The sequence below is a fragment of the Odocoileus virginianus genome, chromosome 5 (assembly GCF_023699985.2).
Source record: "Odocoileus virginianus isolate 20LAN1187 ecotype Illinois chromosome 5, Ovbor_1.2, whole genome shotgun sequence".
Taxonomy (NCBI): Eukaryota; Metazoa; Chordata; class Mammalia; order Artiodactyla; family Cervidae; genus Odocoileus; species Odocoileus virginianus.
In genome coordinates this window covers 90,702,524-90,824,176 of record NC_069678.1, presented here as the reverse complement: position 1 = coordinate 90,824,176, position 121,653 = coordinate 90,702,524, and the positions used below count along the sequence as shown (strand labels likewise).

General features: G+C 40.4%; 4 protein-coding genes, 1 long non-coding RNA gene and 2 pseudogenes across 12 annotated transcripts in view; 2 read left to right on the top strand and 5 right to left on the bottom strand.

Annotated features, from left to right (window-relative positions):
* Nucleotides 1–26,720: 26,720 nt before the first annotated feature.
* Nucleotides 26,721–31,508, bottom strand: LOC139035094 (platelet-activating factor receptor-like). Its single transcript, XM_070467195.1, has 2 exons — nt 28,281–31,508; nt 26,721–27,744 (listed from the first exon to the last, which is right to left on the bottom strand). Exon 2 carries the CDS (start codon nt 27,729–27,731, stop codon nt 26,721–26,723), a length of 1,011 nt encoding a protein of 336 aa, XP_070323296.1. The 5' UTR covers nt 27,732–27,744; nt 28,281–31,508.
* A 254-nt stretch (nt 31,509–31,762) lies between these two features.
* TMEM35B (transmembrane protein 35B) lies at nt 31,763–35,029 on the bottom strand. The gene is made up of 3 exons (XM_020908643.2): nt 34,895–35,029; nt 33,274–33,454; nt 31,763–32,333 (listed from the first exon to the last, which is right to left on the bottom strand). Exons 1-3 carry the CDS (start codon nt 35,000–35,002, stop codon nt 32,236–32,238), a joined length of 387 nt encoding a protein of 128 aa, XP_020764302.1. The 5' UTR covers nt 35,003–35,029; the 3' UTR covers nt 31,763–32,235.
* A 1,461-nt stretch (nt 35,030–36,490) lies between these two features.
* Nucleotides 36,491–81,624, bottom strand: ZMYM6 (zinc finger MYM-type containing 6). Of its 8 annotated transcripts, none has more exons than XM_020908637.2 (16): nt 81,450–81,624; nt 80,170–80,336; nt 70,132–70,231; nt 69,083–69,332; nt 65,260–65,434; nt 64,970–65,161; nt 59,959–60,109; nt 59,220–59,335; nt 58,108–58,380; nt 57,793–57,943; nt 57,034–57,206; nt 55,448–55,598; nt 52,636–52,770; nt 52,154–52,197; nt 40,368–40,512; nt 36,491–38,449 (listed from the first exon to the last, which is right to left on the bottom strand). In XM_020908637.2, the coding sequence occupies exons 2-16, from the start codon at nt 80,260–80,262 to the stop codon at nt 36,618–36,620; spliced, it is 3,981 nt and encodes a 1,326-aa protein (XP_020764296.2). In that variant the 5' UTR covers nt 80,263–80,336; nt 81,450–81,624; the 3' UTR covers nt 36,491–36,617. The 8 variants fall into 8 exon arrangements, with proteins under 8 accessions (XP_020764296.2, XP_070324519.1, XP_020764292.2 ...); XM_070468418.1 differs by lacking the exon at nt 81,450–81,624 and adding an exon at nt 80,743–81,370; XM_020908633.2 differs by lacking the exon at nt 81,450–81,624 and adding an exon at nt 80,910–81,370.
* On the bottom strand, nt 70,241–79,418 carry LOC139035286 (ribonuclease P protein subunit p20-like; annotated as a pseudogene).
* On the top strand, nt 81,557–83,584 carry LOC139035287 (uncharacterized). The gene is made up of 2 exons (XR_011487958.1): nt 81,557–81,785; nt 82,477–83,584. It is a non-coding gene; the product is annotated as an uncharacterized lncRNA (long non-coding RNA).
* Nucleotides 83,585–104,976: 21,392 nt separating this feature from the next.
* On the bottom strand, nt 104,977–105,054 carry LOC139035398 (small nucleolar RNA U3; annotated as a pseudogene).
* A 16,102-nt stretch (nt 105,055–121,156) lies between these two features.
* Nucleotides 121,157–121,653, top strand: part of LOC110125641 (uncharacterized protein C11orf98-like) — a 781-nt gene continuing 284 nt past the window's right edge. The window contains exons 1-2 of the mRNA XM_070468420.1: nt 121,157–121,202; nt 121,353–121,653. The exon at nt 121,353–121,653 is cut by the window's right edge and continues 284 nt beyond it. Coding sequence (XP_070324521.1) covers nt 121,164–121,202; nt 121,353–121,634 — 321 coding nt within the window. The 5' untranslated portion in view covers nt 121,157–121,163 and the 3' untranslated portion in view covers nt 121,635–121,653. The remainder of the gene's footprint in view (nt 121,203–121,352) is intronic.

Genomic DNA, 121,653 nt, shown 5'->3' with positions numbered 1-121,653 from the left:
TTAAACTTAAAAGCTTTTGCACAGCAAAGGAAACTATAATCAAGGTGAAAAGACAACCCTCAGAATGAGAAAAAATAATAGCAAATGAAACAACTGACTAAGGATTAATTCCCCAAAATATACAAGCAGCTCATACAACTCAATGCCAGAAAAAACAAACAACCCAAATAAAAAGTGGGGAAAAGACCTAAACAGACATTTCTCCAAGGAAGACATACAGATGGCTAAATAACACATGAAAAGATGCTCAACATCGCTCACTATTACAGAAATACAAATCAAAACTACAATGAGATATCATCTCACACTGATCAGAATGGTCATCATCAAAAAGTCTACAAACAATAAATGCTGGAAAGGGTGTGGAGAAAGGGGAACACTCTTGCACTGTTGGTGAGAATGTAAACTGATACAGCCACTATGGAAGATGGTATGGAGATTCCTTTAAAAACTAGGAATAATGGAGAAGGAAATGGCAACCCACTCCAGTATCCTTGCCTGGAAAATCCCATGGATGGAGGAGTCTAGTGGGCTACAGTCCATGGGGTCGTAAGGAACCAGACACAACTGAGTATCTGAGCATGTTAGGTGAGGACCCCTAAACTTCCCTGTCTCATTACTGGGTGGGTGTTAGCCTGTTTCTGCATGTTCCAGCATGGACCTGGCACAAGAAAGAATGCTTCAGACTGAGAGTGCCCATCTGCTCTCCTGCAGGTGTGTGGGAGCCTGGGGCTTCTTGGTGGGGAAGTGATGCTCTTGGTTATGGGAGTTGGACTCCTTTGGTGCTGCCTTGAGCCAAGGATGGTTAGGGAGGGGAAGTGCAGCAACAAATTAAGGGTGCAATGGCTGGCTAACAGCTTTCTTATAGATCAGTAATCAATTAGAATTAAAAACCAAGAAACAAAAAGAAGAAAAAATAATAATAACATTAAAAACCCAGTACCATTTACATTAGCACCAAGAAAGAAGAAGAAAGGAAACAAAATATTTAGGTATAAATTTAACAAAATATGTACAAGATCTCTGTGAGGGAAAACTACAAAGCTCTAGGTCTATATGTAAAATGGAACATTATTTAGCCTTTTAAAAAAATTCTGAAATGTGCTACCACATAAGTGAATCTTGAAGACACTAAGCTGTGTGAAATAATCCAGGGGCAAAGGACAAATTCTGCAGGATTCCATGTGTATGAGATACCAAGAATAGTCAGATTCACAGAGACAGAAGGTAGAATGGTTATTGCCAAGGATGGGGAAGGAGGGAATGAGAAGTTATTATCTAATGCGTTGCAAGTTTCAGTTTGAGAAGGTGAAATTCTGGACATGAATGGTGGTGATGGTACAACAACATGAATGTCTGTAATGCTACTGAACTGTATATTTTAAAACATTAAATTTCATCTTATGTATATTTTCTCACAATAAAAAAAAAAGAAACAAACAAACAAAAAAACTAGGAATAAAACCACCATATGACCCAGAAATCCCACTCTTAGGTATATGCCCTGAGGAAACCAAAATTGAAAAAGACACATGTATCCCATTATTCATTGCAGCACTATTTACAATAGCTAGAATATGGAAGCAACCTAGATGTCCATTAACAGATGAATGGATAAAGAAGTTGTGGTACATATACACAATAGAATATTACTCAGCCATAAAAAGGAACACATTTGAGTCAGTTCTGATGAGGTGGATGAACCTAGAACCTATTATACAGAGTGAAGTGAATCAGAAAAACAAAGATAAATATCGTATTCTAACACATATATACAGAATCTGGAAGAATGGTACTGAAGAATTTATTTACAAGGCCGCAATGGAGAAACAGGCATAGAGAATAGACTTACGGACATGGGGAGAGGGGAGGAGAGGGTGAGATGTATGGAAAGAGTAACATGGAAACTTACATTACCATGTGTAAAATAGATAGCCAACAGTAATTTGCTATGTGACTCAAACAGGGGCTCTGTATCAACCTAGAGGGGTGAGATGGGGTGGGAGATGGGAGGGAGGCTCAAAACAGAGCAAATAGATGTATATCTATGGCTGATTCATGTTGAGGTTTGACAGAAAGCAACAAAATTCTGTAAACCAATTATCCTTCAATTGAAAAAAAGAGAGAGAGAGAGAAAAAAAATAAAAAACCAAAACACCCCAGACCTTTTGAAAGCAAGCAAAAAGTGGGAGCTTTAGGCCATGGCTAGCCAAGCCAGAAACCTGCTTACTGAGGATCCAGCCATTTGCGGCAGCTCTCCTCCACACTGGCACTGGCAACTCGTCCATTACTATGTGTCATTGTTAATGGAATCGAAATGCTGCTGCTTTGGCTTGATCTTTGAGGTCAAAGTTATCTCTTGTGAAATGGAGAGATTGCTTTTGCATGTTATGCTCAGTTGGAGAGATCCTGCAGTGAAACTGCTTGAGCTGTTGGTTATGTCATTCTTCTCCTCACTGCCATGGATATTCAGGCAGGAACTCTATAACCTCAGGCCCTGATGATTCTATGAGAGTCACACTCCTGCTGAAACTCCATTCCTATCGATGTTATTACCGCCACCAGCTCTAGGAACCAATGAAGCAGGAACTCAGCCATGCTACATGCTGGTAGAGCTGGAATTCAGCTGTAGCCCAAAGGCCATGAAACTTGGACCCTCTATGGTACTCAAGGCCAAAAAATCCACGTCTTCACTCCTTGAAAGTCAAAAAGAAAACTCTCTTAATGAATTATCAGTGGAAGAGAGGAGGGGAGCTATAACAAGGTTGACTGAGCCCCACATTGTTACAGAGATCAATGATTTGATTCTTCTAATTTAATCTATTCCCATGTCTCCCAGGAGGCACACCCACCACCAAAGTGGTGAGACTAGAATTACCTCCAGTATCAGCCACTGTCTTGTACCTAGAACCAGCACTCTTCATTACTTAGGATCTACTGCTGTACTCAGCTCCTTTTTCTGTGCTTCAGGAGCTCTCCCTCTGTAGCTTCTGGTCTCCTTCCTATCACTAGACTTCTGTTTGGGTCGTGGTTACATATATACATAAAGAGTTCATGACTTATTTTCAGGGGTTCATCAAGACCTTGTGTAAATCAGTAGATGCCAATGGATACAAAGGGAAGAGGATTAGTTTCAGAAACACCTGAGCCCTAGTTTGTGGATTTTCAACCCGGATGCATGAGTCCTGACTATCCCACATCTCCACCTCCTGTCTGTCTTGCAGCAGTTCCTTTTTTATGTCTTTAGTCGTGGGACTTTTTTCTGCTAATCATTACATCATTCTCATAGATAGTTGTTCTGTAAGGAGTTTGGTGTGTCTGTGGGAGGAGGTGAGTTCAGGATCTTCCTATTCTACCATCTTGACCACTTCCCTCTAAGAATTTTCTGATTTTCCTTGTGATTTCTTCTTTGATATTTGTTGTTTAAAAAGAGAATTGTTTAATCTCCACAGCATTGTGAATTTTCCAGTTTTATTTTTGTTACTGATCTCTAACCTCATCTGCTGTGACAGAGAGATACTTTTTTGATATTTTTAAAAATCTGTTGAAATTTGGGATTTCCTTGGCAGTCCAATGGGAATGGGACCTTCCAGAGCAGGGAGTGTGGGTTCAATCCCTGCTAGGGGAGCTAGGATCCCACATGCCCCGTGGCCAAAAAACTAAAACGTAATATTGTAATAAATTCAATAAACACTTGAAAAATGGTCTACATCAAAAAAAATATTTAAAATAAAATCTACTGAAGCTTAATTTGTGGCCTAACATACAGTCTATCCTGAAAAATGGCCAATGAGTACTTGAGAAGAGTATGTATGCTACTGTTGTTGATAGAGCGTGTTCTGTACCTGTCTATTAGATTATTTTGGTTTATTGTGGTGTTTAAGTCTTCTGTTTCTTTACTTCTATCTAGTTGCTCCATTCACTGCTGAGAGTGGAGTATTGAAGTCTTCAGCTATTACTGCGGAATTATCTATTCCTCCCTTCAATTCTTTCAGCTTCATCTTCATATATTTTGATGGTAATTTGGTAGCAAAATTTATAATGGTTCTATCATCTTGCTGTACTAAACCATTTATTAATATATAATGTCCTTTTTTAATCTCTTGTAAAATTTTTATTGAAAGTCTATTTTGTCTGATATTAGTACAGCCATTCCTGTGCTCATTTGGTTACTAATGCATGAGATATCTTTCAACCTGTTTGTATCTTTGGATGTCAAGTGAATCTCTCATAGACAGCATATAGTTGCATCATATATTTCATCCGTTCTACTAAACTCCATCTTTTGACTGGAGAGGTTACTCTGTTTATATTTAATTACTGCAGCTTACTTCCATCATTGTGCTATTTGTTTTCCATATGCCTTCTAGCTTTTTTTGTCCCTCATTTACTGCATTACTGTCTTCTTTTGTGTTTAGTTGAATTTTTTTTAGTGAAACATTTAGATTTGTTTTTTATTTCCTTTTATGTATATTCTAGAGCTATTTTCTTTGTGGTTTCCATGGGAATTACATTTAACATCCTAAAATTATAACACTATAATTTGTATTTACATCAGCTTAACTCCAATAACATACAAAATTTTGCTTCTTTACAGCACTGTTCAAACCTCTTTCAGCTGTTGATGTCAGAAAATTATATCTTTATACAATGCATGCTTAAAAACATAAACTAATAGTTCTTTTAAATATTAGTATTCTAAATAATGTAGAAAAGAAGATTTGGAGTAACAAACCAAAGTTACAGTAATACCAGCTTTTGCACTCATAACTTTTTAAAAATGTGTTAGTCTCTTAAATTATTGAGAAAGCAAACAAAATAAAGTTATAAGTGATTGTTACAATAATACTTGCTCTTATAATTGACCATTTATTTACCTTTACTGACCTCTTTATTTCTCCATACAGTCTCAAGTTACTATCTAGTATCCTATTGTTTCACTTTGCAGGATGCCCTTGAGCAGATTATAGTGTAACAAACTCCTTCAGTTCTTGTTTTTCTGAAAGTCTTATTTTAATTTATTCCTCACTTTTGAAGGACAGTTTTGTCAATATAGGATTCTTTGTTGATGGGTTTTTTCCTTTTAGCACTTTAAATTTATTTGCCCCTCTCTTCTGGTGTCCAAAGTTTTTTGATAAGAAAGTTGCTGATCATCTTATTGATGATCCCTTAGATGTGATAAGCCAGTTATCTCTTGCTGATTTCAGGACTCTCTATCTCTCTGTCTTTGTCTTTTGAAAGTTTGATTATAGTGTCTCTCAGCATGAGTCTTTTTTGAGTTCATCTGCTATGGTGATTGTTGAGTTTCTTAGATCTTTATATTCATGTCTTTCATCACATCTGAGAATATTTTTTCAAATATTCTCTCTGCTTCTTTGGCTCTGTCCATTTTTTCTAGGACTCCTGTGATGCATATGTTGATTCACGTGATGGTGCCCCACAAGTCCCTTAGACTCTGTTCACTTTTCTACAATATTTTCTTTTTCAGTTTGTCAGCCTTCAAGTTCACTGATATTTTCTTCTGCCAGCTCATATTTGCCTTTGATTTCTTCTAGTGAATTTTTCATTTTGGTTCTTGTACTTTGCATCTCCAGAATTTTTTTTTGTTTGCTTGTTTTAGATTTTCTGTTTAAGGATATTTCCATTTTGTTTACACTGCTTTCTTGATTTTCTCCACACTTTCTTTTTTTTTTTTTTTTTTTTGCTTCAATTTTTTATTAAAATTTTTTAACACAGAGAAGTTTACAGAATGACCAATGAACATACTATATCTTCCACAAAGATTCAACAACAGCTGACTAATTTTTTACATATTTATTTAAAAATATGCTACAAACATCATGACTCTTCAAATTTGAAAACTTTGGCATGCATCTCCTAAGAAGGATACTGTCCTTCATACGTCAACATCATCATAAACATCATACCTCTAGGAAAATTAAATATACTACATCACCTAATACCCATTCTATCCTCGTATTTCCCCATGTCCTCCTAAATGTCTTACAGTTGTTTTGATTTTCTGAATCAGACGCCAAATAAGAATCACACTTTGCATTTGGTTATATCTCAAGTTTCTTAATCTAGACGATTCCACTCCTTGTTTTATTATATTGGTTTCTTGAAAAGTCCAGACAAGCTATCTTGTACAATAACTCAAACTCTAGACTTGTCTAATTCTTCACTATGTAATTCAGTTTGTTCCTCTATTCCTTGTATTTCTTATAAACAGGAAGATAAGTCTAGATAAGAGATTTAATTAGAGTTCCTTTTTTTTTTTTTGGCAAGAATACATCACAGGATGATCATGTGTACTTTATATTGCATCTCATCAACAGTCACATGTCAGCTTGTTCCACTGGTAGAGAAACTCAGTTTAATAGCCAGATTTCTCCATTATAAAGGAATATCTTTCCTCTGTCATTCTCCACACTTTCTTTTTGTTCTTTGAGCATCTTTTAGGCAGGTGTTTTAAGATCTTTGTCTAATATATTTTCCATGAGATCTTTTTCAGGAATAATTTCTATTGGTTTATTTTTATTCCTTTGAATGGGCTACAATTTCCTGTTTCTTTGTGATATTTTGTTGAGCATTGTACATTTTAATCAGTTTTTTAAATTTTAGTCATCCAAATCAGATGAGTATGTGGTGGTATCCCATTGTAGTTTTAACTTGCATTTATCTAAAATATGATAATGTTGAACAATTTTACAAATGCTTACTAGACATTTGGATATCCTCTTTTGTAAACAACTCATTAATACTTTTACTTTTTTAAGACTTCAGTTGTATTTTTTTAAATATTACTGATGGAAGAGTTTCTGATATATTCCTGTTATGAATGATTTTTCTAAATATATGCTGCAAACATTCTCTACAAGTTTCTGATTTGCCTTTATAATCCCTAATTCTGTCATTTTGTTGAAGAAAAATTTGTAATTTGAACAAAATCAAGATTACCAATATTCCTTTTATAGTTCATTTTTAACTACAGGCCTTAAATTAAGTCCTGTTTAAGAAATCTTTGCCAACCTGAAGGTAATGAAGATATCCCCTCTGATTTCTTTTAGAAGCTTTACCATTTTGTCTTCACACACAGGTCTATGCTTCATCTCCAATTAATTTTTAGGTACAGCATGAGGTGGGGATCAAGGTTATTTTTTTTATATAGTTAATTCAAAAGACCCACTTTCACATTCACTGATTCACAGTAGCATTTTAGTTAAAAATCAGAGGACTATATAAGTGTGGATCTATTTCTTCTCTTCTACTCTGCTCCACTGAGCTAATTATCAGTTTTGGTACCAATAACACGGTATCTCAAAGCAATGTCCACCTTGACATCAGCTTCTGGCAGTGGTGGAATAGCAGGCCTCATGATTATTCTTCCACCAAAAAGAAGTAGAAAGCATGGCAAAGTATATGAAACAGCTCTTTCATACACTGGACACATAGTGCAGAACTGTGAACCTGAGAGAAGGAAAACAAGCATAGTGAGCCCTATGAATTCCCCAGAAATCTGCTTGGAGATATATTCTGGACCATGGTACAGAGTAGATGATCTGATCTTAAGCAGAATACAGAAGTCTTACTTAATTGGGTATAGAAACTGGGATTCATGGAGCCTGACTTAGCTTCAACACACAGGCAAAGTTATAAATAAAAGGAATCCTGAAGAAAAAGAGCTCTAGAAATCTGGTTAAAGGTCCCCTTGGGTTTATCCTAACCTCCAAACCATACACAAAAAGGGGAATACCACAGGGCAAAGAACATGTAAGTAATTATAAAATTAAAAGTTATCAGAGCTCACACAAGTTTTGGAGACATCCAAACTCTGAACAGTCAGAGTGGAGAGTCCCCATTTAACAACTGTGGCATTCACTAAAGCTCTCAGGTGGATCATGTATTTGTAGTAAGGCTAAATTTTGCCTACAGTAAAAGCTACTCCAAACTAGCCCTGATAAAACTTTAAAACCGTGCTCAAGAAGATCAACACGATTTGAAATAATTCAGTTGCCTCATAGTGCAAAGTACAAAGCTCTTTAAAAGAAGACATTGAAACTTGATAACATAACGTCCACACACATACACAAAACATAACTTTCACAATGCCCAGCATCTAACCCAAAAATAATATACATGCTAGGAAAATGTGACCCATAATGAAAAGAAAAAAATAGTAGATACAAATATCAGAAATCAGAAGAAAAATGGAATTATCAAACAAGGACATTAAATAGCCATCATATATGTGTTCAACATAATCAAGAATGTGAAGGAAAACTGAACATAATAATAAGAGAAATAGAAGGCTTGAAGATAACTCAGTGGAATTTCCAGACATAAAAAATACAATGTGAAAAAGCCACCGGATGGGGCTAATAACAAATCAGACAATGGAGAAAAAAAGATCAGTGAAGTTGACAACACACAATAAAACTCCAAAATGAGGACAGAGAGAGGGGATAAAAAGACTAGGAAAAATGAACAGACTGAGTGGAACAATTTCAAGTGGGTAGAAAGAACCCCACCAAGCTGTGGGGGTGATGTTGCCACCCCAGTGGGTCTGAATGGCAACACATCTAACCAAAGAGGAATTTTCTACAGCCTTAAAATCTTGTGGCACTTGCCTTGCTAGAATTTTCACTTTTTGGAACCCATTGCCCCTTCCTTGTTTCCTATTTCTCCCTTTTGGAATGGTAACATCTCTCCTATGCCTATTCAACCTTGTGTTTTGGAAACACATAACTCATTTGGTTTCACAGGTTCATAGCTGGAGAGTGATTTTGTCTCAGAATGCATTATACCTTGAGTATCACTCGTGTATGATTTAGATGAGACTACTTTATAGAATTGATGCTAAAATGAGTTAAAGTAAAAGTGAAAGTGAAGTCATTCGGTCGTGTCCAGCTGTTTGCAATCCCATGAACTGCAGCCTACCAGGTTCCTCTGTCCATGGGATTCTCCAGGCAAGAGTACTGGGGTAGGTTGCCATTTCCTTCTCCAGGGGATCTTCCCAACCCAGGGAGCGAACCCAGGTCTCCCCTCTTGCAGGCAGGCTCTTTACCCTCTGAGCCGCCAGGGAAGCAAAAATGAGTTAAGACCGTTGCAGATGTTGAGCTGGACTGAATATATTTGGTTTATGAGAAGGTCATGAATTTGGCCGGGGCTTAGGCAGGAGGGATGAGATACAAAGTTCTTGAATGCTTGTGTCCCCCCAAAATTCATATGTCAAAATCCTGACCCCTCCTCAATGTGATGGTTATTATAAAGTGGAGCATTTTGATGTAACTAGGTCATGGGAGCAGAGCCTTCATGAATAAAATTAGATAATCATCATACACAAAACTCTTTCAGAAAACAGGTGAGAAAACGTCCCAGCTTGTTTATAAGATCAGCATTATTGCAATATAAAGGCCAAAGATATTTCAAAAACATAAAACTACTAATCAATACCTCTCATAAACAAAGGGACAAAAAACCCTGGGCAAAATATTAGCAAGCTGAATAAAACATTATGTTAAAAAATGTCTTGATATCTGAAAGTGTAAGTCCTCCAAAGTCCTTCTGTTAAGATTGCCTTGGCTATTCTAAGCCATCAATATTTCTATATAAATTTCAGAATCAGCTGTCAACTTCCATAAACACAATCATGCTTAGACTGTCACTGAGACTGAATTGAATCTCTAGATTAATTTGAGCAGCACTGACAACTTAATAACATTGAAACTTCCTATCTATGAATGTGGTATGTCCCTTAATTTACTTGGTTTACTTCCCCGGTGGCTCAGACAGTAAAGCATCTGCCTACAATGTGGGAGACCCAGGTTCAATCCCCAGGCCGGGAAGGTCTCCTGGAGAAGGAAATGGCAACCCACTCCAGTATTCTTGCCTGGAAAATCCCATGGACGGAGAAGCCTAGTAGGCTCCAGTCCACGGGGTCTCAGAGTCAGACACAACTGAACGACTTCACTTCCACTTCCCTAAGACTATTTTAAGATATTTCAGTCTAGAAAGTATTGCACATCTTTCACTGAATTTATTAATAGTATCTGTGTGTGTGCATACATGCACACTGGTAAATGATATTATTTTGTTTTCTAATTGCTCGCTGCTGTTATACAGATATACCATTATTTTTGCATGCTGATCTTGTACCCAATAACCTTGGTTGTTGTTCATTGTTCAGTCGCTAAGCCATGTCCAACCCTTCTAGACTCCATGGACTGACAGGCTTCCTTGTCCTTCACTATCTCCCGGAGTTTGCTCACATGCATGTCCATCAAGTTGGTGATGCCATCCAACCACCTCATCCTCTATCGCCACCTTCTCTTCCTGCCTTCAATCTTTCACAGCATCAGGGTCTTTTCCAAGGAGTCAGCTCTTCACATCAGGTGGCCAAAGTATTGGAGTTTCAGCTTCAGCATCAGTCCTCCTTTCAGTGAATATTCAAGACTGATTTCCTTTAGGGTTGACTTGTTGGATCTCCTTGCTATCCAAGGGACTCTCAAGAGTCTTCTCCACACCACAGTTCAAAGGCATCAATTCTCCAGCACTTAGCCCTCTTTATGGTCCAACTCTCACATCCATATATGACTACTGGAAAAACCATAGCTTTGACTATATCTTTGTCGGCAAAATGATATCTGCTTTTTAATATGCTGTCTAGGTTTGTCATAGCTTTTCTTCCAAGGAGCAAGCGTCTTAATTTCATGGCTGCAGTCACCATCTGCAGTGATTTAGGAGCCTCCCCCAAATTAAACCTGTCACTGCTTCCACTTTTTCCCATCTATTTGCCATGAACTGATGGACCAGATGCTATGATATTAGTTTTTTGAATGTTGAGTTTCAGGTCAGCTTTTTCACTCTCCTCTTTCATCCTCATCAAGAGGCTCTTAGTTAGTCTTCACTTTCTGCTATTAGAATAGTATCATCTGCATATCTGAGGTTGTTGATATTTCTCCCAGCAAGAAAATTCACTTTTTAATTCTAATATTTTGTCAGTTTAGATTTATACACAATCATCTACAAATATTAAAAGCTTTACTTCTCCCTTCCCAATCATTTTAACACATTTCTTTTTCCTTATTTCCTCTTTTTACTCACTAGAATCTCCAATAAAATGTTGAACGACATGGTGATAGCTGACATCCTTATCTATTTCTGACCTCAGGAATAAAGGGTTCAAAATTTCGTAGTGAAGAATAAGATTAGGTTTAGAGCTTTTGGGAAGTAGCTCTTATCAGAATAAGGAATTCTTTCATTCCTCATTTTCTGAGACTTCTTATCATAAATGGGTATTGAGTTTTATTAAATGTTTTTTCTGTATCTATGAAGTTTTTATTTATTCTAATATGGTAAATTACATCTATTGCTCTTTAAGGTTGAATCACATCTTGCATTGTTAGAATAAACTCTCCTCACTTATTTTCCTTTTTGTATATCATAAAAATAAGTTTGTCAGAATCTTGCTTGTGATTTTTCCATCTCTATTCATGAAGGATATTGGTCTGTAACTTCCCTTTCTTATAATGCCTTTATCAAATATCATTGCTATGGTGTTCCCACAAAACTGAGAAGCTTTTGCTCTTTTTTCTGTTCACTGGAAGAGTTTTGGGCTAATGGTATTAGTTCTTCCTTAAATTCTGAAGGTATTCACTAGTCATCTGGGCTTGGAACCTTCTTTGTGGGAAGGCTATACTTATGGATTCATATTATTTACTATATATAGAGAGAAGTTCTAATTTTTCATTTTTTCTAGTGCAGAATTATGTCTTTCAGAGGATTTGCTCATTTCAGGTTTATTATTTTTTAAATATTTCCTACAATTACTTCCCTAGTGCTATTTATATTGATAATTTGGCTTTCCAATCTTATTTTTATATCAGTTTTTCAGGTTATTTACCAGTTTTATCAATCCTTTCAAAGAACCAACTTTTGGCTTTGTTGACTTTATCTTTTGAATGTCTACTTTGTTTTTCATTGATTTCTATTCCTTATTCTTTTCCTCCCTTTTTGTGGTTTATTGGGATGGAGACTTAAATCGTTGGTTTTAAATCTTTGCTCTTTTCTAATATATTTATTTAAAGCTGTAATTTCCTTTCTAAGCATTGCTTTAGCTGACTCTCACAAGTATAACAAAATATTTGGAGCTCAATGATAATGAAAATGCAATATCATTCAACTCAGATATTTTACGATTTACCTTGTGATTTCTTCTTTGAATCATGGGTTATTTAAGAGTGAACTGTGGGAATTCCCTGGTGGTCCAGTGGTTAGGACCCCATGCTTTCACTCCTGAGGTCCTTGGTTGGAGAACTAAGATCCCACTAGTCTTAGTGAATTGCTTAAAATACAAATATTTGAAGGGTTTTTCTGATTGCCAATATAATTTCACTGTGGTCAGAGAATGAGGTCAGGGCAACTTTTGAAAGTTGCTGAAAACTGTTTCCTGCTATATCATGTTGCACCTAAAAACCATATTATTGAGAATTGTGTCTTATTTTCTTGGGCTCCAAAACCACTGCAGATGGTGACTGCAGTCATGAAATTAAAAGATGCTTGCTCCTTGGGAAAAAAGCTATGACAAATCTAGACAGCATATTAAAAAGCAGAGACATTACTTTGCCAACAAAGGTCCATCTAGTCAAGGCTATGGTTTTTCCAGTAGTCATGTATGGATGTGAAAGTTGGACTATAAAGAAAGCTGAGCGCCGAAGAATTGATGCTTTTGAACTGTGGTGTGGGAGGAGACTCTTGAGAGTCCCTTGGACTGCAAGGAGATCTAACCAGTCCATCCTAAAGGAGATCAGTCTGAATATTCACTGAAAGGAGGACTGATGCTGAAGCTGAAACTCCAATACTTTGGCCACCTGATGCAAAATGCTGACTGATTTGAAAAGACCCTGATGCTGGGAAAGATTGAAGGCAAAAGCAGAGGGTGGCAGAGGATGAGATGGTTAGATAGTATCCCCAACTCAATGTACATGAACTTGAACAAACTCTGGGAGATAGTGGAGGACAGGAAAGCCTGGAGTGCTGCAGCCCATGGGGGTCAAAAGGAGTGAGACACAACTGAGCAAATGAACTGATTGTGTCTTATAATGTCAATTGGGTGCAGTTGATTAACTGTGTCATTTAAACATTTTATATTCTTACTGAATTTTTGTCTATGTATTGTATCAGTTTTTGAGAGAAAAATGCTATATCTCCAGTCTAATTGTAGATATGTCTATCCCCCATTTTAGTCCCATCAGTTCTTCCTTTGAATATTTCCTTTTACATAGTTTAAAGATGTATTATTAGATCATATAAATTTAGATTTGCTATGTATGTGTTTCAGATGGACTCTGTTATCATTGGGTTGTTGTTGTGCTGTGCTGGCCACACAGTTGTGTTCAGTTCTTTGTGACCTCATGGATTGTAGCCAGGCTCCTCTGTCCATGGAACTCTCCAAGCAAGAATACTGGAGTGGATTGCCATGCCCTTTCCCAGGGGATCTTCCTGACCCAGGGATTGAACCTGGGTCTCCCACATTGCAGACCGATTCTTTACCATCTGATTCACCAGGGAAACCCCTTAATACTCTTGACTTTTAATACTCTCTATTAATACTTCTTGACTCGAAGTCTACATTAATATTAATATAGCTGCACCAGGATTCTTTTAATCAATATTCATTTATCTTTTCCATATTTTCACCTTCACCTTGTCTGCATCCTTTTATATAAAGTGTATCTCATAAAAAGCAAATTGTTGGGTTTTGTTTCTTATCTGATCAGACTGATGTTGACTGTTAATTTGATCATTTAGTCATTTACATTTAATGTAATTATTGATGTAGTTTGGCTTAACTCTAGTATCTTGCTGTTAGTTTCTCTCTCAGTCCCATTATTTCTTTATTCTTTTATGTTACTTAATTGCCTTTTTAAAATTAATTGGTGTTTCTTATTTTTAATTTTTCACTTCTATCACCTTCTATTGCTATATATTCTTCTTTAATTCTTTCGGTGTTTACCCTAGAGATTGCAATATGCATTCTTGACTTATGACAGTCTATCCTACATTAGTTTTTCTTATATTGTAGGTATACTAGTGATGCCTTCCTCAGTTTTTGTTTGTCTTTATTTCACCTTTTTTTGGCTGCACTGGGTCTTCATTGCTGCAGGTGGACTTTCTCGAGTTGTAGCGAGTGGAGGCTACTGTTCATTACGGTGCACAGGCTTCTCATTGTGGTGACTTCTCTAGTAGCAGAGCACAGGCTTTAGGCACGTGGCCTTCAGTAGTTGCAACACACAGGCTTACTTGCTCCTTGACATGTGGGATCTTCCTGGACCAGGGATCAAACTCGTGTCCCCTGCATTGGCAGGGGGATTCTTAACCACTGGACCACCAGGGAAGTCCCAAGTTCATCTTTATTTTTTAATGATTTTTTTCTAGGTTGTCAGTTTTTTTCTCAGCACTTTGAAGATATCATTCCTTTGTCTTCTACCTCTCACATTTTCTTTGGAAAAATACATGTTAAGCTTATTATTGCTCCTTTGAGCGTAATGAGTCTTCTGTATGATTTTAAGATTTTCTACTTTCTGGACTTAAGCTCTTTGACCAAAATATGTCTGTGAGGTTTTTGTTTGGTTGTTTGTTTTTACTTATCCTACTTGGAATTTACTGAAGTTCTTGAAACTGTGAGTCAAAGTATGTCATCAATTTTGAAAACTTCTTAGATCTATTTTCTTCAGATATGCCCCTCTACCCCTATCCACTTTCTCCTCTCCTCGGGCTCTCCATTACAAGCATATTGGAGTTTTGATTGATCTCATCTTTTATGCTCTGTTCTTACATTTTTTTTCTTATTTATTCTCTTTGTACTTCTATTTGAATATTTTCTATTGGCTTTTCTTGAATTTTGCTAATTTTATAATCTATGTCCAATCTGCTGTTAAGTCCCTCCAATGAGGTCTTGATTTCAGGTCCTAGAATGTTTATTTGATTCCTTTTCTTTTTAAAGTAACATCATAGTTTTTTAAAGTAAAGAAATTCAGATTAGTTTTCATTTTTCTTGGCAAATAGTGATGACTGAGGGGTTTAGACAAAGATGGGCTATATTCTCAACTTGGAAGTCCCAGCTATGACCAGTCATTGCCAATCACAGTCCTCATCAGCAGATAGTGCCAGAAGGGACTCTCCCTTCTAACAACATTCTCTGTCCCATTTGCAATGAAAATCTGTGAACACTTCTTTTAACAGAGGATATAAGCTACTACCCCTGTTTGTTTAACCCTGTCCCATTTCTTAATAACAGCAGCCTTTTCAGAATGATCACTCACCTGAGTCAGCCAGAGGAACCTGTTTTTTTCGGTACATCCCCTTGTTTTAGTTAAAATTCATAATGCACAAGATCAGTTATAACACAAAATTTCAAACCTCTCCACTTCTGACATTGTGCTAACAATAAGTTTCTTCTTTTTGTTACATTCCAGCTTCTCTGTTTCATGTTGAAAAATAGATGGCTATAATTCATTTTTACATATCCAAATTTCCTATTCAATATTCAGCTTCAGTGTCTGTCCTGAGTGTGATCAGTGTTTAGATGCTACATTTTATATTCCATTATATTACACTTGGGCTTCCTTGGTGGCTCAGCTGGTAAAGAATTCGCCTACATTGTGGGAGACCTGGGTTCAATCCCTGGATTGGGAAGATCCCCTGGAGAAGGGAATGGCTACCCACTCCAGTATTCTGGCCTGGAGAATTCCATGGACTGTATAGTCCATGGGGTCCCAAAGAGTCAGACACCACTGAGTGACTTTCACTTTCATATTACACTTAATTCTTACAGCACTATAGAGGCAAATCTACTCAAAGAAGTCCAAATTAAAAACAAAATTTTCAAACTGAGCATTTAATCTTCAACTACTAGTTCATCACAATTGCAAGAAATAGCACCACCATCTCGAAGAAGGCGATGTCAACCCACCCCAGTACTCTTGTCTGGAAACTCCCATGGACGGAGGAGCCTGGTAGGCTGCAGTCCATGGGGTCGTGAAGAGTTGGACACGACTGAGAGACTTCACTTTCACTTTCACTTTCATGCATTGGAGACGGAAATGGCAACCCACTCCAGTGTTCTTGTCTAGAGAATCCCAGGGACGGAGGAGCCTGCTGGGCTGCCGTCTACGGGGTCGCACAGAGTCGGACACGACTGAAGTGACTCAGCAGCAGCAGCACCTCCACCACCACCACCATCTATTGACACCTTTCCGTATCCAAGTATTTTAAAATTTTTTATTTGCTCATTTATTTGGCTGCCTGAGGTCTTAGTTGTGTCATGTAGGATCTTTTATTGCAGCACACAGAATCCCCAGAACACAGGCGTAGCTGTTCTCTAGCATGTTAGAGCTTACTTTCCCAATTAGGGATCAGATACTTGTCCCCTGCCTTGCAAAGCAGATTTTTAACCACTGCACTACCAGGAAAGTCCAATATCCAAGTATTAGAAGAGACACCTTATGGGTGCTATCTCATCCTTTACATCTGAGTAAAACTGATCATGTGAAGGGGCAGTACTTTGCCAAGGTCCTGTATTTGGAACATGGTAAAGGTGGGATTTTCTCGTAGGTCTCTCTAACTCCAGATCCCATGCCTTTCCCCCTCTGTATCCCATGCTTCTGTCGTGCCTTAATTTCCAAGAGAAATTTAACAATCCAAGCAAAATAATTTGAACTTATTGGAATGTTTGATTTTGCATTTTCTTCAAAATCATAGTAATATATCATTTTTTTCCCCAGTTGACACTTTTACAAAGACAGTTTGTTTATATGGCTTATGCCTTCCCTATGAAACCTGCTTTCAGTTTTTAATTTTCAACCCCAGCTCTGATTACCTCTGATGCTCCAAGACAGAAGCCTTGATGGGCTACAACTAAGGTTATTTGACTCCTCATCGTTTTGAGTACCAATAAATTATTTGATGACAGACTTTTCCTATGTTGTTTCCATCAGTGTTGAAATGCTAATGATTCTTTCTTCCCAAAAAATTATGATGGTAAAAATTTACCATGTAACACTAATTATTCATGTTTATTGATAGATTTGCTTCTAGCAAGAGATTAATTAATTTGTTTTACTTTTATATATAGGTTTTTGACTGGGAGAAATTAGATATGTGAATTCTGCTTGTTAACTGTTATTCTGTTAATAAAACAATCCCAAGTGTTGCCAATATTACCTGCTCTCTATTGTTCTCAAATCAATCATTGGATTCCTTTTTGAGAATTTTAATTCTCCACTGAAAATGTCTATTTTTAATACACTTTTAATGTATATTTTTAATACATGTCCTTATTTTCCTCTATTTTCTTTAATCATTTTAACTAATTTTAAATATTTAAAGTCTTTGTCTTATACCCCAACATTTAGGTCATTTATGGGTCCATTTCTATTTTCTGTTTATTCTCTTGATTATCAGTTTCATTTTCCTACCTCTCTGCATGCCTAGTGACTTTATTGTGTGCCAGACATTGTAATAGACATGCAGAAGCTCTGTATGATATCTCCCATCATAGAAAATTCCATCTCTTAGGCAGACAGGATAAAGGACTGGTCACCTAAATCCAGTCAGAAATTAACTAAGACAGGACTGGGTGACCGTTTTAGTATGATTCAGTCCACCTATGATTCATTTCTGCTTTCAGGCTGGTGTTTCCCTGGATTTTGACCAAGAGTCCAGAGGTTCTCTGTCTCCTCAACCTTGAAAGACCTCTTGGAGATTCAGCTCTGCCCTTTAAAGATTCTGCACCCAGCCCTTTAGCGTCTTTTCCTACTTCCTATTTACCCCTACATCTTCGAAGTCTGGAAACTTTCTTGAGAGGAATATCAGCAATGTTTTTGCATCAGGCCTCATTCTTCTAATTGGACTTTGTGTCCCAAGCATCTCAAGATTATGAGAGATTTCGCTTGGGCTTTTGGAAGCCCTCATCCTAGCTTCCCAGCCTTTCATACTCAAACTCTGAACTCAGAAAATGTCCTATAATTATAACTAGCATGTTTTAGAGATCCAAACTTTTCACAACAGCCTCACTTAACTGCCGAAAAAAGAATTGTGGTTCCTTTTTCTACCAGCAGAAGCTCTCTGCATGAGTCAAGCTCAATTCATGCATAGAATGAGCAAATGTCCAGGGAAGAAAACATCCAGTGACTATCAATTCAACTTAAAAGGAATACTTGCTATCTGAATTCCCGTTCTCCTGGTCATTGTTTCTCCCACAGCTCTTCAGTATCCTTAACATATGATTTTTGTAATTTATTTAGCTTTTTCTAGTTATTACAAACAGAGTGGAATATTAGGGTGTCATATCCTATGCAAATCAGAATCCAAGAACACAAGTTTGATTTGAATTAAGAGCGAAAAAAAAAAAAACAGCTTTCAATTTACAATGCTGACTTAAAAGATTGTCAGAGATAAATCTATGGTCATGATGCTGATGTGATTATTGAAGAAAGGTATACAAGGCAAAAATTGGGCCAAAAATCCAGAAATATTCTTTGGGCATGTATTGTACATTGTTTGAATTTACTAAAAGACATAGTTTCAAATTTTCACACTGTTCATGGGATTCTCAAGGCAAGAATACTGAAGTGGTTTGCCATTTCCTTCTCTAGTGGACCATGTTTTGTGGGTCATGGCATCCAGTCCCATTGCCTCATGGCAAATAGATGGGGAAACAAAGGAAACAGTGTCGGACTTTATTTTGGGGGGCTCCAAAATCACTGCAGATGGTGGCTGCAGCCATGAAATTAAAAGACGCTTGCTCCTTGGAAGAAAAGCTATGACAAATTTAGACAGCATATTATAAAGCAGAGACATTACTCTGCCGACAAATGTCTGTATAGTCAAAGCTACAGTTTTTTCAGTAGCCATGTATGGATGTGAGAGTTGGATCATACAGAGAGCTGAGCGTTGGAGAATTTATGCTTTTGAACTGTGGTGCTGGATAAGACTCTTAAGGGTCCCTTGGAGAGCAAGGATATCAACCAACCAGCCAATTCCAAAGGAAATCAGTCCTGAATATTCATTGGAAGGACTGATATTGAAGCTCCAATGCTTTGGCCACCTGATGCAAAGAACTGACTCCCTGGAAAAGACCCTGATGCTGGGAAAGATTGAGGGCAGGAGGAGAAGGGGTTGACAGAGGATGAGATGGTTGGATGGCATTACCGACTTGATGGACATGAGTTTGAGCAAGCTCTGGGAGTTGGTGACAGACAGGGAAGCCTGGCATGCTGCAGTCCATGGGGTCGCAAAGAGTCGGACACAACTGAATGACTGAACTCAACTGAACTGATAGTTTCAAATTGTTCTGATGGCAGTGACATTTTTTTGGAGTAATTCAAAGATTAGACAGTATTTTCTAGAAACTCCCAAAGATGGACTATATTGAAATACAGCAAATATAACCTCAGTGTCACTTTCAGACACATGGTAGAAATCTCAACTAAATGCCATTAAATTAATTATATTTAATTTATTTAAGATATATACCAGAAAAATTAAATGAAACAACTAAAATTCTTCAATAAAGAACAAACCATACTCATTGATGGAAAAATATATTAATTTTAAATAGGTATTACCAGGTTACATGATTTGTACTATTGCTTGGTAATTAAAAATGTTAGTAAAAGTTTATAGAAACAGCTGACTAGTTCAGTTTTAAAACTAAAAAATATTTCTATCAGTTTAGTTCAGTTGAGTCGCTCAGTCGTGTCTGACTCTTTGTGACCCCATGGACTACAGCACGCCAGGCCTCCCTATCCATCACCAACTCCCAGAGTTGACCCAAATTCATGTCCATTGAGTCAGTGATGCCATCCAACCATCTCGTCGTCTGTTGTCCCCTTCTCCTCCTGCCTTCAATCTTTCCCAGCAACAGGGTCTTTTCAAAATAGACAGTTCTTCACATCAGGTGGCCAAAGTATTGGAGTTTCAGCTTCAACATCAGTCCTTCCAATGAATATTCAGGACTGATTTCCTTTAGGATGGACTGGTTAGATCTCCTTGCAGTCCAAGGGACTCTCAAGAGTCTTCTCCAGCACCACAGCACAAAAGCATCAAATCTTCATCGCTCAGCTTTCTTTATAGTCCAACTCTCACATCCATACATGACCACTGGAAAAACCATAGCCTTGACTAGATGGACCTTTGTTGGCAAAGTAATGTCTTTGCTTTTTAATATGCTGTCTAGGTTGGTCATAACTTTCCTTCCAAGGAGTCAGTGTCTTTTAATTTCATGGCTGTAGTCACCATCTGCAGTGATTTTGGAGCCCCCCAAAATTAAGTCTCTCACTGTTTCCCCATCTATTTGCCATGAAGTGATGGGACCAGATGCCAAGATTTTAGTTTTCTGAATGTTGAGTTTTAAGCCAACTTTTTTACTTTCCTCTTTCATCAAGAGGCTCTTTAGTTCTTCTTCACTTTCTGCCATAAGGGTGGTATCATCTGCATATCTGAGGTTATTGATATTTCTCCCAGCAATCTTGATTCCACTTGTGCTTCCTCCAGCCCAGCATTTCTCAAGATGTACTCTGCACATAAGTTAAATAAGCAGGGTGACAATATACAGCCTTGATGTACTCCTTTTCCTATTTGGAACCAGTCTGTTGTTCCATGTCCAATTCTAACTGTTGCTTCCTAACCTGCATACAGATTTCTCAAGAGGCAGGTCATGTGGTTTGGTATTCCCATCTCTTGAAGAATTCTCCAGTTTATTGTGATCCACACAGTCAAAGGCTTTGGCATAGTCAATAAAGCAGAAATAGATGTTTTTCTGAGACTCTCTTGCTTTTTTGATGATCCAACGGATGTTGGCAATTTGATCTCTGGTTCCTCTGCCTTTTCTAAAACCAACTTGAATATCTGGAAGTTCACGGTTCACATATTGTTGAAGCCTGGCTTGGAGAATATTGAGCATTACTTTACTAATGTATGAGATGAGTGCAATTGTCTGGTAGTTTGATCATTCTTTGGCATTGCCTTTCTTTAGGATTGGAATAAAAAGTGACCTTTTCTAGTCCTGTGGCCACTGGAGTTTTCCAAATTTGCTGACATTTTGAGTGAAGCACTTTCACAGCATCATCTTTTAGGATTTGAAGTAGCCCAACTGGAATTTCACCACCTCCACTAGCTTTGTTCCTAGTGATGCTTCCTAAGGCCCAGTTGACTTCACATTCCAGTATTTCTGGGTCTAGGTGAGTGGTCACACCATCGTGACTATCTGGGTCATGAAGATCTTTTTTGCATAGTTCTTCTGTGTATTCTTGCCACCTCTTCTTAATATCTTCTGCTTCTGTTAGGTCCATACCATTTCTATCCTTTATTGAGCCCATCTCTGCTGTATGAAATGTTCCCTGGTATCTCTAATTTTCTTGAAGAGATCTCTAGTCTTTCTCATTCTGTTGTTTTCCTCTATTTCTTTGCATTGATCACTGAAGAAGGCTTTCTTATCTCTCCTTGCTATTCTTTGGAACTCTGCATTCAAATGGGCATGTCTTTCCTTTTTTCCTTTGCTTTTCACTTCTCCCCTTTCACAGCTATTTGTACAGCCTCCTCATACAGTCATTTCACTTTTTTGCAAAAATGTATTCTATTTCTATACATATCAGGAAATGGTTTTCTGAAATTAAAAAACATGGCATGTGAAATATACAACCAAAATGAGATCTCACTAATATGAGGCAGTTAGAACAATGAAAGGAAAATATTTGTCTGACAATGTATAAGATTCACAGACCAATAATCTCAAAACAAATTTCTATAGAGACTACTTTGTGGCCACTGTAGATTGAGTTATAACCTTGATTGAAGAGAGAGTTGAAGAAATTTATCAACAAGGTGTTCTTTTCTGTTATTTTAAAATTAAATTAAATTATTGAAATTACTAAAAAACACTCAAGAATTTCTGTGTGAGAATACAAATGGCTTGAAGAAATGGTAAAAATAAAAAATTATAAATTATATTAAACTCATATGATGAAATTAAAGTAACATATTTCCTGTAATAATAATTTATTAAATACCACCCAAATATAATATTTAAGCATAATGTGTTGAATTAAATTCAAACATCTTTGATCATTTGCTGACTTTCAGTCTTGAAAACCAGTTTTAAACATATTTTTCTAGTCTGTCATTATAAAGGTATGTTTGTCAAGATAGATGGATGGAACACATTTTATTTAACAATGTGTTTGCTTAATTAATTTGCTTAATTTTGACGTAGCAGTAATGGAATCCACCAGCAATGCAGGAGACACAGGAGACACGTGTTCAATCCCAGTGTCAGGAAGATCTCCTGGAAGAGGAAATGGCAACCCTCTCCAGTATCGTTGCCCAGAAAATCCCATGGACAGAGGAGCCTGGTGGGCTACAGTCTGGAGTCACAGAGAGTCAGACATGAATGAGCACACACACTTCCATTGCTTGCTTAATTTATAACTTGTAAATATTTAGACATATAATATGTGGGCCTCCATCTATACTTTTGCCCAGGATCCCACAAAGGCTAGGGACCAGCCTGAGCCCAGCAGCCCAACCAGTACATTTCAGAACTAGACTGGTGCTCACTAAGAATTAGAGGCAAGGAAGTATGCTTTAATGATCGCAGTAGGGGACTTCCCTGGTGGTCCAGTGGTTAAAGAATCCACCTGCAAATGCAGGGGATATGGGATCCATCCTGGGTCCAGGAAGATTCCACATGCCGCAGGGCAGCTAAGCCCATGCATAACAAATCCCGAAGCCTGCACACCCTAGGGCCTGCAAGCCGTAACTACTGAGCTCCTGTGCCAACAACTACTCAAGCCCATGAATGCCCTAGAGCAGGTGCTCCGCAACAAGAGAAGCCCCCGCAAGGAGAAGCCCGTGCACCACAACTAGAAAAGAGCCCCTACTCACCGCAACTAGAGAAAGCCTGCACACAGCAACCAGGGCAGCCAAAAAAATATTTTAATGCTAAAAAAAAAAAAATGATAGCATTAGGGCCAGGTGGTGGACATGTGCCACAGCAGTGGCAGAACAGTCCTGGGAGAGTCCTAGAATGACTGTTCTAGGAAGAAGGTCCCAGTCCCTGAAGCTGGGATGTAGTCCATGGAGCTGATTTCAGGGCCAGTGAAGGACAGCTGCAGCCACAGGGGCACCTAGGGGACCCAAGGGGAAATGCTATACTCCCGCTAAGTCTAGAAGAAAGGGAAATAGATGTCAAGGCAAGGAATCAGCTGCAGAGAGCAGGCCTGGGGCCAGGGCCTGAAGACGAGAGAGAAACCAGCTGAAGTCTGACAGGCTTCCCTACAGAGGTGGAGGAGCAGGTGGGGCCTGGTCTCCAGGGGAGGACTCACGAGGAGCAAGCAGGCCCACAGAGGATGCAGGGCTCACTGAGGGACTCTACGCAGGTGTTTGCAGAGCCCAAGGGGTTGGATCCAGAGACCTGGATAGTAACTGAACTGAGAGAAAGAGCAGGGGTCAGTAGAGAAGGGAAGCTTTCTTCTTTCCGAGTCAGGAGCAGCTTCTCTGCACCACATGTGCACCCCACAGCCACCCAGTGTGGCCTGGGTGGGTTGGGGTGAGAGTTGGGCATTTCTGGCTCCATTAGAGGGAAAGGGGCCTAGGGCATACTGAAAACGTGCCCTAGACACCACCAGCTTCTGGAAACAGTTGGCCAATGAGTTTTTCCTGGATCCTAGAGAAAGCGAGTGTCCAGCATCTAATCAAGGACCAACCTGGGGTCCTTCTTTTTCATCCTGGATTGAGAGTGGGTTTTAGGTCAAATTCTTGAAGGCTGAGAATAAATAGGGCAACCAAGAATCCAAAAGGACTGACAGTGCAAAGCAGTCTAGTCTCTCTCATCCCTCAGGTTCTTTGTCTCTGGGTTATCTCCCCAGGTTCCCACTCCTCTGAGTCAGCAGGGAGAGGATTCCCACACACAGTAACTCCAGACAGATGCCTTCTTTCCACTGTGCCTGACCTCCCAGAGGCAATCAACTCTCAAGTTCTTTTTCCCCAGGTCAGACAAAGAAGACTAAGTTAGACATCTCCCAAAGGAAACTACTTCACTAAGGGAAGAGTCACATCAAAAGCAAGATAGTACAAGACCACAGGGATGGATGATGCCACAGGGAATCATTTTTTATTTGGACAAAATAAAACTCAGCCTCAGGAGATTCAGCTGGCTCTAGTGTGGACATAGGATCATTTCTCAGACTCAGCTTTGCACAGTCCCTGGGGCTGAGCAATTCATTCCACCAGAGCAAGTGAATTCATGATGTGGGCTCAAGCTGTTTCTGCTGGCCTTGGCTTGAGATGATGGTCAGTGTCGCATGGAATGAGCCAACATAACTCGCAGGGAAGGAGAGATGACAATTACTGCAGACCTACCAATGGGTATTTGGGCTCTTGCTTAATTCCTCCAGTGAGAAAGACAGGGTAGAGTTTGGCTAGTTCGAGGTCTCAGGTGATACCCTTTCTCTTCCTACTCCTGCCCCAGACAGGTTTCGAATAAATATGGAGGAGTCTGAGAAGCCTCCTAGGGAAAAAAAAAACCAAATTAACCATGCTCACAGTTGAAATACAGACAGAAGTCCAGAGAGGCAAGTGAAAATATCCATTTCTAGTGAGGGTGTGGTAAAACAGGGAATGTTACAAGCTGTTGATTGGTATGTAATTGGTACTCCATTTTTGGAGGCAATTTGGTGATGTGATTAAACAATTTAAGTGCGCATACATACTCCTTGACACAGCAATTTCATTGCCAGGGATTTATTCTATAGATTTACAAGTATGCAAAGATTTGTGGACAGAGATACTCATTGCATCATTATTTATCACAGTAAAACAGTAGAAACAAATGCCCATTAACAGGGGGACCAATTGAGTAAAATAATTACTTTGAATTTATTTAAAAAATTAGGTTGATCTATATGTGCTGATATTAAAAGATGTACAAGATGTATTAAATGAGGAAAGCATAGAAAAGCCTGGTAATACTATCCCATTTCTGGATTTTTTGGAGGCAATTGACTATACATATATTTGTACTGAAATAGAAAACCTCTGGAAAGATATACACTACAAGAAACTGTGAACAGTGGTTACCACTGGGGGACCTTTATTTTCTATTTTGCATTTTTCTGTACTACTTTGAATTTATTTTTATGAATGTGTATTACTTTTAAAATGCAAAAGAAAACATTTAAATAAGGAATAAAGGGCCAATGAAAGGTAATTTATCAAAAATAAAAGAAGAAATTTCTCAAATTTACTATTAGAAGGCAAATTCAGTAATAGGACCTGAAGTCAGTAAGACACGGTGGCTGATTGGTGAACTCATCCTGACCCAGCTGACTTGGCAACGTGAATATGCTGCCCTCATTAAACTAAACTCTTTGAGACCCAAGCAGTCTGGTATGGAGCCCCCAATAACATGGTTGAAGAGAGGGAGAGGTTCCCTTTCCCACTTGAAGCCAACTGCTAAGTCATCAAGGCACAAGGAAAAAGAACCAGAGGCCAGAACCATTGGCAGGGATTTGCAGCCAGTGACAGAGTCTCTGTTCAGCTGAAGCTGAAGGCAGCAAGTCTGGCCGATCCCTCTCCCAGGTAACAGCAGGATGGATCTCCAGCTTGGTTATCACCAAATCTTGGCCCTGGAGTCTTGGCACAGTTGCAGATGGCCGAGTTGCAGATAACCAGCAACAGCAGAAGGAAGCAATCATCAGTACTCAGTCAGGAACGCATCTGGGTAATACAAGCTTAAGAGAATCCCAGAAACACTTGAAGAAAATCTGAGACTGGAGTGTCTGAATGAGTCCTTGGGCATTTTAAGCTAATGATATTCACGTTTCATGCATTCATCTGACATACTGAAGTGTTACTACGTGCAAAGAACAGTAGCAAGCAGTAAATAAGGCAAACATGGAATTCATTAAATTGAATTGGATAAAAATAAAACGGTCACTATTCAACCTTTCTGGGTCTATAAAAATGGCACTTTCTTATGGATCAACATAAACACATTCTGAAAAGAGAGAAAGAACTACAAGGAGAAAAATTAAGGGAAAAAAAAAGGAAAAAACTTCCCAGTTAATTGCTTGATTGCAATTATGGAAAGACCTATAAGGGAGCAATCATATCTAATCCAGTCTAGGGTATTGTGTATGTGGTGCTGATCAAGAAAGCTTCCACCTTTGAGGAAGTGAGAATGAAAAGGAATTCGCTTAGTGAAGGAGACCGAGGGACATCATTCCTGGGAGTCAGTTCCAAAGGCCTCGAAGGGCAGGAAACTGGTCTGTTCCAGGGACTGATAACGTGACTCAACCCAAGGAGACGGGCAGACTTGGTAGAGGAGAAGAGGGAATATGTGGATGAGAGGATGCTGAGAGTGATGAGGGAGCCAGTCAGGCCTTGGAGGACCTTTTAAGGGCTTTGGGGTTTATCCCAAGAGATTTGAAAAGCAATGGCATACTATGCGTATCCAAACACTGGTAAAGTCTACGGAACTTTCGGGTTACAAAAAACGTTTTTTCCCCTTTTGGCAGAGCCTGGAGGTGTACAGTCATAGGCAGTTAGTATGCGGCTGTGTCAGGATTGGAATCCACGTCCTTGCAAAGAATTTCCACCACCCAGGACTCGGCTGGGAGAGTGGCAGGCGTGAAGCAGGCAACCGGCCAGGAACCCTTCTAGGAGGAGGCCAAGGAGGCCGAGTGCGCCCCAGGTGCCCCCACCCCCAGACGGCAGCTCAGCGCCCAGCAGTCCTGGCGGAAGCGGCGCACCGAGAAGCAGTAGATGAGCGGGTCCAGGCAGCTGTTGAGACTCAGCAACGCCAGGCTGAGGGTGTGCAGGACGTCGAGCGTGGAGGTGGCCCGGCACCCGCTGCCTTCGCGGCTCGCGGCGACCTCCTGCCCCGTTACCCAGGGCGCCAGCAGCAGATGGTAGGGCGCCAGGCAGAGGGCGAAGACCAGCAGGAGCCCCAGCACCATGGTCCTGGCCGCGCGCCGGTGCGGACCGGCTGGGGCTGGGCCCGGGCCCGGGCCCGAGGGCGAGGCGAGCGCCCGCGCCAGGCTCACGTAGGCCGCGAGCACCAGCAGGAAGGCGGCGGTGAAGAAGGCCACAGTGGCGTAGGCCAGGCCGGCGCGCGCCCAGCCGCGCTCCAGGCAGCGAGAGGCGCCGCCCGGCCCGGGGCGCAGCGCGTGCGGGGCGGCCAGCGAGGGTGCGGCGCAGGCCAGGCCTGCCAGCCAGGCGGCGGCGCACGCGGCGCGGGCGGGGCCGCGGCGGCGCAGGGCCGGGCGGGCGGCCGCCTTGGGCCCGGGCCGGTGCACGGAGCCGCAGCGGCACACGCTGATGAGCGCCGCGAAGGCCACGGCCGCGTAGGTGGACACATAGTAGGCGGCCCCAGCCGCGCGGCAGGCGGCCTCCGGGAACGGCCAGTGGGCCGGGCCCAGGTAGTAGGTGAGCCACAGCGGCAGCGTGAGCGTGAAGAGCACGTCGGCCAGGGCCAGGTTGAGCAGGTAGAGACGCAGGGCCTGACCCAGGCGCCTGCCGCTGCGGACGAACACTGCCAGGGCCGCCACGTTGGCCGGAAGCCCCAGGCCCAGCGCCAAGGCATAGGCCGCGGGCACCACAATGAAGCGAGCAGGGTCGTCCCAGGGGCTGCAGCCGCCAACACCCAGGTCCCCCACGCTCCTGTTCATCTCGGACCTTGGACTAGCAAGAGGAAGAGGGGTCACTGTAGAAGCCAGCCGCACAAGAAGCCCTCCGTCCCGACTTTCCTCGCCAGACCCCAGTCCTCCTTCCACAGTCCGGGGTGGGAGGATTCTAGAAGCCGGGAAGCCGCGGTGAGGGGCTGAGGAATTAGCTCCCGCAGGAGGTGGAGTAGAGGGGACTCCAGAGTTAGTAGAATGAGCTTGGTGAAAGATGTGGGAAATGAGGACGGGTCAGGAATCCCAGATAGCTTGGAAATTTTCCACCTTGGTGACTGGGAAGGTGAAGTGCCTGCCCCCTTATAGGTGGAGTAGGGTTCCACTTTGTGGGGCACAGGCATGTGCATTAAGCCTCAGCAAGGCTGAGCCAACAGGAAGTCACAGAGAAACCAGGGTGGAATACAGACTCCTTCCCCGAAAAAACCCAAGCCTTCAGCTCCGGTGTCACCCAGGTCAGGAGGGGAGAGGCATGGATGGAGTTGCGGCCATAGGATGCAATGACCCAGGAGACAGACCCATGCACAGTGACCTTGGACTTACCTTGGTGAATGTCCTCTCTGAGTCTTGCCTGGAGCACCTTGGGCAGGGCTGAAAAGGTTTCACATCTCAGGCCTTCCAGCCTGTTTCCTTCCTCCTCATCTTTTGACCACAAAGAAGGCCGGGGTCTGATTTGGAACTTTGGACAGCAAAGCAAATGGAGCACAGGCCCAGGAATCAGGCAGATTCTAGATACACACATTTATCTGCCATGTGACCTTGGGCAAATTACTCAGCTTCACAGAGCCTGTCTTCTCTGCTGTAAAATGGAGATTAAAATACCTACCACCTCACAGGGTTGTTCGGAGGATTATGAGAAAACATAAGTAAAACTCTGAGCCCTGGCTGACACTGGGGAGATACTTCATAACCATTAGCTCCCTTCCCCTCTAGGCAGCACACAGATAAATGTGTACACCCACACAGGCACACACACAGCGTTAGAGACAGACTCCTCAGTCAAACAGCACAAAGACATCTGGGCATACTGCCCCTCTCCCCAAGGGGGGATAAGCGCACAAGCCCATGTCCTGTTCCTATTTTTGGCACACAGTCCCACTCCTAGGGTATCCCAAAACTTGGTTCCTCTGATACCAAAATTTGTACTTCTGCCTTTGAACTTCTCAGGCTCATCCTTTCTGGGATCCTGAATGAGTCTATCCCTTTCTCCCCCTCCCTCTAGGCTCTGTCCGCCACGTCTCTGGCCCTCCACTTCCCCACCCTGAACCTCTCCCTGCCTTCCCACCAGATCACTCCTACCTTCCCACCAGATCACTTCTACCTCTTGCTGCTCCGGCTGCTACAGCTCTCTCTGGGGCCGGGGGTCTAAGGAGCTGAGACAGCAGAATCCACTCCCACCCACACATCCTAGACCCTCCCATCAACCAACTAATCCTAGACAGGACATGAAGAATGGGAGCAACAGCTGGAGGGGCAGGGGTCCACCTGTGGCAGCTATGAGTGGGGTTTGTGGGGTGTAGCCAGAGCCCCAAGGGAAAGCAGTATCATTGCAAGGCATGGGGCACAGGGAGGGAGATGGAAATGTGTAAGGAAGGCCTTGCTGCTGAATGTTGTTCTGCTGACCTGACTGATGCTTAGGCTGTGGTTTGGGGAGGGAGGTGCCATTTCCTAAGGCCTGGCTTCTCCGACTGAGGCAGCACTGCTAAAGCTGAAGATACTCCTGCTGCTGTCAATCCTAACTACTCCTCCATACCAGCTGGCCAGCCTACTTCTCCAGCACCCCGCCTTTCCTGCAGCTGCTGGTTGGGCCCTAGACTCAAGCTTGCAGGGCCCTGTAGCTTCTAATCAGTATACAGGCCAGGCCTTGGTAAACAGGAGCCTTCAATCTAATGCCAGCTGTGAGAGATTTTACTCAAAGTCCTGGCTGGAGACAGGCTGGCTGTGGAATCCTGGAAGGGGTGGAGATGGGAAGAGGCCGGGCTCCTAGGGTGTCCAGGCTCTACTTTCAAGGGCTTCAAAATATCCATGCAGAGGGGCAATTCTGGGAAGCAATGCAGATTTCATTACGCTAGACCGATCATCCCATTTACCTTCAAGTTGAAGAGCAAGGGTGCCACGCCTGCCCACTTCTGACTTTGGCAGCTGGTGCGGGGGGACGTGTGGGTTCTGGAGTCAATCAAGCCTTAATTCTAGTCTCAGCACTGACACGTGGGCACTTAAGCTTTCTGAATCCATTTTCCCATCTGTAGAACCCGCTATTTAATAACAGCATTTACTGAGCACTTATTATGTGCAGGCACTGTTGTAAGCACTTTAACTCACTAAGTCTTCACAGCAACTCTATGAAAATATTTGCCATTATTATCCATATTTTGCAAATAAGTGGTAAGAGGCACTACCTACTCTCTCCCTTCTCTTTGCTGACCATTTGACCAGTATGGGTAAATCTTAACTAGTTAAGTCCATCATGGGAATTCCATTCCCCATGCCAGTGATTGGTCTAAGAATGGAAATGTGACATAATTCTGCAGAGTGGGATATGAGGGGAAACCTAGGGGTCTTCTAAAAGAGCTTTCCTCTCTCTTTTCATCTTGGTATATTACATGCAAATGTGTTGTCTGGAGCTGCTGCAGCTGTTTTGTAATCCTGAGGTCAGTAGTCATAAATTGAAAGCAGCAGAGGACAAAGTTGAAAGAATATCAGTCTGGTGTCATGGTAAAGCAGCCAAAATATGCAACATTGAAACTGAAGCTATGTTATCTCTGGACCTGGCATGACAGAAAAAGTTTTCTTATTGTTTTGACACTCTGTATATGTAGTGGGTTTCCCAGATGGCTCAGCAGCTGAAGAAACTACCTGCAATGTAGGAGGCACAAGTTTGATCCCCAAGTTGGGAAGATCAGCCAGAGAAGGAAATGGCAACCCACTCCAGTATTCTTACCTGGAGAATTCCATGGCCAGAGAAGCCTGGCAGGCTACAGTCCTTGGGGGTCACAAAGAGTCAAACACCTCTGAGCAGCACCAGCGCAGGTAGTATATATATGTGTGTATATGTATATATATATATATATATACACATATATATATATATATATATACACACACACACACACCTACTATAGATAGACTGCATCACTGTGTTTTCAGACACCAGACCTAAGAGTGCCAGTTGGCCTGAGGTTCCCAGCTTGTCAGTGTCAGAGCAGAAATTACCATTCTATAGTGAAGATGAAATGGAGTGATATACACAGATTTCTTTTACTTCTGTGGGCTCCCAAAAGCCACGGTCCCTACCCCCAAAAGCAATTTGTAGGCTGGTGGCTAGAGTATTTGTATATATAAATGAACTTTTTTTTCTTCACTATTTCCCTTGATAGGAAGCACATCATTTCCCTACCTAGGTGAAGATGGTTGGTGATATGACAGTAGGCATCCTAACACAGTCACTGGTCCTTGAGAACTGTCTCACACACACACACACACACACACACACACACACACACACACTTCTGACTCCCTAGGGCTTTGGGATTCATCCCAGGTTTCCGGCACTGCTTTAACATGCAGCACCTTTTGGAGTTGGCTGTCCCCTGCCTCTACACAGATGTCCGGGGAGCACTGCCCTGAGTGCCCTGGCGGTTTCAGATCCTGTAAAATGACGACTCAGTGCCCATTTTTGTTAGCTTTGTGACTAAAGTGCATGAGATAAAAAGGAATGGGAGGGATTATCTCATGTGGCTCAGCAGGTCAAAGCAGGTATTCTTAATATTCTGCCATACTCAGTGTGTAAATTCTAAGCTTATAATAAAATCTTAAAAACATGCATGCCTTTTGAATCAGCACCCTCACTTCAAAGGAAAGAAAATAAGTATGCAGAGGTGATTTACTGTGAGGTTTACAATAGCTAAAAAATTGGGAACAATCCAAATGTTCCTAGTGGGGGCTTTTATAAACACATCACACTGCACCCTTACAGTGGAATACTATGCAACCATTAACATCAATGAGGTAAAATAGACATGCGATGGTATTAGTTACAGTGTATTAGGTTTAGAAAGCAAGTAAAATAAAGCAGTACATAGAGCCTCATTTTCATTAAAAATATATCTGAATAAAGACACAGAAAAAAGCTGGGGGGTACAGTTATACAAAGGAATTGAAAGTATCAAGTTATTTGGGGGCATTAAAAGTTTGGGTGATTTAAATTTACTTTCACATGACATGAGGAATGCTAAGAGTGTGCAACATGGACTCTCCAAAAAAAAGAGCAGTAAAATGTCCGAGAGAAAGCAGGGCCAGGTAGACCAGATGTCTACGTCAACACTGGCCACCCCAGTTTGTATGAGCAACAAGGTGACGTTCTATGTTCCATCATGTTCTGCTTTGACAGTGACATGGCCTGAAGGGGCAAGAGACACTCTACTCCCAAGATTCCGTGAATGGACTTGGAGACTTCTTCCTAGTGGGTCTGGACATCTTTTCTGGTTAGGACTTAGAGCTAACAGATATCCAGCAGCAGCAGGAGCCCCAGGCAGACGATGGCTGGGATGCAGGTGTTCAGTGACTCTTTTAGAGACATCAAAGTGAAGATAGCCCCTAAAATGGAAAATGAGGTTCCTGAGGCTCCCTGGGAATGCCTGGGAGACCCAGGAGATCAGAGCCCTCAAGCCAAGGCTGACCCACTCCAGCCTAAGCCCTCTCTTGAACACTGCCCACCCCCCAACACACACACCCTAAACCAGCTGTTCTCAACCCTCTGATCCCCCAGAAAAAGCAGAACCAGAAATCAGAAGTTTCTTAAACTAACACAGCCCCTCTCAGATAAAAAAACAGGAACAATCCAACCAAACAGGGCAGGGAGTGAGCAGGTGGGCATTTTCTGAAGGATCAGATGGTCCCTGATCCTTCTCCTTTCTCAACCCCAGTAAAGGGAAGGGAAGGCCCAGGGGCTGGTGGCGGATGTGGTGGGGAAGAGCTGAAAGTGGGGCAAGCTGCGGAGATGGAAAGAAACCCTAGAAGAAGGGCAGGAACGCCAGCAGCAAGAGTGACACAAAGCCAGGGATACAGAAGAGCCTGAAGATGTCCGGCCTTTGAAGCAGCAGCTGTCCTTGTACATTGGCAGTTCCTGTGGGGAGAGCCACTAAAAGGGGGCCCTCCAGGAATCATCTGCCTTTCTGTTCAGGGGGCCCAGCTTTCTTGCTGATCCCACCTGCCAGACACATGAGTCCAGTGGCAGCTGCTACTTCCTCCCCTCATCTCAGAGTAGGGGGTGAAGAGAAAGGGGTAGGGGCTTTTAGGTTCCAATATATCCTTATGACAGAAATACCATGCAGCCAATAGAACTGCTGACAGTTGTTATAAGTTTTAAAAGCACCTATCCTAGTCTGAAGACCATGGAAACGGCAATTGAGCAGAAAGTGCTTCTGGTTCCAGAGAAAAAAGGGTGGCGACAGTAAAGAGAACAGTCAGATTTTTTCCATCACCCTCCCCCAGAAATCCCCATTTCACCAGCCCAGTTGTGCCCCACCCCCCTTACCCATCATGAGCAGCGTCAAAAGCAAGTTACTCATCTCTTGCAGGATCGGTGGGCCCAGGACCAGGAGCAGCCCCGCCAGCAGTTCCAGCCAGCCCACAGCCACTTGGTAGCTCATGGGATCTGGCTGGTAGCCGAACACCTTCAGTGGAAACACCTCAGCGAACTGCACGAACAGGGCTTTCTAGGGGTGGCAGGGAATGCCTGTCAGCCACAGTCACCAAGGATCCACTGCCCAGATGCTCCGCAGGGGCATTCTGTGCCAGCACCCTTAACTCCCCCAGCAAAGGGGCCACTACTCTAGGCCAGGGCCAGGGCTGACATCAGCCAGCCTGGAAAGGAGAGAGCCTCCCTGAGGGGCTTTGCTTTGGCATCAGAAAACAGACTTTATGCTCCGAAAAGGGCTGAACTTTCTCACAAGATTACAGCCCAGCCCCAGGTTCCAGGAAGAGGAAGCTAGGCTTGGGTCTTCTCATCTAGTACCAAGGCTTCGTAACTTCATGACTTCTCTTTGCTTCTGCCTGGCCTGGTTTCTCTTCAGGCTACTATGCAGGGAATATTTGGAGATGAGGGAGGAGATGGAAGGAGAGATTTTTTTTGTTCGTTAAACAGATTCTACTGAGTATCATCTGCTGGGACCCGGATCTCACTGCAGCAGACAGAGAGGAGGTGACGGGTTCAGAGTGAGTGACAACACTGAGTCACACTCTGTCCTGGGCCACATGTCTCACCTGGACCCTTAGAGTGGCTACTCTTTCCTGCTCCCCAACCTCAGTCCTACCTCCCCTACTCAGGGGTCTAAGGAAGAAACTCGAAGCCGTCCGGCTGTTTGGATGTTTCCCCAAACCACCCACCCTAAGCCAGGCCGAACGGGGGCAGCGGCGGGGAGGTGGGGTGTACTTTGTCTAGAAGTCTGGCTGGTTTAAGGGGCTAAGGGTGGATCGGTGGGCAGAAGGACATTTCAGCATTCCCGAGAGTGTGGAACTAGACTGGGAGCCAAGGGGCGACTTCTGGGCCTCCCTCTCGGGCTCTGGGAAGGACTCTGGATTCTCAGTTCAGTTCAGTTGCTCAGTCGCGTCCGCCTCTCTGCGGCCCCGCGGACGGCAGCACGCCAGGCTTCTCTAAGTTAGTTGGGAGGGTCTAAAGTTCGGGCCCCGCTTCCTGACTGACCAGCTGTGTAACTTTTAGCAGATATACTCCACCTTCAGGGAAAGTTTCCTATCCGGCCAAGCGGGGATTAGTTAAACCTCTGCCTCCTGAGCTTTCCGAGAACTCAAGCAAACGCAGGAGGGCAGCGAGGGAGCTCGGTCCTACTCCCTCCCGCAAAGAGTCCCCGAGCATTCCTCTTCCGGCTCTAGATTTGCCTGGAAGGGGATACCCGACGGGAAGGGGATGGCAGAGAACTCGGAGAACTCCCCAGGCCGGTGCCCAGGTGTACGCCGCGGGGCAGGCGGTCTCCCCCAGCGCCAGCGCCGTCTAGCCCGAAGGCAGGCGGGTCCGCGGGGCGCGGGCAGGCGGGGCGGGGGCCGGCAGGACACCGGGGTAACGGCCGGGGTTGCAGCCCCCGCTGCCGCGCGGTCGATTCCCCCGCCCGAACGCCCTCCGCCCACGCCGCGCCGCTCACCATCTGCTCCGACACCGGAGCCGAGATCTGCCCCGAGAGCTTGGCCGCCCCCGTGAGCGCGAAGAAGCTGCCCAGCAGCACGCGCAGAGCGGTGAGCGGGAGCGCCATGGCCGCGCGAGCACGCGGGCCGCGCCCGCCCCGGGGTAGGCGCCGCCGAAAACCCGCCCCCCGCCGCCCGGGCGTTGCCTCCCTCCCCGGGCGGCCTCGCCTCCCAGCGGCGCTGCCTCCCTCCCTCCGCCCCACACCCGCTGCGAGAAGAGCCGGCGCTGGGCAGGGCGTCCCCAGCTCACAGCTGGGGACACTGATGCCCGCTTGCTCTTAACTGACACTAGACGGTCCCTTCTGAATTCAGGGAAAGTTTCCCAGCCAATATGGACAGAGCCGAAGACTCAAACATGGGTATCTGGACGTGGCTTGCAAAAGAGCTCCATTTGGGTCAAAAGCCGTTGGTGGGTCGGGAGGAGAGGGGGTCGCTCCTGCCCCTGCCACACTAGCTTGGCGATCGGAGCTGTCACCTAACCTCAGCGGGCCTCAGTGGTGTCCCCATCTGAAATGCGGAGATACAGCACAACGTCTGGCACGAAGAATTATTTGTAAATTATTTGTGAAATTATTAGGAATAAATCAATTGCTAGTGGTTATAAAATAAGCTGTTCCTTATCTTTGCCTGAAATATATTTTCCCTCTAATATCTCTCGGTGAAATTACAATGTGAAAGGTGTTTGAAAATTCAGCTATGTGCAGCGGTGGGTAGAGATGTTTTCACTGAACAAAACCCTACAGTCCACTCCTGGCCCATTTTCTTTTACCAAAATCTATCTAAACCTGCATGAGAAAACTATGACAAATTCAGAAACCGCTTTTTTTTTTTTAACTCCCTCTCCCCCAGCTAACAATGCTTGTTTACATTTTTTAATGATTTAAAAAAAATTTTAAGGTAGCTTTCATGACACTTGAAAATATATGAAATTCATATTACAGTGTTCATAAATAAGTAGTTTTATTGAACCACAGTTTGTGTACTGTCTACTGCTGCTTTTGTGATGCAACAAGAGTAGTTCCCACCTTACTGCCTGCAAAACCTAAAATATTCACTACCTGGCCTCTTATGAGAAAGATTTGCTAAACCAGGTGTAGAGAGCCAGAGAGGCCCCTAACAGGGGTCTCAAGTTCTCCTGCTGCTTCCATTTCCTGTTAGCCAAGCTGCTTGGATCTGGTTTTCTATCTACCCACAACCTGCTGGGTAGGTAGCCGGCTGGCTGAAACCGAAATGTCCCATGTGTTTCTAAAGGCCAAGCAGTTTGAACATCCAGGTGTGTTAACTATTACATTATAAACTGGGCCTTTCACTGAGTCCCTTTGCTGTCCACCTGAAACTATTGACAACATTGTTAATTGGCTATACCCCAACGAAAAATAACAAGTTTAAAAAAACCACCAGCCAAAAAAAAAACTGGCCCTTTCATTACCTTTGTCACTAATCCAAATGACTGATCCATCAATAAAATAGCTAAATTCTCTACCTTGGACTATTATAATTATATATAATTATGTATAAATGCATAATTATTAAATTCCTCAACAAAAAGAGAAAAATTATTAAAGCACATATTTAATCACCGAGAACACATATCCACATTAGGAAATTATATTTTTGGATACTCATCTCATACAAAATTTAACACAAAATTATAGACTTTGATAATAAGGAATATGCAGATTACTATTCTTTCTCCTTTACCAACTTTTCTATCCTCGGAATTAAAGATGTGACAGCAAGTCGCAGTGCAGGGCCAGAAACCAACAGACTTCTTTGTTTTGACTCAGTCAATGCTGAAAAGGTAGCATCACATAAATAAATAGTTGAAAAAGGTAATAAGAATTTCATTGCCTTTTCATGGAGTTCTGGGTAACTTGCCTTTGCGTTTATCCAAAACTGAGTTACAGACATCGATTTAAATACTGATTGTAACCTTAAATCTGATGATAATTGTGCTAATTTTTCTTCTTCAAAGTCCGTGAGATTACTATTTTGGTGATTTGTAAAAGGATTAATTATCCACAAATTTCCTGAACGCAAGTCTGCTTCTGGTGGATAACAGTCATTGAGCATTTGAGAAAGTCCTTCCAGATGCTCTAATATAATGCTTGCCATACCGCTCATATTTAAGCCTGATGAGCTTGAGAATTCAGAAAATGAAGGGAACATGTCATAATCATTCTCCTGTGTGCGCTTCAACCACATTTTTAACTTTTTCTTAAGCATATCGATTTTATTATACAAATTGAAGAGAGTAGTCATAGTTCCTTGAAGACTTAAATTTAATCCATTTATAAGTGAAAAAATATCTGATAAATAGGCCACCTTTGCAACCCATTCCTCATCAAAAAAATACTTGGCCAAATCTGAGTGTTTCTGATTTAAAAATATTTCAATTTCATGTCGTAGTTCAAATAATCTTGTTAAAATTTTTCCTCTTGCTATCCAACGTACTTCAGCATGAAGTGGTAAATTCACGTGCTCAGAGCCCATCTCTTCACACAAAATTGTCAACATTCGTGAATTCAACGCATTGCTCTTTATAAAGCTTAAAATTTGTGCTGACTGCAAAAGAATTTCATGTAAGCATGGAGACAACTTTTCTGCTGCTAAATGTTCACGGTGAATGAAACAGTGTGTAAATGCCACTGTATTCGTGGCAACTTCTTGAATTTTTGCCCTTAAACCAGAACACCTACCAGTCATGCTTGCAGCCCCATCTGTACAAACACCAACACAATGCTTCCAATTCAGAGATTTACTATCAATATATTTATTTATTAGCTCAAATATTTCAAAACCCGTCATTTGGGAAGGTATTTCAATGCAACATAATAATTCTTCTTTTATATCACTACAACCATAATCAATGAAACGAATATAGCACAAAAGAAGTGTGGTATTTGAGATGTCTGATGATTCATCTATCTGAAGGGCAAACCACTTTGACTCTCTGACTTTTTGAATCAGCTGATCTTCAATGTCTGCAGACAGTTCATCAATCCTGTGTCCAATTGTATTATTAGAAAGAGGAATGGTTTTCATCTTGTCTCCAGCACTGGAACCCAAAACTTCTGAACACATTTCTACTAAATATGGTTTAATTAATTCTTCAGCAATGGAAAATGGCTTTTTGCTGGCAGCAATTTGGAAAGCAATTAAATAAGAAGCTTTCACAAGTGACTTTTCAACTAGTAAACACTTTTTAAAAGCACTGTTTTGACATTCCATTTCAAGAGATTTTTCTTCAAAAAAATCTACTGGTTTGTTTTCTAATTCCGAATGCTTTGTCTTCAAATGATGAGAAAGATTTGCTGGCTTCATGTTTTCACTGGATAAAATTTCTCCACAGATGACACACTGTGGCCTTGGTGAACTTTCTTTTGATCCCGGACAGATAATAAAACCAACTTTTAAATAATCCGCATCGTAAGTCTGGAAAAAACCTATTCTTTTTTTCTTTGCAGGTGGAGAATCAAGTTCCACATCATTTTTCTCATTAGGCATAGATAAATCTGAATGAAATATTTGAATCAGTTATTTTCAAGAATAAGCAATTTATGTTTATCCCCCAAGCATTTAAAATCTATATTTTGTTACTATTTATATTTGCCAAGAGCATATACTAATTAAGGTTTAAACACAAACCATAATACTTCCATGATGCCATTTTTAATTCAGCTTTTAGCTGAATTTGTTTGTTCAAAGCTTGGTCACTCACAGTAGTATTAATAAGGCTGTAGGCAGTGGTACATGTCCTAGCAATGCAATGTATTCAATACATTAGTGGAATTAGGGCTGATGTCTACAGAATATACCAAGTTAAAAATAAACTATTTTACTTTTTAAAAGATGTGGGGATGGGAGTTAGAGGAGAAAAAAAATGTTGAAAAAAGTTAATATTTAGTGCATCTAGATGAAGGGTATATTCATTGTGTATATTCATATATTCATCCAAGGGTGTTCACTGTGCTGTATTTTCAATCTTTCCAAATTTTGAATTTTTCACAATTAAAGTTGAGGGGAAAGGGGTTCCATACCCAGTGTCAATGAAAGTGCAAGAAATGGATGCTCTCAAACATTGCTGGCTGGAGCATAAATTGATATAACTTTTCAGGAGGGTAATTCTGCAATAACACATCAAAATCTAAGCCTTGAAAATCTATGATAGCTTTTGAATCAGTAATCCCACTACTTAGGATTTATCCTAAGGACATAATTATACAAGTGGAGAAAGATCTGTTTATACACCCTTAACTCAATACTGTTTATAATATTAAAAAACCAGCAGCAATCTAAATGTTCAACCTTAGGAGGATGGATATACATTATATATATATCCGTATGTTATATACATTGGAATCTATGCATCCATTAAGAATCTCAATATATATTTAAATTTATGTTGATATGAACTGTTTTCATGCAATGTCAAGTAAAAAAGTAGTTTACAACAGTATACAGAAAACATCCTAATACTTAATCTAGAAATTCAAAAAATGTAATAAACACACACATACCCACATATGTAGCTGAACACAGATCCCTTACTACCTTCCATATGTGGATGTGTATTTAATATAAATTCAGGTAAACAAAGAGTGTATCATTTTAACAGGAATATAAAACAAATCAGATTTACTGAGAAAGGAAAACAGAATTCTCCTTGACTCCTACCAAAAGAAAGGCATCCTACATAAAATCTCATGGTTAGCTGTTGACAGAGTAAGCTTTTAAATATAGTATATTCTGTGAAGTAAAATTATCATTAAAAAGAAATATTAAGAACAGTTTGGGGCAGTATAGTTATGGCTGAGTCCCTTTGCTGTCCATCTGAAATTATCATAATATTGTTAATTGGCTATATACGCCAATATAAAATTAAAAGTTTTAAAAAAAAGTTTCAGGCAGAATAGGCTATCAAAGTACCTGAAAATATAAGGGTAGTAGGATTAAAAGCAGTTAACATGGATTGGGGCAAGAGTGTACAACATTTTCAAATAATTTTCCTGATCACCAATACCTCAGACATATAGTTATACTTCTAGTAAATTAATTCACAGTGTTTAAAAAAGAACCAAGGTTAAACAACTAATGCTTTTAACAAAGTTTTAACTAAATTTTAACTAAATTTGTATTTAGTAATTATAATAGCCGTCAGTACATCTGAAGAGCAATGCACATAAACAGAAGATGCTTGTTCAGAAGATACTGTCCACATAACGCTTTGGGTACATATGCATTCAATTTAGTAGTTATTAGTGTTAATGACAATAAATACCAAAGGGATAAATTAGATGTACAAAGTAGGTGATCCAAGAATTAATGTTTTCACATTTAAGAAACTGTCAAGGACTTTTCTTTCTGCAAAAATAAAAAACAAGCACATAAAACAGAGACAAACTTACTACATATGGAAAGCACAACACATACCTGTCTGACATTCCTTGTGTTGTGTATGTGGTTTGCAAGAGGTAGCCTTGGTCTGTGTGACAGGTTTGCACAATAATGCTTTGTTCTTTAAAAGTTTTGAAGACTGGGAAGACAGAAGTTTCATGGCATCTGTCTGCGTACTTCCCTAGTTAAAAACAAATTCAGAAACCAAAGAGAGATTTTTTTTTTTTTTTAGTATCTTCTCACTGACTATAATTGCTATCGATCGAAAGGTGATATATATAAAAAGAAATATAATTCTCTGAAAGAGTGGTACAATAAAATTGCTTTGGAAAATATATACTAATTACTAATTCTTCAACCAGTATCAACCAGTACCATTTATTGATTTTTTTTTTTTTTAGTTTTTTTTTTTTTTTAATTTTTATTAGTTGGAGGCTAATTACTTTACATCATTGCAGTGGTTTTTGTCATACATTGATATGAATTAGCCATGGATTTACATGTACTCCCCATCCCAGTCCCCCCTCCCACCTCCCTCTCCACCCGATCCCTCTGGGTCTTCCCAGTGCACCAGGCCCGAGCACTTGTCTCATGTACCCAACCTGAGCTGGTTATCCGTTTCACCCTAGATAATATACATGTTTCAATGCTGTTCTCCTGAAACATCCCACCCTCGCCTTCTCCCAGAGTCCACAAGTCTGTTCCATACATCTGAGTCTCTTTTTCTGTTTTGCATATAGGGTTATCGTTACCATCTTTCTAAAGTCCATATATATGTGTTAGTCATTTATTGATTTTTAAAAATACTCTGCCTACAGTAAGTAAAATGAAAACAATCTGCAGATTAGGACAACTGGCTATTCAGAAAAACTGGATCAAACTTCAGACCATATGCAAAAAAATAGTTCATATTGATTAAAGACCTCAACACGAAAAAAATAAAACTGAAATTAATGGAGAATTTTCAAATAATCAGAAATCAGAGAAACTACTGTTCATCTAAGAAGGCCTTCTCATCTCTCCTTGCTGTTCCCTGGAACTCTGCATTCAGTGTCTCTCTCCCTTTCTCCGTTGCCTTCTTTCTCCTTTCCCTTTCTTCTGTGCCTGGTTCAAAATTGGGAAAGGAGCATGACAAGGCTTAATACTGTTACCCTGTTGATTTAACTTAAAAGCAGAGAACATAGGGCTTCCCAGGTGGCACTAGTGGTAAGGAACCCACCTGCCAATGCAGGAGAAATAAGAGATCCAGCTTTAATCCCTGGGTCAGGAAGATCCCCTGGAGGAGGGCATGGTAACCCACTCCATTACCCTTGCCTGGAGAGTCGCATGGACAGAGGAGCCTGGTGGGCTACAGTCCACAGCGTCCAAAAGAGTTGGACACGACTAAAGTGACTTAGCACGCATGCACACAGAGTACATGATGCCAAATGCCAAGCTGGATCAATCACAAGCTGGAATCAAGACTGCCTGGAGAAATATCAACAACCTCAGATATGCAGATGATACTAGATGGTAGAAAGTGAAGAGGAACCAAAGAGCCTCTTGATAAGGGTGAAAGAGCAAAGTGAAAAAGCTGGCATAAAATTCAACATTCAAAAAAATAAAGATCATGGCATCTGGTTCTATCACTTCATGGGAAACAGAAGGGGAAAGAGTAGAAACAGTGGCAGATTTTATTTTCATGGGCTCCAAAGTCACTGCAGATGGTGACTGCAGCCATGAAATTAAAAGACACTTGCTCCTTGGAAGAAAAGCTAGGGCAAACCTAGACAGTGTATTAAAAAGCAGAGATATCACTTTGTCAACAAAGGTCCGTATAGTCAAAGCTATGGTTTTTCTGGTAGTCATGTACAGATGTGAGAGTTGGACCATAAAGAAGGCTGAGCACCAAAGAATCGGTGCTTTTGAACTGTGGTGCTGGAGAAGACTCGAGAGTCCCTTGGACAGCAAGGACTTCAAACCAGTCAATCCTAAAGAGCAGTCCTGAACATTCATTGGAAGGACTGATGCTGAAGCTGAAGCTCCAATACTTCGTCCATCTGATAAGAGCGGACTCACCAGAAAAGACCCTGATGTTGGGAAAGACTGAAGGCAAAAGTAGAAGAGAGCAACAGAGGATGAGACGGTCAGATAGCATCACAGACTCAATGAACATGGATCGGAGCAAAGTCCAGGAGACAGTGAAGGACAGGTGAGCCTGGTGTGCTGCAGTCCTTGGGATGGCAGAGTCAGACACAACTGACTGAACAACAACAACAGAGGAAGTATTCTTAAATAAAACACGAAAGACCTAGTAGAAAAGACTGATACAACTGAACTACCTTGAAATTTTAAACTTTTTCAAACAGTGGCCTTTAAAGTTGAAGGATAAACAACAGAATGGGCGAAGAACATGTATTTAAAACATGTTCTTTCATTCAGTAAACATTTACTGAATGTTTACTACAAGCCAGGCACTGTTCTTAGCCCGGAAGATCTTAATTTAAAAACAAACACCAGAAAATTATGATTGTATTTTAAGGGTGATGGGAAACCACCAAATGGTACACAGTAGTCCTTCCTCATCTGCAGTTTTGCATTCCTTGATTTCAGTTACCGGTGGTCAACTACAGTTTGAAAATACAGTATTAAATGGAAAACTCCAGAAAGAAACAATTCACAAGTTTACATTATGGAACTGTGCACCATTCTGGGTAGCACGATGAAATTTCCTGCTGTCCCATTCTGTCCCGCAGAGGAAGCGAACCATTCCTTTGCCTGGCACATCCTGCCCATTAGTCATTTTGTAGCTCTGGTGGTTCAGACAGTAAAGAATCCGCCTGCAATGCAGGAGACCTGGGTGTGATCCCTGGATTGGGAAGATTTCCTGGAGAAGGGAGTGGCTACCCACTCCAGTATTCTTGTCTGGAGAATCCATTGACAGAGGAACCTGGCAAGCTACAGTCCATGGGATCGCATAGTCAGACATGACTGAAGCAATTAACATTTCCACTATTTTTTTCACTTTCAGCCATCAAGGATGTCAAACGATTGCTGTGATATCACAGTGCTTGTGGTCAAGTAACTGTTGTTATACTTAGGTTCCCAGATAGCTCAGTGGGTAAAGAATATGCCTGCAATGCAGGAGACACAAGAGATGCAGGTTCAATCCCTGGGTCGGGAAGATCCTCTGGGGAAGGCCACAGCAACCCACTCCAGTCTTGCCTCGAGAATCCTGTGGACAGAGGAGCCTGGCAAGCTAGTCCATGGGGTCAGAGTCAGACATGACTCAGACATGTGACTGAGCACAGCACAGCATAACTTTTATAGTATTTGATAATTGCACCCCAAGAGCAGCAATTTCAGATACACCAAAGAGAAGTCCTAAAGTGCATCCTTCAAGTGCAAAGGGAAAAGCATAACACTTCATCACAATGCCTACGTACTTCACCTCACTTAATCATCTCATATCACCACAACAATGGTGATATAGTACAATAAGGTATTTTGAGACAGAGATCACGTTAGTATAACTTTCATTATAGTATACTGTTATAACTGTTATGTTATTGCTATGTTATGTTATGTTATTGCTATGTTATGTTATGTTATTGCTACTGTTGTCAATCTCTTACTGTACCTAAGTTATAAATTAAACTTTATCATAGATATGTATGTATAGGAAAAAAAATTAGTGTATATATTGGGTTTGGTACTGTCCATAGTTTCAGGCATCCACTGAGGGTTTTGCAACATATTCCCCACAGATAAGGGGGAGACTGTTATTTAAATTTACTTTTTAAATAGATGCTGAAAGAAAGTGCAAGTGAAGTCGCTCAGTCATGTCCAACTCTTTGCGACCCCATGGACTATAACCTACCAGGCTCCTCTGTCCATGGGATTTTCCAGGCAACAGTACAAGAGTGGGTTGCCATTTCCTTCTTCAGGGGATCTTCCCGACCCAGGGATCGAACATGGGTCTCTGGCATTGCAGGCAGGCACCTTACCCTCTGAGCCACCAGGGAAAGCCACAATAGATGTTAGATGCAATAATTTTGAATGATGTAAGGTTTCATAAAGTATATTCGTGAAAAGTAAGTTTTCTACAACTGTGTGCCATGAATCCAAACTCAGTCTGGAACACAATGTTCTCAGTCTCTTATACCCAGTCTCTTATACATCCTTCTAGAGATGGGCTGTATAATTAAGTTGCTTCTGATTACACAGACGTCGTTGTTCAGTTGCTCAGTCATGTCCAACTCTTTGTGACGCCATGAACTGCAGCAGGCCAGGCTCGCCTGTCCTTCACTATCTCCTGGAGTTTGCTCAAACTCATGTCCATTGAGCTGATGATGCCATCCAACATCTCATCCTCTGTTGCCACCTTCTCCACCTGCCCTCAATCTTTCCCAGCATCAGGGTCTTTTCCAATGAGTCGGCTCTTCACATCAGGTGGCCAAGGTATTGGAGTTTCAGCTTCAACATCAGTCCTTTCAATGAATATTCAGAGCTGATTTCCTTTAGGATTGACGTGCTGTCCAAGGGACTCTCAAGAGTCTTCTCCAGCACCACAGTTCGAAAGAATCGATTCTTCAGCGCTCAGCCCTCTTTACACATGGTAGCACATTATTAGCAAGGTTCAGCATCTTGCTTTGCCACTTGGTTAACTATCTTGGAGGTATTTTCATGTAACTTTATACAAAGCTGCCTGTTAACACTTTTATACACTGAGTGCACTATATGTAATTTGAAGAGTCCCTGCTGCTGAACATTAAATGTTACAAATCTTTTGCTACTATAAACAAATAAATATCCTTACATACTAACTGATGCTGCATATGCTAGTATAGCTACAGACTAAGGTCTCTTCTCTTTTCCTGCAAAGCCTTTACTGTCTCCATTTGGTTCATGGCTTGGGAGAAGGCTCCCGGGTCATTAAAAAGCTGCCTAGTGGCTGCAGAAGACGCTCAGGCAGAAGCCCTGACACCTGGGGGATGCACAGGATCCCCTCAAAGGCAGCTGGGCCAGAGGCTCCGAGCCCTTCTTGAGTTGAGGCTGACCCCTCAAAGGGACACTCGCTGGCCCAACGGCAGCCAGTCTGTCCGGTGGATGCCCAACTTCTTGCTGAGTTTCACCTCCTCATCTGTGAAGTGATTCTCCAGGACGTCACAGAGATGGGGGTCTGCACAGGCAAAACCAGGGTATGAAGATCCAAAAGGGCTTGGTTCAGGTTCTTCTCCACGACCAGAGCAGTGTCCACAGTGTCCAGGGTTTTACCTCACTTATCTTGGGACAGCTTCAGCACACCCTGGAAGAGGACACAGCCACTGCACCTTCAAGAGGCCAGCTCTCAGGAGAAGCGGCCCACATTCTCCAGAGCCACACTGCCATGGTGGAAATGGATGTTCAGAGAGCAGTACGTGTAGGAGGCCTGCAGATGCAGGCTGCCACGAGATTCATGCTGGCCTCCACCCTGGTGGAATAATTCTGATTAATCTGGAAGTTCTTGGTTGACTGGCAATAAAGACAATGTTGGCTGGTCCCGGAGACAGTGGATGGCTGAGAAGATGGTTCTGAAGGTTAGGACTGGAAAAGAGGTTGGAGGGTGGTCAGAGGCTGGAAGAAGAGGCATCTCTGGGTCTATTCCAGCTAGACCCTATTGAAACAAGAGACAGATCCGCAGGACTGCCAGGCACACTGACTAGAATAAGATCATATAAGTGCTATTTGGTGGGTCAAAATATATGAAAATCTGTATATTACAAGGTATAGGAGCCTGTTTCCCAATACTCTTAAACATCACTGAATGTTTTTTGCTGTTTCTCAATAAGTGAGCAATTATATAATAGTAGTATGGTTAGATATTTTTCATGTTTAAGCATTATTTATATTTCCTCTTCTGTGAACTGTCTATTCATATCCTTTTCCCGGTTTTCCTTTATCTTTTAATTCTATGCATGATTTTGAATGGGCAGTATAACATGGGACAAAATCCAAAGATTCAAACAGCAGATAATAAAAAAAAATAATTCTCCCTGTTAAAATTCTCCCCCAGTCTTTCAGTTCTCCTCAGAGGTAATCACTGCTGTCTCTTTACTGGCTGCCTTCCAGAGGTATTCTATACAAACGTACAGGCACGAAACATATATAAGACTGCTTTGTGTCCGTACATAAAGAGGTACCGCATTCTTTTTAACTGCATGATATTCCACCGCACAGGATATGGTATATTTAACTACATTCCAAGTGGAGCAGCTGCGTATGCGTGCAAGGGACTCCACTTGCCAAGCCATGTGACTAATTGTGGAATTGGACAGGGTGCATTTCAGACTCTCTATTTAGGGCATTCTTTTTTTTTTTTTCCTAATTTGTACAATATCTCAGGATGAACTCACAACAGCCCTGACCACTGATGAAACAACTAGGATGTTTACAGGCTTTTCCTACTACGAACAATACTGCAACTGTTATCCTTGTACATCATTTCATAAATGTGCAAAATATATCTGAAGGGTAAATTCTTAAAATTGGTGTTCCTGGGTAAAAGAGTATTTACACTTTAAATTTTAACAGGTTTTACTAAGTTGCTTTAAAATTGGTGTTCCTGGGTAAAAGAGTATTTACACTTTAAATTTTAACAGGTTTTACTAAGTTGCCCTCTGTAGCAGTTTTACCAACTGCTTTGGCATTTTTGTCTTTGCCATCTGAGAAAACTATGGCTCTAAATGGTATTTCTCTAATCTTGAAGCTGAATTATGTTTGTGTATGTTTAAGAACTATTTTTATTTCCAAGTCTGTAAAATTATGGATCATACTCTTACCCATGTTCCTAAAGGTTGTTGGGTCTTCTCGCTGACTCACAGAAACTCGTTACATATGGAAAAAAAAAACAGCCTTCTACAACCTAAACTGCAGCTTCTTCGTTTTTCTCATGTGCCTTGACTCTGAAATGCAGTTGAATTTTCCTCACAAATCTTTCATGGCTTTAGGGTTCTGTAACATATTTAGAGAGACTTTCCCTACTTCTGCATTAAAACTCTTTCCTACACTTTTTCCTAATACTTTCACTTTTTTTTTTTTTTTACTTTCACTATTTTTTAAACTTCAAATTTTTCTCCATCTGGGCATCATTTTGGTTTAACTTAGTAGGTAGAAGTCCTATGGTATTTTCTTCCATATGTCTACTCAGTTGTCACAGCCCTGTTTATTGAATAATCCAGATCTCTTCTAATGATGTGAGCTGCCACCTTTATTGTTTCTAAAATCGTGTGTGTGCGCGCGTGTATATATATATATATATAGGTATATTTTTGGACTTCTTTTCTATTGAATTGTCTATCCATGGCTTTGCTGTTTCAACTATGAAACAACTGTTGTTTCAGCTATGTAGCTCTATAAAATCTGTTGTATAAATAATTCACTTTACTGTACATCTAAAACTACCACAGCATTGTAAATCAACAATATGGGAATAAAAATTTTAAAGCTTTTTAAAAAATTTGTAGTTATAATTTGGGGAACTAGCTCTTCCCCTTCTTTATTCTTCTTTTTCAGAATTTCGTTGAAGGTTTTTAAAGCATCAGAGTGACAATCTGATTTGTGTTTTAAAATGATCATCCTGGCAACACTGTGTAGCAAAAAACTGCAAATGGCAAGAATGGAAGGAGAAAGACAAGTAGGAGGTCACTGCAATAATACAGAAGAAAGATGACGGCGGCTCAGACTAAGAAGATGGCACCAGGAGCGGTAAGAAGTAAGGAACACTGCAGAGGGAAATGTGGAGGGAATGAAAGGACTCTGCTTTACCTGAGATGGCTGTTCATCATCTAAGAGCAGATGTCATGCAGACAGTTGGAGGGATACATGAACCTAGAGCTCAGAGGTCAAGGCAGGAGAAATAAGTCTGGTAATCAGCCACCATCTAGGTGGTTTAAAACCAGAAGACTGGATGAGTCCCCTGCAAAGAAATATGTAGATTGGCAAAAGGGATAAGTATGATGACCTAGAAGTTGAAGATATTTCAAGGAAGGAAAGAGAGATCAACTGTATCAAATGTTACTGAAAGCATGAGGAGAATGAGAACTGAAAACTGACCACTAGATTTGGCAAAATAAAGACTGATGGAGATCTTGACAAGAAATATTTCAGCAGAGTGGTACAAACAAAAGCCTGACTAGAGTGAGTGAAGAAAAGAAAACAGATTAAAAAAATGATGCAGCAAGCAGAGGCCAACCTTAGAGGATTTTTTTCCAAAATGAAAATCAGAAAAATGGGACAGTAACTGAAAGGCCATGGTATTAAAGAAGGATTTTTTTCAGGTAGGAAATATTACTGCATGTTTTTGTGTTGATAAAAATGATGAGTAAAAAGGAAAACAAATCCAGAATATAGAAAAAAAAATCTGTAAGAAAAAGACAAACACAAAAATGGGGAATAACTAAAAACAGGAAATTCCAAGAAAAGAAAATTCAAATGTTCAGAAACAGAAATATAAGCAAACTCACTAGTAATCAGTGACCTACAAAATAAAACAAGATATTACTGAAGACTGGCAAAAGTTTAAATCTGACAACATAAAATGATAGTAAGGCTGTGGGAAATGAGTACAAACATAAACTGCCAGTGGAAATAAAAACTGGAACACCCACTCAATAGGACAATCTGAAAACTAAAAATGCAAATACACTTTGTCCCCAAAGTTCCACTCTTCCATGTCTACACTAGACAAACACCTGCACACGTGCACAAGAAGACATACGAGAATGTTCCCTCTGCAGAGAATTTTGCTAGTGAAGCAACATAATGTTTATCAACAGGGCAATAGATAAATAAAATGTGGTATCTATATGCAATATAGGAGATCAAACCAGTCAATCCTAAAGGAAATCAACCCTGAATATTCACTGGAAGGAGTTTTGCTGAAGCTGAAGCTCCAATATTTTCACCACCTGATGTGAAGAGCCAAGTCATTGGAAAAGACCCTGATGCTGGGAAAGATTGAAGGCAAAAGAAGAAGGGGGCAGCAGAGGTTAGACAGTACCACTGACTCAATGGACCTGAATTTGAGCAAACTCCAGGCGATAGTACAGGACAGAGGAGCCTGGCATGCTGCAGTTCATGGGGGTGCAAAGAGTAAGACCACAACCTAGCAACTGAACAACAACAAAATATACAATATTATACAGAAGCAGTAGAAATGTACCAAATCTATCAAGAATCAGATGCATATTTTTAAAGATACTATTATTTTCCATGGATGGGTACATATGAATGTGAGAGATTAAAAACGGTCTGAAAGGACACACACCAAATTCGTACAGTAGCTGCATCTAGGGACGTGAGAAAGGATTGAGGGTGTGATTCATTTTCTAAAAGGGAGGGTAAGAAAAGAAAAAACTGAGCAAACAGGCCAAATCTATCAACGGTTAACTCTGGATGAAGGGAATACAGGAGAACACGGCGCTGGCAAAGCCTGGCTCATGGGCCCGTCATTCGAGTTTGAAAGTTCCACCGGAACTGAGCCACTCGCACACTCAGGTACTGTCGGAGGCTACTTCTGACATACAGGGGCAGAAGGAGGGGCCGCAACAGCGCCTGCACGGCCTGCGAAGGCTAGTTTACTCTCCAGACCTGCGCAGAGCAAGCTTGCTGACATCTGCGGCATGTTTCTGTCTTTGCACTTTCCAGTACCTCACCTTTCCCCCAAATTTAAGACCACTTAAGTAACTTGAAGGAATCCAGACCAAAGTCCCAGAGAAACAAAAAAAAAATTCTTAAACAGTCTGGTTTTCCTTTTTTTTTAAATCATAAAAATACTACATTATTTATTATTATACTTTTTATAGACCAAACTGAAAATATTAATCAGAACTCTTCTGTAACACAGTTTAAATGACTGGTGAATTACAGAAGTACTCCATATAAGGAAAATATATATAGGGCAGTCACATTTAATATGAGAGATATGCTCCTGAAAAATTCAAAACCAACATAATTTAAGACTAACTGTCCCATACATATAGAGAAAGGATGCATTATCACAGAATATAAACTTATAACAAATATAGAATATTTTCATAATTCATAACATAATATAAAACAATACTTATTTCATAATAATACTTATTAATTTAAGGCATAATACATTAATAATTCATTATATAATTAAGCAGTTAATAAAATTATTAATTCTATAACAGTGATTTATTAATCATGTAATTTTAAAATATAATTTAAAGTACAATACATAATATACATATAAATATGAAATTAACTTAATGACAGTTCATTAACTAATGTGGTATACTGCCTAAAAATAATTAACTAGTGTTATCATTATCCTCTTCCAACAACCTTAATAATGGAAGAGTTAAGAGATATCAAATTAAGTAAGATAAACTCTCCACATTATGGTGAAGGCTGGTCTGATTTCCTGGAAGACTTCTGCTAAAGAATGAAGCTAATGAATCTAACGTGGTTTGGGTTTTTTCTCTTTTTTTTTCCCACTGAGGGCTTCTGATGAGATGGTTGGATGGCCTCATCAACTCAATGGACATGAGTCTGAGTAAACTCCAGGAGTAGTTGGTGATGGACAGGGAGGCCTGGCGTGCTGCAGTCCATGGGGTCACAAAGAGTCAGACACGACTGAGCGACTGAACTGATTGACTGACTGCAAGCTGAAATGTTTTGACAGCTTCAGCGCTAGCAGATATCGCTTGCCTGCTCATTTTTATATTCTTAAAACCTTGGTGGGCTTTAAACTTGAAAAGCCAGCCATGACTTGTAGTAAACCTTTTTGTCTCAGTGTCGCCTCCTTCCAAATCATCAAAAATACTTCATGCCTTAGCACAGATGAGCGCTTGGCTTTAGGGGCACATTATGGCAGCATTCATCTTTCACCTGTGTTGCCAGGATTTTTTCTATTTATTCCATCCCCCTTGCCTGGTTACAAGATAATTTTGTGAACTAAAGCGTGTATCTGCTCTAAAACCACTTTGGGGTGTTTTGAACATTATCTCTAATACCCTGCAGGGTGCGCTCTCCTAAATTAACAGCATGAGATGTCACAGCAATGGTCTGGCCTTCTTCACAGAGTTTTATCACATCTAACTTCTCCAAATTTATTGAATTTGGGACCCACTTTTTAGTACGGCACTACCACTTAATGAACCTGAATCACACTGTTGTATGATATTTTTTAAAAGATTTTTAATTGTATCAAGAGCAAATATTAAGAGAGCAACACAAAAGCGAAAACATTAACCCAATATCTGACACATTAGGTTTTGTGTGATATTGATAAAGGATGATAGGAATTTTGTTTTCCTGCAAAGTGACACTGACATAAGACAATGACATAGTCTGCAATTCTTTCAGACTGCCAGATTTGAAATTATGCATTTCTTTAAATTTCTTTTTTTTAATTTCAGGAAGTTTCACAATAAAGAGAGAATTTTATTTTTTTAAGAGAGTACTTTGCACTATTTTCAGCTTCATATAATTCAAGGATGCATAAAACAATACACTGAACTTTTTCAGAACCTTCTAGTCTAAAAGAAAAATACTTGAAAGTAGTAAGAGAAAAATAAGCAACCAGATGGAATTAACAAGGATTCAAAGAAACTAAGGAACCAGAATACAAACAGTAAAATAAACCAGAAATGCATTCATATTATTGATCTAACTTTAAAATTCAAAAACAAAAATCAGTGCATAATATATCACTCCACTTTTTAAAACAACTAAGTAGCAAATAGAAATGTACTCAGACATACATTAGAAGGCTATATATCAAAATGAAACTAAACCCAAGGAATATTAATCAGGAAGATAATAAAACTTACATTTTCAATGATCTTTGTTGCCTCTTTAGCAATAACTGCACCTGCTATAAATTAAAACATACATTATTATCCCTAGAATATACACAAGTAAACACTGAAACCAAGAGGTTACTTTCCTCTCTCTAAGGGGGTCTAGAGTCTAGTCCAGAATTTCTCAAAAAGTAGTACAAGGAAATTTGGCATCAATATCACCTGGAGTGCTTGGTAAAGGCAAGGGATTCCTGGGCCCCAATCCCAACCTACTGTGTTAGAATCTCTGATGTTAAAGGCAGCAATAATAAATCATTGGGGTTCTTTAAAAAATAAATTATACATAACACTTCCTTCCCTATGCACGCCACCCTGCTTGCTACCCACTTCCCTCAGAGACAGAGGGGCATGTTGCTTCATATAAATGTACATGTGAGTATTACCAGTAAGCGCTATTTACACTAGGAAAAAACCTCTACAGTTTACCCAAATGCCTTCACTTCAAGACATACCTTTTAAAACACCACTCCCTGTGGGCTGGGCAGGAGATACTTTTGCCAATGACACCACATTGGTTATAACTGGTGTTGTATTTGTCCTTGCAGCAGGGAGCGCCATTGAAGCAATGTGGGCCTTAGAAATATTTACTGATTAAGATAAATAAAAAGGTAAGACAAAAGGATCACATGCACACATTAAAAAACTCTTATTTAACAACTAAGTTTCTAAGCAATGCAAATATATAACTGTATAATGTTGGGTTTCTCAAAGAAAGGCAATGCCAAAGAATGATCAAACTACCGCACAACTGCACTCATCTCACACGCTAGTAAAGTAATGCTCAAAATTCTCCAAGCCAGGCTTCAACAATATGTGAACCATGAACCTCCAGATGTTCAAGCTGGTTTTAGAAAAGGCAGAGGGGGAGGGGGAACTGGGATGGGGAATACATGTAAATCCATGGCTAATTCATTTCAATGTATAACAAAAACTACTGTAATGATGTAAAGTAATTAGCCTCCAACTAATAAAAATTAAAAAAAAAAGAAAAGAAAAGAAAAGGCAGAGGAACCAGAGATCAAATTGCCAACATCTGCTGGATCATCAAAAAAAGCAAAAGAGTTCCAGAAAAACATCTATTTCTGCTTTACTGACTATGTCAAAGCCTTTGACTGTGTGGATCACCACAAACTGTGGAAAATTTTTCAAGAGATGGGAATACCAGACCACAGGACCTGCCTCTTGAGAAACCCGTATGCAGGTCAGGAAGAAACAGTTAGAACTGGACATGGACCAACAGACTGGTTCCAAATAGGAAAAGGAGTACGTCAAGGCTGTATACTGTCACCCTGCTTATTTAACATATATGCAGAGTACATCATGTGAAATGCTGGGCTGGATGAAGCACAAGCTGGAATCAAGATTGCCAGGAGAAATATTAATAACCTCAGGTATGCAGATGACACCACCCTTATGGCAGAAAGTGAGAAAGAACTAAAGAGCCTGTTGATGAATGTGAAAGAGAGTGAAAAAGTTGGCTTAAAGCTCAACATTCAGAAAAGTAAGATCATGGCATCCCGTCCCGCCACTTCATGGCACATAGATGGGGAGACAGTGCAAACAGTAGCAGAGTTTATTTCTGGGGGCTCCAAAATCACTGCAGATAGTGACTGAAGCCATGAAATTAAAAGACGCTTATTCCTTGGAAGAAAAGTTATGACCAACCTAGACAGCATATTAAAAAGCAGAGACATTACTTTGTCAACAAAGGTCCATCTAGTCAAGGCTACGGTTTTTCCAGTGGTCATGTATGGATATGATAGTTGGACTATAAAGAAAGCTGAGCACCGAAGAATTGATGCTTTTGCTCTGGTGTTGGAGAAGACTCAGAGTCCCTTGGATTGGAAGGAGATCAAACCAGTCCATCCTAAAGGAAATCAGTCCTGAATATTCATTCAAAGGACTGATGTTGAAACTGAAACTCCAATATTTTGGCCACCTGATGGCGAAGAATTGACTCATTTGAAAAGGCCCTGATGCTGGGAAAGATTGAAGGCAGGAGGAGAAGGGGATGACAGAGGATGAGGTGGTAGGATGGCATCACTGACTCAATGGACATGAGTTTGAGTAGACTCCAGGAGATGGTGGTGGACAGGGAGGCCTGGCATACTGCAGTCCATGGGGTCGCCGAGTCGGACACGACTGAGCAACTGAACTGAACTGAACTGAATGTTGGGTTGGGTGATCCTGTTTAGATTAGTGGTCACTGGGACTTAAAGGGTGCCTAATTCTCTAAAATTAGAAACTTCAAATGATACTTAATGCATAAAAATACAGTTACTGGCTTCAGCATTAACTGGACTTTTCCATTAGTGAATATTAAAATTTCTACACCAAAAGCTTGATTCAAATAAAAATTTAACCTGATAATTTTTATAAATAAGTTGGTGACGTAGCTTTCCATCCACATAAAAACACTGATTTTGTTAACCCACATTATAGAGCGAAAATTCCACCATTACCCTGACTGGTCTTAGGGAATGGATGATAACATAAAAATTAGGCATATGTGGTTAAGGTGATGATTAATAAGATTGCAAAAGCAGACAAAGGCCAGACCATAAAGCCAGAGCATATGAATTCTGTCAACTCAGGAGCACTCCAGGCTTTGATGAGAGAACATAACATCAAATGTTTTTAGTCTAACTCAAGAGAAGTGCTACTTCAGAGAGCTACTTTCAGAACATGCCACGTATCTATTCATCTGGATATTTTGACCACATTAGCTGTCCTACTTGCAAAATTATTTTATTCTTAGCCAGGAAAAACTTTGCTACCCATGAAGAACTGGTCTACTTTATTTTTTCTGATATAATTAATGTGTTGGTTTTTTTCCCTTGGCTACAAGCAAGCTCTGAATCAAATCTTACACCAGTAACAGCCACCCTATTAACATATCCTCTTCCTTTGTTTGCCCTGATTTTCTATTTTTATTTCTGCTTTATTAACTGAATAGCAATATATCACTTAGCATAAATTATTTATATACAGATAAATTCAATCAAAAGCAAACCAATCTAATTTTCCTAAAAAATTATTGCTTACATATTTATTGATTCCTTGGTATGTTTGATTTTGAAAACAAAAGGCATCAAGATTAATTTGCCCACTAGGGCAATCTTTAAGGATTCTTAAAAGGTAAATTTAAGTAAATTTAGGCTGTCTGAATGCAGTGAAATTTTGTTGTTATATTATTTACAACTTTGAGTGCTGACAGAAACTTAGCACTGACAGAAAGATCCCATTAGCTAAGCTTAACTTTACCTTTATTTTGTGAAAAAGGGTCATTCATAATTTGCTGACGATGACAAAACTCCAAGACACAAAATAGGTTACAGAAATGTTTGATGTTTCCTCTCCATTTTATGGACTCACTTAGCTTTCCCTGTCGTTTACAACCATCACACTTGGCCATCTGAGAAAGAAATGTGAAACAGGATAGGCTGAAAACTATAAAATAATGAAAATATAACACTAATCATAAAACCAGAAGGAACTATGAAAACAGGATGTATGAGTCAGTTGAGATCACAAAGTTTAAGGTTGCTACCTTAAGATATTGTCGTCAAAAATACATACACTATTTGTTTTATATAGATGCCCTCAACTAACAGGATATAGAAATTGATCTCCTGTTTTCAAAATTACTGGTGAAGGAATCAAAAGACAGGCTTTTTTCTAAGGTTAAGAGGCAGCCTACTGCAGTATAAAGAATATGGGCTTTGGTCACTCTGCTGTGCATCTGGACTAATACATCATTGTTAATAGCTATACTCCAATATAAAATAAGTTAAAAAAAGAATATAGGGTTTGTAGTCAAAAAGACTTTGATTCATTCAACAAATATCTAACTAGGTTTCCTTCGTCTTGAGCACTGAGACAGGTCCTAGTCATATAATTATAAAAAAGACATACCTTCTCTCAAAGAAAACTATATTTTAGGTAGGTAGACAAGTAAACAAATGATTTTACTAGAGTGTTACAGGTGCTGTTCCTCACCTACCAGCTTCTTCAGAGGCACATTGCATAACCTCCCTGGACCTTACTGCTTTTCCTTATTTATAAACAGGCAATACCAGAACAACCTAACAATAGCAATACTCTACCTCTTAGGTCTGTGAAAGTGTTAAGTCACTTAGTCGTGTCCAACTCTTTGCGACCTCATGGGCTGTAGCCCACCAGGCTCCTCTGTCCATGGGATTCTCCAGGCAAGAATACTGGAGTGGGTTGCCATTTCCTTCTCCAGGGATCTTCCTGACCCAGGGATCAAACCCACATCTCCTGCAATGCAGGCACATTCTTCACCATCTGAGCCAGCAAGGAATGTGGTGGAGAGTAAATGAAATATTTACGAAGCACCAGACATGTATTAGTGGTTTAATTAATTGCAGCTTTTGTTGTCAGCCTTTCAAAAGAGTAATTTTTTAAAAAAGAAGGCAGATGAAGGGTAAGGAGGTCAGAGTCATTTAACTTATGAAGTGAGAACAAAGGCTCACTTCGAGTTCCTCAGAACTACTTCTGAAGGAGAGAGCCACCTAAGGCAACGTAACTGTGTGAAATTCCAACTAGAAAGAACTAAAAGTTATAAATAAGATCCGTGTGCCTTACAAGAAAGCAAAAAATAAAAGGAACAGTTCCCGAACAATAAAATCTCCAGAAATCCTATCTTCTTGACCCCAAAGATTTCATGTTTGTAATCAACTGAAATTTTGCTTTAGGAGCCCATAGCCCATAGTTTACTTATTTACCTACTTCTAAATAACCAATTACTCTTCACATAATCTCATTATATTTTAAATAGAAAATAACTGTACCAACTTCAGAAAGTCAAAGAGGTATATCATGTTTACCTGATAAAACAGAACAGTAAATTTGGTCATGCAATCTTCACAACAAAACTCTTCTAACTTGCCCTCCAGTCGATTTTCTACCAAATTAGGGGATGTCTGTGAACAATAACTGCACATCTTACAGTAGCTTCCCCATCGCTCTCCAAAGTCACGGGCAGACAGGAATTTGCAAACTGAGAACAACAAGGATAAAAGTAAGATGCATCAAGTTTACATTAACCAGCAGGCAGTGAAGTGAATTTCTGCAGTCATCAATAATACCAGCCTTAAGCTAACTTCTAAATCTTGACACAATTATTTGGCTCTAGGTTAAAAGACAGTCCTATCTGTATTCACAAAACAAACTCACATCACCTTTGAAACATACTCTCTAAATACTAGGTCATCTATATTCAGAAACATAAGAGGTATAAAAGTTCCTTAAGCCAAAAAGCAGTAATTGCCCAAGTACCCCGTTTATGAAGAGGTACAAAAACAAAAAGATTTCTGAAGTTAAACTTACAAAGAGATTTTTCCATACTCTGTACTAATACCACTGATCTAATTATATTTGGAAAGGTTTTCTTTATTGAGATTATTATAACATTTAAAAGGATAGATTTAGAAGTGAGTTAAGTATAAACTCAATAAAAAAAGCTTCAAATTACACCTCAAAAAAGAAATTTCTTGAAAATTAATTGTGGATTAATAGCCCAACTCATCACAAATTACTTCATAACCACCACATGCTCTGTGGCCACAACTGAGCTTTTTTCTTACCTTCACTACAGAATGGCTTATCAACCCCTGAGAATCGTACAGTCTCCTTTATAATTTTCTGGAGTTTACAGTAGTCACACATCGCCATAACTTTATTTTTCTTTTTGTATTCATCAGAGCAAAGCTTTCCACAAAACAGAAACATTCTCCCCTGGAGAGGAAGAACAGTCATTAGTATCTAATTAAATAGTTGCTTTATTTTTAAGAAATCTTTTTCTCACTTCAAAGCAAACTGAGTGACTGTCAAAGATGAAAAGACAAAAATGCTTCTATTGGATAAACTCATCTTCAATCCCCTTCATGATCTCTCTTTACCTTGTAGAACAGAAGTTCTGGTTTTGTCGCAAACAGATGGTTACAGTGCTGACACCTGAGTCTGACAATCCTATGGGTTAAAGCAACTTGCTGGAACTGAGCAGGAGGCTGGAGACTGGCTGCAGCGGAGCCACTGACGGAGCTGGGGGGAAAGGCAGAGGTGTGACCTCTTCCGGCTGACACTGCTGCCCCAGAGGGGAGGCTTACAATCACTTGGGTCTGAGACACAGGCACTGCCGAAGAGTTTGCTCCTTTTGGCTTGTTAAATACATTCTGAATAAATACAGATAAGGCAAAGATTGTATCAAGTGAGAAATAAGATAACTTGGTCATTTTCATTTTCTCATTTTCATAAATTAATTTCCCCCAATGTTTCTGCAAGACTTTCTTAAGGAGCTCACAAGAAGAGTTGAAACGGCGTATTCCCAGAACAGGACTGAGGAATGTAACACTAAAAGGTTGCCAAAAAAAAAAAAAAAAAGCTGCAGACTAAAATCCAGGCTTTCTAGACAAAGATCTCTAGTACATGATTCTAATAAATAAGAGCAGTCCTCTCCTTTCCCTCCACCTGCACACCTATTACCAACCAGCCTCTCCTAGCTATTAAGAGCACAGTGGCCACTTTGCTTTCTCCCTGGGGCCAAGGATACCACATCAGGGATCTTCCCACCCAGGAGGCACTAAACTCCACCCTTTCTCCGTGTATTAGAGAGTAAGTAAGAAGAGAACAGCAAGAGCGGAGGCTTCCAATTCTGTGCCAGGAGTCATGATGTATCTGGCCCAGGATGAGAGGAAGGGACACAGGAGCCCATCACCATGCCACCTATCCAAACCACAGCCTACTTCCATTCTTTCGAAAGGGAGACAGCCAAGGGTGAAAGTGGGAACGAAAGGTAGTCCAGGTGAGAACGCTGAATAAAAAAGGACTGAAGCTCAAAACTTGGGCTCAGACATTTTGCAGAAATGACCTCTTGGACTTTAACTGAACAGAATCTCCTTTCTTTCTAACTGAAGCTTACCCTTTGATAAGGATGGGCCCTTCAGCAGTTAACATTTCGCCACAGACCACTGCCTAAGAGAACTGCAGGGTACAGTGCTACCTCAGGTCGTACCTGGAACGCCACCACGCAACTGGAGCTGCAGAAGCTGTGTATCGTCCCATTGGACATGGCCAGGTGGTACTGAGGGGTTGCCGAGGTTTTACAACTGTGACACAAAACCTGGACCCCTTGGTGACAAAAAATAAAAACCAATGACTAAGTCACACACATGAACAAATAAGCCAAAAATGTACTAGGGGAGTAAAAATATCAAATATTCAATAATACACAAAACAAAAATGAAAGACCTTTACAGTAACATGTAAAGCTAACTATAATTAAGTCCCACTTACACAAAAATTAACTTGGAACTTAGATGTGTTTTTCTCTCTTTTCACATACGAAATTACAAAATAAATACTTCGATTAAGAAAATCATTGAAAAACTTTGTTGCTTAAAAATCAGCTCTTTGAGGGACTTCCCTGGCATTGAGTGGTTAAAACTTCGCCTTCCAATGCAGACGGTGCAGGTTCGATCCCTGGTTGGGGAACTAAGATTCCACGTGCTTTGTGGCCAAAAAAACAAAACCTAATACAGAAACAATATTGTAATAGTCAATGAAATTTTTTTTAAATGGTCACATCAAAAAAAATCTTAAAAAAAAAAATCAGCTCTTTGAAACTAAAGCAACCTTGGGTCTTTATTTAAACCACACAGACTGCTTTAGTTTTGTGATAAAGTGGGGAAAAAAGCAGTTACATTCCTCTTCAATAGTTACAAAACCTATAAATTTATGGAATTAAACATTACCTGAAGAAGTAACTGTCTTAACTCTGTAAGCAGATAAGCAATTAATAGAGCAGAAAAGCTCCGTTTTTCCTGAGTCATTTGTAGTCTCAATCATCTCAGCTGAGGGCCTCAATGATTTCCCCAAGGCATACGGAGGAGTTTGGGCTGAATTCTGTTAAAATAAAATAACATTTAAATACCAAGTACAAGCATACATATATACATATGCTGTAAGAAAAGAAAAAAGGAAAAGCTACCTACAACCAAAGCCTTTGGCTAAAACATTTGAGCATGATATTTGACAATGATAGCAGCTACACTAAGTACAGACTTTCCTAAAATTGGGATGTGGGAAAAATAAGTTCTTTCAACTAATAATACAGGCGTACTTCATTTCATTGTGCTTCACTTTATTATGCTTTGCAGATACTCCATTTTTCACAAATTGAAGAGTGTGTGGCGATCCTGCGTCAAGCAAGTCTATCAGTGCCATTTTCCCAATAGCCCTGGCTCACTGTGACACATTTTTGGTAAATCTCGCAAAGTTCAAACCTTTTCATTATTTTGTTATGGTTGTCTATAATCAGTGATCTTTAATGTTACCATTGTAACTATTTTGGGGCTGCCATGAACCATAACATTTAAGACAAGCTTAACTGATAAATGCTGCATACTCTGACTGCTACACTGACTGGTTGTTTCCCATCACTCTCCCTTTCCTCAAGGCTCCCTATTCCCTGAGACAATAATATTGAAGTTAGGCTAATTAATACCCTACAATGGCCTTCAGATAGTCAAGTGAAAGGGACAGTCACATATCGCTCACTTCAAATCAAAAGCTAGAAATGACTAAACTTAGAGAGGAAGACATAAAAAGCTGAGGCAGGCCTAAAGCAAGGCCTCGTGGGCCAGTGTGCCAAGTTCTGAATGCAAAGGAGAAGTTCTTGAAGGAAATTAAAAGTGCTGCTCCAGTGAACACACAGATGTTAAGAAAGCAAAAATGTCTTACTGCTGATATGGAGAAAGTTTTAGTGTCTGAAAAGATCAAAGCAACCACAATATTCCCTTAAATCAAAGCCTAACCCAAAGCAAGACGCTTCCTCTCTTCAATTCAATGAAGTCTGAGACACGTGAGGAAGCTTCAGAAGAAAAGTTTGAAGCTGACAGAGGTTGGTTCATGAGTTTTAAGGAAAGACACCATCTCTATAACATCAAAGTACAATGTGAAGCACCACATGCTGATGCAGAAACTACGAGCTATTCAGGAGATCTAGCTAAGATAATTAACAAAGGTGGCTACATTAAACAACAGATTTTCAACACAGATAAAATGGCCTTCCATTGGAAGAAAATTCCATCTAGACTTTCATCCTACAGAGAAGCCAATGTGTGGTTTCAAAGCTTCAAGGACAGGCTGACTCTCTTGTTAGGGGCTAATGCAGCTGGTAACTTGAAGTTGAAGCCAATGTTCACTTATTCTAAAAGTCCTAAGGCCCTTAAGAATTAGGCTAATTCTACTCTGCCTGTGCTCTGTAAATGGAACAACAAAGCCTGGATGACAGCGTATCTGTTGACAACACGGTTTACTGAATATTCGAAGCCCACTGCTGAGACCGACTCCTCAGAAAAAAAGATTCCTTTCAAAATGCTACTGCTCAGTGACAATGCAACTGGTCACCCAAGAGCTCTGACAGAGACGTACAATGAGATTAATGTTGCTTGAAAACATGCCTGCTAACAAATCATCCATTCTGCAGCCCATGGATCAAAGAGTAATTCTGACTTTCAAGTTTTATTATTTAAGAAATACATTTTATAAGGCTACTGCTGCCACAGACAGTGATTTTTCTGATAGATCTGGACAAAGTAAATGAAAAGCCTTCTGGAAAGGATTCACCATTCTAGACAGTGATTCATGGGAAGAGGTCAAAATATCTACATTAACAGAAGTCTAGAAGAAGCTGACTCCAACTTTCACGGATGACTTTGAGGGATCTAAGACTTCAGAGAATAAAGTAACTGTGAATGTGAAGTCACTTCAGTCGTGTCCGACTCTTTGCGACCCCATGGACTGTAGCCCACCAGGCTCCTCTGTCCACGGAATGCTCCAGGCAAGAATACTGGAGTGGGTTGCCATGCCCTCCTCCAGGGGGTCTTCCTGACCCAGGGATCGAACCCGTGTCTCCTGAGGCTCCTGCACTGCAGGCGACTCTTTACCACTGAGCCACCGGAGAAGCCCCTGCAGATTGGCAGAAATAGCAAGAGAACCAGAATTAGAAGTGGAGCCCAACAATGTGACTCAATTTCTGCAATCTCATCATAAAACCCTAATGCACAAAGGAGTTGCTTCATATGGATGAGCAAAAACAGTGACTCCTTGAGATGAAATCTACTCCTGTAAAGATGCTGCAAAGATCGCTGAAATGTCAACAAAGGATTTAGAATATTATGTAAGTTTAGTTACTAAAGCAGTGACAGGGTTTGACAGGATTGACCCCCATTTTGAAAGAAGTTCTACTGTGGGTCAAACGCTATCAAACAGCATTGTATGGCTAGAGAGAAACTGTTTATGAAAGGAAGAGTCAATCCACGCAGCAGACTTAACTGTCCTTATTTTAAGAAACTGCCATTAGTAATCACCACCTTGAGCAATCAGCAGCCATTAACATCAAGGCAAGACCCTTTCCTAGCAAAGAGATTATGACTCTCTGAAGGCTCAAATGAATGGTTAGCATTTTTAAACAATAAAGTATGTTTAAATTAAGGTGTGCACATTATTTTTTAACACATAATTCCATTGCACACATCATAGTATTTGCATAGTATAGTATAAATAAACTTTTATATGCACTGGGAAACCAAAAATTCAGGCGTCACTTTATTGCAATATTTGCTTTACTGTGGTGGTCTGGAACTGAACACGTAGTATCTCTGAGGTATGCCTATAAATGCTCTCTATTTCTAAAGGTAAGGAAAAAGACACATTCTGAGTAAGCTAGTTATCCAGTAAGCTGCTTTCCTAGCTACAGAAACTGGATGAACTCAATTATGCCTCTAAAACTCTTAACTGATGAAAAGTCTATAAATACCATTTTGGAATTATTTAAGAATAAGTTGTTCACTTTTTAAAAGGACCCACTAAGACCTGAAACATACCTCTTTAAACTAAATATATATAAATGATATATATGTGTGTATATATATACATTATATTTGTGTCTATATGTATGTAAGATTTGCTAATATAATCTTCCTTTATTGCAGTGGTCTAGAACCAAACTCACAATATTTCCGAAGTATGTCTATAAAATAAAAACTGAAAAAAATTAGTAACTATTCAAATATATTAGCAACAACAAAATACATTAAAAATGATGAATTAATTAGTCATAACATACTTTTCTCATCACAGATAATCAGAGACCAAGTAATCCACAAACCTAAGGACTACCCCCAGGAGAGACTTGGACATCAGTCTAAGAGACAGTCTACCACTTGAAGGTTACTTAACTAGTAAAACTCTTTAGCAGGAGACAAAAAAGATGTTTAATGCATATTAGGAGATTCTGCAGAACTACCTGTTTTTCAAGCTGAGTTTCACAATAAAATTTGCCTCTAAGGTTATTCACGTTTTAAGAAACACAATAATAGTGGCCACCATTTACATAAATTAAAAATATTATTACTTACTGAGTGCTCATCATAAGCCAGGCCCCATACTAAGCAATTTTACATACACTGTACTGTAAAATCCTTCCAATAACACAGTTAGATACTTTAAAAAATTATATTAACAAACTGTAACTTTAATTAACTTAACCAAAAAACCAAAAAACAGGAAAGTAGAAGATTTAACTTACTTCATCTGGATCCAAAGTCCAGGCTCCTAACCACTACCATACACTGTCACTGGCACATTGTAAAATCTTTCACTAATAAGTTACACAGGGAAGTAAAAGCTAGGAAAACATAAATTGCAAAGCTTCTTTACATAATCCTCTGGGTAAAAGAGGAACACCACTTACGCAGTGGACAGAATACAATACCAGTAACAAAATCAGGAATGGAACTGATTTGGGGACTATGTATACACACACACACACACACACACATACACATATGAGTTCTTTTCTTGCAAAAATAGTAAGCAGACTGCCAAAAGTGGCTAAGTTCCTAGAAAAAGGATACTCTACAAAGATGAATGTCCATTACCAACTGCTCAGAGGAATTAAACCAAACTCCCTAACTGAAAAAAAAATTTAATTATCATTTACATGTTTTTTGAAAATAATAACTTCTTTTTTTTAGGACTTCCCTGGGAGTTCAGTGAGTAAGACTCTGTGCTTCCCACGCAGGGGGCACAGGTTCAATCCTTGGTCAGGGAACTAAGATCCCACGTGTCACATGGTAAGGCCAAAAAATAAATTTTCAGTTTATTTCCTAAATAAGTAACTTTTTGAAGACCCCATATTATTCAGCAACAATTAAACTGACACAAATTAATATATTTAGTAACAAAACTAATAAAAATTAACTATAGTAAAAAAAGGCAGTTGGAAAACAGAAAAATGCAACAAAAAAAAAATACCTAAAGCATTCTAATAAAGCAATGTTGCCAAAATAATGACGATTAATTCCAAAATACACTTAAAATACGTACTTTCTAAAATGAAAAGATATGTTTTATATTTGCTGACTGTATCATCTTTTAACTTTTGGTCATAGTTTATCTACAATAATATGAGGTTTTCTTCACTATCAACAGAGCACAAAATATTTCAGACTCCTAGCAAACCATGAAATTATGTTTGTGAGTTTGTGGCCATGAAGGAAACCCTAAAGAATGATCTAGTTCATCTATATTATTTTACTGTCAAAATCAACCCTTACAGTTTCAGAATCTATCTCATTTTTCTGGAGGGGAAATCACACACCAAGATCAATTGATGGGAAGAGCTCACTCCTATTCTGCACTTTGCCGCCATCTGAAAAGGGGCGAGCCTAACAGTGCACAAGAGACTGATATTCGTACCTGCTTATATGCCGTGATACTTGTGGAACTAAAAACCTTCTGGGACTGGCAGGGACCAGAGCTACTATAGCAATAGCTCCCACAGTTCTCACAACAGTTCATGGTGAGGTTGTTGGTAGAATGAAATTTTGAAAAACAGGCATCGCTACAAAGACCATGTACCACATTTTGATATTTAACTTCAAATCGAATCTAGGAAAGAAAAACACACACAGATACAAAGTAAGCAGAGCCAGGAGAAAACCTCTGATCTGTGAACAGAATCTCAATAAAGACGAAATGGAACTTACATCAGCATTCTTCTGACACATACTGCACTTAGCTGAAATGCTATTGGTATATATGGTAACAACAGGTTTTTTCTTTAGCTCATAAGAAGAAAGGCATGATTGGCTGCAGAAATCTTTGCTAGGAGAGGAATTTTCAAATTGGGTTGTGATCACATCCTTTGGATTTAAAATGTCTCTAAAAATAAATAACAAAGGCAAAATGAAATGTATTCTTCGTAATTGTAATTTCTTCCTCTTTGTGAGCTAAAATAACTACATTTACTAAGGGCAGCTATTGTATAAGTAGAAAATGGCTGGCCCTGGGAAAGGCATCTGGAAAACTGGGTTTGATGATTAGTTCTATTACTTCTCAGCTGAGGGACAATGAGTGAGGCAACAGGCAATTACTGGCTCAATTTCCTCATGTATAAAATGGAGTTCATAAAACTTAATTTATAGACGTGTTGAGGGAGAATTACATTTAAAAGATATCCAGCCAGATGCTCATGAAAAAAACATTGAGGCTTCCAGTTCCAACCAAGTTTCGTCTACTGGAGCCAAAAAGAACAAGCGTCCATCCCACAACTCCAGACCACAAAACACTTGTCCTCTTATGAGCCAGTAGCTGCCAAGAGTAGAAACATAAATGAAACAACAAATGAAAAAATTTTTTATTCAAATGTAAGATTTGAGAAACATAAATTATCAAAGATTTGCATTAAAAATTAGCATGATATATAAAACTTCACTATAACTGAAGAGATCCAAGAAACAAATGACCAACAAAAGGGTTATTAAGGCTTGGTTTCAGAGGACAGATGGAAACAAGAATGAGACAAAAAGAACGGAAATAACTGAGTTGTTCTATGACACTCCTAGAGTTATTTTGGAAGAGCTCACTGTTTCAATAAGCACTGCCAGTAAAAACAAAGGCTAAGTTATTGCCATTCTTCTGACAAGTATAAAAACTGAAGGAAATAACCATTAATTAGAAACACTACTGCAGGCCACATAGTAAAGAATAACAATGGCAATAAAATTATGTACTATAATAAGGTACTGGGTAATGATGATGTGCCAGATATTGTTCTCTTTACTCAAATTATCCAATCTAATGATCATAAAAAACTCTATAAGGTAAGCATTATTGGGAGACCAAATCAGAAAAGTTAAATACCTTGTCAAAGTCATTCGGCTGGTAAGCAGTGAAGCCAGAACATAAATTAAGGCAGTCTGATTCTACCATCCACGCAGTTCCTCATTCCACTATTCTACCTTCCATCCTGTACCTTCATCACACTTAACTATTCTACGGTAAACTACAAAAGAATTTCAAAGGCGACAGAGCACTACTTTAATTTTCTATAACTCAAGCTTAATAAAAAAATAGTGAATCTTGAGGACCAAGCGGATATGCTTATATGCACACGAAATATTAATACTGAAAAGTGATTCTTCTACTACAATCAAAGCAATTAAGAATTTCATTTAATAATGAAAACCTACAAGTGCCATGTATACATACATATACCAATGAGAATGACGTTTTAATGAAAATCTGTGCACATGAATATAAATGTACTCTAAACCTCACACACCCAAACATATATGCCACACCTAAATATTTACCCTAGAAAAACTATACCTCTTCCAACAACAACATGGCTCAAACACTTTTTCTAATTTCTCATTTAGTTTATAAGAACTCTAAGCACAACTTTTTAATTTTACAGTCAGATATCATGTTTAACAGTATGACTCAGTTTAATCATCTCCAACAGTCGGTTGGTAAGACATCGAGTAACTTTTGGCAACTTACAAAAATCAAACCCCAGCTGAAAAGATAGATTTATCACCTAACTTAGCCTAAAGGAATGTTTCACAATCTCTGAAGGCAATGCCAAATCAGGAGACAAAAAAGTTTTCTCAACAACAGTACTGTGGTAAAAAGCCAATGATAAGAGTGACTACTTTTAAGAGAATAATATGTATTTGGATGTATAAGTCATGTTATATTCTTTCAAATTTAATTAATTTGGGCTTCCTCGGTCCAGTAGTTAAGACTCCACATTTCTACTGTAGGGTGCATGGGTTCAGTCCTTGGGTGGAACTAAGACCCCACGTACCATGTGACTTGGTCAAAAAATAAAATTTAATTAATTTGCTCTTGATATTTGATATATTGAAGCTGAATACCTAAAAACAGAAAACTAAATTTGGGTTTCCCTATAGTCATGTATGGATGTGAGAGTTGGACCATAAAAAAGACTGAGCACCAAAGAATTCATGCTTTCGAACTGTGGTGCAGAAGACTCTTGAGAATCCCTTGGACTGTAAGATCAAACTAGTCAATCCTAAAGGAAATCAACCCTGAATATTCATTGGAAGGATCATTGCTGAAGCTAAAGCTCCAATACTTTGGCCACCTGATGCAAAGAGCCAAGTCACTGGAAAAGACCCTGATGCTGGGAAAGACTGAGGCAGAAGGAAAAGGGGGCGGCAGGGAATGAGATGGCATGAGACGGTTAGATAGCACCATCAACTCAATGGACATGAATTTGAGCAAACTCTGGGAGGCAGGAGAATTTATTCTTCCAGAGCAGTTTCATGAGAATGACATGAAAAAGTTAAAGTAAGGTATTGGGCATTTTGGAACAAAAGTAAATCTGAATATTTAAGTAAAATATTTTAAAACTTCTCTTTCCTTTTTCTTGGGGATTTCCATTTTAATAGGATCTACTTTTAGATACCTAAGGTCAACACAACCAAGCAGATAAAGAAACTATCATTATGTCTCCAAAGACAAAACAGAGGTCACAAATTATGTTAACTATACATAATATCAAATTTATTATTTAAAATAATAGGATCCCACTTACTAAGCATTTGCTATGTGCTAGTCCTGTGCTAACACTTTCTCATTAAAACCTGAGGAAGTAGATACTATTTACTAATGAAGAAACTACGGCTGAGAAAAGTTAAATATCTAGCCCAAGGTCATACAGCTAGTAAGTGACAGAGCTACTAATACAATCTAAGACCAAGCTCCTTTCTTGATCTACACTGTTAACTACTCAACAACTCACTACATTCCTAGAATTACACTACTTTTAGTAGGCAAAGCATGCTAAATTCTTCAAACTTACTGAGGTAAGTTTATGATTATTATTATTAATTTTACTATTTTTTATTTTTCTGGCCACACCGTGCCCAGCACTCAGGATCTTACCTAGTTTCCCAACCAGGGATCAAACCCATGCCCCCTGCAGTGGAAGCGCAGAGTCCTAACCACTGGACCACCAAGTAATTCCCAAGAAAGAAGTTTATAGGACTCTTTCGCTATTTCTTCTTCTCTCTGCATCTATGCGTTATTATAAGGCAACAGTGACCTCCAACAAAAGCTCACAAGGACTTCTCAGGAATAAATGCATTACTTTTGTGGCCAATTACCTTCTAAAGAATTAAATAACTTTCATATACTATTATAAGGGTGGTATTATTTCATTCTATACTTCAGTAACTTTCAAGAGAACAAATAATTTTGGAATGGTTGTCTACAATTACAAAAGATATACAATATATAAGTGGTCCTGCAATTTCTCACAAATAGTTTTATTTCTTTCTAGTAAAATTTAAGTTGAAAGACATAGGAAAACTGGTTTAGGCGATCCTTTTTTACATCAAGTCACTTATTTAACTTTACAAAACTTTAGAATTTGCAAATTTCTCAATTAGCTAAAAAATATTTCCAAAGAAATGTGCTAAAGAGATTTAAAGTAGCAATAGTCTGTTTGAACTAAATACACTAAAAAAATTAAAAGATATAATTAAGAATATCTCATACTTCGAGCAGTTTGCACAGGTTTTCTTGGGAGGAGGTGGTAGGCAGACAGATGAAGAATGTCCAATGATGCACCTTGTAGAGCAAAAGAGCTGAGTCGATCCTGTCTTATGGAACGCAGTTTGCCCCTTGTAAAGCATTTTTTTACAACCAGAGCAAAAAACCTGAAGAGCTACGCCTGGAACTGAAGGAAGCGATACATTTGGGCCAGATGATGCAAGAGAAAGCTGAAAGCCTGGGGTCAACTGTTGGGCTATAAACACAAAATAAGAAAAAGAAACAAACAGAAAAAAAAAAAAACAGTTTTCATATCAACATGAACATATATACATTCTCTATTTTTTAGGACAAATTCCCTCAGTCTGGAAATCCAATATTGAGACAATGAACCACTCCAGAGCAGGTATTTCCAATTTATTTAACCCTGAGACACAGAAAGAACCACATTTCACATTACAACCCAGGAGACACATATGTAGATTTGTATGTATGTGTACAGGCATACAAAATTAAATAGCTGAAACAACAGTTTCATGAAATAGTATGTTTCCTTACTACATGCATCACACTCTGATATACAGTTGACCCATGAACAACTCAGGGGGCTGAGGTGCCAACCCCATGCAGTCGAAAATCTGTGTCCTGCCATCTCTGCCTCAAAACCAAAAGAACAGACAAGTGACTCATCCAAGGGCAGGCAGCTGAAAGTCTGGATGGAATCAGGACTCAAACTCTAATTCTTTTGATTTCACATACTGCGATTTCCAACTGAACATAAAAATTTCCCCATACTTAATTTACAGATCTATAAAATGAAAATACCGTATTTATTGAAAAAAATCACCTAAATAAGTTGACCTGCACCCATTCAAATCCATGTGTTCAAGGATCAACTGTAATTATATTCCACTTTTTAAAACTGTGGTCAAGACCAGCCAGCCAGTCTGAAAAGCACTGCTTTGTCTCAAGGAAGAAAACAGACTTATATGAGGAGGTACTTTCCATCCATTCTATTAGTCAATAGAACAAGATACTGATCATAACTAACTTACAGTTCTGCTTCTTACCAAGAGGACTGTCACTGACCGAAAACACAGCACTGATTTTCAGTTCACTTTCTTGAGCTTTTGGCCTTGAAGCATGTATATATTCCTTAAAGAAAAAGAGAGAGAAACAATATAGTGTGAGTACCTGAGTAAACTAGAAATTCAAACAAAAAAAAATAACTGTCATATTTATCTCTTCTACCTTATAATCCTAGTCACCTTCACAGATGCCTTAAAAGTCAAAATGTACAAGTTATTAGACTGATTTAATCTTTACAAAAGGATTTTGTAACTGGAGAATCTTTTATGATACTTACATTTACTTACCAAATGTAATCTTGGGAGGGAGGGGACATACGTATACCTGTGGCTATTCATGTTGCTATATGGCAGAAACCAACAGAATATTGTAAGGCTATTATCCTCCAATTGAAAAAAAATGTTTAATGTAATCTTGCTATACACAGCTATTTCAATGCTGAGCACTACTTTTCTTTTAGGTTACACTTTTAAGGGAGCAATAAATGAAATTAAATCTGAGTGATTTAGAGTTTGGATCAAATTACTAATTTTATCCAACAGATCTGCAAGCTGTCACACCTGTTAATGGCAGAAAAGATACGTGTTTCAATGCAATCTGCTCATTATATACAAAGTCATCACAGCCTAAATCAGATTTATCTTTAATATATTCTTCAAAATGCTTTAAAATAATATATAATCATGGGGAAAAATTTAAATACACAAATCTCCCTTAAAAAAAGACTGCCATTTATTCTGAGATATGAATTATCCTACATTTGGGGGGAGGGAGGGGATGTTAAAATAGCCTATTTCAAAATAAAAAGCTTTTTTAAAAATAGTCTTACTTTTTAGAAACAATGGTGATAATACGTGCTAACTGTATTTTTAATCTCCCTTACTTAGCAAAATAACTGATATATCAGTTCCCAAAGTTACTTTGGCATTTCTCTGGAATATTAAATGCCAAAGATTAAAAACCACTGCATTAATTTACCACTTTCCTTGGTACCAAACAAGCTACTGCCTATAATGTAAGACCTACTGAACCTTCTCTATGGATGAGAAAAGTGAGGTTTAGAGACGTTCATCAACTTGTGCAAGGTCACACAAATACCAAGTGCACAAATGGGAATCAAATCTACGTCTGTTTCAAAACCCATGCTCTCTCCCTCATAAACGTACAAATACAATATACCATAATTACAATAATGAATTCAAACCCTGGTTCCCCAATTGAAATTAAGTTTCCCTGGTGTAGGCTCTCCCATCTCCTTTCACTCACAGCACTTGTCATAATACATCATTTCATATTTATTTGGGTGATAATCTGTTTAATGTCTAACATCCCCCTTCCTCCCACACCAGACTGAAAGGAACATGTCCACTATAGGCAGGGATCCTATGTTTTCCCACTTCTGTACATTGAACACCCAGCAGTCACATAACACAACAGAGAAGACTATGGGATCTGACAGCAGACAGAAACAAGTGTGATCCTGGTTCATTTTTGCAGCGGGGTGGCCAGGCCCCAACACAACCCGAAACTTTTTATTGTGTAGGACGATGGTTACAGACCACAAAGATTCAGGAAAACCTACTGTTTGGGCCCAACAAAAGACACTATTTGCCTTCTCAGTTCAGAGTTCTCTGGGCTGCAAGGGGACAGGCTTTTTCCTACATGGCTCTGGTAGAAGGTCCATGACAGCAATCAATATAAGAAGAGCCACATCTGAGCCTAGCTGTAGGCAGGTAGGTGAGCCAGCCTCATTTCAATTTCTTGAGTGTGACCCTGAAGACATGGATATGGATGGCTGAGTTGTTGCGGATCTGGAGCAGCGGCTCTCCTGTGTCCGTCCCTGGTCGGAGGTACTGGCAGCCTTGTGCAAAGACCTGAAGCTGCCAGCCTGCAGCTGTGGGGCAATGTGAATGGCACAGTTGACAGGCAGGCCCAAGTGGTGGATGTAGGTCTCAGTGCAGGCATTCTGACTCCCAGCCCCTCAGCCTAGCAGGTTCCGGCAGCAGGCCAGCTGGACCATAAAGCCAGTCTTCCTGTGGATATAAATGTCACTGCCTCCAGGGCAGGCGGTGGGGAAGCCGCTCCCACCGGGTGTACTCCACTGGATCAGGCTCGGCCTTGACCACCCCTGCGGGCTCTCCATCTTCAACCATGCTGTGTATCTCTCTCCAGTCCACAGTGCCCTCCGCATGCTCGTGGCCCACTCCCCTGCCAGGCCACTCAAGCAATCAGCTGGGATACAAGAGCTGTCCACAACCCCCAGGCTCTAAGAAAGGAAGAGAAGGAAAGGGTGCACCGCAGAAATGACAGAACGCTAGCAATCCTAGTATTTAAGAACAAGTTATTTAATCTTTTTCAGTTCCAATTTCCTTATCTAAAAAGATAGTATAACCTAACCCACTGGACTAAATTTATGGGATATATGATTTAATACAAATAAAGTACGTAGCATGATGCCTTACAGTTAGCCAAAAGTTAAATATGACTCATGATCAGAATGCTAGCTCTTATTATTTTCAGAATTATAACACCGAATAAATATTTGTTGGATGAATGAATCCAAATTCATTCAATTCAAAGTATGCGTGCGTGCTCAGTCACTCAGTCGTGTCCAACTCTTTGCAACCCCACGGGCTGTAGCCCACCAGGCTCCTCTGTCCGTGGAATTTTCCAGGCAAGAATACTGGAGGATGTTGCCATTTCTTCCTCTAGGGGATCTTCCCAACCGAGGGACTGAACCCACATCTCCGTGATCTCCTGCACTGGCAGGCGGAGTCTTTTACCACTGAACCACCTGGCAATTCGAAGTGGACATTCTTAAACATTACACTTAAATAACAATATTTATTGGCACTTGTAAAAAAGGAGAAGTTAAAAGTACATATATAGACTGCCTTCAACTTAACCAAAAAGAACACTAAAGACTCAATAAAAGATTGTCTATCATCAACTCAATCTCTTAATATTTTTCTAATATGCCTGCTACACTTCCCTAGTCAGTTTCTCTTACTTCACAAAGTAACTGTTCCACACCTCCATCACTCATAAGTTCAAATCCCATATATTTCTGACTCAGTAATGTTTCTATTTCACCAAGAAAATAGAAGCAGTTAAGTAAGAATTCCCTCAGCATCCTGATTCCCTCCTCCACCATGCCTATACGTGGATTGGCAAACCGTCCTTGAACCTTACAGGAAAAGGCAACCTTCTCAGCCATGGCCAAAACAATACCTGTGTTCAGAGTCCCTTTCCCTCCCCCTTCTTACAGCACTTCATGCTATCTTTTTTGTATCTTTGTGTATGAAAGCAGCATGAACTAAGAGGCCAAAAGGTAGTCTATATGGGTTCTTAGTACTGCAATTCAGGGATCACAGATTCTGGAGGAACCCAGAATAGTGTCCGAGTGGAGGAGAAGGGATAGGGGATTTTACGGGGAAAAGGAGGAAGTTCAAGCAGGCTTACACAAGCTGTTGACTAAGAATTTGGACTGGAGGATAAATCTTGTTCTGTACATTTGATTGGGTTATCGAGCACATCTCATCTGTTACTGGAGAAAGGTATGGTTTCCTTACTCCAGAAATAGTTCAGTTCTTAGCACTATTCTTTCCTTGCGGCAACTCAGCAACTATTCAGCAATTTTACGTTACAGAGTTCAACAAGAGTTCAGCATGGGTACCAAATATGATGATCCTCAAGGAGTCTCAGTCATTCCTGCCTTTGTTCCTTTCACAATTTCCATCTTGGTTTCTTACCTTCAGCTTATAAGGAACCTAATTCCGTAGGGAACTACTGCCCTCTCTTCTCTCTCTCTTTACAACCAAACTTAAGAGAAAAAGTATTCATTCTTTCTCTACTTCACTTTGATTCCCTCCTGAACACAATGCAATCAGGCTGTTGCTTCAACTGAAAGATAGCCAATTATCTCAAATTGCGTAATTCAATAAACAGTTTTAGGTTTTATCTTTCTTGGTCTCTCAGAAACATCTGACATCACCAATAATTCTATTGGTTGCTTTCTGATTATGTTATTTCAATTCATCATTACTATTTCTTAGTATCCTTCATTCATCTTACACTCACCCCAAGTAAATGGTGGGTTCCCCAGGTGGTTCAGTGGTAAAGAATCTGCCTGCCAATGCAGGAGGCACAGGTTCAATCCCTAGGTCAGGAAGATCCTCTGGAGAAGGAAATGGCAACCCACTCCGGTATTCTTGCTTGGGAAATCCCATGGACAGAGAAGCTTGGTGGGCTACAGTCCAAGGGGTCACAAAAGAGTTGGACACGACTTAGCAACTAAGCATCAACAAAGTCAATGGTTCCAAATTCAGTGGCACTGGAAACCCTTCAAAGTCTCGTTAAGACATAGATTTTGGGGTTTCAGCCTCAGAATTTCTTATTTAGCAGGTCTGGAGCATGGCCCAAGAATAAACATCTCTAACAGGTTCCCAGGTAATAACAAGGCTGCTGCTTGGGGGATTACTTGAAGCCATTTTGAAGCATTAAATCAATCCAGTTCCTAGCGCTCTATCCTGAGGTCTACTCTTTTCTCTATTTTTGTTCCCTGAACAATCTCATCCAAGTTCATGACCAACCATCACCTATACAGGGTGACCAAATATAGCAAATAAAAATATAAAACCAGTTAGATTTAAATTTCAAATAAACAAGAAATAATTTTTTAGTGTAAGTCCCAAATACCGCACGCAACACACGTGCTAAGTCACTGCAGTCACGTCCAACTCTTTGCAACAGTATGGGAGCCCGTCAGGCTCCCGTGTCCACGGGATTTTCCAGGCAAGAATACTGGAGTGGGTTGCCATGCTCTTCTCCAGGGGTTCTTCCCAACCCATGGATCAAAACCACATCTCTTTCGTCTACCGTCTACCGATATTGGCAAGCAGGCTCTTTACCACTAGCTCCACCAACACTTACATGAAAAAATATTCATTGTTCATTAGATAGTCAAATGTAACTGAACATTCTGTTTTTAACTGGCAACACAATACCTACATACAGATAACTCTCTAATCTCTAAATACCACATTCATATGGCAAGTGCCTCCCAGGGCAAAATTATCACTTGAATGCCCCAGAGCCCCTTGAATACAACAGATCTCCAACTACACTTACTACTTCCTCTTAAATCCTCTTCCTAGCCCCTCAGTAAATAGTATCATCACAAACTGAACTTACTGAAGCCAGAAACCTCTGAGTTTTCCTGGATCCTCCTTACCCTCATACCTCATATACTATCTCTAAGTCAGATCAATTCTATCTAAATATCTAAAATTTATTCTCTTCTCCCCCTTTACTGTTGAAATACCCAACCACTGAACAGATCACATTCTCTCACCCCTCAATGACTTGGCCCACGCTCTCTTCTCTGTCTGAAGGTTTTAATCAACTGCTATAAGGTTTTAATCAACTGATTATAACTGTTATAATCAATACCCGCCCTGTGAAACCTTCCTCTTCTCCCTAGACAGACATAAGGTATCCTTTCCCTATGCTCCCCATGCACCTTACACAATATTTAAAATTATGGTAATTATATCATATCCTGAATCAGTATCTGTACAGAATATCTCTACGGATTCTGTATCTGTATCTTACAGAGGGAGCACAAAGCCACAGGAAGAACACATGTCTGAAGTCAGTCCAAGCTAAGTTCCCATTCTAACTCTGATGCTTCCTTTGAGTTTAGTAAGTTACCAAACCTGTCCCTCCTTCAGTTCCCTCCTTTTTAAACGGGGTAAGGATACTTCCCTCCTCTGTAGAGTTTAAATGAGAATGGGTAAGACACAGTCAGCACACCTTTTGGCAGGGCACAGTCACCCACAGATAACTACCTCTCCCATTTCCATACCTTTACTCCCCTTCATGTTATCAATTCACTTGAGAGCAGAGGCCCTATCTTTTCATCTCTGTAGCTCCTCCGAAAACAAAATAACTAACACAGCTTAACATCCTAGTTAAGGATTTGGGCTCTTGAAACAGACCACTTGGGTTCAAATGCTAGCTCATGGATTTACTAGGTTGTGTTACGTTTTATCTGTGTCTCTTGTTTCCTTGTGTGTGAAACAGTAATAACATACTTAACTCACAGGATTTGTGAGTGTCATGTGTAAACTGCTTACAACAGTGTTCAACAAGTGCTGTAGGTCATATAAGCAGGAATAAAAGCTCACTGAATGACTGAATGACAATTCATATAGCTTTAGTATCCAGGGCAGACTCCTAGTATATCAGAAAGTATTCCAACTTTTTCAGTTTCTTCTCTCCTATTTTCCAACATGCAAACATGAAAAGGAGCACACACTATTTGTTCAATTGGCTTTTCCATCATAGCCAACAATCATGAAAAATTATAGCCCATTCACCTTCAAGCATTAATGTAAACCAAAGAGAACTGAATAAGCCCCCATCCGCTTAAATTTACATTGTAAGCTGTCAGTGGGATTTTCTTTACCACAATTTTTATATTCAGAAAGAATACTCAATTAAGTCATAGTTCAATATTTCTTAAATTTTTAGACTACAGGCAAGGTACAATGAAAGAAATACTGGATTTGGAATTTTTAAGAACTGGTTTTGTATGCCAGCTTTGCCATGAGACCTTGACAAGTCACTTATTCCTTCATGCTCAGTTTCCTCATCTGTGAAACATAGGCTCTTTTATTTTAATTACTGAGCATGTGCAGTCATTGTGCCAGAAGCTGAGGCCAAATAAGACCAGACTCTGAAAAGAAAACGCACTGAGCTGTAGATGCCATAATAAAAGTGAAAGCACTACACACAATTTAAAGCAAAAGGAGAGACTGGCTAATTCTAAGCGACAAGACAGTTAAATTATTATCTTAAAAGAGGAGAAACTTTCTGCCAAGTTATCCAGTTTAGGATACAAAGGCAGAAGAAATGGCATGGGCAAAGGCAAGGAAACAAACATTAACAGAATATACCTTTTTGTGAAATGCGAACAGTTTGCAGGATCATAGATTAGAAAAGGTGGGAAGGCTGAGTGACACTAGTGAAGAGGGAAACAGAGCCTAAATATGGATAGTTTGGATGTAACAGGAGAAAGTTGACGTTCTGTCCCACATGAGGAGACAAGATCTTTAAAGAGAGCAATGCCATCAAATTTGTAAAGAGTACCATGGAGCTCTTTCCCTATGGCTGTGGAGTCACATGAGAGGCAGAGGTTTAGGTGCATTCAAGATTCGGCTCCACCCACTGCCATGGCCCCATAGCTACACCCCACCGCGCCTTGGTGGAGAAGGCATTCCTGCTGGAGGTGTAATGGACATTAACGCTGCTTTACAAGAGCTGCTGAAGGCCACCCTTACCCAGGATGGCCTGGCATGGGGGATTTCGAAGCTACCAAAGCCTTAGACATCTTTTTGTGTTTGAAGCCCATCTTGTTGTGTTTGAATCTAACTCTGAGGAGCTTATCTCAAGTTGATGAAGGCCCTTGTGATGAATGACAAATCAACCTAATTAAGGACAATGATAACAAAAAACCAGAAGAAAGGGTGAAGTGAAGTGAAGTCACTGACCCCATGGACTGTAGCCCAACAGGCTCCTCCGTTCATGGGATTTTCCAGGCAAGAGTACTGGAGTGGGTTGCCATTTCCTTCTCCAGAGGATCTTCCCAAACCAGGGATCGAACCCAGGTCTCCTGCACTGTAGGCAGACACTTTACCATCTGAGCCACAGGGAAGAACGGGTAGGCCTCTGTAAAACTGACAAAAGAAGGGGAAAAAACCCTGTAAAACAATAGTTGCAGTTGTGTGATGGTTATGGACTATAGCAAAGAGTCTCAAGCAAAGGATGTCAATGGAGGGGTACTTCTAATATTAATAGAAGAAATGATTTAATTAAAAACTTGGCTCTTGTTACTCAAAAAAGAGAGAAAAAGAGAGAGTACCATGGTATCACTACACAGGATTTTCATGAATGTGACTGAAGAGATGATGTTTAATAAGAAACTCAGTGTTATAAAAGTCCAGATGAGAAATAATGAAACAGAGAGGAAGAGTGGAAAACTCTTAAAAGGTAGAATCCACAAAACTTGGCAAACAAATGGTTACTTTTGGCAAAGGAAGACGAAGAACTACTATCTGGAGGGAAAATAAGTGTCACAGATACCACCATCCCCCACCCCACATCCTGCAGACACTCCCTTAGAACACTTCACAGTACAACCCTTTAGGAAGGCACGGAGTTGATGAACAAATTATTTGACATCCCTGTCCTGGAATGATACTGCCCTTTGAGATAATACAAGAAATAAAAAATTATCATTATTATTTATATTTTCAGTATTATTGGTTTGCTTACACAATAAAGCCAGTAACTGGAGTATACAGCAAAGGAACTGTCCAAGATGGAAAAAAATCACCTTTTGCCAAAACACCTAGCTGGTCTCTCCACATTGATCTCCACAGATTTCTAATCTGGGTCCCTAAAGGGTAGCCATACAATCTTTCCAAACATGGTTTATCTTGTTCTACCGAGTAATAGCCTACAATGGCTTCACAAAGTTCTAATGATAAGACCAACATAAGACCAAAATTTGTAACAAAGTCCTGCACAATCTGGCCTCAAATTACTTACAGTGCCTCATCCTAGAGGCAGGATAGCACAGGCTCTGAAGTCTGATACCTGGATTTGAATTCAGTTTTTGCCATTTAGGAGCGATGATCTGTGGTAAACTGCTTGATCTCTGTGTACTTTGGTTTCTTCATCTCAAAAATGGGGATAATGATAAGGCTGTAAGAGTAGTGCTCATCACAGTCTAGGCACATGTAAGTTTTAACAAGTTAGTATTTATAGTGTCATGTTATTATGATATACTTTACATATTGATATATCAATACCACTATTAGTATTGTCATTATGATCACCATTATCATAGTCATCACCATTTTCAGTTTTTAGGTTCCAGGCCCACTGGTCTTGCAGTTCTTCAAAAGAAGCATGCATCTTCCCAAATCAGAGCTTTCCTATATGCAGATCACTCTGCCTGGAACACTATCCTCCATGCCTTTGCCTAGTCAATTCATTCTGCAAAATTCAGCTTACAAATCCTCCTCCAGCCCACACCCGCCAATCAAAATTAGGCCAGATTCCCCATTTTAGGCCTTTTTTCCACAGCATTTGTCATAGTTTGTAATTATATATATTTATACAATGTGATCAATTACTTGTGTAATGTCCATTTCCTCTACTAACTGGCAAGCTCTACGAGGGAAGAGATTTTTTTTTTTCACAGTATTTGTTAATTGTTTATTTATTGAGAGACTTTCTCACCCCAGACAGTCATAGTTTCATAGTTCAGGAACACAGGAAAGTGACAAACTTCCATGGAACTCAACCCAAGAAATCCTTTATATTCCAAATCACTTTGCACTCTGAAAAATACCAGCCTTCCTCATCTCCTCAAAATCTTTCATGGAATCATAATTCCTGTAGAAATCTGCATATGCCTTCTTTCTTCGTTCAGCCACAGCAAACTTATAGAAAGTTGCAAACCCCAGGGAGACCATGAATGCTCCAACAATATGAAATCGCAGATGTTTGGCCAGGAGGCCACGCATCTGAGGTTTTGCCAGAGCAGTGGACATGGTAGTTCTCCTTCTCGGCGGCTCAACCGCAACGTCCTTCTAGGCTGATGGAGAAATGGACGACCCAAGGGAAGAGATTAAACTGACCTTGCTCACTGCTGGATTTCCAAAGCCTGGCATAGAGTAGACCACAAATACTTGAGAATTCTTTGTAAAGGTACCAAATAATGGGATAACGGTAATACAAATTACTTTCACAAAAAGAAAGTGTTATCAAGATCTTTTTTCATTCAAGGAACATAAGAGGTAATTTACCCATCTAATGGGGGGGGGGGAATCAATTTGGGTTACAAGGCTGAAACTTAGCTAAAAATTTGAATTCAACAGATAGAAGAAAAGAAACTTAAAACAACATTTTTAAATGAAAGCTGAAATGCTTACTTGAGCATTGTCAGGTTCTTCTTTAATTTTGTCCAGAAGGGCTTGCTGTGGTGCCAGTGCTTTGCCACATTCACCATCCAAAGGTTCTTTCATCCTAATTTTTTAAGTAAAGGGAATCCTCAGTCTAAAGTTACTAGATTTCGTCTTGGTGGTAGATAGCTGGATTCCTAAAACACAACATAAAGGATTGGTACTCAAGCTTATTCTTGTGGGTTTTTTTTTCTCCTTCACGTTTATCTGTATCAAAAGCTCTGTGTTAAGCGCAAGGTTTTAGGGCTAAGCATTTGAAAAAACAACTCTTCTGAGGCCATGACTATACTCCTTCCTGCCTTCTGCTCCTTCAGTAGCTGCCTTCACATTAAAAAAAAAAAAAAGAAAAAAAAAGTCTTAGAACAATAGTTCCCACTTCCCTGATATCTTTAAAGACAAGCACTCTTGATTTTTTGTACGTTGAAAGTTACTTTGGAACTGAGACTAGAAGACCAAGACGGGGGAGGAAGTTACCAAGCTCTTGGAAGAAAGGACCTAGAAATACAGTTTCTGAAACCATGAGAATTAGTACTTGAAACACACCTCCAGCTTAGATGCCTCAAAGTGGGGCACAGCAAGCTCCCCACCCCCACCTCTAATTCAGCCTTCACTGGAGGTCTCCACAGGGGCCGCATCTCTGGCCTTACAACAAGCTCTAAGCTCAAGATGCCACCAAATGAACTGGTATGCCCTTAAAATGGTCCACCTACACCTTTCATGGTCTCATGGGGTCCATGCCCAGAAAGTAGCCCCTCTGAGCTCCATTGCCCAATCGTCTTCTTGTAAACAAGATTCAGCAGACTTCCCTTCCCCTAGGAGTCAACATACTAAACAGGACGTAGTACACCTGAAGCAAACGAAAACTCTGCGAAGTTGTCTTGATCCAAACAGTCAAGCCAGGCATGGAAATGGTCAACGCCAGGCTTAAAAGCCAGTGCGAGAGATGAGAATTTATATGCCCACTTGCCACAGTTATAACAATCGATGAGCGCTCATGTCTTATTCGCTCCCCAAATCTCGTCCCCCACCAGTAACTCCCACGCCTGTCACTGAGTACAAACACTGCAACGCTGCATCTGATGGAGGGAACGCGACCCGCATATGCCTGTCAGCCCATCTCTCCGGCGAAACCCCAACCTTTCAGCCACCCAGCCAGACTGCGCTGCTTCCGCCCTGCGCCCGCCTTATCACGTGGCGCGGCCACCGCCCCGCCCCATACGGCCCCTCCCGCTGCAATCGACCGCGCTCACCTTCTGCTGCCCTCGTCGCTCCTGGGAAACCCTCGTCGCTCCAGGAAGCGGGGATAGAACCTGGGGGCCCCACCCCGGGACAATGATTACTTTCTCTTACTGGAATACTTCTGCACTTAACATTGCAACGCAACAACCATACAACTGCGCGTGTGCAGCCCTGGTTGCCGCCCCGCCCCCGTCGCCCTTTCCCATCATGCTTCAGATCTGAGCTGAGCAGATTTCCCAGCATTCTCTCTCCTCATTATGGTTGACTTCTTAAAGACACAGAGACCCAGTAATGAGAAGCTAGAGGAAGGGATTTGGGGGAGAACGTAAGGGGCGTAAGATGACACTGTAAGTGCTCTGCGCCATTCTTATTTCCGGAAAGGTGACCTACTAAGAGAAGTTGAATTGAATAAGTAATAGCTAATATTTATTCCGACTCAATGGACATGAGTTTGGGTAAACTCTGGGAGTTGGTGGGAGGCCTGGCGTGCTGGGGTTCATGGAGTCGCAAAGAGTCGGACACGACTGAGCGACTGAACTGAACTGAATATTTATTCAATAAATTGGATAAGTAATAGCTAATATTTATTAAGCCAAGTGTTTGGTAAACACTTGATATGAATCTTTCCACTTCTTCCTAACCACGACTCCAATGGTACAAATGTTTCTCTGGGAGCTGTAAATGAAGAGATTAATGAACTTGTTCGAAGTCAAGATTTGGTACTTTTGCATTCAACATTGTTTTGAAGATACAGCTATGATTTGTGAGGCTGTCATTTATTCATTTTTACTGCTGTATAATACTCCATTTTATGAATGTGATACAATTTAACCGTCTACTACTGATGGCCATTTGAGTTATTTCCAATTTTTGGCTATTAGAAATAATACTGCTGTGAACATTCTTGTCTCTTGTGACACATATGCTAGGTTTATACGTAGCAGTGAAATTGCTTGTTTTGTTTATATGAAAGATAAACAAATAGTTTCAAATTTATTTTTTAAGATTTAATTTAATTTATTTATTTGGTTGCCCTAGGTCTTGGTGGGCTACAGTGTATGGGGTCGCAAAGAGTTGGACACACGTATTAGTTGTACCACATGAAGCATCTTAAGCTGTGACATGCAAGATCTACTTTCCATTGAACCTGGGCACCCTGCTTTGGGAGGTCCTCAAACAACTTTAGAAAATGGTTGTTTCGATTTGTACTCCCACCAGCCATTTACGAGAATTTCAGTCACCCCACATCCCTGAAGATAATTACTACTGTTACTGTTGTTGTTCAGTCACTGAGTCATCTCTGAATCTTCAAAACCCCATGGACTGCAGCATACCAGACTTCCCTGACCCTACTGTACACCTTTTAAATTTTAAACATTTTGGTGGGGATAGTGGTATCTTATTGTGATTTTAATTTGGATTTCCCAGATTTCTAATGAGACTGAACCCATTTTCCTGTTTTTTGATATCTGGATAGCCTCTTTTATGAAGTGCCTGTTCATGTGTCTTACTCATTTTTGTATTGGATTGTCTGCTATTTTCTTATGGATATGAGTTCCTTGTTGAATGTGTGTGTTGCAGCTATCTTCTCCCACTCTGTTGCCAGCCTTTGTACTTTATTATTGGTGTCCTTTGATGAACATGGACTTCCCTGGTGGCTCAGCTGGTGAAGAATCCACCTGCAATGTGAGAGACTTGCGCGTTCAATCCCTGGGTTGGGAAGATCCCCTGGAGAAGGGAAAGGCTACCCACTCCAGTATTCTGGCCTGGAGAATTCCACAGACTGTATAGTCCATGGGGTCACAAAGAGTCAGACACAACTGAGTGACTTTCACTTCACTTTGATGTATATAAAAGACATTAATGTTTAAGTGTTTCTTGTGTCCTGTCAAAAAATTTTTTCCTACCAAAGGTTCTGACTAATTTATAGAATTATCATTAATTTGCCTTTCTCATTAGATCTACAGTCCATCTTCAGTTGAGTTTTGTGTATGGGTGTAAGATAAGTCAGGTTTCATTTTTTTCGATGTGAATATTAAACTGATTAAGTGCTATTTTTTAAAGGTCTGTCCTTTCCCCCACTGTTCTTTATCATTACCTTTACATATATAAGTTGTCTATAAATGTGTTAGTTTATTTGAAGACTATGTAATCTGTTCTTTTTGTCTTTTTTTGTAGAAATATGATTCTGTCTTAATTTCTATAATAACTGTATAACAAATCTTGATGTATGTGCTCCATTATTTCCAACTCTTTGCAGCCCCATGGACTATAGCTCACCAGGCTCCTCTGTCCATGGAATTTTCTAGGCAAGAATACTGGACTAGATTGCTATTTCCTACTCCAGGGCATCTTCCCAACCAAGGGATTGAACCCAACTCTCTTGCATCTCCTACATTGGCAGGCAGATTCTTTACCACTTGAGCCACCTGGGAAGATCCACTGAAAGTTGATATCTAGCAGTAAAAATCCTTCATCCCATTATGTTTTCAAAAATGTTTTGGCTCTTCTTGGTCCTTGACATCCCATTATATTCTTCAAGACTGTCTTGACTCTTCTTGATCCTTTGCATATCTATATGCATTTTAAAGTCAGGATTTTGTTTAGGATTACACTAAAACTGTAGGCCTATTTGGAGAATTGGCATTTGTTATTCACTGTGTTGGATTGTGTCCCCCAAAAAGATATGTTGAAGTCCTAACCCTCAGATGTGACCTTATTTGGAAATAGGGTTGTTGCAGATATAATTATTTAAGATGAAGTCATATTGGAGTAGAGTTGGCCCTTAATCCAATGTAACTATTGTCCTTAAATGAAAAGGAGATGTAGAGACAGACACATGAGGGAAGAACACCAGCTGACAGCTGAGGCAGAGATTAAAGTGCTGTAGCTGCAAGCTAAGGAAAGTCAGGGATTGGTGATAAACACCGGAAGCTGTTAGAGGCAAGGAAAGATTCTCCCATACAGATTTCAGAGAGAAAATGGCTCCACTGATACCTTGATTTTAGATATTAAGCTTCCAGAACTATGAGACAGTAAATTTTTATTGTAGCACTTTATAACAGGAGGCCCAGGAGTCTAACATAGCACTATATAGGGTTGACTCTTCCAGTCCATGAAAATGGTATATCTCTCCATTTTTTAAAATGTATATAATTTCAATAGTTTTATACTTTTTAAGTGTAGAGAACTCATATCTTTTTAAGATTTTTTCAGGACTTCTCTGGTGGTCCAGTGGTTAAGACTTCACCTTCCAATGCAGGGGGTGCAGGTTCATTCCCTGGTTGGGGAGCTAGGATCCCAGATGCATCATGGCCAAAAAAACAAAGCATAAAACAAAAACAATATTGTAACAAACTCAATAAAGACTTTAAAAATGGTCCACATTAAAAAGTACGCTATTTCTAAAAAAAAAAAAAAAAAAGATTTTTTTCTAGGTCTTTGATATTTTATTTTAAGTGGTAAAATTTCATTTTCTAATAGTTTATTTCCAGTATATATATGTGTGTGTGTGTGTGTATATATATATATATATATATATATATATAAAGAGAGGGAGAGAAATGTCTACAATTGACTTTTGTATGTTGGTCTTGAAGCCAGCACCATTGCTAAATTTATTTTATTTATTCTAATAGTTTATCTATAGATTTAAACTTTTAAAATTCTAACTATGTAGAGAATAGTGAAAAGTTCGCTCTTCCTTTTCAAGCATATGATATTTATTTATTTCATTTATTGCCTTATTGCACTGGCTAAAACCTCTAGTGATGTGTTAAATAGAAATAGTGACATTGGGCATGTGTATCTTCTTCCTGCTGTGTTGCTTTCAAAATAAAATCATTATGTACTATATTTGCTTTAGATTTTTTTTTCCCATTTATTTTTATTAGTTGGAGGCTAATTACTTTACAATATTGTAGTGGTTTTTGCCATACATTGACATGAATCAGCCATGGATTTACATGTATTCCCCATCCCGATCCCCCCTCCCACCTCCCTCTCCACCCCATCCCTCTGGGTCTTCCCAGTGCACCAGCCCCGAGCACTTGTCTCATGCATCCAACCTGGGCTGGTGATCTATTTCACCCTTGATAATAGACATGTTTTGATGCTGTTCTCTCAAAACATCCCACCCTCGCCTTCTCCCGCAGAGTCCAAAAGTTTGTTCTGTACATCTGTGTCTCTTCTTCTGTTTTGCATATAAGGTTATTGTTACCATCTTTCTAACTTCCATATATATGCATTAGTATACTATATTCGTCTTTATCTTTCTGGCTTACTTCACTCTGTATAATGGGCTCCAGCTTCATCCACTTCATTCATCCAGCTTCATTAGAACTGATTCAAATGAATTCTTTTTATTGGCTGGGTAATATTCCATGGTGAATATGTACCATAGCTTCCTTATCCATTTGTCTGCTGATGGGCATCTAGGTTGCTTCCATGTCCTGGCTATTATAAACAGTGCTGCAATAAACATTGGGGTGCACGTTTCTCTTTCAGATCTGGTTTCCTCGGTGTATATGCCCAGAAGTGGGATTGCTGGGTCATATGGCAGTTCTATTTCCAGTTTTTTAAGAAATCTCCACACTGTTCTCCATAGTGGCTGTACTAGTTTGCATTCCCACCAACAGTGTAAGAGGGTTCCCTTTTCTCCACACCCTCTCCAGCATTTATTGCTTGTAGACTTTTGGATAGCAGCCATCCTGACTGGCGTGTAATGGTACCTCACTGTGGTTTTGATTTGCATTTCTCTGATAATGAGTGATGTTGAGCATCTTTTCATGTGTTTGTTAGCCATCTGTATGTCTTCTTTGGAGAAATGTCTGTTTAGTTTTTTGGCCCATTTTTTGATTGGGTCATTTATTTTTCTGGAATTGAGCTACAGGAGTTGCTTGTAGCTTTAGAATTTTTGCAGTCACTTGTGGGAGATTAAATATGCTAAATTCTTTGCAACTCTTCTCGTCAGGAAAAGGATCTGTCTCCCTACCCCTTGTTTCTGAGTTGGGCCTCGTGAATTATACTGAACTGATAGAATATTACAGAACTGATATTATGTGAATTTCCAAGTGTAAGCTTCATAGTCCTTTCAGCTTCTGTTTTACTTTCTTGGAATGTTCCCACAATGTATCAAGGTCATATAGGTTAAACTACTGAATGATAAAAAAAAAAAATCATGCAGCGAGTAGCCCGAGAGTCAGCACCAAGGCCCCATACTTTTGTGTGGAACCATTCTAGATCCTCTACCTTGCTAGATGACTGCTCAGCCTCATAGGTGAGCCCAGGCAGAAGAACTGCCCAACTAAGCCAAAATTGTAGAATCACAAATAAGTAAATGATTCTTGTTTTAAGTAAATAAGTTTTGGGGAGCTTTGTTATCTAGCAATAGATAGCTATTCCAAAATTAGTATGTAAAAATGGAGTGCTGCCAAAGCTAAAACTTAGAGGCTAGAAAAAGATTAACCCATATCATGTAGTGGCAAAATTTTTGGCAGCACTACTGCTTGTACTAACGTAGAAGATAGAAAATGTGCTTAATGAACTTATGGATCTATAAGATCAGGAGATTTCCAGAAAGAATATTAAAGGTGCCTGTTGATTTATTTCAACCATCTTTGATAAGGTATTGTAAAAGAGAAATAAGCTAAAGAAAGAGCAATTTTGTTTTCAAGCAGAAATTGCACAATATATAAAGGATCCAGGACAGTCTCTCCAGCTAGTAAAATATCATCAAAATAAGAAATTGTGGGGCTTCCCTGGTGGCTCAGTGGGAACGAATCCACCTGCCAATGCAGGGGACATGGGTTCAATCCCTGATCTGGGAAGATCCCACATGACTTGGAGCAACTAAGCCCACGTGCCACAACTACTGAGCTTGTGCTCTAGAGCCCAGGAGCCACAACTGCTGAAGTCCACATGTCTTAGAGCCCATGCTCCACGAGAAGAGAAGCCACTGCACTAAGAAGCCCGCTCACTGCAACCAGAGAGTAGCCCCGCTCTCTATAACTAGAGGAAAGCCCGCACAGCAATGAAGACCCAGCACAGCCAAAAACAAATAATGAATGATTTTTTTTAAAAAAAGAAACAGCCTCAGAAGAAAGATTGAATCAAGGACATCACAGGTAGAATGTGGCCTCAAGGTCAAGATCAATTCAAGAATGCAGCTGTAAGAACTCATAAGGAGTTAAATATTATCTCATTGACCCTCTCACTCATTTGACAAAAGAGCTTCTGAGAAATGTGAGGATGTTGTCTCAAGGCAATCTGACACACCCAAAGTGTGGTGAAAGCAACTGTCACAGGCCAGCTTTATGAATGTTCTGCCTCAGAAAGAAGTGTGGGTGTGGGGTGGGGATGAGAGGCTCAGTGAACTCGAGCCTGGGGCCGCATGGACACCCTGGCTCTGGGCCTGAGGCGACAGCGCGGCCAGAGGAGCTGTAGGTTCCACGTGATATGGTCGTGCCTTCAGTCCAGGGATGAGCAAGCCTGGGCTTCAAGAGAGGGCAGGTTCCTAAGGATGGTGGAAGAAACTGGGCCCAGCCTGGCCGGAGATGTATGGTGGGGGAGTCTGTAGGTGCACTCACCTTTTTGCTCTGATGTAAAAGATAGAAAGTGAAAGTGAAGTCGCTCAGTCCTGTCTGACTCTGTGACCCCGTGGACTGTAGCTTCCCAGGCTCCTCTGTCCATGGGATTCTCCAGGCAAGAATACTGGAGTGGGTTGCCATTTCCTTCTCCAGGGGATCTTCCTGACCCAGGGATCTAACCCAGGTCTCCCACATTGGAGGCAGACGCTTTAACCTCTGAGCCACCAGGGAAGTCCAAAAGATAGACCTGTCCTTAAATATTAGATCCATAAAACAAAGTTCATAAAAACGGCAGTTACGTTTCTAAGGAAGGAGGGATGTAAATAAAAAGGTGCAAATTGATTTAAGCTTTTCTTATTATTCTACCCTGCATTTGTTTCCAGTTTCATTTGGGAAATAGAAGTCGAATATACATTTTAAATTCTTTTTAAAAACAAGGTTCAGGGAAGGGTCCTGGTTGTGGTTAAAATAGAGATTATTTGAGAACATCTTAGAGAAAAGTCCTAACCTCATTCACTGATCCAAATAGGAATCAGCGTTGTTTTTTTCTTCTCCCTCTTCAAGCTTTTCTTTCATGTTTGCATAAACTTCATATAAACCACGGATTTCAGAAGGAGAAACACAGTATTCACACCATTAATTCAAAGTAAAGGGAGGTTTTAACGTTGCCAGAGTCAGAGTCTAAGTCTGCTGGGTTGGGCAGAAAATTGTAAAATGTGCCTTAGCATCATGATACCATCATTACTAATTTGAAGTTACTAACATTACTAACTTGTTCTAAAAAAACAAGTTAATAGGTTTGAATCCTCTGTAATTCTTTTTTTTTAATATTAAATTTGAACCATTCATATTGCAATAAAATAGAATTGTGTTTAATATCCACATAGAAGCCAGGAGTGTCTGTGTCTGTATATGTGTATCTGTGTGAGTATTTTCAGGATCGCCCCCTGAAGATCTTTAGAGAAACACAGCGCTGCTTTTGATAAGCAAAGTCATTAAATTACAGAAGCTTCACTTGACATATTGCACGTGACTGTTTTATAGTGAGAAGCGCTGATTTTGTTTTAAATCAAGTCCTAGAACTGTGTTAGTTACCGCACATGGGAACCTCTCATTACCTGAAGTCGTTAGACAAACATGAAGACAGACTGGTGGCAGACTCACCCATGAAGGTGCACATTTCTGCTTTTGACCTCTATCTTCAGAAAAATTTCTGCAGGTTATGTTACATTTTGTGGTGAACAATGGTGAAATCAAAGATCCAGCAACTTGGATGTACTATATTTTGGTTGATTCATGTAATTGCCAAACATGCCCTGGATTTCTAATAAATAATATGACACCCCCAAAAAAGGAAGTATGGATGTGCTTTGGGGGTGCATGGAATGAATCCAGCAAAACCTCATAAAACACCCATAGAGACTTCCCTGGTGGTCCAGTGGCTAAGACTCCATGTCCCAGTGAGCCTGGGTTCAATCTCTGGTCAGGAAACTGGATCCCACATACTACTGCTAAAAGATTCGATGTGCACAGTGAAGATGGAAGATCCCTCATGCCTCAGCTAAGACCTAGCACAGCCAAATAAATAAACAAATATTAGACTATAAGGGGTAATGACAATTTGAAATGAAAAAGATCTCTGGACTCCCAACTTTCAGCGGACAAAGAAGTTGAAAAGTCTACTAACCTGCCAAAGTGGACCATTTATTATGGAAAATGAAATTTTCTCAGGAGGCAAAGCCACAAACCCAGAGAGGAGGAGCAAACACATCTGAAAAATGAATTATGAAGCCATTCCCAGAAAACAGAATAGTCAGAATATTTCCTGTCCTTACAGTAGGAGAATCTAACAACAGGTGCCCAGGTTGTGAATTATTATGGATCAATGACTGTTATGTGCTTTCTGTTCTTCCTCCTTTTGCACAGGAGTGTCTGCTGGAGTCATTATGTCTCTGTAGCATCTGATGTATTGAGTGTGTAGGGCGAGAAATAGGGGAAACAGACAGCTGGTCGTTTTAGTTCATAGGTCTCTGGGCTGAAAAAGTTGCATATGAGCAGCTGCACTGAATGAACCACACCAGAGGAGTTTCATCTTCATAGACTTGATTTATGTGGAAGGTTGTTGGAGGGTGGAGGGAGTGAAAAGTACCCCTCGAAGTGAGAAGGTATTTTGAGTTATTTCCCCCAAAATTAAGATGATAATTTTTTTATCTTAAACATTTTTTATATTTTATTTATTTTTGGCTGTGCTGGGTCTTCATTGCTGCGCAGACTTTTCTCTAGTTGCGGCCAGCAGGGGCTACTCTCTAGTTGTAGCATGCAGGCTTCCCATTGCAGAGGCTTCTCTTGTCACAGGGCATGGCATGCAGGTGTCAGTAGTTGCAGGGCTCAGTAGCTGGCGCTCCCAGGCTCTAGAGCGCAGGCTCAGTAGTTGTGGCACACAGGCTTGGTTGCTCCACGGCGTGTGGGATCTTTCCAGATCAGGGATAGAGCCCATGTCTCCTGCACTGACAAATGGATTCTTTACTGCTGAGGCACCAGGGAAGCCCGATGATAAAATTTTTGACTCTGCGTGTTAAAGACTAAATTTCTATAAACAAAGAAACTCTAAAATGCAATTGGTCAAATAAAACTGAAGTTTATCCTTCTCTCATGGCACAGCTCAGCGCATGTGTTCCAGGTCATTAGCAGTAGTGATTCCACACAATCATTTATAGAAAGAGCATTCTCCCAATTGTTTCTCCATCACTGAATCTGGGTATAGGCACATCTTCCTAAGAGTGTGGAGTAGGCATATAGGGGTCTTAAGTTGCTGGGCTCCGAAATGGCACATAACATCTGAGTACATTCTGTTAGAGACAGCTTTGTCCACGTGGCCATGTAAAGCTGCACTGAGGGTGGAGGGGGGGAATAGTGTCATGTTCCACACTACAGTTATAATCCCAAAGAAAAGGGGACTGAATTTTATTAGAAGTCTTGCTATCTCCACCACACCTTGTACGGTATTTCCAAAATGTCACCAATTGGCCCTGTTAAATCATGCCTTGACTGTATCTAACACTCTTGGATTTTAGTTTCTGTCTTAGTAATGCAGATGAGAAATTCAATGCTAATCTTTTTCTTTTGTAAGTAAGTATTTTTTTCATACCTGGAATTATTTTATTTAGAATTTTTCCCACTTACACATCCTGCACTATGCTTATGAACTGGAGAGTTGCCTATCAGCTACAACTTTTTCTTAAACATACTTCTACTTCATTAAAGCTGAAATGTAGTCAAGAGTATTGAAATTTACACATTTACTATTTATTATAAATTACTCCTTTTTTTCATTTTTATACCAGGAAGTCCATTTGAAACCTGGGTGACTCTTTTTGAGTTAGTCTTATGTAAGTTTCAGGTCTACAATATAGTGACTCAAAGTTTTAATTTTTTGGCTGCACCCAGCATCATGTGGAATCTTAGTTCCCCCAACCAGGGATCAGAACCTGCACTCCCTGCAGTGGAAGCTAAGAGTCTTAACTACCCAACTACCAGGGAAATCCCTTCAATCTTTAAAGTTTATATTCCTTTCATAGTTATAATAAAATATTGACTATATTCCCTGTATTGTACAATATATCCTGTAGAATTTTTATTTTGCCATTTTTTTAAAATTTGGCAGCACCTCATAACCAAATACGTTATTACTTTGTCAGTAAAAACGTAATGACTTGATACTAAATAGGATAAATAAAAACTAAAAGGAACTGGTGGCTCAGACAGTAAAGAATCTGCCTGCAATGCAGGAGACCCAGTTTCAATCCCTGGGTCAGGAAGATGCCCTGGAGAAGGGAATGGCAACCCACTCCAGTATTCTTGCCTGAAGAATTCCGTGGACAGAAGAACCTAATGGAGTTGGACATGACTGAGCCACTTTTACTTTAGTAACCAAGTACATTATTACTTTTTCAGTAAAAATTAAATGACTTCATACTAAATGGGCTAAATAAAAACTAAAAAGCTTCACCATTAGTTCTAGTTAGATTTTGTTGCTAAAAGAGTTCAAGTTAAGTCATTATGCCTCTATAACTGAATTGTGAAAAAACTTTCAATTTTTGGAGCCTTTTGTATTTCAGAATTGTAAGTAAAGGATTGTGGACCTTTAGATTTAAACTTTTCCTACTTTCTTGTGAAGTTTTTGTTTATAATGGTAAGAATCAGAGGCAAGGGTTTTGTTAATATGCAGTCTACACCAGCTCTTTTCTGGAAGTTTGGGAACACTGACTTAAGTCTGAAAGTGAAAGTGTTAGTCACTCAGTTGTATCTGATTCTATGTGACCCCATGGACTGTAGGCCCCGAGGCTCCTCTGCCATGGGGTTCTCCAGGCAAGAATACTGGAGTGGGTTGCCATTTCCTTCTCCAGGGGTCTTCCCAACCCAGGGACCGAACACAGGTCTCCCACATTGTGGGCAGATTCTTTACCATCTGAGCCACCAGGGAAGGCTACAACTGACTTAAACAAAATGTGAGTTTATTTCTCTCATGTAGACGTTCATAGGGTGTTGGCATGGCAGATTGACAGTAATCAGAAAAGTCCATGAATCATGAGTTTATTATAACATGTAGGTAATATAGATAATCATAAATTATTATAGAGTGAACATAGCTTGCACACATCAATCAGATCTAGATATAGGACATTACTAGTCCCTCAGTACCACCACTTCTAGGGAAATAAACTTCAGAATCCCCTCTTCTGTGAGCATTGCATTTTAAATTGGGAAGATAAATTGTCTTTTGGTAGCCAGATGAGGGAGTGGACTTGAAGGGGAAATTGAGGGGACAGTGGTGCCAACACAGAAGTCACATGGTTCATAGCAGGCGACCGGACTGATAGGAGCCCAACTTTGCATCATGACAAAACCATCTCCAGCTCCAACACCAAACTCTGGATTTAAGACAGAAAAACAGGTCATTACAAGGGCTGTATTCAGAGACATCTCAAGAAGAGTAATACAGTAAATGTGTCACACCCCAAAATACTTGCTACACCTGCTGGGTAGCCACCCTCTGACCTGTGTCGGGCTCCTCTGACCTCCTGCAGTGTCAGCAATGCTCAGTCACTGTGCTCACCTATGAACACCCCGGTCATGCACTAAGGCTGTGGAGCCAGAAGTGGTTCAGGGTTTAATCCAGAAACTTCAGGATCCTAGCGACAATAGAGATAGTCTCCCTCTCTCACTCTCTCTCAGGCTCAACCTTAGGTCTTCCACCTATGACCAGGTCTGGCCCAGGTCCCCAGCTGTGCACACATCAGCCTTGCAGCCTTTCTGTCTCTGCCTGCTCTTGCCGGAATCTTCACCCTCACCTCCCACTGTGCCCCACTTGGCTCCACAGGCATCAGAGTGAAGTCTCTCATTTCTCCCCCTTGACTGTAGGCCTCAAAGCACTTTCCTTGCAGCTATTTCTCTGCCCTTTGGCATCTTCTTTTCTGGTCCCAAGAGGAAGAGGCAATTTTCCCTATGGGTCCTAGAGACCCTTTGTGGCATTAAGTTGAGCTTATCTGACTCAGAAGCCACCAGACTGCTTGTTATCTGACCTCTAGGAACATAACTTTTTTGTAACTAGTGGCCAGAAGGGATGGCAAAGATTCCTTCTGGGATTTCCTCTTCTGAGATTCTCTAGACCTTTTTCTCTCCTCTAGAGTGAGCATATCCTGTAAGTGGCTGTCACAGAATGGGTTTCTTTTTAAAATTTTTAGTAATTTTATTGAGATATAATTCACATACCATACAATATACCCTCCCAACTCCTAAGCAACTACCAATCTACTTTATTTCACTACAGATATGCACATTCTAAACATTTTTTTATAACTAGAATCATACAATATGTGGTCCTTTGTGACTGGCTTCTTTCATTTAGCATGTTTTCAAGGTTCATCTGTGTTATAACATGTAATAGTATTTTATTACTGTCTTTTATTATAAATAATATGGTGGACAGATTAACATTTTATTTATCCATTGTATGGATATACCACATTTCATTTACCACTTATCACTTAAGGTACTTTTGATTATAATGACTGCTATGGGCAGTCAGATACAAGTTCTTTTGTGAACATAGGTTTTTATTTCTCTTTGGTATATACCTAAGAGTGACATTGCTAAATTATATGAAAGGTCTATGTTTAATGACTTGAGATTGTTTTCCAAAGTGGTGGTATCATTTTTATATTCCCTCTAGCAGTGTATGAAAGTTTTGTATTCTTCTCATCCTTCATACATTTATTATTATCTCTCTTTTTGATGATAGCTGTCTTAGTGAGTGTGGAGCTGTATCTCATTGTGGTTTTAATTTGCGTTTTCCTGATGGCTAACGATGTTGAGCATATTTTCATCTGCTTATTGGTTAATTGTTTATTTTCTTTGGTGAACTGTCCATTCAGATCAATTGTCCATTAACTGGCTTGTCTTTTTGTTATTATGATGTAAAAGTTATTTATATATTCTAGTTACAAGTACCCCTATCAGATTTATTATTTGTAAGAGTTTTAATCCATTCTATGGATTGCATTTTTATGTTCTTCATGGAATTTTTAACTTTACTGATATCAGATTTCTTTTGTTGCTTATGCGTTTTATTTAAGAAACCATTCCCTAGTCCAATGTAATAAAGATTTATGGCTATGTCTTCTTCAAGGATTTTATAATTTTAGCTCTTACTTTTAGGTGCTTGATCTATTTTGAGTTAATTTTGTATATAGAGTGAAGTGGGGGGGCATCCAACTTCATTCTTTTGTGTGTGGATATCAGTTGTCCCATCGCCATTTACTGAAAAGACTATTTTTTCTCCCCATTGAATTGTCTTGGCATCTTTGTCAAAATGAATGTACTGTAAACATGAAGGTTTATTTCTGGACTTACAGTTTTTTTTCGGTTGATGTCAGTACTTATGCCAGTACCATGTTGTATTGATTGCTACAGATTTGTGGTAATTTTTGAAATCAGTATGAGTCCTCCAATTTCATTTTTACTTTTGCTATGGTTTCAGCTGTTCTGAGTCACTTGCATTTCCATATGAATTTTAGGATCAACTTTCCCATCTCTGCAAAGAAGCTTGCTAAAGTTTTGATTAGAGTCTATTTCTTCTTAATATGGCCTTCCTCATTTCTCAGGGAGAAGGTTCAGCTGCTGTGATATAATTTTTTAATTCTACTTTCATAGTTGTTTCCTCAACTTTCTTTTCTGTTGAATTTCTAATATTAGCTATTATGGGGTTTTTTTTAATGTCTGAGTTCCTTCTTGTTCTCTTATTGTTCAATTTCTTCAAAGCATAGTGCTCTTGTTTTGTAAATGTAATAAATTTTCTTAACTCTCAGTTCAGTTCAGTTCAATCACTCTGTCATGTCTGACTCTTTGCGACCCCATGGACTGTAGCACACCAGGCTTCCCTGTCCATCGCCAACTTCCAGAGCTTGCTCAAACTCATGTCCATCCAGTCGGTGATGCCATCCAGCCATCTAATCCTCTGTCATCCCCTTCTCCTGCTACCCTCAATCTTACCCAGCATCAGGGTCTTTTCCAATGAGTCAGTTCTTTGTATCAGGTGGCCAAAGTATTGGAGTTTCAGCTTCATCATCAGTCCTTACAATGAATATTCAGGACTGATTTCCTTTAGGATGAACTGGTTTGATCTCCTTGCAGTCCAAGGGACTCTCAAGAGTCTTCTCCAACACCACAGTTCAAAAGCATCAATTCTTTGGTGCACAGCTTTCCTTATAGTCCAACTCTCACATCCATACATGACTACTGGACTAGATGGACCTTTGTCGGCAGAGTAATGTCTCTGCTTTTTAATATGCTATCTAGGTTGGTCATAACTTTTCTTTCAAGGAGCAAAGATCTTTTAATTTCATGGCTACAGTCATCATCTGCAGTGATTTTGGAGCCCCCAAAAACAAAGTCAGCCACTGTTTCCACTGTTTCCCCATCTATTTGCAATGAAGTGATGGGACCCGATGCCATGATCTTCGTTTTCTGAATGTTGAGCTTTAAGCCAACTTTTTCACTCTCCTCTTTCACTTTCATCAAGAGGCTCTTTAGTTCTTCTTCACTTTCTACCATAAAGGTGGTGTCATCTGCATATCTGAGGTTATTGATATTTCTCCCGGCAATCTTGATTCCAGCTTGTGCTTCTTCCAGCCCAGTGTTTCTCATGATGTACTCTGCATGTTAAGTTAAATAAGCAGGGTGACAATATACAGCATTGATATACTCCTTTCCCAATTTGGAATCAGTCCGTTGTTCCATGTCCAGTTCTAACTGTTGCTTCTTGACCTGCATACAGATTTCTCAGGAGTCAGGTAGGGAGGTCTGGTATTCCACCTCTTGAAGAATTTTCCACACTTTGTTGTGATCCACACAGTCAAAGTCTTTGGCATAGTCAATAACGCGGAAATAGATGTTTCTCTGGAACTCTCTTGATTTTTGATGATCCAAAAGATGTTGGCAATTTGATCTCTGGTTCCTCTGCCTTTTCTAAAACCAGCTTGAATATCTGGAAGTTCACGGTTCATGGATTGCTGAAGCCTGGCTTGGAGAATTTTAAGCATTACTTTACTATGGTGTGAGATGAGTACAATTGTGCAGTAGTTTGAGCATTCTTTGGGATTTCCTTTCTTTAGGATTGGAATGAAAACTGACCTTTTCCAGTCCTGTGGCCACTGCTGAGTTTTCCAAATTTGCTGGCATATTGAGTGCAGCACTTTCACAGCATCATCTTTCAGGATTTGAAATAGCTCAGCTGGAATTCCATCCCTTCCACTAGCTTTGCTTGTAGTGATGCTTCCTAAGGCCCACTTCACATTCCAGGATGTCTGGCTCTAGGTTAGTGATTACACCATTGTGGTTTTATCTGGTCATGAAGCTCTTTTTTGTATAGTTCTTCTGTGTATTCTTGCCACCTCTTCTTAATATCTTCTGCTTCTGTAAGGTCCATACCATTCTGTCCTTTATTTTGCCCATCTTTGCATGAAATTGGAGAAGGAAATGGCAACCCACTCCAGTACTCTTGCCTGGAGAATCCCAGGGACAGAGGAGCCTGGTGGGCTGCCGTCTGTGGGGTCACACAGAGTCAGACACGACTGAAGTGACTTAGCAGCAGCAGTTGCATGAAATGTTCCCTTAGTATCTCTAATTTCCTTGAAGAGATCTCTAGTCTTTCTCATTCTGTTGTTTTCTTCTATTTCTTTTGCATTGATCACTGAAGAAGGCTTTCTTATCTCTCCTTGCTATTCTTTGGAAGTCTGCATTCAAATGGGTATATCTTTCCTTTTCTCCTTTGCCTTTCATGTCTTTTCTTTTCTCAGCTATTTGTAAGGCCTCCTTGGACAACTGTTTTGCCTTTTTGCATTTCTTTTTCTTGGGGATGGTCTTGATCACTGCCTCCTGTACAGTGTCATGAACCTCTGTCCATTGTTCTTTAGGCACTCTCTTTATAAGATCTAATCCCTTGATTCTATTTGTCACTTCCACTGTGTAATCATAAGGGATTTGATTTAGGTCATACCTGAATGGTATAGTGGTTTTCTCTACTTTCTTCAATTTAAATTTGAATTTGGCAATAAGGAGTTCATGATCTGAGCCACAGTCAGCTCCAGGTCTTAACTCTCTGGGGATATTAATTAAAGTTGATGAATTTTTAAGTCATTTTCTTCTGTTTCCTATATTGTGTCTATTTATTCCAGGTTTCTTTTTCCTGCTTCTTAGTTTTTGGTTTCTCCTTTTTACATTAAAACTTTCGTCATGTGTCTGCTGATCCTTGGTGCTCTATTAATTGTTTAGTGAAGTTCATGAAGGATTTTTCACTGGAATTTTCGCTGCGAGATCTCCAAATGGCTCATCTAAAGATTTCTCAAGGGTTCTGTTTCTCTGGGGAAGAATTCTTCAGTTCTCACCTGATGATCAGTGTGACCTGGGCACAACATGGAAGGGGAAAGACTTCAAGTCTCACCCTTCTGTTTGCAGACTTTCATTGTTTTCATACCCTATTTTAATCTCCACTCACCATCCCACCCTCCACTGTACCTGATGTCTCCAACCCTGAAGGCTCTGGTTCAATTTCTACAAAAAGGAGTTGGGAGTGGGTAATTGCCTGGCTGTAATAGATGCTGGTGAGAGTGCTGGGGGATCTAAATGTTTTAAGTTTAGAAAAGTGTCTATTAATTCCTAATTTTCCTCCTTATGCCAACACTCACCATATGAGATGCTTGGTACTTCTGTGTGTGCGTGCTAAGTTGTTTCAGTCATGTTCAACTCTGTGCCACCCTAGGGACCGTAGCCCACCAGGCTGCTCTGTCCAAGGGATTCTCCAGGCAAGAATACTGCAGTGGGTTGCCATGCCCTCCTCCAGGGGATCTTCCCAACCCAGGGATTGAACCCACTTCCCTTAAGTCTCCTGCCCTGGCAGGTGAGTTCTTTACCACTAGTGCCACCTGGGAAGCCCCGGTGCTTCTGTGTCCTGAGCCTTTGTGGGCTTCTGTGGAGTGGATTGACTTTCTTCTAGAGACCTCACCTCTGCAGCTGTTTTCCTGGTAAGTTTTACCACTCTACCACAAGCCTTCAGTCTTCCAAACTGTGTTGAACTCTTCTGTTCTTTCCCGTATTTTCTGCCCTTTTAAAGCATGTATCTCTTCTGTATTCCTTTTAATGTCAGTTTAGTTGAATTTCAGGAAGAAACATTTTTTACCAGAATTTAGTCCAGTCAATTCTACTCGCAAATATTTTTCACTGTTTTACTTTCTGAGGGAAGCAAAGAAACCTATGTAAAGGGTTGTCTCCTACCATTCTACCCCATGCCAGGAAATGGGCCTGCCATGAGTGGGAAGTCCTGGCGAAGGGGCTTGAATGACTCAATGAAGTAATGAGCCATGCCATGCAAGGCCACCCAAGATGGATGGGTCATAGTGAAGAGTTCTGACGAAACATGGTCCGCTGGAGGAAGAAACGACAGATCCCTCCAGTGTTCTTGCTGAGAGAACCCCACCACCAGTGTGAAGAGGCAAGAAGACACGACACTGGAATGCGCGCTCCCCAGGTTGGAAAGACTCCATGTGCTACTGGGAGAAAGCAGACGGCAATGAATGATAGCTACAGAAAGAGTGAAGCAAATGCGCCAAAGCAAAAATGGCGCTATGTTGCAGATACGTCTGGTGGTGAAAGTGAAGTCTGATGCTGTGAAGAACAGTGCTGCACAGGAACCTGGAATGTTGGTTCCATGAATCAAGGTAAATTAGACATTGTCAAGCAGGAAATGGCAAGAATGAATATCAGCATCTTAGGAATCAGTGAACTAAAATGGACGGGAATGGGTGACTTTAATTCAGGTAACCGTTATATCTATAACTGTGGGCAAGAACCCCTCAGAAGAAAGGGAGTGGCCCTCATAGTCAACAAAGAGTCCAAAATGCAGTACTGGCATGTGTAAGGAATATGCTATGCACAGGCCTGTACTATAATTAACAGGGCTTCTTTGAAAAATAAGAATGACTTTCTCATCACTCCCAGGCAAAGGGCTGGGAGCAGTAGAAAGTCCATGGTGGAAAACATGTTGAAAACAAGATGTTGAAGTACTGATGTGACTGATGGAAAACCATTAGTGACTGTTCTTGTAACCAGAGCCTTGAGGGAGTTGCTGAGAAAGGTCATCACTAGCTAAAGGGCTAAACAGAGTCGTGAAAGGCCTGAAAGTTTTACATTGAGGACTGTGCACTGTATATCTTTATCCCCGATCTGAGATTATAAAAAACAAATATCCGTAGAGCACATACAAGGAAGTAGATGTTAGCAATAAAAAGTGTGTAGGGATTAGGACCTGGGCTTTTGCCTATGAGCGGCATCAGCCCCTTGATCCCCACCTTATTTCTGAGTCTTATTTTTCCTTATTCTTCTGTGGCACCGCTCCCTCAGGTCAGTTCATTGTTGGGCTGGTCCCAACAGGGTGCAATCTCAAAACAGCAGAATGACCTCAGTTTGTTTCCAAGATAAACCATTCACTATCACAGTAATCCAAGTCTATGCCCCAGCCGCTAATGCCAAAAAAGCCAAAGTTGACCAGTTCAATGAAGACCTACAAACAATCTAGAACTAACACACACACACACAAAGATGTCATTTTCATCATAGGGGACTGGAATGCAAAAGTAGGACGTCAAGAGATACATGGAGTAACAGACAAGTTTGGCTTTGGAATGCAAAATGAAGCAGGGCAAAGGTTAACAAAGTTTTGTGAAGAAAACACACTGGTCATAGTAAACACCTTCTTCCAACTACACAAGACGACTCTACACATGGACATCACCAGATAGTCAGTACTGAAATCAGATTGATTATATTCTTTGCAGCTAAAGATGGAGAGGCTCTGTACAGTCAACAAAAATAAGACCTGGAGCTGACTGTGGCTTTGATCATGAGCTCCTTATTGAAAAATTCAGGCTTAAGTTGAAGAAAGTAGGGAAATCCACTAGGCCATTCAGATATGATCTAAATCAAATCCCTTATGATTATTCAGTGGAGGTTATAAATAGATTCAAGGAACTAAATCTGGTAGATAGAGTGCCTGAAGAAATATGGGTGGAAATTTGTAACACTGTACAGGAGGCAATGACCAAAACCATCCCAAAGAAAAAGAAATGGAAGAAGGCAAAGTGGTTGTCTGAGGAAGCTTTACAAATAGCTGAAAAATGAAGGGAAGAGAAAAGCAAGGGAGAAAGGGTAAGATATACCCAACAGAATACAGAATTCAAGAGAATAGCAAGGAAAGATAAAAAGACCTTCTTAAGTGAACAGTGCAAAGAAATAGAGGAAAACAACAGAATGAAAAAGACTAGCGATATCGTTAAGAAAATTGGAGATATCAAGGGAACATTTCATGTAAGGATGGACATGATAAAAGACAGAATGGTAAGGACCTAACAGAAGCAGAAGATATTAAGAAAAGGTGGCAAGAATGCAAGAACTATCCAAATAAGGTCTTAAAGACCTGGATATCCACGATGGTGTGGTCACTCACTTAGAGCCAGACATCCTGGAGTATGAAGTCAAGTGGGCCTTAAGAAGCATTACTATGAAGTGATGGAATTCCAGTTGAGCTATTTCAAATCCTAAAATATGATACTGTGAAAGTGCTGAACTCAATATGCCAGCAAACTTGGAAATTCAGCAGTGGTCACAGGACTGGAAAAGGTCAGCTTTCATTCCACTCTCAAAGAAGGACAATGCCAAAGAATGTTCAAACTACCATACAGTTATACTCATTTCACATGCTAGCAAGGCAATGCTCAAAATCCTTCAAGCAAGGCTTCAGCAGTACATGAACCAAGAACTTCCAGAAGTACAGTCTGGATTTAGAAAAGGCAAAGGAACCAGAGATCAAATTGCCAACATTTGTTGGATCATAGAGAAAGCAAGTTCCAGAAAAACATCTACTCCTGCTTCATTGACTATGCTAAAGCCTTTGACTGTGTGGATCACAACAAACTGTGGAAAATTCTTATAGAGATGAGAATACCGGACCACCTTACCTGTCTCCTGAGAAAGCTGCATGTGGGTCAAGAAGCAACAGTTAGAACTGAACATGAAACAAAGGACTGGTTCAAAATTGGGAAAGGAGTATGACAATGGTGTATATTGTTACCTTGTTTAACAAGGTAACTGTTTATGCAGAGTACATCAAATGCCAGGCTGGATGAATCCCAAACTGGAATCAAGCTTGCTAGGAGAACTATCAACAACCTCACATATGCAGATGATACCACATTAACGGCATATAGCAAAGAGGAACTAAAGAGCCTCTTGATAAGGGTGAAAGAGAAGAGTGAAAAAGTTGGCTTAAAACTCAACATTCAGAAGACTAAGATCACGGCATCCAGTCCCATCACTTCATGACAAGTAGAAGGGGTACAAGTGGAAGCAGTGACAGATTTTATTTTCTTGGGTTCCAAAATCACTGCAGATGGTGACAGCAGCCATGAAAGTAAAAGACACTTGCTCCTTGGAAGGAAAGCTGTGACAAACCTAGATAGCATGTTAAAAAGCAGAGACATCACTTTGCTGACAAAGGTCCATCTAGTCAAGGCTATGGTTTTTCTAGTAGACATATACGGATGTGAGAGTTGGACCATAAAAAAGGCTGAGTGCTGAAGAACTGATGCTTTCAATTTGTGGTGCTAGAGAAGACTCTTGAGAGTTCCCTGTCCAGCAAGGAGATCAAACCAGACAATCCTAAAGGAAATCAACCCTGAATGTTCACTGGAAGGACTGATGCTGAAGCTGAAGCTCCAATACGTTGGCCATCTGATGTGAAGAGCTAACTCATTAGAAAAGACCCTGATGCTGGGAAAGATTGAAGGCAGGAAGAGAAGATGGTGACAGAGGATGAGATGGTTAGATAGCAAACTCTGGAAAATAGGGAAGGACAGGGGAGCCTGGTGTACTGTAGTCCATGCGGTCACTACTAGTTGGACATGCTCTGTCCATGCTTCCCTTCACAAGCACCCCACCCCTACCTCTAGGTTATTGTCTGGGTCTCAAAGTACCCTCCTCTCTCAGCTAGAGCATGGCTGGCTTGGGGAGTGATTAGGAAGCTAATTATTTAGTTTCTTCAGCTTAGTAGATTAATTTCATGTATCACAGGCAGGCTAAACCTTCTTCACTGCTCCTCCTCTCAGGACTGCCTGGCCAATCCCAAGAAAAAGGAGCTACATAATTTACCTGGGCCTGGAAGCAATAGAAAAAGTTTTAATTACAGCGAGGGAGTGTTTATAAGTTTGGGTTAGTGAGTGTTTATTTAGTGATGAGCTTAGGTTTTAATATGTCTGCCTGTGAAGAATATATGAAGACTCAGACTTATGCTTAACCCCCACTTTGGGAGAGGCCCAGAAGGAGGGGACAGACCCTGATCTGGGGGAAGCCCTGTCTCAGCTCACCTGCAGGACAATGTGCTAAGGCAGGAGATGGTCCTAAGCGCTGGCTCTGGTGGTGGTCTGGATCCTTAGACCAGAGAGTAGGAAAGGCTATGAGCTTGGCCTGGCTTAGCAGCTCTTGCCTGGTGGACCCCTGAGATGGGCTTGGACTTCTAACTACTGTAGCTCTTTGGCAGTCCAGGTGGGCATGTACGTCTGCATCCTGGAAGCCAGAGCACACCTTGGACACTCAGGTCACATTGGCCCAGCTCAACACTGGTCACAGATTCTCAGACTAGAGAAGGCACTGGAGCCCTAAGGAGGAATAAAGGAAGGACTCAAATGAGCTCCTACTATACCAGGCAGTATGCCAGGTGCCAGTACTTCAAATAGATTCAGTTCAGTTGCTCAGTTGTGTCCGATTCTTTGTGACCCCATGAATTGCAGCATGCCAGGCCTCTCTGGCCTGGAGTTTACTCCCAGAGTTTACTCAAACTCGTGTCCGTCGAGTCGGTGATGCCATCCAGCCACCTCATCCTCTGTCGTCCCCTTCTCCTCCTGCCCCCAATCCCTCCCAGCATCAGGGTCTTTTCCAATGAGTCAACTCTTCCCATCAGATGGCCAAAGTATTGGAGTTTCAGGTTTAGCATCAATCCTTGCAATGAACACCCAGGACCAATCTCCTTTAGGATGGACTGGTTGGATCTCCTTGCAGTCCAAGGGACTCTCAAGAGTCTTCTCCAACATCACAGTTCAAAAGCATCAATTTTTCAGCGCTCAGCTTTCTTCACAGTCCAACTCTCACATCCATACATGACCACTGGAAAAATCATAGCCTTGACTAGACAGACCTTTGTTGGCAAAGTAATGTCTCTGCTTTTTAATATGCTATCTAGGTTGGTCATAACTTTCCTTCCAAGGAGTAAATGTCTTTTAATTTCATGGCTGCAGTCACCATCCGCAGTGATTTTGGAGCCCCAAAAAATAAAGTCTGACACTGTTTCCACTGTTTCCCCATCTATTTGCTATGAAGTGATGGGACCGGATGCCATGATCTTAGTTTTCTAAATGTTGAGCTTTAAGCCAACTTTTTCACTCTCCTCTTTCACTTTCATCAAGAGGTTCTTTGGTTCTTCACTTTCTGCCATAAGGGTGGTGTCATCTGCATATCTGAGGTTATTAATATTTCTCCCGGCAATCTTGATTCCAGCTTGTGCTTCTTCCAGCCCAGTGTTTCTCATGATGTACTCTGCATGTTAAGTTAAATAAGCAGGGTGACAATATACAGCCTTGACATACTCCTTTTCCTATTTGGAACCAGTCTGTTGGTCCATGTCCAGTTCTAACTGTTGCTTCCTGACCTGCATACAGGTTTCTCAAGAGGCAGGTCAAGTGGTCTGATATTCCCATCTCTTTCAGAATTTTCCAGTTTATTGTGATCCACACAGTCAGAGGTTTTGGCGTAGTCAATAAAGCAGAAATAGATGTTTTCCTGGAACTCTCTTGCTTTTATAGATTAATCCTTTAATACTCAACTCTCAACTCTAGAATGGCCCTAAGGAAGGATACAGACTAAACTATTAACAGCTCTTACCTGAGATGGGTAGACTCTAAGGGGACTTTGTTTCAGTGTTTCAGACAATGATGTATTATCTGAAGTAAAACAAAATATTTCTAATAGCAAAAACGTGATCTAGCTATCAATCTGCTGATAAGTAAGATATATATCTTATTTCTCATTTTTTATATAAAGGGTCAGTTATTAGCAGTACACTACTGATTTCTCTCTACCCTTTCATTCTTCTGCAGTTGAGGTAGTGACTTCTCTAAATGGAGAGTTTAGAAGGAGAAACTGATTGTGTACAGTCTAGCCTCTTCCTCTTTCTACATGGAAGCAAGTTGTTAACAGAGAACACTAGTTTTCCTAGGTATTATCTGTCTTTTAAGTCTCATAGGAGCAGGCCTGCCACATAAAGAGGCTATATCCTCCAACCTAGCCTTTTCCAGTAATGAAAGTAATATATGCCATTTATAAAATATGTAGAACATACTATAGAAATGATCCCTGAAAGTATAGTCTTTAGAACAGTTCATGAATTTGTGTATATCCTTGTGCAGTGATCAATGAAGAGCCTCTTGATGAAAGTGAAAGAGGAGAGTGAAAAAGCTGGCTTAAAACTCAACACAAAAAACTAAAATTATGGCATCTGGTCCCATCACTTCATGGAAAATAGATGCAGAAACAATGGAAACAGTGAGAAACTTTATTTGGGGGGGCTCCAAAATCACTGCAGATGATGACTGCAGTCATGAAATTAAAAGATGCTTGCTCCTTGGAAGAAAAGCTATGACCAACCTAGACAGCATATTAAAGAGCAGAGACACTACTTTGCCGACAAAGGTCCATCTCATCAAAACTATGGTTTTTCCAGTAGTCATGTATGGATGTGAGAGTTGGACCATAAAGAAAGCTGAGCACCAAAGAAATGATGCTTTTGAACTGTGGTGTTAGAGAGGACTCTTGAGAGTCCCTTGCGCTGCAAGGAGATCCAACCAGTCCATCCTAAAGGAAATCAGTCTTGAGTATTCGTTGGAAGGACTGATGCTGAACCTGAAGCTCCAATAATTTGGCCACCTGATGTGAAGAACTGACTCCTTAGAAAAGACCCTGATGCTGGGACAGATTGAAGGCAGGAGGAGAATGTGCCAACAGAGGATAAGATGGTTGGATGGCAACCACTGGACTCGATGGACATGAGTTTGAGCAAGCTCTGAGAGTTGCTGACGGACAGGGAAGCCTGGCATACTACAGCCCATGGGGTAGCAAAGAGGCGGACACAGCTGAGCGACTGAACTGAACTGAGAGCCTATTCACTTTGCTTTATAGCAAAGACTAACACAACGTGTTAAAGCAACTACACTCCAATAAAAATTATTTTTTTAAAAAAGGATGTAGGACTTGCCTTGTGGTCCAGTGGTTACAGATTCAGCTGCCAGTGCAGAGGATATGGTTTGATCCTTGGTCCTGGAAGATTCCACATGCTGCTGAGCAAGTAAGCCTGTGCACCACAACTACTGACCCTGTGATCTGGAGCCCATGCTCCAAAAGGGGAAGCCACCCCAGTGAGAAGCCTGCACCCCGCGAAGAAGAGTCACCCCTGCTGGTCACAACTAGATAGAGCCAGAGAGCAGCCAAGAAGATCCAGCAGAGTCAAAAAATACTGATAAATGAATAGATAAACTCATTGGCCAACTTGTAATTATTTTATTTTAAATTTATTTTTTAGTTTGCATCTCTTAATTCCTTGTTCCTATCTTGCCTCTCTCCTCTTCCCACTGCTAACCACTAGTTTGTTGTCTGTGTCTGTGAGTCTGTTTTTGTTTTGTTGTGTTCATTTGATTGTTCTATTTTTCAGATTCCACAAGTAAGTCATAATATATAGTATTTGCCTTTCTTTCTTTGATTTATTTCACTAAGCATTATGTCCTCTAGATCTATCCATTTTGCTGTAAATGACATTATTTCATTCTTTTTATGACTGAGTAATAACCCATTGTATATATATGCATCTTCTTTATACACTCATCTGTTGATGGACACTTAGGTTATTTCCATGTCTTAGCAATTGTAAATAATGCTGCTATGGATATCGGAATGCATGTATGTTTTCGAGTTAGTGTTTTCATTTTCTTCAGATATATATACGAGGGAGTGAATTTGCTGGATCATGGCAGTTCTTTTTTAGTTTTTTAAGAAACTTCCATGTTGTTTTCCATAGTGACTACGTGCATTAAAAGTCACCTCAGTCATGTCCAGCTCATTGTGATCCTATGGGCCATAGCCTGCCAGGCTCCTCTGTCTATGGGATTCTCCAGGCAAGAATAATGGAGTGGGTTGCCTTTCCTTCTCCAGGGGATCTTCCCAACCTCAGGGAGCAAACCCATGTCTCTTAACTCTTCTACATTGGCAGGAAGATTCTTTACCACTAGCACCACCTGGGAAGCCCATAGTGACTACACCAATTTACATTCCCACCTGCAGTGTACTAGGGTTCCCTTTTATTTACATCCTCATCAACATTTATTATAGACTTCTTGATCATAGTTATTCTGACATATGTGAGGCGATATCTCATTGTGGTTCTGATTTGCATTTCTCTGACAATTAGTAATGTTGAGCATCGTTTCATGTGCCTTTTGCCATCTAAATACATATTTTTCAGGAATATGTATATTCAGGTCTCCTGCCTACTTTTTTTTTTTTCCTGCCTACTTTTTAAATCAGATTATTTGGGGGTTTTTTGGTATTGAGTTGTATGAGCTGTTTATATATTTTGGATATTAACCCCTTATCAGTCATATCATTTGCAAATATTTTCTCCCACTCAATAGATAATCTTTTCATTATCTATGCTTTCCTTTACTGTGCAAAAGCTTTTGATGTGGTCCTATTTGTTTATTTTTGCCTTAAGAGACATCCAAAAAATATCGCTACAATTTATGCCTATGTTTTCTTTTGGACAACTTGTAATAATTTGACTGTAAAACATCATCGTTACAGCTAATTGGAATAAGCCAAATCTATAAAGGCTATGCATTCATATTAAGACTGAAAAGAGAAAAGTAAAAAAAACCTTAATACAATAAAAGGATGAATCCAACATGATATGTTTAATAATCTTTAATATGTGTCTGCAAGTAGGAGTATGAATGCATTTTTTTTTTCTTCTGTAAATGATATGTTGATTTAAACACATCTGCCAGCAAAGGTCCGTCTAGTCAAGGCTATGGTTTTTCCAGTGGTCATGTATGGATGTGAGAGTTGGACTGTGAAGAAAGCTGAACGCTGAAAAATTGATGCTTTTGAACTGTGGTGTTGGAGAAGACTCTTGAGAGTCCCTTGGACTACAAGGAGGTCCAACCAGTCCATCCTAAAGGAGATCAGTCCTGGGTGTTCATTGGAAGGACTGCTGCTGAAGCTGAAACTCCAATACTTTGGTCACCTCATGTGAAGAGTTGACTCATTGGAAAAGACCCTGATGCTGGGAGGGATTGGGGGCAGGAGGAGAAGGGGACAAAAGAGGATGAGATGGCTGGATGGCATCACCGGCTCGATGGGCATGAGTTTGAGTAAACTCCGGCAGTTGGTGATGGACAGGGAGGCCTGGCATGCTGCGATTCATGGGGTCACAAAGAGTCGGACACGACTGAGCAACTGAACTGACTGACTGACTGACTGACTGAACTGACTGAACTGACTGACTGACTGAACTGACTGACTGACTGAACTGACTGACTGACTGACTGACTGACTGACATATAATTTGGGCTTCCCTGGTGGCTCAGACAGTAAAGAATCTGCCTGCAATGCAGGAGACCCAGATTCAATCCCTGGGTTGGGAAGATACCCCGGAGAAGGGGCTGGCTACAAGGTGACACTAGTGGTAAAGAACCTGCTTGCCAATGCAGGAGACTCAGGTTCAATCCCTGATCAGGAAGATCCCCTGGAGGAAGTCATGGCAACCCACTCCAGTATTCTTGCCTAGAGAATCCTGTGGACAGAGGAGCCTGGAGGGGCTCTAGTCCATAGGGTCGCAAAGTCAGACACAACTAAAGCAACATAGCATGCATATATAATTTCCTTATCTTTATGTTTATATGGATACATATATTTTTTTTCTTCTGTAAATGATATGTTGATTTAAACACATCTGCCAGCAAAGGTCCGTCTAGTCAAGGCTATGGTTTTTCCAGTGGTCATGTATGGATGTGAGAGTTGGACTGTGAAGAAAGCTGAGCGCCAAAAAATTGATGCTTTTGAACTGTGGTGTTGGAGAAGATTCTTGAGAGTCCCTTGGATGAGCAAGCAGATAAAAATGAACAAAAATTTATGAATAAGCTGAAGCACCTTTAAAAAGTACCGAATATAGGAAGAAATCATTAGTATTAGTGATTTCATAGATTTATCACCACCAGATAAAAAGAGAGTTCAGCAGTCATATTAACCAGTCAGCACCATTTAACAGTAAGCAAGTAAAAATAGAGTTCAACAGATATTCTAAACATGAAAATGGTGAATCAATCCTTTATCTCTCAGGTGATAAAACAACTAAATGGCTCTACTACATATAATAAGATACTCATGAGAAATACCTAAGTTTTCAAGCAGAACAATGTTATTAATGGCAAGATGATTGATTAAGCAAAACTTAGAGGGCATTAACAGTCTAAATTACCTTGAACATCAAAACTAGATCTTAAATCCAAACTAAGAAAGATTAGTTAATATCACAAATCCCAGAACTTCAACTGGTCTAAAATTGTATTTATATATCTATTGGGTTTGGTAATATTTTTAAAGTCCCAGAACATAATTAAAATAATATTACTGAAACTTTAATAAGATAACAAAATATATAGGTATAATCTTAAGTATAAAACAGTGCAAAAACAATGAAGTATATTTAACCTATGGCATTGGATAGGCTTAGATATAAGTGTAGTCAATTGTGTAATCTTTATATGTATGCATGTTTTGCTGATTTTTAAGATATTCATATGAACAATTTTTAAGGTATTAACATTAGGCATTCAAAGATATCAGCCATGTGAAATTTGTAATTGCAGTTTACATCTGCAAGTAATCAAATGTGTATTCCATGTTCAATGCTCAAAAAAAATGATTTCAACATATTATTTATTAGAAACATGACTTGAGTAAATTGGGCATTAAACAACAAACAAGTAGCTGTGAGTATTCTTCCCCAGGCAAAAAGTCCCTTGGATGTGAAAGAATCCATGAAAAATTCTGAATTATATGTCACAAAGTAGATGATATGCTTTTACTACTCCTTCAGAAGAAGGGAAATTAATAAATAGGGGACTAGAATAAGGGGGTAGTTGAAAAAATTTGGGAAACTGTGGCACATATACTTTCCGAGAAGGACAGACAACCAAACAGATAATTACCCTACAGTGTGGTGAATATTACCAAAGGGATGCCATGGTAGCACAGGAAAGAGAAGTTAACCCAACATGTGTACCCATTACATACTAGACATAGTAGCATGTATAAGCATCTGCTCAGACACTCAGTCATGTCCAACTCTTTGTGACCCCATGGGCTGTAGCCTGCCAGGCTCCTCTCCCAGCAAGAATATTGGAATGGAATGTCGTTTCCTCCTCCAGATCTTCCAGACCCAGGGATCGAACCTGCATCTCGCACATCTCCTGCATTGGCATGAGATTCTTTTAGAGTGCTGTATAATTGACCAGATGTTTGTAACCAAAATCATGGAAACCTCACGTCCAATCTGAATCCTTTGACCACCTAAATTTGCTCCACCTCTGAAATAATATGTCAAGATATCCTGCTTTCTGACTATAGCCTTCTTCTATCTTTTCTATTTTCTCACTTAATTTCTCTCTCTAAATTTATACTTCTTTCGTATGAAGACCTCTCGTTCCTTAATCAGCCTATTTTCATTCTAATTAACCTTCTGCTGTCTTCATTTCCTTTTCTGTTTTCTGCTAGTCAGAAGAATGTCTCAAGGTGGTAAAGAGCTTACCAGGCCCACTCCCACAACACACCTCTTAGGATAACAGGATTAGCCAGAAGGAACAGGTTTCTGTCAAGAAGGAGAAACATGTCCTTGAGCAAGATATATTGTTGTTCAGTTCAGTTGAGTCACTCACTTGTGTCCGACTCTTTCCGACCCCATGGACTGCAGCACGCCAGCCTTCCCTGTCCATCACCAACTCCCAGATCTTGCTCAAACTCATGTCTATCAAGTCGGTGATGCCATCCAACCATCTCATCCTCTGTCGTCCCCTTCTCCTCCTGCCTTCATTAGCTCTGGGATTAAACAAAGTTAGTCTTAGGTGAAATAGATTGTTGTCATAACAACTCAGAGCTAAAGAAAAAAATGTCTTATGTGACAAAGACAAAGGAATGTAGAAAAAAATGCTTGTTGCTTCCTCCTTCTCGAGGGCCCTGGTCTCTGTATCAACCTACCCAAGAATTAACTCTCTCACTACTCTAGGGGATCTTCCCAAACCTACATTTCCTGCATTGGCAGGCAGATTTTTTTGCCACTGTAACTACATGGATAAACAACCCTGAATCAACTTCTTCATGACCACACCTGGACTACTTATTATTGTTGGTAAAACATACAACCTCCAGGCTGGCACAAATATACATTCAAGTTCCTCAACCTCAACTGTGCTAATGGTATTGTCCAGAAATCCTCCCATGCACTTTTCAGTTCTCTCTTCATTCTTCGCAATGACTGTTCAGTTTCTCCCTTCTGTTCAAATCTCTGACCCTTTCATCTCACTCACAGCAGATAATCTCACCTCTTATTTCACAGAAAAAATATCATAGAAGCCATTAAAAAAAGAAGTTCTTGCCATATGACCCAGCAATCCCACTTCTGGGCATACACACCAAGGAAACCAGATCTGAAAGAGACACGTGCACCCCAATGTTCATCGCAGCACTGTTTATAATAGCCAGGACATGGAAGCAACCCAGATGCCCATCAGCAGACGAATGGATGAGGAAGCTGTGGTACATATACACCATGGAATACTACTCAGCCATTAAAAAGAATTCATTTGAATCAGTTCTAATGAGATGGATGAAACTGGAGCCCATTATACAGAGCGAAGTAAGCCAGAAAGATAAAGACCATTACAATATACTAACACATATATATGGACTTTAGAAAGATGGTAACGATAACCCTATATGCAAAACAGAAAAAGAGACTCAGATGTATGGAACAGACTTGTGGACTCTGGGAGAAGGAGAGGGTGGGATGTTTCAGGAGAACAGCATTGAAACATGTATATTATCTAGGGTGAAACGGATAACCAGCTCAGGTTGGGTACATGAGACAAGTGCTCGGGCCTGGTGCACTGGGAAGACCCAGAGGGATCGGGTGGAGAGGGAGGTGGGAGGGGGGACTGGGATGGGGAATACATGTAAATCCAGGGCTAATTCATATCAATGTATAACAAAAACTACTGTAATGATGTAAAGTAATTAGCCTCCAACTAATAAAAATTAAAAAAAAAAAAAAAGAAGTTCTTCAGATTATGGCACCAAACTCACAAAACTTTTCTGAAATTACACAAATCATTCTTTCTTTCCTCCAATCGAAAAGGAGGGAGTGTCTTACCAACAACAACCTTATCTTCTTTGTCATAACCACACACCACTACAGTTCAGTCACTCAGTCCTGTCCAACTCTTTGTGACCCCATGGACTACAGCATGCCAGGCTTCCCTGTCCATCACAAACTCCAGTAGCTTGCTCAAAGTCATGTTCATCAAGTCAGTGGTTACCATCCAACCATCTCATCCTCTGTCATACCTTTCTCCTTTTGCCTTCAATCTTTCCCAACATCAGGGTCTTTTCTAAGGAGTCAGTTCATCGTATCAGGTGACCAAAGTATTGGAGTTTCAGCTTCAGCATCAGTCCTTCCAATGAATATTCAGGACTGATTTCCTTTAGGATGGACTTGTTGGATCTCCTTGCAGTCCAAGGGACTCTCAAGAGTCTTCTCCAACACCACAGTTCAGAAGCATCAATTCCTCAGTGTTCAGTTTTTTTTATGGCCCAACTCTCACATCCATACATGACTACTGGAAAAACCATAGCCTTTTCTGTCACTGTTTCATTTCCCCATCTATTTACCATGAAGTGATGGGACCAGATGCCATGATCTTAGTTTTTTGAACATACAGTTTTAAGCCAACTTTTTCACTCTCCTCTTTCACTTTCATCAAGAAGCTCTTCATTTCCTCTTTGCTTTCTGCTATAAGGGTGGTGTCATCTGCATATCTGAGGTTATTGATATTTCTCCCAGAAATCTTGATTTCAGTTTGTGCTGCATCCAGCCCAGCATTTCACATGATATACTCTGCATATAAGTTAAATAAGCAGGGTGACAATATACAGCCTTGACATACTCCTTTCCCAATTTGGAACCAGTCTGTTGTTCCATGTCCAGTTCTAACTGTTGCTTCTTTACCTGCATAGACATTTCTCAGGAGTCAGGTAAGGTGGTCTGGTATTCCCATCTCTTTCAGAATTTTACACAGTTTGTTGTGATACACCTAGTCAAGTCTTAGGTGTAGTCAATAAAGCAGAAATAGATGTTTTCTGGAACTCTCTTGCTTTTTTGATGATCCAGTGGATGTTGGCAATTTGATCTCTGGTTCCTCTGCCTTTTCTAAAATCAGCTTGAACATCTGGAAGTTCACAGTTCACATATTGCTGAAGCCTGGCTTGGAAAATTTTGAGCACTACTTTGCTAACATGGGAGATGAGTGCAGTTGTTCAGGTAGTTTGAACATTCTTTGGCATTGCCTTTTTTGGGATTGAAACTAAAACTGACCTTTTCCAGTCCTGTGGCCACTGCTGAATTTTCCAAATTTGCTGGCATATTGAGTGCAACACTTTAAAAGCATCATCTTTTAGGGCTTGAAATAGCTCAGCTGGAATTCCATTACTTCCACTTGCTTTTCTTGTACTGATGCTTCCTAAGGCCCACTTGACTTCACACTTCCGGATGTCTTGCTCTAGATGAGTGATCACATCATCGTGGTTATCTGAGTCATGAGGATCTTTTTTGTATAGTTCTTCTGTGTATTCTAGCCACCTTTTCTTAATATCTTCTGCTTCTATTAAGTCCATACCATTTCTGTCCTTTATTGTGCCCATCTTTGCATGAAATGTTACCTTGGTATCTCTAAATTTTCTTTGAAGAGATCTCTAGTCATTCCCATTCTATTGTTTTCCTCTATTTCTTTGCATTGATCACTGAGGAAGGCTTTCTTCTCTCTCCTTGCTATTCCTTGGAACTCTGTATCAGATGGGTATATCTTTCCTTTTCTCCTTTGCCTTTGGCCTCTCTTCTTTTCACAGCTATTTGTAAGGCCTCCACAGTCAACCATTTTGCCTTTTTGCATCTGTTTTTCTTGGGATGGTCTTGATCACTGCCTCCTGTATGATGTCACACCTTTCAGAAGAGCTAACTATAATCACTTTTTTCATTCCTTCATATCACACTCACTCCTCAATCTACTGCCATGATACCATATCCACTGCTTTGTGATACCATGTTCTCATATGCCTTGGCCATTTCTTTTTAATTTCTTTTCTTTTTAAATAGATGGGGAAACAGTGGAAATAGTGGCTGAGTTTATTTTCGGGGGGCTCCAAAATCACTGCAGATGGTGACTGCAGCCATGAAGTTAATAGACGCTCACTCCTTGGGAGGAAATTTATGACCAACCTAGACAGCATATTAAAAAACAGAGACATTACTTTGCCAACAGAGGTCTGTTTAATCAAAGCTATGGTTTTTCCAGTAGTCATGTATGGAGGTGAAAGTTGGACTATAAAGAAAGCTGTTCAGTTCAGTTCAGTTCAGTCGCTCAGTCGTGTCCGACTCTTTGTGACCCCATGAATCGCAGCACGCCAGGCCTCCCTGTCCATCACCAACTCCCGTAGTTTAATCAAACTCATGCCCATCGAATCGGTGATGCCATCCAACCATCTCATCCTCTGTCGTCCCCTTCTCCTCCTACCCCCAATCCCTCCCAGCATCAGGGTCTTTTCCAGTGAGTCAACTCTTCGCATCAGATGGCCAAAGTATTGGCGTTTCAGCTTCAGCAGCAGTCCTTCCAATGAATACCCAGGACTGATCTCCTTTAGGATGGACTGGTTGGATCTCCTTGCAGTCCAAGGGACTCTCAAGAATCTTCTCCAACACCACAGTTCAAAAGCATCAATTTTTTGGCGTTCAGCTTTCTTCACAGTCCAACTCTCACATCCATACATGACCACTGGAAAAACCATAGCCTTGACTAGACAGACCTTTGTTGGCAAAGTAATGTCTCTGCTTTTTAATATGCTATCTAGGTTGGTCATAACTTTCCTTCCAAGGAGTAAGTGTCTTTTAATTTCATGGCTGCAGTCACTATCCGCAGTGATTTTGGAGCCCCCAAAAATAAAGTCTGACACTGTTTCTACTGTCTCCCCATCTATTTCCAATGAAGTGATGGGACCAGATGTCATGATCTTACTTTTCTGAATGTTAAGATTTAAGCCAACTTTTTCACTCTCCTCTTTCACTTTCATCAAGAGGCTTTTCAGTTCCTCTTCATTCTGTGCCATAAAGGTGGTGTCATCTGCATATCTGAGGTTATTGATATTTCTCCCGCCAATCTTGATTCCAGCTTGTGCTTCATCCAGCCCAGCGTTTCTCATGATGTACTCTGCATGTTAAATTAAATAAGCAGGGTGACAATATACAGCCTTGACATACTCCTTTTCCTATTTGGAACCAGTCTGTTTTTCTATGTCCAGTTCTAACTGTTGCTTCCTGACCTGTACATAGGTTTCTCAAGAGGCAGGTCAGGTGGTCTGGTATTCCCATCTCCTTCAGAATTTTCCACAGTTTATTGTGATCCACACAGTCGAAGGCTTTGGCATAGTCAATAAAGCAGAAATAGATGTTTCTCTGGAACTCTCTTGCTTTTTCGATGATCCAGCAGATGTTGGCAATTTGATCTCTGGTTCCTCTGCCTTTTCTAAAACCAACTTGGACATCTGGAAGTTCTCAGTTCACGTATTGCTGAAGCCTGGCTTGGAGAATTTTGAGCATTACTTTACTAGCGTGTGAGATGAGTTCAACTGTGCGGTAGTTTGAGCATTCTTTGGGAATGCCTTTCTTAGGGATTGGAATGAAAACTGACCATTTCTAGTCCTGTGGCCACTGCTGAGTTTTCCAAATTTGCTGGCATATTGAGTGCAGCACTTCCATGGCATCATCTTTCAGTATTTGAAATAGCTCAACTGGAATTCCATCACCTCCACTAGCTTTGTTCGTAGTGATGCTTTCTAAGGCCCACTTGACTTCACATTCCAGGATGTCTGGCTCTAGGTGAGTGATCACACCATCGTGATTATCTGGGTTGTGAAGATCTTTTTTGTATAGTTCTTCTGTGTATTCTTGCCACCTCTTCTTAATATCTTCTGCTTCTGTTAGGTCCATACCATTTCTGTCCTTTATCGAACCCATCTTTGCCTGAAATGTTCCCTTGATATCTCTGATTTTCTTGAAGAGATCTCTAGTCTTTCCCATTCTGTTGTTTTCCTCTATTTCTTTGCATTGATCGCTGAGGAAGGCTTTCTTATCTCTCCTGGCTATTCTTTGGAACTCTGCATTCAAATGGGAAATCTTTCCTTTTGTCCTTTGCTTTTCGCTTCTCTTCTTTTCACAGCTATTTGTAAGGCCTCCTCAGACAACCATTTTGCCTTTAAGCATTTCTTTTCCATGGGGATGGTCTAGATCTGATAGACAGAGAGCCTGATGAACTATGGACAGAGATTCGTGACATTGTACAGGAGACAGGGATCATAGAAAGCTGAGCGCCAAAGAATTGATGCTTTTGAACTGTGGTGTTGGAGAGGACTCTTGAGAGTCCCTTGGACTGCAAGGAGATCCAACCAGTCCATCCTAAAGGAGATCAGTCCTGGGTGTTCATTGCAAGGACTGATGCTGAAGCTACAACTCCAATACTTTGGCCACCTGATGTGAAGAGCTGACTCATTTGAATAGACACTGATGCTGGGAAAGATTGAGGGCAGGAGAAGGGGACGACAGAGGATGAGATGGTTGAGGGCATCACTGACTCAATGGACATGAGTTTGGGTGGACTCCGGGAATTGGTGATGGACAGGGAGGCCTGGCGTGCTGCAGTTCGTGTGGTCGCAGAGTCGGATCCGACTGAGCGACTGAAGTGAACTGAACTGAGTATAGTGCCTGTCACACAAACAACACTCAACAGATATTTGTTAATAAATAATAATTACTGATATTTAGTCAGTACTTACTTTAGGGAAAATATTATACTTTATGTACATTATCCCAGTTGGATCTTCTCAGGAATCCCATAAAGAAAGTATTATTGTCATTTCCATTTTACACTTGAGGAAACTGAGGCTCACACAGGTTAATGTCCAAGGTCATTCAACTAGTAAATAAGAGAACCAGAATTTATACATAGGCAGTCTGACCCCAAAGATAGTATTGCCATAGTTACTCCTTGCCTACTCTTATGTTAAGTACTAGGAGAAGAGCTGTAAGAGCAGATACCCTGTTTCAGAAACAGAGAAAGTACATGTCAGTCAGAAATGCAGAGCAAGAGTTAGTGAGCTTCATTTGAGTTTGTGTGATAACCAGCAAAGAAAATCCAATCTATCTTTCAAATAGTTCTCCTGAGACACATAGTTAGGGTGCTTTTATTTTAATTATTTATTTAGTTTTGGTTGTGCTGGGCTTTCGTTGTATGCACTGGCTTTCTCTAGTTGCAGGGAGCAGGGGTGACTCTTGGTTGCAGCGCGCAGGCTTCTCATTGCATTCGCTTCTCTTGTAGTGGAGTACAAGCTCTAGGCACACAGGCTTCAGTAGTTGTGGCTCACAAACATAACTGTTCTATGGCATGTGGGATTTTCCCAAAGCACGGCTTGAACCCATGTCCCCTGCATTTGCAAGTGGATCTCTATCCATTGTACCAGCAGTGAAGTACTAGGGGGCTTTAAAAATGCTCTTTTTTAGTATGAAGAGCACTGAGGAGGGAGAAGGGCTTTTTAAGGAGACAAACAGAATTATGACTCATCTCACCCTCCCTGGGGCACATTGTTCCACTTATTGCCTGTCAGCTGGATACTAACAAGCTGTTGAAATCTCACACTACTATTTGCATCATTCTTTGACTCTTGATTTTTTTTTTTTCCCCAACAAATTTATGAGACTTTTCCCCCATTATAAAAGTGATACAAGGTTATATTTGGAGTGGTAGGGAGATAAGTAAGTAAACAAACAAATATTTTAAGCTGTAAGGCAGAAAGAAATCAACCATCAGTCTCATTGTCTCAAAGGCAACTATTCTTTACATTTAGCATATTTTTCCATATCTTCTGTGAGTCATTTTTTAAAATTTATTTGAAATCGTGCTACTTATGCAATCCTCTATCCCAACCCTCCTCACTGTGTGGTAGCCATGTGCTTTGAATGGGACTGATACTACCTTCCAAGTCCAAGAGTGGTCCCTGATTGGTATAATTCAGTAATAGTATCCTAGACTCCTTACCAAACTAATTGGTTCAAAAACATCACAAGATCCTAGATAGGCCTGCTGATTGTGAATGAGGAAGTAGACTCCTTGGTAATGACCTTGCTGCCATGAAGGAGGCCACCTTGAAAATAAAGTCAATCAAAAAGGGCAGAGCTTCATTATGGAATATACCTGAAACTAACATACTATTGTAAGTCAACTATATTTCAACTTAAAAAAAGAAAAAAACAGAGGGTAGAACTGAGAGAATTATACAACTGAGTCAAGTGTTGAACTTTTCCCCTCTCTATCAGAAGCAGAAGTGTGCATTCACTGCTCTAGTTCTCTTTTTTTTTTTTTTTCCAGTTCTACCACTTTATTGCTACCAACCCATCTCCCTCCTCCCTCGTGCACACATGCTCAGTCATGTAACCCCATGGACTGCAGCCCGCCAGGCTCCTCTGTCCATGGACTTCTCCAGGCAAGAATACTGGAGTGGGTTGCCATTTCCTTCTCCAGCTTGAGTTCTGTTAAAGTTGTTACACAAAAGGTAAGGCTTGTCTCACAGGTTCTGATATTTTTCACTTCTAAGAGTCATTCATTAGAAACAGGAGCCTACACATCTTATAGGCTCAACTGCTTTATTTTATCATGAGACACATTTTATTAACCTAGAAACTAAAACACATTTATTGTTAGGAATTGCTCATGAGTACATTTATGAAAAGATAAGACTTTGGGCTGCAACAGACAGAAAACCAGGACAACATAGGTTAAGTACAAAAGAAAACCTACTGGCTCACATAATTTGAAAGTTTAAGAGTTGGATATCACAAATGGGGATGATTGGGGAAGGAAGGTGTCAAAATTGTCATTATATGTCCTAGCCTGGAATCTGAGTACTCAGTCTCCTGGGCATTGTGATTAGGTCAGTGATGGTCATTCGATGGAATCAACACTTTGCCACGATTTTTTCCTCCTAACTTATCAAGAAATACACTTCCATATCCAGTGAAAATATCCTTCAGGCATGGGTATAAAATAAAGACATTATTAGAAAAGGAAAACCAAAAGAATTTGTTACCAACAGCCCTGCTAAAGGAAGCTCATCAGAGAGAAGGAAGCTGGAATATCCAAGAATGAAGAACAGAAATGGTAAATATTTGGATAAACATAATAGACTCTTCTTCTCTTTTTGAGTTCTTTAAAAATATTTGATAGGTGACAGCTAGTTATAGGCTTCCCATGTGGCACTAGTGGTAGAGAACCTGCCTGCGGAACATAAGAAACGCAGGTTCGATCCCTAGGAATGGCAACCCACTCCAGTAATCTGGCATGCTGTAATCTATAGGGTTGCACAGAGACCGACCCGATTTAGCATGCAAGCAGGTCCCTCAGTTATAGTTATCTGGTTTTTGCAGCTTGCTTGTAAATTGGCTTGTAAGCTTACCTGCTACTGCTGCTACTGCTAAGTCACTTCAGTCGTGTCCGACTCTGTGCGACCCCATCCCTGGGGTTCTCCAGGCAAGAACACTGGAGTGGGTTGCCATTTCCTTCTCCAATGCATAAAAGTGAAAAGTGAAAGTGAAGTCGCTCAGTCGTGTCTGACTCTTCGCGATCCCGTGGACTGCAGCCTACCAGGCTCCTCCGTCCATGGGATTTTCCGGGCGGGAGTACTGGAGTGGGGTGCCATTGCCTTCTCCAGAGAAAGGCTGCTGATGGTAAAGGGACTGGTAAGGAAGAAGAATGTAAGTCCCCAAGTTTGCTGAAGGACTGTCCTGCCCAGGCAGTTTGATTGCTCATCCCAAGAACTTCCCCAGGAAACAAAGTTAATATTCAAAAGTGCCACTTTCCTACATACCTGCAATGATCAAGTGGCGTTTGAAATGAAAAACACAATACTATTTACATTAGCACTCCCAATGATCTATAGCTTCAGTGCAATCCCGATCACAATCCCAACAAATTATCTTGTGGATATCAACGGACTGATCCTAAAGTTTATATGGAAAGTCAAAAGACCTGGAATAGCCAACACATGTTGAAGAACAAAGTCAGAGGACTGACACTACCCAACTTGAAAACCTACTATAAAAGCTACAGCAGTCAAAACAGTGTGGTATTGGCAAAAGAAGAGACAAATAGATCAGTGGAACAACATACAGTCCTAGTACAGACCAACAAAAAATAATCTTTGACAAAGGAGAAAAGATACTCTTTTCAACAAATGGTGCTGGAACACTGGTCATCCACATGCAAAAAAATTAATATAGACACAGACCCAGTAGGGCTTCTCTGATGCCTCAGTGGTAAAGAATCAATCTGCAATGCAGGAGACATGGGTTCAATCCCTGAGTTGGGAAGATTCCCTTGAGGAGGGGATGACAACCCACTCCAGTATTCTTGCCTGGAGGGTTGCATGGGCAGTGGAGCCTGGTGGGCTACAGTCCAAAGCATTGCAGGAGTTGGACACAACTGAGTGACTGAATACCCTTCATAAGAATTTCCCAAAAGACCCTCCAGCTCTTCAGTGGAAAGCATTGACAAAGTTTGCACCCTAAGATCCTCTTAATTTCTTACCTCAATTCTTGGCTTGCTGCTTCCACCACTCTTGGACTGTTGTGTCATGAGTCTTACTCAATCCTAGTCAAGCCTCCACACTGAAATCTCTACTTTAAAACAAACACCCTATTTTAATCAATTCTATCCTTACCTTTTTCCCTCTGAGACACTGCCAAGTCTTTATGGAATAGATGTTCTCCCTTGCTGTGATAAGTAATATACTCAAGCTTTGTTTTTCAAAAAAAAAAAAAAGATAAGTGACAGAGAAATTATAACACTAACTGATGGGGTTTATAATTCTAATACATGAGACAACTATAACATAAATAGTGGGAACAGCACAAAGGGATTTATATGGTAATAATATTTCTACATTCCACTTGAAGTGTAAAACATTGATTCTAAATAGGCTATGAAAAGTTACTTATGTTTACTGTAAACACAAAGTGATCATTAAAGAGATACATAAAGAGATATGTCATAGGGCGCAGCTATGGGTGCCCCGGGTGGAAAGATCAACCGGCCGCGAACGGTGACTCTGGGACCCCCCGATACGGTTTCCCAAGCGTCCTAGAGCCTTTATTCTCCCCAGAGATGGAGTCTATGGGCCAGTGTCGCCGGGTGAGTGGTCCCAGGTCGCAGGGCGCGGCCGCCCTCTGATTAAGCATCTTCCTCCCCACAGGAGCTGAAGAAGAAGCTGTTCAAGCGACGACGTGTGTTGAACCGGGAGCAGCGACTGAAGCATCAGGTGGTCGGAGCTGTGATAGACGAAGGACTGATTACGCGGCACCACCTCAAGAAGCGGGCGTCCAGTGCACGTGCCAACATTGCTCTGTCTGGGAAGAAGCGCAGAAAACTCCTCCAGCAGATCCGACTTGCCCAGAAAGAGGAAGCCGCCATGGAAGTGGAAGCCCCTCCCAAGCCAACCAGGACTAGTGACCCACAGCCCAAATCAAAAAAATAAGACAACCCCCCCTCCCCCC

Coding starts and splice junctions, on each gene's coding strand:
- ZMYM6 (XM_020908637.2), bottom strand. CDS start 80,262: ATGAAAGAACCTTTGGATGGTGAATGTGGCAAAGCACTGGCACCACAG. Junction 65,162..65,259: donor TGTGTCAGAAGAATGCTGAT/GTAAGTTCCATT, acceptor TTTCTTTCCTAG/ATTCGATTTGAAGTTAAATA. Junction 57,207..57,792: donor TAAGCCATTCTGTAGTGAAG/GTAAGAAAAAAG, acceptor TGTTGTTCTCAG/TTTGCAAATTCCTGTCTGCC.
- LOC139035094 (XM_070467195.1), bottom strand. CDS start 27,731: ATGAACAGGAGCGTGGGGGACCTGGGTGTTGGCGGCTGCAGCCCCTGG.
- TMEM35B (XM_020908643.2), bottom strand. CDS start 35,002: ATGGCGCTCCCGCTCACCGCTCTGCGCGTGCTGCTGGGCAGCTTCTTC. Junction 33,455..34,894: donor CTCCGGTGTCGGAGCAGATG/GTGAGCGGCGCG, acceptor TGCCACCCCTAG/AAAGCCCTGTTCGTGCAGTT. Junction 32,334..33,273: donor TTTGACGCTGCTCATGATGG/GTAAGGGGGGTG, acceptor TTTCCATTTTAG/GGGCTATCTTCACTTTGATG.